This window comes from Neovison vison, chromosome 7, assembly GCF_020171115.1.
Source record: "Neovison vison isolate M4711 chromosome 7, ASM_NN_V1, whole genome shotgun sequence".
NCBI lineage: Eukaryota > Metazoa > Chordata > Mammalia > Carnivora > Mustelidae > Neogale > Neogale vison.
This window is the reverse complement of record NC_058097.1, coordinates 49,166,301-49,295,969: the sequence shown is the minus strand read 5'-3', so window position 1 is coordinate 49,295,969 and position 129,669 is coordinate 49,166,301. Positions and strand designations below refer to the sequence as shown.

Here is a 129,669-nt window from a genome sequence, read left to right as displayed (position 1 = left end):
AGGGGGCACCTGGGTAGCACAGTTGGTTAAGTGTCCAGCTCTCGGTTTCAACCCAGGTAGTGATCTCAGGGCTGTGAGATTAAGCCCCATGTTGGGCTCCATGCTAAGTGTGGAGTTTGCTTAAGACCCTCTCTCCCTGGGATGCCTGGGTGGTTAAGAGTCTGTTGATTTTGGCTCATGTCATGATCTCAGGGTTGTGAGATCAAGCCCTTTACCGGGCTCTGCACTGAGCGGGGAGTCAGCTTTTCTGTCCCTCTCCTCCCCTCCCCCTGTGCACACATGCTCTCTCTCTAAAATAAATTTATCTTTAAAAAAAGAAAAAGACTGTCTCTCCTTCTGCCCCTGCTTCCCTACCCTTGCTCTCTTGTGTGCGCTCTACAATAAATAAATCTAAAAAAAAAAAAAATACCGTGGGATAGCTGGCTGTTTAGTGGAAAACCTAAGATATCAACCTAAAAGAAATGCCAAGTATATCTATATCTATATCTGTATATTCCTTAGCTCTTTAAAAAAAAATGGGGGGATGCCTGGGTGGCTCAGTTGGTTAAGCATCCAACTCTTGATTTTGGCTCAGGTCATGATCTCAGAGTTGTGCGACTGAGCTCCATGTTGGGATCCACCCTGGACATGGAGCCTGCTTAAGATTCTTTTTTTTTTTTTAAGATTTTATTTATTTATTTATTTGACAGAGAGAGATCACAAGTAGGCAGAGAGGCAGGCAGAGCGAGAGAGAGGAGGAAGCAGGCTCCCTGCTGAGCAGAGAGCCCGATGCGGGACTCGATCCCAGGACCCTGAGATTATGACCTGAGCTGAAGGCAGCGGCTTAACCCACTGAGCCACCCAGGCACCCCCTGCTTAAGATTCTATCCCTTACCCACCTCCCCTCTCTCTCCCTCTCTAAATAAATAAGTAAATAGAAATAGTAAAAAAAAAAAACACAAAAAAACCTTTTAGATTTATAATTAAATACATGTAAGATAAAATTTACCATTTTAACCATTTTTAAGTGTACAGTTCTGTGTCATTAAGTACATTCAAGTTGTGGTGCAGCCGTCACTATTCATCTCTAGAACATTTTCATTTTCCCCAACTGAAAAACACTGTACTTGTTAAACACTAATTCCTTATCTGTTGGAAATGTTTAAAAACACAATAATATAAAACAAATCAAAAGATGACAGCTATCAGTGTAAAACGGTTAATTCACAATGAATCAAGATTTGTCTGCTTTATTAGTAGGGCGTTGGAGACAGTAAAATACAATAAATACAATGCTGTCACTGACAGCATCAGATCAAAAAGCCTGAAGGGATACAGACAGACACAATTCACTCATTCAGTACATCCTTCTTCACTGGCTACTACTGTATACCAGGCATGGTTACTGTATACCAGGCATGAGCTAGTGTTAGAGAAACACAAAAATACTCTTTATCATCACTGAAGTCATATTCTAGGGGTGGAAAGAGAAACAGAATAAACATGCAAGAGGGGTGACTGGGTGGCTCAGTGGGTTAAAGCCTCTGCCTTCGGCTCAGGTCATGATTCCAGGGTCCTGGGATTGAGCCCCGCATCGGGCTCTCTGCTCAGCAGGGAGCCTGCTTCCTCCTCTCTCTCTGCCTGCCTCTTTGCCTACTTGTGATTTCTGTCAAATAAAATCTTAAAAAAAAAAAAGGAATAAACACACAAAAACAATAAAGTAGGCAGCTGCAAATGTAACCCTGGCTTGAGGAAGCAAAGGAAATGAAAATTCGAAGAAATCTAGATGTGTTTTGAAGAATGGCTGTAGATAAACATTTCTGTGTTTCCCACTAACTTCACTCTCTTTTACTGTGTGTTAGGACTGCAGTTCATCAGCTAGGGTCACAGTAGCACTCTTGGGGAGCTTTGCATAAAGACCTGTCCAGGCCCTCAACCAATGCTAATAAAACCAGACTTTCCAAGGAAGCAACATTGGTAAGATTATATTGAAAATCCCTTCAATAAAAACCTGGCATTTAAGAAATAGCTTGACAGATACAGATGGAAAAGTGTGGTCTCTCCCCAACTTCGCTGTATAGTCGTTTGATGAAGAAGTAAATGGATGACCAAGCTGTATTTTATTCTTGCACAAGGGGGAATGAAAAACAGGCCCTTGACTCAAGAGTGGAACTCTAGTTATCTCGACATCATAAAGATACAGTATCTTTAGGAGCAACTAGTGCACAAAGTATAATGGGAATTCAGAGAAGGAAGGTAATATTCTGTTTTTCTGTAGCATAGACCATCTCATGGAAAGAAAAGTGAAAGAATCTATTATTTGGAAGAACAAACAAAAAATGACATCCTTATCCCTGAGTTCTTATCTTAATTGATGTATCAGCAACTCTCAAGACAATGTTTATGGCTTTGTCTTTTGTTAAGATTTTATTTTTTAATATTTTTGAGATCCTTTTTTTGAAGATTTTATTTATTTGACAGAGACCACAAGTAGGCAGGCAGGCAAAGAGGGGGGTGGGGAAGCAGACTCCCCGCTGAGCAGAGAACCGGATGCGGGGCTCGATCCCAGGACCCTGGGATCACGACCTGAGCTGAAGGCAGAGGCTTTAACCCACTGAGCCACCCAGGCACCCCTATGACTTTGTCTTTAATGAAACGCTTGTTTATCATGTTCTCTCTCCCTACCATTTTGTTACACACTCATCTGTTGATCCCTAATTGTCCAAAACTCTTGTTTTCTTTATCTGGATCTATTCCCCAGAAGATCTCATCTGGTCCAGATTTCTATCTCCACATTTAACCTCTCCCTGAACTTCCCAGGTACATCAGACTGTAGCAGAAAGCTCTGCTTGGACACTAACAAGCACATCTTAGAATCTCCATTATAGAACTCCTGACTTCCCAGCCCAAATCTCCTCCACATTATGTTCCCTGTCACAGTGAATGACATTTCCACTCCTGCCAAAATCTCTTAGCATCATCATTCATCTATTTCTTTTTCTTACTCCATGTTATGGATTGAATTTTGTTCCCTAAGGAGATGAATTTTGCTAACCCCCTGATAACTGTGAATGTGACCTTTTTTTGAAAGTAGCCTTTGTAGATATAATCAAGTTAAGACGTGGTCATGCCAGATTAGGCTGGACCAATGACTGGTATCTTTATAAGGAAAGGGAGATTTGGACACAGACAAATATGCACAGAAATGACCATATTATTTTGTAGGTTGAGATCAGGGGCGCCTGGGTGGCTCAGTGGTTAGGCCTCTGCCTTCAGCTCAGGTCATGGTCTCAGGGTCCTGGGATCAAGCCCCACATCGGGCGCTCTACTCAGCAGGGAGCCTGCTTCCCTTCCTCTCTCTCTGCCTGCCTCTCTGCCTACTTGTGATCTCTGTCAAATAAATAAAATCTTAAAAAAAAAAAAAAAAAGGGCGCCTGGGTGGCTCAGTGGGTTAAGCCGCTGCCTTCGGCTCAGGTCATGATCTCAGGGTCCTGGGATCGAGTCCGGCATCGGGCTCTCTGCTCAGCGGGGAGCCTGCTTCCTTCTCTCTCTGCCTGCCTCTCCGTCTACTTGTGATTTCTCTTTGTCAAATAAATAAATAAAATCTTTAAAAAAAAAAAAAAAGAAAAGAAAAAAAGAGATCAAGCTCTGCATTGGGCTCCAAGCTCAGCAGGAAGTCTACCTGAAGATTCTCTCCCTCTGCCCCTCCCCCTCTTAAAATAAATAAATAAATCTTTAAAAAAAATCTTTTAAAATCTTTTTAAAATAAATAAAATAGATCTTTTTTAAAAATCCTTAATTCCTGTGTACCCACTATCCAGCATCACAACATGGCTTTGTCTCATCAAGATTATTTTTGTGATCACTGGATTTTAAAATAAACCAGTGATCCTTGAGTTTATATAATCCAATGCTCATTGTAGGACAAGTCTTGATGTCAAAATACCAAGAGCACCTGAATCCACTCAAGGGTCCACAAGACCATCACCAGATAAGCCCTTTACAGGTATTTCTTCAATATGCCAGATCTCCTGAAGACTCACTGCCAGTTTTAGGGTTGTTACCTATTATGATAGGATGGGGAACTGAACTTAAAGGGGCCTGTACCATGTAGTGAGAAGAAATCATGGAAAACTTGATTCTTTTTAACATGGTCTTGACATGTTTTTGCACCAGCTCCACACAAGGCGAAAAGAGATAAAGATACCATAACCAAAGTAATCTTTTCTCATTGTTATACTTCCCTTGCACCCCAGGCAAGCCGTGGCTTGTAAGGAGGTAAGTGATGGGGTCAGCAATATGATCAGGAGCTACCAGTCTTAAATCATAGTGAAATCTTACATCAAATAACAGATTACCAGTGAGTTTGTTAAGTAAGAGGTAGATCCTGTGAAACTTCACAGGATCTACCTGTGAAACTTCAGTTTCACAGGATCATGTAGATACTTTTAATATATTGATGAAAGTTTAGGTTTAGAATTAAAATTTAACTTGAAGAGAGTTGGTTTTACTAACCCTCATTATACGATAGCAGTTACTTCCTTGCAAATAGGGTTTGGCTGACAGTGGGCAAGGATGAGGAAAGATGAGTCACATGTTTCCCGACTTTGAAGTGGGGAGGTTCTTCCTCTATGGAGATGCCTTTTTTTTTTTTTTTAGGTTGTATTTTTAAGTAATCTCCACACCCAGCATGGGACTCGAACTTATAACCCAAAGATCAGGTTGCTTGCTCCACTGACTGAACCAGTCAGGTGCCCCGAGGAGATCCCCTTTAATGTTTTGAACATGGCAAGGGAAGTGGGGGGGGAGTACTTAACCCCTATAGGTACAGTGACTTTCTTGTTGGAAAGTGGTTTGGGGTGGAAGCTCAAGAGGGACAAGGTCAGTGAAAACTCCTCATTCAAAAATATGCTTTTACTGCTCATAGGTAAAAATCTTGTCTTCAAAAGAGCAGTGCTCTTGTCAACTTCCCAGGCTTTACACTCAGGACAATGGAGTTTCCACTTATTCTTGAACAAATCCTTTGAAAATGCAGACAGTAGAACAGTAGTATTCATTTTGCTAACCATTATATCATACTGTAGGTGACATTTCACTATCACCCTTCAAACCCCCCAAGACTTTCAAAACTCTTCCATGTGTAAGACTGTTGGTTCCTGGGTTTGGGATAGGAAGTCTCTCAGTGTCCTTGGGATTATTCTTAGCCCTTCTTGGTTTTGTTTTTCCCCTCTCATGCAGTATTGTACTGATTAATGTAGGACAATACCAGCTAAACTACATTGCTTATTGAAAACATGGAGATGGATGATTTGCCCCTCTTTACAAAGCCTGGTTTTGGCTATGTGACTTGTGAGTATAAAAGACCCCTGAGTAATCTCGTGCCTTGATTTCTCTGAAACTGAGATACTTCATACATACATGTTGGTGGCTTATGATTTGGAGACAGATGGTGTTCTGTGACTAAAAAAGGTCCCTGGAATCTGTGCCTGCATGTTACAGAACACCTTAATGTTTACCTGTGTTTTATTGTTTCTCAGGCTATATTGTAGCTTTTGTCTTTACCAGAGTCTCATGTTACTATAAGTCATGGAGTCATGTCCAATACATTGAACCACCTTAAACTGGGTGCCTGCTATCGTTGCAATTTCCCCATGTTAATGTAAACCAATGTGCTTGAAAAGGAAACCTACTTTTGCAAAATAAAACCAAGCTCATTATATCTTAGTTTAATCCCCATTTAAGAAAAATAATTTATGAGATTTTCCAGCCAGAGAGGGATAAAAACAGCTCTAAAGTTTCACATAAGCTCTTTGAGAGGGAAGCATACCTTGTACAGTATAGGGGAAACAGAAGCCTACTTTATTTGACTATTGGAACAAGTTACATTGTCCAATCAAGCAGTACCAGGACCAAAGCTAGTATTTAATTTCTGTCCTCTGATATCAGGGATAATCTTGGAAACTGTTAAGAATTCAAAAGGGTATAAAACTTGTGAATACTCTTTCTCTTCAAACCCTAAATATTTGATCGATTTAAAAGAAAAAAATTCTTTATTACAGATACTTCTACTGTATTTCATCCAACCCACGATACCTTTGATTGTGTGATACACCATTATTTTATGTACTGAATTCTCCATTTAAACCTGTCAAGTCACCAACTGTGTGTTGCATTCTAACTTCACTGTTAATTCTGTGGGGAAAGAAAATTCTGTCTTGGAATCGATGAAAAAACATTTTACTCAAGGAACATTCAAAATCTTCCAGGCCCATTTACGAATACCAGGAAATGGGTGACAGGAGATATTCAGTATTTTATTAAGATTTCTTGCTAAAATAATGAACCTTGTAGTTCAATTACAACTTATATAGCACTGTAACGATATAAAGATTCAATGCAGATTATTCTATTGGCAAGTTTTGTGTTCTTTGAAGTACGGGTACTAGGGAGTCACAATTGCTATGCTAACACATGCAATTCCCAATTATGAACAATCATTTTAATAATAAAAATAGATGAAAACACATATTATCACATAGTTCTGATATATTTGCTTTGCTTTCTGCAAGTATATTTATTTACATACTTAAAATTTTTCATAATGCTGCTTACTATGTCACAACTACAGGAAATGACAACCCTCATAAAATGATAACCATAAAAGAGGATACCTCAGATTCATTCAAGTATAGAATTTTTTCCTCAGTGTCAAGTCTCTGATATCAGTGTAGCTGGATTTCATGCCAACAACATCCTCACAGTCAATTCAGACACACACAGATGTTCTCTCCTATTCATTCCCTCTGGCTACATTCAGTTGACATATATGGAGGAAGGTATTTTCTCCTGTTTGGAATTCTACCCAGTACCATTTTCTCTCTCTCTCTCTTTAAAATTTATTTGACAGAAAGGCAGTGAGAGAGGGAACACAAGCAGGGGAAGTGGGAGAGGGAGAAGCATGGCACCTGATACGGGGCTCGATCCCAGGACCTCGGGATCATGACCTGAGCCAAAGGCAGACACTTAATGACTGAGCCTCCCAGGCTCCCCCCAGTACCATTCCCTTATAAGCAATGAGGTGTGAGTCTGGGGTTGGGGGAGTTGTGTCCCCATCTGTAGTCTTAAGGTTTCACTTCTATGTAAACTCTGGTATAATCAGTTATTCACTTTCAATGACAGCTTCTGGATATTTCCTTCATTCATGATTTCTCTCCCCTGTGAGTTTTCTGATGTAAAATGAGGCTGAATTTGTGGGAGAAAGTTTTCCAACACTGACTGCATCCATAAGGTGTGACTCCTGTGTGAGTTCTCTGATGTATAGTAAGATGTGACTTCTGGGCGAAAGATTTCTGACATTTCACTGCATCCATACGGTTTCTCTCCTGTATGGATTCTCTGATGAATAATAAGGCTAAACTTGTGAGAGAAAGTTTTCCCACACTGAAGGCATTCATAAGGTTTCTCTCCCGAGTGAATTCTCTGATGAATAAGGAGATAGGATTTCCAGCTGGAGGCTTTGTGGCATTCACTGCATTCATAAGGCTTCTCTCCGGTGTGAGACCTCTGATGAATAGTAAAGTGTGACTTTTGGGTGAAAGCTTTCTGACACTGACTGCATTCATAAGGTTTCTCACCCGTATGTGTTCTTTGGTGTAGGATGAGGCTAAACTTGATGGAGAACGTTTTTCCACATTCACTGCATCCGTAGGGTTTCTCTCCTGTATGTGTTCTCCAGTGAGTACTGAGGAGTGGCTTTACACTAAAGCCTTTTCCGCATTCACTGCAATGATAAGGTTTCTCTCCTGTGTGTGTTCTCTGATGTCTAATGAGCTCAGATCTCTGGATGAAGGCTTTTCCACCTGTAAGGTTTTTCCCCTGTGTGAGTTTTTTATGTAAAATGAGGCTAAACTTAAGGGGGAATGTTTTCCCACATTCATCACAGCCATAGGATTTCTCTCCCGTGTGAGATCTCTGATGAATAATGAGCTGTGACTTGTTGCTGAAGCTTTTCTCACACTCACCACATCTGTAGGGCTTCTCTCCTGTATGAGTCCTTTGATGTGCAATGAGTTGTGACTTATCGCTGAAGCTTTTCTGACATATACAACATTCAAACTGTTTCTCTCCTGTGTGAGTTCTCTGATGTTTATTAAGGCATGACTTATCAGTAATAGCTTTCCCACATTTATTGCATCCATACATTTCTCTCCATGGGTTCTCTGGTGTAAAATGAGATGGGATTTCCGTCTGAAGGCTTTCTCACACCTGCTGCAACCATAGGGTTTCTCTCCGGTGTGTGTTCGCTGATGCTTAATGAGGTCTGACTTCTGGGAAAAGACTTTCCCACAGTCACAGCAGTTACACTGTTTCTCTCCTGTTTGAGTTTTCCAGTGTTTAATAAGCTGTGGCTTATGGCTGAAAACCTTTAAGTGCTTATTATATTCATTGTATTTTTCTCCAGTATGAATTTTCTCATGCTTAGCATAAAGAAATATTTCATCATAGCCATCATATCCATTAAATTCAACTTCATTTCTTGCATAGCTTGTATTCTGAATAATGTACTCTATGTTAGATTTCAAATGTTTCCCAAGTATGTCAAATGTACGGGATCTTTGTGCTAAAGGGACATCAAAGTTTAGGCTCAGAGACAATAGTTTTCTAAATGCATTATTTTTGTGGTGACTCGTCTAAGGCTAAACTTAACTCGTCCATTGTTCTAAGGTTGCCTTGATTTTCTTGGTGCCTGTCTGTATGACAATCAACTTGCCAGGTGTCTTCTATAAAGGAGAGCCACAATGACCATGAACTAGAAGGAATGGAATTCCATAACAAAGGATGAAGAGTAAATGAGGCTGGGGATACAGTGAAAGTCTGAGATATTTCTAAGTGGCAGGAGGAAAAAAATGGAAGAAACTATAGAATGTGGAGACGAGGGACAATTTATGAATGCTGAGTGTGTTAGAAAAGAGAGCTATAACCATGGGGATGGATAGGAGAAGGCAGATAAACTGAGGATGCCAGGGAGAAAGATTAGGAGAACAAGTTCCAAGATGAATAGAATGGGATTAGATTCACATACATAAAAAAGAAATGTATTTTATTTTTTTGAGAACTCCTTTTTTTTTTTTTTTTTTAAGTAGGCTCCATGCCCAACATGGGGCTTGAACTTACAGGCCTAAACACAATCTACCGAATGAGTCAGCCACGCACTCCCAGAAATGTGTTCTTTTAAAGTTGAAGCAAAAGAATCCCAATATGGAAAGATTAAAAAGTGGAGTCAAGCAGAGCCTAGGTGGCTCAGTCGGTTAAGTGTCCGACTCTTGATCTCAGCGCAGATCTTGATCTCAGGGTTGTGAATGGAAGCCCTGTGTTGGGTTCTACCCTGGGCATGGAGCCTACTATTTAAAAAAATTAAAAAAAAAGTGGAAACAGTATTAATGTATGTGGGAACTTATGTCCCCCATGCTGTCACACTCAGAGCTTAAAAATGTCAAGATTTCTCCAAACAATAGATGCCTCCCTGTTTCTGACCAAACAGGGCTTTACTTCTATTTATGCCACAGGGTTGGTTTTTCACTCACTTGGATGAGTCTGACTCTGGATTTCTTCCTCTGTTATCCATTGTGTTCCACGTTCCAACTGGTAGAATGCATCTGCTTTGGTAACTTGATACCCTACTCAAGGAAAATGATAGTGGATCCATGGACCCAAATACTTAGACAATAGTACCTCTGAAAAATGGGGAAGGTTATATTGAAGGGCCTGAACAATTGGATCTTAGCCAAATAAAGACCTTTAACTGGGAGTGAAAGAAAAGCACTCTGTTGGAGGCCAAAAGGTACTAAAATCTATGATGTATGAAACTCGAGTTCAAAACAGTAAGGTACTTAAAAGGCTGCACACATTTCATCACTGAGAAAGGAAAGGCAATTGATTGCCTACATTACCCTGGGAAAGCTCTGCTTACCCACTGATACTAGGTTGCTATAATTTTCCAACATCACATCTTGATACAGGATTTTCTGAACAGGGTCCAGTAGCTGCCACTCCTCCCACGTGAGAACCACAGCTACATCCTTGAATGACAGTGATCCCTGAAACAGAACATTCCTATTCATTCCTAAAGGGATTATCACTGGTTAATACTTGAAATATAATAATTTTCCTATGGTTAGTCATTTGACTGCTTTCTGTATAATTAGTGTTGCATTATACTTTGAAGGAAAAACTAATTTTTTTATTTAAAATATCCTTTGTGCTTTTTTTTTTTTTTGCTTTACTAGTTTCTTTTTTTTTAATTTTTAAATTTTTTTTATTTTTTATAAACATATATTTTTATCCCCAGGGGTAAGGTCTGTGAATCGCCAGGTTATCCTTTGTGCTTCTAATCATTCATTGTGTACATGTTCACTCTTTCACAAAAGAGAAACAGAACATCCTCAAATTTCACAATCCAGGAACCATCTACAATCTGTGTGAATGCACCTATAGTCAGACACTGGACTAGATACTCCTTTTTATATAAGATTCTCTCCTACCTTGAAGGAACATACTAGCTTGCAGAGAGAAGAATGTAAGTACATGAGAGTACATTTACATACATTTACATAGGGCAGGAAACAAACATATACCATGTGGGCACCAGTGGGGAGGAGAAAAAACACAACAGCTGAACTTCAGAGAGGGAAATGGAATTCAAGAAAGAAGTAACATGAATGATAGCACAATGAAAGCCATGAGCATTTTAAACACTGCAAATAGATTTTTTCCGAAGTTGTGAAATCATGACTGAATTTAGAGCAGGTAGAGTGCATGAATAAGCACTCAAAAATTTTTTCACTTACTATTTTTGTTACTTAAATGTTGATAGGGATAGACTTCCAAGGTACTGGGTTAAGTGTACTTAGTAAGTTATAGAAAAGTACATAAACTATGACCTCAATTATGACTGTGAGTATTAGGTTCTGTGGTAAAGGGTTGACTTAGCAGGCCTGGGTTGCCCAAGCTCTGCACACTCCAAGGAAAGGCCTGTCTTCAGGAGAACCGGCCCTTGACTTGGTCCTGGAGATAACCTCTGAAGCACTGTAATATCCAGCCTGCTACAGGTGTTTTCACATTCCCAAGGCCTTGGGTGCTCTTCCAGTTTGAATTTTGGAGACTGAATAGCTGAGGTCAGTCATGTATGCTGAATGCCTGTGTTGACTGACTCCCAATAAAGCCCTGGACACCAAGGTGCACGTGAACTTCCCTGGATGGCAACACTTCCCACCTGTGTTGCCACCTTGTTACACACTTATCGCTGGGAGAATGAAATGCTATTCGAGCCACTCTGCTGGGTGAGGACAACTGGAAACTGGTGCCTGGTCTCTCCTGACTCTACTCTGTGTCTTTTGCCTTTGTTGATTTTAATATGTATCTTTTCAGTATAATCATCTGTAACTGTAAAAGCTTTTTTTGAGTTCTTTTAGAGAATCATTGAAACTGAGGGTGGCCCAAGGATCCACAACTCAAATATATACAAATTCATAGACACATATGTAAATGCTGACAGAGGAAGTCAAAAGGCTACACCTAAGTTTTTGTATAGTTTATTCTGAGGATGGTGAAAAAGGATTAATGGGGAACTTAAGTGCTTAGCTCTAGAAACTTCTGTACTATTTGAAATTTCGACACAGAACACTTTAAGCTTTACTAATGCAATTGGAATTTAAAAAATTTTAATTTGGGGGGAATTTTTTTAAAATAGAAGAAATGGATTATGAACTGAGATTATGAAGGAAATATTCTAAGACTTTGCTAATAGATGTAACTTGGAAGTGCTCACTAATATAAATTGGGGTTTCTCAACCTCAACCCTACTGATATTTTGGGCTGGATAACTTTTCACAGTGAAGGCCTGTATTGTGTGTTGTGGGATGTTTAGTAGCATCCCTGGCCTCTATTTACTAGATACTGTTAGCAGTTATGATAATAAAAAATATCTCTGGACACTGTCGAATGTCCCCTGGGCAGATAAAAATCATCCCGAATGGAAAACCACTGATTTAAAGAAAAAACAATTTTGAGGGCTGTTGGTGGAAGAACAAATGATGATGGTCTTAGAATACATCCATTTTTCTTGATAATCTAGGTGTTATCCCCGGATAAAGTCAGAGCTCCAGGAGCCTGGGACTTGAGCTACACTGTTTTGAAACCCTAAAGCACTCTGATCACTGAGTTTGGCTTTGATATAACACCACGGGCTTTTCTGGTGATGGCTGAGAAATAACCAGAGGGAATATACCACTTTATTGGTGGTTTGCTATAGAGGGAAATGAGCATTGAACAGTCTCACTAATAACCTACCAGAAACATTTCTTCCTACTTACATGACAGGAATGATCTACTTTTCTGAGGAGCTTTCTCCTTAAGGCAAATCGCCAATGAGTTTTTATTGATGGCCAGGTGGGAGATGATTGTATTTCCCAAGGATGACCACAACAGTATGTCCCATTCCAAAACCTTCTGCAATATGATCTTGTCACTCTCCCATCAAGAGGTGGAGCCTGTTCCCCTCCCCTTGAATCTAGTTTGTCTTAGGGACTTGCTTGTAACAAAAATGATGCAGTAGAATAATGTCTGAAGCTAAGGCAGAAAAGGCCTGTAATTTCAGTCCGGTTCTCTTAGAATCTAGCATCATGCTGTGAGAAGCCCAAGCCACAAAGGGAAGCCATGCATAAATACTCGTCAGGCACCTCAGCTGTCTAGTTTTTGAGTCACGTCATCTTGGAAAACAGAAATAGGAAAAAAGAAGCCTTCAGATGATTCCAGTCCCCAACCTTTGAGTCTTCCCAGCTGAGGTTTCAGACATCATGGTGAGGAGAAAAACTGTGCAAGAAAGGATTAACACAGCAATGTGCATTGTCCACACCCTGCACAAGCCAAAGAAAGGTTTGGTGCTTACCTGTTGATAGGAACTAACCTCTAAGCCCTAGAAATAGCTTTACCTGAGAGCCTTGGGCTACACCAGATAATTCGTACTATCAGTGTGGCTTATGGTGGGAGACTTGGGGCACACCATGGCAGCTTACTTCTGAAAGGGCTGGTGACTTAAATCAGCCATTCATATAGTCAGTGTTGCCTATGTCTCCAACCCAAATAAAAACCCTATAAACAAAGAGTTGAGTGAGCTTCCCTGATTAGCGATACTCAAAATGTGTTGTTACAAGTCACTGCTGGGAAAATCCAACACTGTTCACAGTGATTCCACCCAGAAAGAATAAGTGAAAGTTTCTGCCTGGTATCTCCTGGATTGGGCCTTATGTACCTTTTTGCTTTTGCTTAGTAAACTGTAATTGTGAGTATAACAATGTTTCTGAGTACTCTTGATAAGTTCTACCAAATCATTGAACCCGAGGGTGGTCTTGGGAACCCACGAACATGTAAGATACCACCTTAGGGCCCTGTCTTACTTCCTGACCCACTGAATCTCCATGAGAATGACAAAAAATAAATGCAGGGGTACCTGGGCGGCTCAGTTGTTGTGTCTGCCTTCTGCTCGGGTCATGATCCCAGGGTCCTGGGATCGAGCCCCACATTGGGCTCCCTGGTCAGCAAGAAGTCTGTTTGCCTTCTCCCACTTCCCCTGCTTGTGTTCCCTCTCACTGTGTCTGTCAAAAAAATTAATAAAATCTTAAAAAAAATAAAAATAAATGCATACCACCAACCTCAGGGTGATCTGATAGGCAGCAATAGGTAAGTGGGATGTGGAACAGTAAACACAAGTTTGTTGCTCAATTTTATTAACTATTTAGAACCTTGTGGGTTGGGGCACCTGGGTGGCTTAGTGGGTTAAGCCTCTGCCTTTGGCTCAGGTCATGGTCTCAGGGTCCTCGAGCCCCACACTGGACTCTCTGCTCAGCAGGGAGCCTGCTTCTCCCTCTCTCTCTGCCTGCCTCTCTGCCTACCTGTGATCTCTCTGTCAAATAAATAAAATCTTAAAAAAAAAATCTTTTGGGTTATAATTTATGTTCTACTTAAAATAATTTGTATAAACATATGATTTACATATTCTCTTTGCAATTTGGCTGTGAAGTTGATCCTTTGTTAATTTTTTTCCCCAAATTTTGACATCTATCTCTCTATGCTGTATCTGGTATAAAGTAGTCCTCATAAATATTGAATAAATATATTTTTTTAATATGTGTATTATTAAGCCTTCTCAAACCCACGTGAAGTCCTAGTGGAAAATAAATATACAAATAAACTCACTTGAGACATTTTCTGGAGTCCTTATATATACCATCAGAAAATCTAATATCTGCTCTGTTGTTGATTCTGGGCTCTATTCTGAAGCTCTAGTTCAAGGTCTCTGGATAAGGATGCAGTGCTGATCTTCGTACCTTCACTTTTTTCCTCATAGGAACTATTTTATCCCAGGAAGCCAGGACCTGGAGATTACAGAAATTGTATGAGTCTAACAGATTTTTATGAGTTGTTTGAGTCCTTATTTGTATGTCTATGTGTATTTTAGATACACACAAATGCATATATATATATCTAAAATTATGTTTTCCTTAAGTGGTAGGTTAATATGATAGTTTAAGGAAAAAAGTAATGTGTATTACCTGATGACTTATTTTTCAATAAACATGATTATTTTATAAGAAGAAACAAAGCTGTCATTAAATTATGTAATTTTACCAAAACTGTACTCAAAACTAAATCTGCACTTAGAGAAAGACCATTACAAAGAAATAGGGGGGAAATGTCCAGTGAGAAATTTTTAAAAGCCTAAAAAATCCAGAGAAACAGGTATAAATACTGGGATACTGCTTGCTAACCTGTCTTGGGTATACACTGTGTGATCTTTAAGTGTATATGCACTTAGCACAGTTTATTTTTTGTTTTTGTTTAACAAATGGGAAAAGAGTCTCAGGGTGAGAAATTTGCTCAAGTTTACATGGTCAAGTGGCAGAATATGGATAAAAACCTTAGGTCTGCCCAAATCCAAAGTCCATGTTCTTTTCTCTGAGTTAAACTTACCTGCAGGTGTTCTAACTGCTTACCTAGAAAACCTACAAGAATCAATTAGTAATTACATTAGAAATAAGAGTTCAGTAAAGAAAGGAAAGATTTTTTAAAATTAGCTTTTATATCTACCTGAAAATAGAAAATAAAATAACCTATTATTGGAGACCCTCAAAGACAAGAAAGGAAGCTGCCCCAAGCACTGAACTCCCTAGAAGCTACCCCATTCACTGACCACCCCCAAAGATCAATCACTGATCCCTCACTCCAAGTACATCCCAAACACCAACTTAAGCAAAGGACATCAAAAGCACGCAACTAGGGGCACCTGGGTGGCTCAGTGGCTCAGTGGGTTAAGTGGGTCCTGGAATCAAGCACCAAGTTGGGCTCTCAACCAAAAAAACTGCTTCTACCTCTCCCTTTGTGATCTCTCTAATTGCACTCAAATCTCTCTCAAATAAATAAATATAATATAAAATCTTAAAAAAAAAAACCAACCCACACACTAAACTATGTACCAAAAGATGTCTCAATCACTGAACCCCAGCTTCCAAACACCATGAATATTCCCACCATGGACACTGGTATTAGTAAACCTTCCCAGGGACGTCCTGATAAGTGACATGTTCCAAGGATTCTTCAGTCACTGACCTCCAAGAATGCTCAAATTGCTGACATGTCCCTCAAGGCCGTCCTAAGGACTAATCTTCCCCATAATTCCTTTTCAGGCACTGACACCCTCAAAGACACCCACATTCCTGAGTTCCTTCATGAACACCCCAAACACTGACCTCCCATCATTCGTCCTCAATCAGTGACCTTACCTGAAAGATGCCCCTATCACTGACCTCTCCCAAGCGCATCCAAATCACTGACCCACTGTCTCGGTAATGCCACTATCTGATTTGCCTCCAAGACCGTCCCAGTCACTGAACTTCCCTACAAAGCAATTCCCCAAGCCCTAATATCTCCCTGACCATCCCCAGGCCTGCACCATTTCTGACTGCCCTGCTCCCTCAATCACAGAATGCATCTCCCATCCCATAACGGCTTACTTCTTGCACGGACAACCCAAGCCTCCCCTACCGTTAACTCCAAATCTCCACAAACCTCGCTCAACCTCATTCCGCTGCCAGAAGGCGAAACTGAGACCTCTTAATAGAGCCTTCGTGCACTAGTTGGGTGGGTGGAAAGAGCCACGGCCCATCACTTCAGCTATTGTTCCACCTCACAAAGTTAAGTTTAACGTCTGCGGCATCCCAGGCTACAGTCGGCCAAACCACCACCCCGGAGGCGTTCTACAAAGATTCCGCTCCGCCTCTGGTCTTTTAGATAAAGACCTTGTGAAACAGATTATGGCGGCTCCCAGTTGGCCAATTTATAAGGGAAGATTATAAATCTTCCCGGTCGTACAACTCGTTTTTCTGCCGGAGAGAACAGTACTAGTCCGCTTACGTCAGTTGTGAGCGACACAAACGGCGGTGTGCATGCTCCCGTTTCTATGGATGCTGAAGGCGCACCAAGGCCAACGGTCGGTCGCCTCCGCTTTGCGGGCGGTGGGTGCCAAGCAGCGAAACTTTACAGCGGGCGTGGCCATCTTGAAATAGGGGGACATGTCCATACAAGAAAGGGAGCCGTCCTTCAAGGAGTGGAAACCATTGGAGCAACCTTAGGGAGTGCTCATAGAGAACGGTATCGAGTTTCGAGAAGCCAATGTAGTACGACAAAGGCAGTAGGCACAGAGTAAACTAATTTAGTTTAAGGAAAGTTGTCTTCTTGCTAGGCTTGGTGGTGGTAGTTAGGTGACATCTTTTTATGATAGTCACATTGTGACCAACAAAGAATAACCAGACGCCAAAGAAGAAATAAGCCATTAAAGATGTTATCACCAGTCCTTACTCAACAAGGCATTACAAGAATAAGACCACAAGCTCCTGGTCAGTTCTAAAGAAAAATTGTTGGTGGAGGCCCACATTGGCAAATCAGGACCCCTCTCACTCTTGAGAGCTTTCCCTATATCTTTACTTAATAAAACTCTTTATCACTTTACTCACTTTCCTTTGTGAGGTTCATTCTTTGACCCTGTGAGACAAGAACTTCATTCTCCTGCTTCAGTCAGGCCCTTCACTTGTGTATCAGCAGGCCATATGCTTGGCAGATGACTGCTAATACACAACTTGGAGGGCAGAGATAAAGGAAGTTTCCAAAGAAGTTTTTAGAAGTTAAAGGAGACTTACAGGGTCCTGGAGGTCAGGATAATGTTGAGCTAAGTTTGCTCTTACCAACGTATTAACATTGAGGCAGTTGAGTTCCTAGAGGAAGGTCACTCTGCCTGTTTCAAGGCTTATCAATGGATGTAAGATTTAAGGAAATTTAATTTTTTTCTTTTGCCTTTGTGACCCATATCAAAAATTATTGATGATGGACCTAAATATTACCCTCGCTTCACCCATGGGGGAAAAAAGGCGAAGTCTTTCAGAATGCCTATTTCTTCACTATCTCATGAATCTTTTAATCTTTGCCCATATTAGGGGTGAACAGAAATCTTATCTCATGTGCACCTGGGTGGCACAGTTGGTCAGTTGTCCAACTCTTGGTTTCAGTTTCACTCTTGGTCCAACTCTTGGTTTCAGATATGCTTTCCCTCTCCCTCTGGCCCTCCCCTCTTAAATAAATAAAATCTTGTTTTTAAAAAGATTTTATTTATTTATTTGACAGAGAGTGCACGCACAAGCATGGGCAGCAGCAGGCAGAGGGAGAGGTAGAAGTAGGCACAATCCTGCGGACTCAATCCCAGGACCCTGGAATCACGACCCAAGCTGAAGGCAGATGCTCAATGGACTAAGCCACCCAGGTGTCCCTGAAATAAATATTTAAATAAATATCTTATTTTATTCTTTAATTTTATAAGTTGCTGGTTTACTTCCATCACCCCCGCCCCCGGATTTTAAGTTGTTATCTTTTTCTTAATCATACTGTGGGTATTTATAACTATTATTCTACCCTCATTCTCCTATATTGGCAGACACCCTAGTTTGGGGTTATTTTAAATATAGGTGCTATGGGGCGCCTGGGTGGCTCAGTGGGTTAAGCCGCTGCCTTCGGCTCAGGTCATGATCTCAGGGTCCTGGGATCGAGTCCTGCATCGGGCTCTCTGCTCAGCGGGGAGCCTGCTTCCTCCTCTCTCTCTGCCTGCCTCTCTGCCTACTTGTAATCTCTCTCTGTCAAATAAATAAATAAAATCTTTAAAAAAATATATAGGTGCTATGAATTTTCTTGTGTTAGTCTTCCTAAGGATGAGTTAGTTCTTGAACCTAGGTGAGGTTCGGTGGGCTGAAGTCCGGAGCTGATGACCAAGAAAGAATTCTTGAGACATCTTTGGTGCAAAATGGTGGTTTATTAAAGCAGGGGGACAGGACCCCCGGGCAGGGAAGAGTTGCTGCCCCGAGGTTGTGAGGGATGGCAGGTTATATAACCTGTGGTTGGGGGAAGGTGAGGGGAAGGGAGGTTTCAGCGGAGTTTTCATATGCTAAAGAGGGCCTACAAGGTGCCAGGATGTCCCATGCCTATCGGAGGCCTTGCCCTTGCTGCTGGATCCATGTTGTCTTTAGACCAGTCATTAACATTAAGATAGTTGGGAGACTTTTTGGTGGGGTGTCACAATCCTGCTATCAATCGCCTTTGTTAGTGAGCTTTAGGACATTTGTAAGCCAAGGGAGACTCCTGTCTAGCAGGATTGTGAGCTCTGCAAGTTAACTATTTGCTTATTGTTCATGGCAGTCAGGGCTGCCTGAGGGATGCTACACATATGACAGAGGGGGAGCGGATGGAGAGGGGGGTGAAGGCGCCAGCTTTTGCTTTGTCTTCAGCCACCCTCGTGCTCCCTCATCAAGGACATATCATTTCAGTGGGTTTTTTTGTTATTTTGTTTTAAAGATTCTATTTGACAGAGAGCACAAGCAGGCAGAGGGAAAGTGAGAAGCAGGCTCTCTGCTGAGCAGGGAGTCTGATGCAGAGCTTGATCCCACCTGCAATCATGACCAGAACCAACTGAGCCACCCAGGTACCCCTCACTGTTTTTGAGTAAACCATAGGGTGGTTTTAATTAATTTATTTACGTTATCTGTACACATAACATGGGGATTGAACACACAACCCAGAGATCAGGAGTTGCACACTCTTCTGACTGAGCCAGCCAGGCACCCTGTAGTGAGTGTGAACCTTTAATTAATAAATGCAATAAATAAACAAATAAAAATGGAGTAGGCCTCCCCTACTCCAACTAAACGTAAACAGGTAAAAAAACAAGCTTAGCCCAAATGTGCGTGTAGCGATAAGATTAGCGCGGAGTAATAAGTTGTAAATATTTTGACCAGTGAAATGATGTTGCAAAAACATGTTTACGATGTATGTGTGTGTGATGTGCCAGCACGAGAAAAACAAGTGATGTAATGTGAAGGAGACGTAGCACAGTATATAAAGAGGCATCGGGTTGGACTGAGGCGAAGCGAGTTCCCTGTCAGAAGAATATCATCGCCCCTGGTACCGACGCTCCGACAGCTTCGTTGCCGACCACTCGCTGGACCTCAGTCTTTTTTTTTTTTTGGACCTCAGTCTTGACCTCTGCAGTGATCTCTCTGTCTAGATTGTGAGGCGATGTCTCCTTCTCCATGGCAACATCAGCGGACTGGCGTGCCTCGATAGCGGTGCGAACCTCGTCCCAATATAGATCAAGTGAGTTACATCGCATACGTGTCTCTCTCTCTCTCTCTATGTTGCGACCCCTTGGCGGGACGCAGGGGTTTTGCTCGCATCACACCCCCATGGTTCTGTTTTATTTTGCAGTTCTCTTAAGCTTAAGAGTTACTTTTTTTAAAGATTTTGATAGGTTTAATATGGGTATACTAACAGTGGATTTTTAACTTGGGGGCTTTATCCATAAATTTATCATAAAGGAAACTTCAGAGCAACTTTTCCTGCAAATACAGGTCTCTACACGCTGGGATTTATTTTTCCTCATCTTCCAGGAGTTATATGTTAATTTCGGTGGGATTAGATTTGGTGTTTACATTATGATGACTATGTAAATACCATTTATAGTTTAGCCATGTAGTGTACTATGATTATTTTTCATTTCTTGTACAATTTTTAATTCTCCCTGGAGTTTTCTTATTTATTCCTCCCAGAAATTCTGGCCCTTGGTTCTCAGAAAACCCTGCCCTTGGCACTGGATCCAGATGAGAGCCCGCTACCACGTGTGAGTAACTTGCCACCTGGACATCGGCTTGGGACTGCTTTCCTCACCTTGCTGGGCAGTGTGTCTCCCCGCCACCTCTCCAAAAGGAAGCTTAGTTTCTCCCAGTCCTTGTTTTTCACTTCCTTGGATGGCATTATCACTCTCACTCTACCGTGAGAGCTTCTCCAGATATTTTGTTGTCCTCAAAAATCTTCCTCTTGGCCTCCATATCCAGTCTGTAGCGTTCCCAGGGTATTTGTCCTTTAGCCTTTATGTTTGCTCTTTTTCCTCTGCTGAAAGGCTTTTTAATTTTTGTACGGATACCTAACTTCTAAGATGGCTGCGCCCTCTGTGTTTTCCCAATTATTCTTCGTGCGTAGGGATTTACTTTTCTCGCCAGCCCGCTGAAGCGGACTAGCCTACCCCATGTTTACCTTGTGTAAATTCAAGCTTCTGACCTCGTAGGATTTTAGGTGCGAGAAATGGGAGTATTTTCGGTAGGTTTTTACTGTTCCGAGCCTTACCTGGCTCTTCCGGCCAAAACGGCCACTTCGCCTTGTGTACGTCAATTACTGAAGGATGGCCGCCTGGGGGACCGGTGGCCAGATGAGCGCAGACGTACTGACTCCAGGAAAAGCCGGAAGTCCAGGCTCTGCAGAAACGTCTCTGGCCCTCGTCAGCCGCCGTCGCTGGCGTGGAGTCCGGGCAGGGGTGCGGCGGGAGTATTCGCGGAAGTGCAGCCTGTGGGATGTTGCGGTGGGGGTCCCTAGAAAATCAGGTGTGTGTATGTTTCGGTTTGTGGAGCGGGATGAGAGGACCGAGGTGTCTGTGGCTTCCCGGGTGGGTGGAGGCGTGGGGTCCGTTGGGGAGCGGAAGCAAGTGGGAGCCCGTGAGGGGCTGTCTGTGCTGAAGGATTGTGGAGTCGGTGCTGAAGGATTGTGGGGGTCAGTGATTACAGGTGTGTGGAGATCCCCGTTTCCGCGTCCGTGGTCAGGGTTTGGTTTCTGTCTGTAGCGCCCGGTGACTGAAGACTAGGGAGGGGTGTGTTTTGTCAGTGAAAGTGCTTTCCGCTTCGGATTCGGGTTTTACCGTGCGGCTCAAAGACGAGCTGGGGCGCACGGTCAGCGATCCCTGGTGTGTCGGGATTATTCCGGAGGTCGGGGAGGTCCAGGTGTGTTGGCTCTTGAGAGGTTTGTGACGGCTGAGGCAAGTTGGTGGGTGGGTTGAGGTCCCAAGGTTTCTTTCCCTCCAGTCCAAGCCCCTAGTTTGCTTTTGACTTTACACATCTTCTCTCGACCCCGCAGTTATGAGAGCTTTGTTGGAGAGAGAGGATTAAAGATTACCCAAGTGGTTTCTACTAAAGATGAGGGTTTTGCCCTTTCTGCAGATTTACTCTGGACGTGTTTGCACACCCACTTGGAAATGTTTCTTTAAAAATCTTCTGTTACAGTATATGCTGTCAGGAGGCAAATCTGTGCCATTTTGACTGGAATCAATCTCTCCATTCATCTAGGTAGAATTAAAGATGTTTATGTTTAAGTAATCTCTACACCCCTTGTGGGGCTCAAACTCATAACATTGATATCAAGAGTAGCATGCTTCACTGACTAAGCCAGCCAGGTGCCCCTAGATAGAATTTAAATACTTAAATATTCAGTTAATTACCTTTGAAAGCAGATTATGATTCTCCATTTACCCATACATGTGGTTTCCTGTCCCTCCTGCCCATCGTGATCTTTAATTTTTTTGCCATTGTGAATGGTGTCTTTTAATTTTTTGTTCTCTTTTGATTACTATCTCTTAGAAGAGCAATTACATCAAAAATACTTATTTTGGGGACGTCTGGGTGGCTCAGTTTATTAAGCAGCTGCCTTCGGCTCAGGTCATGATCCCAGCGTCCTGGGATCGAGTCCCACATCGGGCTCCTTGCATGGCAGGGAGCCTGCTTCCCCCTCTGCCTCCGCCTGCCATTCTGTCTGCCTGTGCTCGCTCTCTCCCCATCTCTCTCTCTGATAAATAAATAAAATCCTTAAAAAAAATACTTATTTTGTTTCTGCTTACTTCACTGAATTCTTAGTATTATGAGCTTCCCATTCCTTATCATTTTTATTAGAATGTTCAAACATAGTTTATAGAGTTTTACATTTGAACACCTCTTATACCTAACACTTAGATTGTCATCATGATTTTGTTTCCTTCATTCTATATCTATCCATATATCACTTCTCAATCATTAATCTACCTTTTTACAATTTTACAATTTTTTACATGTATTTTTTTACATGTAAATTTTTTTACATTTTCTACAATTTTTAACATGTATTTCAAAGTAAATAGCAGGCATTTATATATTTCTCCCTGAATGTTTCAGCAAGCATATAATTAGAGTTCTACCTGTAGCAACTACTAATCCTTCTGTCTCTATAGATTTGTCTCTATAGAATGTCCTGGACATTTCATATAAACGTTGCAAATGCAGTCATATGCTATGTGCACTTTTGTGATTGGTTTCTTTCATTTAATGTAAGAGGGTTATCCATGTGGTAACATGTATATGTACTTCATTCCTTTTTTATACCTGAATAATACCCCATTGTGTGGATATAGCACATTTTGGTTGTCCTTTCATCAGCTGAAGAATATTTGGGTTGTTTTGGGTTGTTTCTGCATTTTGGCTATTATAAATAATGCTCCTATAAACATTTGTTTACAAACTTTTTAAAAAATTACAGTGTAATTAACCTAGTGTTATTTAATTTGTACAATATGGTAATTCAGCAGTTCCATATATTACTCAGTGCTGATCAAGGTAAGTATACTCATTTTTTCTTTGAAAAAAATTTTTCTAAAGATTTTATTTATTTATTTGACAGACAGATCACAAGTAGGCAGAAAGGGAGGCAGAGAGAGAGGGGGAAACAGGCTCCCTGCTGAGCAGAGAACCCGATGCGGGGCTGGATCCCAGGACCCTGGGATCATGACCTGAGCTGAGGCTTTAATCTACTGAGCCACCCAGGCGCCCCAAGGTAAGTATACTCTTAATCATCTTCATCTATTTCACCAGTGCCCCCCCCACCTCTCTGGTAGCCATCAGTTTGTTCTCAATGGTTAAGAGTCTTTTTTTTGGTTTCTCTCTCTCTGTATTTATTTAAGTAATCTCTGCACCCAACGTGGGGCTTGAACTCATGATCCAAACATCAAGAGTTGCAAGTTTTTTCGACTGAGTCAGCCAGGTGCTCCTGTTTGCCTCTCTTTTTGTGTTTTTTTTTTCGTTTGTTTTGTTTCTTAAATTCCACAGATGAACAAAATCATATGGTATTTGTCTTTCTTAAGACAAATACTGACAGGCTTATTTCACTTAGCATTATACTCTGTGGACCCATCCATATTGTTGCAAATGGCAAGATTTCATTCTTGTTTTATGGCTGAATAATATTCCATTATATATGTTATATACCATATAATACTAACATATGCCATATATACCAATAATATTGCATTATGTATTATATATTACATATATAATCTATATATTATATATATTAGTTATAATAAATGTGTTTTATACCCACATGCACATACACGCACACACATATATAACACACCACATTTTCTTTATCCATTCATCTGTCAATGGACATTTAGTTTGCTTCTGTAATTTGGCTGTTGTAAATCATGCTGCAGTAAACCTGGGATGCACATAGCCCTTTGAATTAGTGTTTTCATATTCTTTGGGTAAGTACCCCAGAGTGTAATTGCTAGATCATAAGTTTCTATTTTTAGTCTTTTAAGGAATCTCCATAATGTTTTCCATGGTGGCTATACCAATTTGCATTCCCTCCATCATTGCATGAGGATTCCTATTTTTCCACATTCCCGCCAATACTTGTTTCTTGTGTTTTTGATTTTTATTATCCTGACAGGTGTGACATGATTTCTCATTGGGTTTTGTGTATAAAGACTTTTGGGTGGACATGCTTTTAATTCTCCTGGATATAAACCTGGTATGAAATTGCTGAATTGCTGGGTCACATGGTAAATATGTTTAACTTTTAGAAGAACTACCAGATCATTCTCCAAAGTGGCTGCATCATTTTGGATTTCTATTAGCAGTTATGCGGGTTCCGTTTCTTCCAGATACTCACAAACACTGTTATTTCCTTTTTTTTTTTTTTTAAGATTTTATTTATTTATTTGACAGAGATCACAAGTAGGCAGAGAGGCAGGCAGAGAGAGAGAGGGGAAAGTAGTCTCCCTGCTGAGCAGAGAGCCCAATGTGGAACTCGATCACAGGACCCTGAGATCATGACCTGAGCCAAAGGCAGAGGCTTAACCCACTGAGCCACCCAGGGGCCCCCTTTTTTTTTGTTTTTTAACTAGATCCATCCTAGTGCGAGTGAGTGGTATCTTGGTTGTGGTTTTGATTTGTATTTTTCTGAAGAATGATACTGAGCATCTTTTTCATGTGCTTATACTATGCATAAATTGAGATATATGTATTTTCACTAAATATAGGTTGTTAGCATTTCTAATAGCTGCATAATATTTCACTGGATATGTGAATTTTTATTCATTCAATGAATTCTCTGTTAGCAGACATAATAATACTTGTATATCAGTTTTGGATGCTTGTTCCATTATTCCCTTTGCAAAGATTCCTAGAAGTGGATTTCTTGGATTCTAGCAAAATCTCTTGAAAGTATTCAATACAAACTGTTAAAACCTTTCCCCTAAAGTAGCCAGTCATGTAACACTGCTATAAGAAATGTGTGTTTTGGACTTACTTATTTAAGTAATTTCTACACCCAATGTGCAGCTTGAACTCATGGCCCCAAGATCAAGAGTCACAAGTTCTCACTCAGCCCACCAGGAACCCCAAAATGAGATCAACTTTTAGATGTAATTCTATAATCAGCCATCTGACTATAAGGTTTGTACACCTTATATTGTTTTTGTGTGTGTGTGTGTCTTTTTTCTTTTTTAGATTTTATTTATTTGTTTATTTATTTATTTTGAGAGTGCACATGTGTTGGGGGACGGGCAGAGCAAGAGGGAGAGAGAATTTCAAGCAGATTGCATGCTAAGTGCAGAGCCAGACTTGAGGCTTGATCCCACAACCCTGAGGTGATGACCTGAGCTGAAATCGAGAGTCAGTCGCTTAACCAACTGACCCACCCAGGTGCCCCCACCTTACATCGTTTTTGAGAAATATCCGTTGCTTTTCTGTCTTGTGTGAGGTCCAAATTAGAGGGATGGGCACATTGCATTAGCCCTTCAGGTAGGCCTCACGCAGGCTGGAACAAGTGAACACAATTCTTTGCAAATACAGTTTGCTCTACTCATTCCAGGACCAGGAACCAGACTCCCCCACTGGGAATGCTGGCTCCCGTCTCTAGGACAACTACCAAACTGGGGAGGTGGTGAAATAGGGGCAAATAACCATGGCACAGAGCTTTCCTATCATTTTTAAGTTGCCTCTTTCTTTTTTTTTTTTTTTTTAAAGATTTTATTTATTTATTTGCCAGAGAGAGAGAGAGAGAGAGCGAGAGCGAGCACAGGCAGGCCAAGTGGCAGCAGAGGCAGAGGGAGAAGCAGGCTCCCCACCGAGCAAGGAGCCCTCTGTGGGACTCGATCCCAGGACGCTGGGATCATGACCTGAGCCGAAGGCAGCTGCTTAACCAACTGAGCCACCCAGGCGTCCCAAGTTGCCTCTTTCTTGACTGAGTGATCACTCTGGGGCTATAAACCTGTGACTATTTTCAGAGTTAGGATAAAGGTTTTGTTTTATTCTTTATTCTGACACTTCTTCTTGTTGTTTCAGTGTTCTGTGGAGGTACACGGCCTTGGAACTTCCCACTCTGCCATTTTCATTCAGTGGGATTTTCCTCCATGATGTACATAATAATGATTAATTTTGTTTTTGTCTTTTTGGTCGTGGTACTTTTTTAAAGACATAAACTGACTGTGAATGCAACTTCAGTGATGACCTCTGATTCCCCTTCCCTTCCCTCCCCAGACATAATGGCTTTCTTGAACTTGTTCTATGTAATGCATGTTTTTATACTTCACTCAATGTGTATATAGTCAGAAAGAATAGTCTTGTTCATAGGCTTTAATTTTTTTTCTCTTGGTTTGCCTTTGTTTCATTTCACATGATGATTAAAATGGTTTGTTGGGTAATGCTTTGCTGAGCTTGTTTGTCTTCAAACTGAGGTGTGTACAGAAACTTTTGTACATGAGCACTCTCGGTCTTAAAAGAATAGAGGTCCAAATCTTCACCTTTTGAGGTGTGGTTCTTCCAAAACTGACCTGTGTGAGAAGCCACTCTGCTGTGGGGTTTCTTGCATGCTGGTTCTCCTTTCTGGGCTCCTTTTCACAGACACCATTTCCAGTCCATAGTAGAAGGTGCTCACAAAGTCACAGTCTGGTGTTTCATCGCCCCAGAGTGCAGTAGACTCTGGGATTCCAAACAAAGGGACAGATAGCCTTGAAATCCTGTGAGGGGAGGAGCAGGGATAACTTCTTGGTCCAGAGGAACTGTGTACTCAAAGTGAATTTACTTTTCAGCCCTCAGGTTCTACTATAGGAGCAAGATCCAACAAGTAAAGCGAGGAGGTGGGCTCAGGGCCTGCGTGTGGTCATTTGTGGGGACACCACTGACCAGACACCAAGATTTCAGAAATTGAGGGGAATGAATTCAAGAAGAAACTAAACACACAAGTCCCCTTTACTGACTGTTTTACAGTAACAGAAGAAAATGATTAAGGACCAGGTGACTTTGTTTTATTCCTTCCTTCATTCTGTCATTGATTTTTGGAGAACTTTCAAACTCAGTCGAATTACATGGAAAAGTCTAAATTGGTAAAGTAGGACTTGCATAGAAACAGACTGTGCAGAAATAGATTTAGATTCCAACTTTCAATATCAAGGCAGATAGGATCAGGAATATATTCATAGGATCCACACTGAGGGACCAGTGTTAGAGCATCCCAGGTGACTGGGCGTCCTACAGGCTATGCTCGCTGTCAGCTTATGTCTGCTAGCTCTGGCGGCCATCACAATTAGAGAATCACAGTGATCATAGCATTTGCAATGACAGAGGAGAAAGCAGCCTGGTTCCACAAGGATGTCGCTATATATTTCGTGGCACTCAGTTGTCGGGACTTTTGTTTAATGGTGCTTCCTAGATGTTATATGGTAGACAGTGTCCTAAGCTTCAACTTTCTCCTAAGTGCAAAAGAAGGTTTCTCGAAGAGCTCTTCGAGGCTAGACCAGGAGAATTCAGTGGGCACATTTCTTCCTGGGATCATAACAAGGTGATCCATGGACCCAGCCTTGTGGCTGTCAGGGTTAATCTAGAAATAAAACCTAGGTGACCTAAGAAAATGGGAGAGTTGCATGACTTTCAGAGGTCCTATATGAACAGGTGACTAAGTTGGTGTTTGAGTTCAGATACGGCTGTAGAGTGTTGAAGGTACTGTTGTCTGGCAAGGTTGTTGGGATCCAGAGGGTTTGCTTTTGAACTTGCCTTTATGTAAGATAGTATATGCTCCTTGCTCATGTTCAAAGCCAATTTGTACTGTCTCCTCTTTTATTACCTTTGAAAATTTAATCCTGTAGAAGTCCCTGAATATATTTAAAGATTAAAAAAAATTCCGATGATTACAAAGTCCTATAGCAGAAGTAAAGTTCCTTTTTATCTGTATAGAGCTAATGGTTCAAATACATACATTGGAAATATTTATAATTTAGCAGAATTTAATGGCTACTTATTATAGAAACTTGATTGTTACTGAATGATTAGAGAATATTTTGTTATATATAGGATTGACTGTGGATGTATTTTTTCCTTCTATAACAATGTAGTTGTTTTTTTTTTTAAGATTTTATTTATTTACGTATTTGTCAGAGAGAGAGAGAGAGCGCGCGCGCACAGGCAGGCAGAGTGACAGGCAGAGGCAGAGAGAGAAGCAGGCTCCCTGCCGAGCAAGAAGCCCGATTCAGGACTCAATCCCAGGACCCTGGGATCATGACTTGAGCTGAAGGCATCGGCTTAACCGACTGAGCCACCCAGGCATCCCAAAAATGTAGGTTTTTTTTTTTTTTTTTAAGATTTTATTCATTTATTTGACAGAGAGAGATCACAAGTAGGCAGAGAGGCAGGCAGAGAGAGGAGTAAGCAGGCTCCCTGCTGAGCAGAGAGCCCGATGCGGGACTCGATCCCAGGACCCCGAGATCATGACCTGAGCTGAATTACAGAGGCTTTAACCCACTGAGCCACCCAGGTGTCCCCCAACAATGTAGTTTTTAAAAAAATCAAGACACCTGGGGCAGCTGGGATGGCTCAGTCTGTTAAGTGGCCAATGCTTGATTTTGGCTTAGGTCATGATCTTGGCCTCCTGGGACCAAGTCCTGTGTAGGGCTCCGCACTCAGCCTAGAGTCTCCTTGAGATTCTCTTCCTCTCCCTCTGCCCATACCCCCCTGGCTTGCATGCTTGCTCTCCCTCTAAAATAAATAGATAAACCTTTAACAAAGAATCAAAACACCTAAATGTATAGATGTAGCCTGTGTGGTGAACACAAGCACAGCAACTTCCTTTATATTCCTTCCATTTAAGTAACTAGAGGAACACCCCCATGACACAGGACTGTGTTCTTACAGGTATCTCTGACACTGGAGGATGTGGCCGTGGACTTCACATGGGAGGAGTGGCAGCTCCTGGCCCCTGCCCAGAAGAACCTGTATCGGGACGTGATGTTGGAGAATTATAGGAACCTGGTGTCAGTAGGTGAGGACAGCTCCCCTGGGTCACTCAGAGGAGTGCATCAGTGGTCTTTCCTCTTGCAGCTTCTGAGAGCTCTGGCATGTCTATGCTGCTCAGCAGGGTAAATTCTCAGTCCCCAGATTCTCTGGCCCCAGATTTGAGGGTATAATGTGCCCATCCTGAGAGAAGACCTTTAACTTTGCCGACCTGCAAATTGAGTGACTCCTGAAATAATGACTTTGTTCTGTGTTGGCAGACCCCAGCCAGTTCACAGAGCCTACCTCTTCTGTCATTTCCCACGCACAGGGTATAAGGCCAGCAAGCCAGATGCAATCTCCAGGTGGGAACAAGGGGAACTATGGACAACAGAAGATGAAATCCACAGTCAAATCTGTCCAGGTGAGAGAAAACCAACAAGGAAGGTGGTGAGGAAGTCGTATTTAGTCACTCAGACCTGTCCCAGCTGCAAGGGTGTCTAAGGCCATATGAACAGAGCTCCAGGAATCTCCCCGAGAAGGGCTCTTTTTCTTTGAGGTGCTTAGAGCACTTACCACTTCTTGGGCTCAATCCCTGTTTGTTTCATACAGGTCTCCATTAATTTTTTTTTTTTAAGATTTTATTTATTTATTTATTTGACAGACAGAGATCACAAGTAGGCAGAGAAAGAGAGGAGGAAGCAGGCTCCCCACCGAGCAGAGAGCCCAACTCAAGGCTCAATCCCAGAACGCTGGGATCATGACCCGAGCTGAAGGCAGAGGCCCCAACCCACTAAGCCACCCAGGCGCCCCTCCATTAATTTTTTTTTTAGAGATTTCATTTATTTGACAGAGAGAGACACAGCAAGAGAGGAAACACAAGCATAGGGAGTGGGAGAAGGAAAAGCAGGCTTCCCACTGAGCAGGGAGCCAGATGCAGGGCTCGATTCCAGGACCCTGGGATCGTGACTGGAGCCGAAGGCAGACGCTTAACGATTGAGCCACCTAGGCGCCCCTCCGTTAATTTTCTCTCTAGATATCTTTTTAGAATTCCCAAATCTTACCACCCTTCATCTCCCAGGACTGTGTCACTACCTGTTCCTTCTGCTTCTCTTGCTACGGAAGTCTGTCTTCCACACCTCTCTCCAGAGGGAAATGTTTGCTTTGAGCACTGGCTGCTGGCTGCTGCACTTCCCTCCCCTTTGGACAATGTCAGCTTTCCTTCTTAACATTCACCTCCATTTTTGGGAGTTAGAATTTCAACAGTGTGACTTTGGCAAGCGGGGACATAAACATTCCTCAGTAGCTGCTGTTCTTTATGTCTTAAATGTCTGGCCATGCAGGAAAACCTCTCGTATCTTCTTTACTCTGACACCACGACCACATACACAGGACTTCTCACACCATGTGTTGGCAGTTTTCCTCACACCAAGTGGTTCTTTGTGACACCAACCAGGTCTTCTACCATTTAACTCAATTTCGACATTATCTATCTGGAGGTAGCGTCAGAACCCACAGGTTAAGGGCTCTGTCACATGAAACTGCCCCCACTTCCTTCCTTCCTTCCACATTTTATAAATATATATATATATATATATATATATATATATATATATATATATATAACAGAGAGAGAGCACAAGCAGGGGGAGTGGCAGGCAGAGGGAGAGGGAGAAGCAGGCTCCCTGCTGAACAGAGAGTCTGACTCAGGGCTTGATCCCAGGACCCTGGGATCATGTTCCAAGCCAAAGGCAGGCGCTTAACCAACTGAGCCACCCAGGCACCCATATTTTTTATTTTTCTGGAAAGAATTATCACACTTATTGATTGAGGAAAAGGGTGTTCTTTTTTTGCCCCCCACTTTAGATATCAGTCACACTTAGTAGGTCCCCAGTTTCAAATTTGTCTCATGGCTATAAATCAGAGGTTTTCATGAACTCCTCTCCCTTAGATTTGCTTACTTGCAACAACAACTCAGAGAACTCAGGGAAATACTTGTTGTCTACCAGTTTATTAGAAAAGGATATGATAAAGGACATGGATGAACATCCAGAGGAAGAGATGCGTAGGTGAGGTATGTGGGAAAGGGCAGGGAGCTTCCATCCCCTCTCCAGGCCCCTGTCTCCTAGCACTTCCATGTGTTCAGTAACCTGGAAGCTCCCCGAACCCCATACTCCTAGAATTTTCTGGAGGCTTCCTCACATAGGCCAAATCAGTCATTAACTCTGTCTCCAACCCTCTCCCCTTTCTGGAGGTGGGAGGGTGGGGCTGAATGTTCCAAGATTCTAATGATGGCTTGGTCTTTCTGCTGACCAGCCCCCATCCAGCAGCCCACCTAGAGTCATCTTATTAGAACAAAAGGCACTCCTTTTTTTTTTTAAATTTATTTATTTGATGGGCAGAGATCACAAGTAGGCAGAGGGGCAGGCAGAGAGACAGGGGGGAAGCAGGCTCCCCGCTGAGTAGAAGCCCGATGCGGGGCTCGATCCCAGGACCCTGAGATCACGACCTAAGCCGAAGGCAGAGGCTCAACCCACTGAGCCAGCCAGGTGCCCCCAAAAGGCACTCTTATCACCCAGGAAATTCCAAGGGATTAATGAGCCCTGGGTCAAGAGCCAAGGTCAGAAACTAAACATGAGAATAAAAGTTGCTCTGAGTACTCTTATCACTTAGGAAATGGTAAAAGTTGTAGGGGCTCTTTGTGGGAACCAGGGGTAGTGAAGTGTTGGACCCTTCCTTACCTTCTCAGCTCCCTTATGTAAAGTCTTGGCTATTCCTGTTGATTTCTTAAAATTTGTCATTCTTTGTTCGCAGCCTAGACCACATCATTAAACCCCATGCCTGCTTTGCTTTAATTTCCTTGTATAATTATTCGTTCTGATCATTAGTTTAGTCCATCTTAAATGAGACTGCTGGATGCATTCTCTTGAATCTTTCCTTTTCCTTATGATAATCAGTAACATTAAGTCCCAACTAATCATATTACTGGTCTTTTTTTTTTTTAAGATTTTATTCATTTATTTGAGAGAACATGAGTGATGGGGCAGGGGCAGAGGAAGAAGCAGACTTCCTGCTGAGCAGGAAGCCCAATGTGGAGCTCAGTACCAGGGCCCTAGATTATGACCTGAGCCAAAGGCAGATGCTCAACCAACTGAGCCATCTCGGCACCCTATTTACCAGGCTAATAGGAAGGCAATTTCTCTTTGATCAATAATTTCCATGATAGAGCTCTTGCTTATATAAAGTTGGCTTCCCTTTTCCTACAGTCAAGGTCAGCTATATTTGAAGGAGTCTCCTTAATGTGTTCCATACATGAGGCTCTTTCTTTGGTTCATTGTGTTAAATATTTTTGATTATTTTATTTGGGGTGTGTGTTTGCGTGTGTGTGTGTAGCATGTTACACATGGGCCCCAACAGCTGTGAACAACAGCAGCAGCAACAACAAAACTCTTTACAGAGATGAGTTTGTATGAGGAGAAACAAAACTAATCTAAATAAACGAATATGTCTTATGGTGAAAAGTACCAGGAAGATCAGTGGGACAGCAGTGGGATAGTGTGTGAAGCCCAGGAGCTGCTATAGCACCTGGGAGTCTAGCTGGGGCCTCTCCGGGGAATGGGAGTAACTCTTTGGTAAGATGCCTTTGAGCAGCTGCATGAGGGATGTGAGGCCTTGGATGAACTGAGCTCCAAGTAGACCAAATGGTGAGTTCAAAGGCCCAAGTCTGGGGCGCCTGGATGGCTCAGTTGGTTAAGCTTCTGTCTTCAGCTCACGTCACAAAAGCCATTTGTGAAATAGTTTTACTGTATACCAAACTCATGGAAAGAATTATTCTTCTTTTCTTTCTTAGAGATCAAGAAAGATGATGGTCATCTACAGGGGCACTTGCAAAATCAAAGATGTCCAAAGAGAATGATACAATGCCATGAACATAATGCATTCGGAAACATCATTCATCAGAGTAAAAGTAATTTTCCCTTAAGGCAAAATCATGATATCATTGACTTAGATGAGAAAACACTGAAATCAAATGTAAGTTTAGTCAACCAGAACAGAATCTATGAAGTAAAGAATCTCGTTGAGGTTAGTGGAGATACAAAATCCTTCTCCCATACAAAGCATGACCAGTATTGTACTGAAATTAAATTTCCTGAATGTGGGAATTCTATGAATAAAAATTCCCAATTCATCAAGCATCAAAGAACTGACAAGGTAGAGAAACCCCATGTATGCAGTGAATGTGGAAAAGGCTTCTTCAAGAGATCTCGGCTCATGGATCATCAGAGAGTTCACACGGGAGAGAAGCCTCATGGGTGCAGCATATGCGGGAAAGCCTTTTCCAGAAAGTCCAGACTCACCGAACATCAGAAGACTCACGTAGGTGAGACGCGGTATGAATGCTCTGAATGTGACAAAGCCTTCCCCAAGAAATCACGACTAATCATGCATCAGAAAACTCATACAGGAGAGAAACCCTATGTGTGCAGTGAGTGTGGAAAAGGCTTCGTCAAGAAGTCTCGGCTCATAAACCATCAGAGAGTTCACACAGGAGAGAAGCCTCACGGATGCAGTCTGTGTGACAAAGCATTCTCCAGAAAGTCCAGGCTCATTGAACACCAAAGAACTCACACGGGAGAAAAGCCTTATGAATGCACTGAGTGTGACAAAACATTCCGCTGGAAGTCACAGCTCAATGCCCATCAGAAGACTCATACAGGAGAGAAATCGTATATATGCAGTGATTGTGGAAAAGGCTTCATTCAGAAGGGCAATCTCATTGTGCATCAGCGAACGCATACCGGGGAGAAGCCTTATATATGCAGTGAATGTGGGAAAGGTTTCATTCAGAAGGGCAATCTCCTTATACATCAGCGAACTCACACTGGAGAGAAACCCTACGTGTGCACCGAATGTGGGAAAGGCTTTAGCCAGAAGACATGCCTCATATCACATCAGCGATTTCATACTGGAAAGACTCCCTTTGTGTGTACTGAGTGTGGAAAATCCTGTTCACACAAGTCTGGTCTCATTAACCACCAGAGAATTCACACGGGGGAGAAACCCTATACCTGCAGTGACTGTGGGAAGGCTTTTAGAGATAAGTCGTGCCTTAATCGACACCGGAGAACTCATACAGGAGAGAGGCCCTATGGATGTGCTGACTGTGGGAAGGCTTTCTCTCACCTGTCCTGCCTGGTTTACCATAAGGGAATGTTGCATGCAAGGGAGAAAGGTACACGTTCAGTTGCTTTGGAGAATCCTTTCGCAGAGAGCCACAGCTCATCACTTTCAAATGACAGCAGGCAGGAGAAGGACCCTGTTAACACAGTGTCCATGCAAATGCCTACTGTAGCAGCTCAGACTTCCTTGCATCTCCGTGGGCTCCTAACAGATGGGAACATGGCCACTGTGGGACATCTAGGTGCCAGATGCGCACCATCAGCAGACAACAGAATTTGCACAGAGAAACCTTTCGAATGCAGTGAATGCGGTAGTGCCCTCACTGATCAGTTGCGTCATATTTTATGTCACAAAAAGCACGCTGAAATAAAATGTGATACGATCAAGGTGGAAAACCCTTGACTAAAACCTCCTTGTTCATTTTGCGGCCAATAAGTGTGTACGGTGACAAACAGTATAAAGACCAGGCATAGTTCAAAGACGTAGTATAAAGATCGGAGAAGCCTTTGTGGAAAGGTAGACCTTACTGGGGCTTCATAGGTCCCGTATCATCAGTGAGCTCATAGCTGGTAGAAATAGAATGACCCTGGAAAAGGCCTTCCCCAGAAGTAAGACTTCAGTAGCCGTCAGAGAGTTCACACAGGAGAACAACAGTTGGAAGAACCCTGAAGGCAGTGCATGTGGCCCGGTTGTCAGTGGAGCACTCTGCCTCATCCCTTGGCAGAGGAAATCGTACAGAACATCTTCGGCAAAGTACCAGAAAACACATAAAGCAAATAAGCCCTGTGAAGATGAATATTTTAGAGATTTCTGCCACAAGTCTGACATCATTTTACTTCAGATAATGTACGTAGTGTATATTTTAGGACCGTATACCTTGAATCAAACTCCTCATTGGTACAATGGTCACTCTTTAATTCAAAGCAGGTGGTATATATTGCACATCAATGGTTAGAGCTCTAAGAGTGCACCCCCTCCCTTTTGGGGGGACATGAATCTTTCATTTCTACCCACCATCATTATAGGGTTAGCTCTGGTGTTTCTCTGGTTCTGAATTTATTCAGTTTATTTTAGGCTACTGAAGTCCGTCCTTCAGCCTTCAAAAGGAAAGTGAATACATTGGATTCAATAGTGTACTGTCATGTGTTTGGATGTGTTTAACTTTGTAAATCTCACCCAAAGGAACAACTCTCCAGGACCCACGAATAACCTATCAGCCAGGTTCTTTTCCTAGAAATCTGGTACACACACCACTCAGAAAAATGTTGATCAGCTGTTTCCTTTACCTAGTGCTGTTCTAGAACCCACATATGATGTCAGTGAACTGAACAAAAGTCCCTGCTGACTTCAAGCTGGCATTTTAAAAAAAGATTTTATTTATCTAGCTGAGAGCACAAGCAGGGGAAGTAGAAGGCAGAAGGAAAGGGAGAAGAAGGGAGCCTGGATGTGGGGCTCAATCCCAGGACCCTGGGATAATGACCTGAGCTGAAGGCAGATGCTTAACCGACTTGAGTCACTCAGGTTCCCCTAACCTGGCATTTTTTTTTTTTAAAGCTGGATTATATGTGTGTAGCAATTTGACCCTCCAACAAATGTAATCAAAGGATGTATACACCTACATTAGTTGAAAAGGACATACTGTAGAAGGTCCAGAGTATCCTGGTAACTTCTTGTTCAAGGGCACATTATTATTTGGAGAGGGAGCAGGAAAGGATTCACTTAGTTTTACACATGTAAAATGGGATATGGAGACTTTTTTAAAAGGTTCGTATCTTAACTCTCCATTTGGGTTATAAATGCCTATCTGGTTAGTTTAGACAATTGTATATTCCCCAGCACATACAAAAATAGGAAAGAATTACATAGCTTTGAAAGGTGATTGAAAGTGAATGCTTGACCTAAATGAATGACCTAACAGACTAATCAATCAAACATATTTTTGTCACTGAAATAAAGGAGCTATGGGAATGAAATTTCAAAGATCAGTGCTATCCAAGGAACATTAAAAAAAAAAAAAAAGAATCCTGAATAGAGGCCTCTGGCAATATAGAAGGGGCAGACCAGTGAAGGAATAGGATCTGCAGAACAAGCCCAATTAATGGAAGAAAGAGATGTCACTTTAAATATTGAGGACATTGTGTTAGATGGGTGGAGGTGAGAATTCCGTCATGTCATGGAGAAGAGCCCCGACTCTGGTCCATGGTCTGCCACTGCCATGGCAACTTAAGAGTTGCCAACATCTCAGGGATCCCAGCTCCTCTGTGTTGTGATGAATGGAGACATGATATGGCATCATCATCCTCATCGTCAGGGGAATGGGGCCCGTGTCATCTCTTCTGTACTCAGGGTTCTTTCTCTTGGTTCAATAAAGATCTATCCAGCTTAAAAACCATGAGTCCTGCTTACAAGGGAAAAAAGTGGAAATTTGGCGTGTTCCAAACTCTTGAGTCAATTACTCAATTCACTACTACAAATAACATTTTTTGAGCATCTGCTCTCTGCCAGGCACTGTTGTAGACATGGGATACTCTGGTGAACAAAACGTGCAAACTAATGACCTCTAACAAGACGGATGCCAGGCAGATGCTCTTTAATCAGAAATGGATTCCTCTTCGACTTGGTCTCCAGGTCTGCTCCGCTCCTTGTCTTGTGGATCTACACATTGTATCATTGTATCGGCGTCCTCCTACTTAAATCTGCAGTCAGGTCCCTGAATGGGCTGCATGGCTTACCCTGAACCTGAGGACCAGGTGCTGAACTCACCTTTCCAAGGTTGGCTCCCAGGTAAATAAAACATTGTAGTGGGATAGAGTCTGTGTTATCCTTTTTTAAATTTTTATTTATTTTTTAAAAAGATTTTATTTATTTATTTATTTGAGAGAGAGAGATCACAAGTAGATGGAGAGGCAGGCAGAGAGAGAGAGAGAGAGAGAGAGGTGGTGGCGGGGGAAGCAGGCTCCCCGCTGAGCAGAGAGCCCAATGTGGGACTTGATCCCAGGACCCTGAGACCATGACCTGAGCCGAAGGCAGTGGCTTTAACCCACTGAGCCACCCAGGCGCCCCTGTGTTATCCTCTTTAAGAAGGCCATCTCATCTTGCATCCTCTACTGCTCCACTCCCTCACCTTCATAAAAATTAGTTCTAACTAGCACTAAGCTCGCCGTTTGCCAAATGATAACCACATTGTTTTGTTAGAATTCTGAAATGTTCCATTTCCATCTTGGTGCATTTTAGGGAAATGCTCTTGTACATTTGAGGCCTCATCACTTTGTCCTTGGTCCATGTACCATGTTCTCAACTGTTGCACATGGTGTGAGTGAGGGTACTGAGGTCAGGGTTCGGGGTCTGCTGGGCTCACTCTGCCTTGTCTGGCCCAGTGGGGGTGGGTATATTAGTCTGCTTGGGCTGTCATAACAAAACACGGACTGGGTGTTTGAAACAGCAGACTTTTCTTGCTCACAGCTCTGGAGGCTAAAGTGTGAGATCAAGGTCCACAGGGCTGGTTTCTTCAGAAGTCTCCCCCCGGCTTGTTGATGACCACCTTCAAGACATAGTCTTCCCTTTGTGTGTGTCTGTGTCCGAATTTCTTCTCATAAGGAGACCACTTACACTGGATTAGGGTCCAGCCTGTGTGACCTTATTTCCACTGAATTATCTCTTCAAAGACCCTGCCTCCAAATACAGTCACTTTCTGAGATATTGGAGATTATTATTTGAACATAAGGATTGATGTGGGGAGGGGAGGGGTGCTGGCATTTGTCCATGAATGCCATTTCAAATTTGGAAATTCATATTGGGCTGATAGTGCTGGCAGCCATCTGTAAACGATGGTGCCTTTTCCAGGTTTGAGGATTAATACAGGGCCATACGTCAGTATCTGGTAAGGCCCCTATGTATCTGGTTGAGAGGCTGAAGCTTTGGAGTCCCAGGAACTCTGGGCTGTGGTATAGACCTGACAAATGCTACTTTCCCCTCAGTCCTTCAAAATCCCTCTTCAGGGATTTTGTTTTATATATATATATATATATATATATATAACTATATATATATAATAACAATATATATATGTTATATATGTATATACACATGTTATATATGTATATACACACATACATGCATCAGATACACACAAACACATGCTGAAAGATCCTGGAGCCGCACCCAAGAATCAAACAGCACGCCTCCACTGGATGCAAATTGCAAGAGGTTTATTGGTTACACAGGCGCCTGCGGACGCATCAGCCTTTGTGGGCTGAGCGTGCCGGGCTAAGTTGGGGAGCAGATTATATAGGGCAAGGTTGGGGTGCGGGAAGCGAGTTTACAGAAGCAGATGCTTGGTTACAGGAGTCTAATTGATTAATTTGATTCAGGCATGATTGGGCGTTGGGGTCAGGGCGTTCTGGCGGTTCCTTGGGACAGCACTCTGGAAAGTCCCGGTACATTTCGTTTCTCATTTGTCTTTCCTTTTGACAGAGCAGGTGACCACAGACAATGTGTTGCTATCAGGCTATGGGGACAATAGGTTGCTAAAGCAAACCTTACCAAGGAGGAAGGGGGTCTTTCAATAGGTTGCTAAAACAAACCTTACCAAGGAGGAAGGGGGTCTTTCAATGCATTTTATGGAAAAGCAGTTTGTCCCTGGGGGACAATGATAGACATAGGCACTATAGGTAACAGGAGAGATTTCACTGTATTTTTTTTTTATCTTAATTTTTTAAAAGATTTTTTTATTTGAGAGAGCATGTGAGTGGGGGGAGGGGCAGAGGGAAAGAGAATCCCAAGCTGCCGACTCCATGCCGAGCACAGAGCCTGACACAGGGCTTGATCTCAGAACTCTTGAGATCATAACCTGAGCCAAAATCAAGAGTTGGACGCTTAGCTGACTGAGCCACCCAGGCTCCCCAGATTCCATTGTATTGAAAGTGCTTTAGGCTGGAAAATGAAGTGGAAGCTCTTCAGCTGTTCCTCATGGAGGACCACGGAGGTTCAAGTGAAAAGGAGAGTTGATTTTGGGGGGAGGTGCCTTGAATGTCTCTAAAAGTTGTATTTACTGATTTCTGCCCACAGTATCCCTGCCTTTGGTCTTTGAACCTTTTCCTCTGATGATGTTAGAGAGTCAGGAAGTTTCTGGGCCTTGAACCAAATTGCCTTGCTATCTGAGATGCAGGCTGGGTGATAAGGGCCCCTGAGAAAATCTGTAGAAAGTGGTTAAGGTTAAGCTGGTTCCTGAGCGAGATCTTTGATTCCAAAGCCTTAGTGTGACATAATTAAGAAATACATATTTGGTCTCTGCTCCTAGTTCCTGACTCAGAGCTTCTAAAACCCTTTTAATTTCCTGAGCTATAGGGGTAATAGGAGTATCTTACACAGAACTGTTAAATCCCTTGGAACTTCTGGTGATAGAAGTATCTTTAGTTCTAATAAAGTGACTCTTGGTGGGCTCCTGGATGTCTGCTAGATCGGGACTATTTACCCTTAACTAGAAGCTTGGAACTTTCAGGGAAGTTCCTAAAGATTAGGCCCAGAGGGGACACCTGGGTGGCTCAGTGGGTTAAGCCTCTGCCTTCAGCTCAGGTCATGATCTCAGGGTCCTGGGATGGATCCCCATACCGGGCTTCCTGCCCAGCAGGGAGCCTGCTTTCCCCCTCTCTCTGTCTGCCTCTCTGCCTAATTGTAATCCATCCTGCTCTCAAATAAATAAATATATATATTTTTTTTAAAAAAAAAGATTAGGCCCAGAGATTAGGTTAATAGTCATTCCTTCCTTCGTTCCTTCATTCCTTCCTTCTTTTCTTTTCCTTTCTTACTTTCTTTTATTTCTTCCTGTCTATCTATCTATAATCATTTGAAACTTTTATCTTTATTTTTTTAAAAATATTTTATTTATTCATTTGACAGAGAGAGATCACAAGTAAGCAGAGAGGCAGGCAGAGAGAGAGGAAGGGAAGGAGGCTCCCTGCTGAGCAGAGAGCCCGATGCAGGACTCGATCCCAGGACCCCGAGATCATGACCTCAGCTGAAGGCAGCGGCCTAACCCACTGAGCCACCCAGGCGCCCCGAAACTTTTATCTTTAAAACGCATACATGATTCAAGTAGGTAGTTTTCTTTAAAAAGTAAAATATGTATATATATAAAATGGTTAATATTTATGCGTATATTATATATATAGTTAGTAAACAAGTTCCTTTTTATGTTGGGGGTCCCCAAGACCATCTTTAGTTTTGATAATTTGCTAAGAAGACTCAGAACTCAGAACACTTGTTATACTCAAGGTTACATTTATTATAGAAAGGCTAGAGATTAAGACAGCAAAGAAAAAGGCTCAGTGTGATTTTGGGGTGGGGCTGTGTATCAAGGAGTGTGTCTGGGTCTGTGGAGAAGCAGGAGACTGAAGTCAGCCATGTGTGTGTCCTGCCCAGTTGACATGATGGATCCCTGATAGAGAGTGGAGATAAGGCTCAGGTGAGCTTTCTCTGTTGGCAGTTCCCCCTGCCTATGGTCACAAGTTTGTGCTGAGGAAGTGACACTGCCCATAACTCCATTGTGGGAGGACAGCTGGAAGCTCCTTGTTTGGAACTTTTCTGTACTCTGCCTTTTGTGCCACTTTTCTTGGCTGATGTTAATCTGTATCGTTTAACTATCATAAACGGTAACTGAGTATAACGGCTTTCAGTGAGTTCTCAGCAAATTATCATGCCCTTACAGAATATTCTCCCTAGTTTCCGTAGCTCCATGCTACAATTTGGGTAATTTCTAATCCATTAACTGCCCCTTCAATGCCTCTCATATGCTTTTAAAATATGTGTGTTTCCGTTTTCAGAAATACTCTTTTCCTCAAATCTGCCTACTTGTCTCTTTATAGTTCCTGTTCTTTAACTAGTTCTTTAACTGTGTCATCTTTAAAGAGGAAGACGAAGGGTTGGGGCGGGGGGAAGAGGGAGATGAAGCAGAGAGCCCAGAAAGGCGCCAATCTCAGGACCTGAGATCACGACCTGAGCTGAAATCAAGAGTTGGGCATTCAACCAACTGAGACACCCAGATGCCCCTACAAAGTGTTTTTTTTTTAACTGCTTATATTAATGCAGCATATATGGTGAAAATAAGCAGAATAACTTCCTTTACATAACCTCTGTATCAGTAGAAGGGAGGTGTGCCTGGCTGGTTCAGTATATAGAGTATGCAACCCTTGATCTCAAGGTTGTGAGTTCAAGGCCTGCACTGGGTGTAGAGATTACATAAAAAAAATCTTTAAAAAAATAAATGGGAAACAGTCATGTTAAAGAGGACCTATTGTTACAGGAATTGCTGACACTGGAGGATGTGGCCATGGACTTCACCTGGGAAGAGTGGCAGCTCCTGGCCCCTGCCCAGGAGGACCTGCACCAGGACATGATGTTGGAGAATTATAGGAACCTGGTGTCAGTGGGTGAGGACAGCTCCCCTGTGTCACTCAGAGGGATCCATCAGTGGTCTTTCCTCTGTCAGCCACCTAATGCTTTTGAGTATCTGCAGTGCTCCCAAGTGGTAGATTCTCAGATCCTTCTCTTGTTTCAGACAAGAGTATATAATGACTTGTCTCCTGAGAGAAAAGCCTCTGGGTTGCAGATGTGAAAACTGTCTCCATCCTTCAAATGTAGCATTCCTCCATCTTGACAGGCCCCAGCCCATTTTGAAATGTTCTCTTTTGCACAAGCAGTTTATCAAGCTAGCAAACCAGATGTGCTCTCCGAGCTGGAATGAGGGCAAGAACTGTAGGTGATAGAAGAGGAAGTCCACCTGGACACCTGGGTGGCTCAGTCGATTAAGCTGCTGCCTTTGGCTCGGGTCATGATCCCAGGGTTTTGGGATCGAGTCCCACATCAAGCTCCTTGCTTGGAAGGGAGCCTGCTTCTCTCTCTGCCTCTGCCTGCCACTCTGCCTGCTTGTGTGCGTGTTCTCTCTCTCTCTCTCTCTCTCTCTCTCTCCCCCCCCGACAAATAAATAAAGAAATAAATAAAAACTTAAAAAAAAGAAAAAGAGGAAGTTCACAGTTGAACCCATTCAGGTGAGTGGGTGAGAACAAACAGCAAGGTAGGTGGACAGCTGAGAAAGTCACGTTCCCATCAGTCAGGGAAGGCTCCAGAGCGGTGACAGTGTCTGAGGATATCTAAACAACTGCCACTCATAACCTTTTTCCCTCATGAGAGCTTCTTTGTAGGAGTTGAGGAAACTACGGTCCTTTTGTTCTTCAGAGAGCGGATCCCTGTTTGTTTTATGTACATCTTGATTTTGTTGTTGTTGTTTGGTTCTCTTCTTCCTACATTTCTAAGATCTCCTCTTTTTTAAGATTTATTTATTTATTTTAGAGAAAGAGTGTGTGTGAGTGGTGGCAAGGGGCAGAGGGAGAGAGAATCTTAAACAGACTCTGTGCTGAGTGAGGAGACCAATGCAGGCTTGGTCTCAAGACCCCAAGATCATGACCTGAGCTGAAACCAAGAGTCAGATGCTTAACTGACCATGCCATCCAAGCACCCCAACTCAAATCTCCTTTTTAAATTCATTATAACAGTGTCTCTACCTACTTCTTCTACCTCCTACCTCCCTTACTATGAAATCTCACCTTTCGGGCATTACTCCAAAGGTAGACTTTTGAATTCAACATAGTCTTCCAACTAGTTTATCTTCCCATTCCATTGCAAACTAGTGATTTTCCTTCCTAGCATTCAACCTCACTTTGGATGCTGTGCCCACAGCGTCATCTGATCTGTCTGTTTCCGTGGGTTCTTAACTTATTCTAGATTAAATGTGTTCTCTCAAGGTTAGGATGGGATGTTGAAGTCCCCAAGGGGATGGTGTTAAGAGGTGAGGCCTTTGAGAAGTGATTAGGTAATGAAGGTAAGGTCCTGCCTCTTCTGCCATAGGTAGTTGTAGCTGGGAGGCACTGCCTATGAAAAAGGAGGTCTCCCAGACACCACATCTCTTGGTACCCTGATCTGGGACTTCCCAGCCCCCAGAAATATGAGAAATAAATTTCTATTATTTTTTGTTATAGCAACCTGAGTGAATTAAGATACTTCTCTTTCTCCACTCTGAAATTGACCAAAGGTTCTATTTTCTGTCTCTTGCTCTGTTCTGATTTCGTTAAAGCTTGCCTTCACTTTGATGAGTTAAGCTCTTATTCTCTATAAAGGCTCCTAAGTTCACAGAAACTCCTAAGTGAATTCAGAAATTTTCTTTAAGAACTAAAATCACTTTCTCTTCCACCTGCTTCTTCTTCTTCATCATCTTCTTTTTAAGTTTGGGGTCCTCTAAAAGTTTAGAAAAACAAGTATCTACTAAAGTAGTTAAGAAAGAATAGTGGGGGGCAGGGCACCTGGGTGGCTCAGTGGGTTAAGCCTCTGCTTTCGGCTCAGGTCATGGTCTCAGGGTCCTGGGATCGAGCCCCACATCAGGTTCTCTGCTCAGTGGGGAGTCTGCTTCCTCTACCCACCCCACCACCTTCCTCTCTGCCTACTTGTGATATCTCTGTCAAATAAATAAATAAAATCTTAAAAAAAGAAAGAAAGAATAGTGGGAGTTAAGAAAGAGGTGGTGAGGTTGGAAGATCTCAGAGAGGCTAATTTTCTAGAAGCAGAACAAAAATGTCTTTCAAGAAAGTAAGTGTTGGGGCATCTGGGAGGCTTAGTTGGTTGGCATCTGCCTTCACTTTGGGCCATGATCCCTGCATCCTGGGATCAAGTCCTGTGTCAGGCTTGGGGAGTCGGCTTGCTTCTTCCTCTCCCTCTGCCCCTCCTTGCTGCTTGTGCTCTCTCTCTCATGTTTTGTCTCTTTGAAATAAATAAAATCTTAAAAAAAGAGAGGAAGTAATCCATAAACATTATCTGGAATTGCTGATTCATCAAGTAAGAGATCAAGTAAGGGACAGGAAGGTGATCTTACTGTTATCTTCCCGTTCGTACAGTTGCGTATATGTATACTTTTTTCACTTTAAATTCTCTTTTCATGACGTGGTCTTTGACCACACCCTTGTGTCTTCCTTCTATTAATTCTCATTGTACTTTGTGTCCAGACCATTGAAACGCAGCCTTGAAAACACTGTATTCATCTATTTTTCAAGTATTTCTTTTTTAAAAAAAAGATTATTTTATTTATTTGACAGAGAGACATCACAAGTAGGCAGAGAGGCAGGCAGAGAGAGAGAGAGAGAGGAGGAAGCAGGCTCCTTGCTGAGCAGAGAGCCTGATGCGGGACTCGATCCCAGGACCCTGAGATCATGACCTGAGCCGAAGGCAGCGGCTTAACCCACTGAGCCACCCAGGCACCCTATTTTTCAACCGGACTGAGAGGGAGAGGCCTGGGTACATGCATTATGCACACAGTCTCCCAACAAGAGCCTAGGCTTTAAGAAATAATATTTAAGAAATATTATTAATATTTCTGCATGTACCCAGGCCTCTCCCTCTCGGTCCGGTTGGTTAGTTTTGGGGTGAAAGTCTGGGGATGTCAGTATTTAAAGTTCTCTAGAGGATGCTGTTGTGGCAGTTTACTTGGTGACTCACAGCTGAAATGCTGAATTTCAACAGAAGCAAAAAATACTCTCTAGAGGCAAAGATTTTTGTGGTGAATATATGATATGGATACATGAAAATCTGTATGCAGTATATAGTTTTTTTTAAAGATTTTATTTACTTGAGAGAGAGAGTGTGTACACATAAGCATGGGGAGCAGCAGGCAGTAGGAAAAGGAGAAGCAGACTCCTCATTGAGTCGCTGATGTGGAGCTCCATCCCAGGACCCTGGGATCATGACCTCAGCTGAAGGCAGATACTTAACAATTGAGCCACCCAGGCTCCCCCTACACTTTTTTCTTTTAAAGATTTATTTATTTATTTGAGAGGGAGAGCCCAAGCAGGTAGAGGGGCCAAGGGAAAGGGAGAAGCAGACTCCCCACTGAGCAGGGAGCCTGATGTGGGGCTCGATCCCAGGACCCTGAGATCCTGACCTGAGCTGAAGGCAGAGCCTTAATCAACTGAGCTACCCAGGCGCCCCTGCAACGTAGATTTTGAACCCAAGATATTTCTGCTAGATTTCAAGGTTGAGGTTACATGTCAAAATGGTTAGTAAAGATGTGATCTTGTGGAAATCCAGAGGAAATAGAACCTATAGTTATGTAGAGAGCATGGGGAATGATGGCATGATATTTGGGAGCATATCTAGGTTTTAAATAAAGGTCATGTGGGGCACTTGGGTGGCTCAGTCAGTTAAGCATCCAACTCTTGATTTCAGCTCAGGTCATGATCTCAGCGTCATGCAGTGGAGCCCTGCATTGAGCTTCATGCTCAGCACGGAGTCTGATTGAGATTCTCTCTCTCCACTCTGCCCCTTCCCTTGCTTGTGCATGTTCTTTCTCTAAATAAATAAATAAATAAAATCGTAAAATTATATATATATATATATATATATATATATATAGTGGAATGGAAATGGGTAAATGGGGTAGTCAAGGTAATGTTAACTTTTATTGCCACTTTGAATTTTAGATTTTATACATTAGTAATTGAGTTCTTTGAGATAGCATTATTGTAGGGTCTTTTACTTTGTTTTTTTTTTTTTTTTCTAGCTCTGGGTCCTCTTAATTTCTACCTTGTAGTAACTGTATAGCAATAATAAGAAATAGCCAGGGGTTAGGAAAAACAAGGTATAGCTGGCTTGAATCTTGGTTCCAAAGGAGGCAAGTGGTCCTTCCGGCTGCTTAACTGATACCAGCGTGGAGACAGAAATGTAGGATTATGGAAGAAGATGCAGTCCATTGCAGGATGAGGGATCGGTGCATTAGGGATTTCAAAGTGGGAGAAGGTCAGTTGTGACATCTGTATGGGTACAGCATACAGAGTGTGTTTTTCTTACCATGTTTAGGAACACATGTGCGGAGCACCTGAGTGGCTCAGTTGGTTAAGTGTCTGCCTTCGGCTTGGGTCATGATCTCAGCATTCTGGGATCAAGCCTACTCAGGGACGAGTCTGCTTCTCCCTCTCTCTCTGCCCCTCCCTACCATTTGAGCTCTCTCTAGCTTACACTCTTTCTCAAAGAAATAAAATAAAATCTTTAGAAGGACATCTGCTTTTGGAGAACTCTGTGTGTCCATCCAGTCTGTTGGAAATTCCTGGATGGTCATCATCTCTCATCTTTGCTCCTTTATTCAGGAACATACCTCTGCTAGACTGAAAGTTGGAGTGTTGAGGTAAGAGTTACTTCCTAGGGGCGCCTGTGTGGCTCAGTGGGTTAAAGCCTCTACCTTCAGCTCGGGTCATGATCCCAGGGTCCTGGAATCGAGCCCCACATCGGGCTCTCTGCTTGGTGGGGAGCCTGCTTCCTCCCCCTCTTTCTCTCTCTGCCTGCCTCTCTGCCTACTTGTGATCTCTGTCAAATGAATGAATAAAATCTTAAAAAAAAAAAGAGTTACTATCTAAACATGTGACCAGTGTGATGGTACTATGCAGAATGAAGAAAAGAGTAAATTTTAGAAACAGGACAACTGTCTAGGAGTACCATAGATATGCTGAAATCAAACACTAAGGATTCAACCTTCTGAATTGCCTCTCTGAACTATTTGTTCATAGTAAGCATCTGCTTCTATCCTTGACCAGCATAATCAGTTTGTTTCCTTTGGTGGGATCTTCTCAACCAGAAGTCTAAATATTTGAGTGATTAACATCTTGGCCCTCAACTTTCTTTCAATCTCTGCATTCTCTGAACATGATCTCAGCTCATCCTTTATCTTTAAATATTTATATGCTGATGTTTTTTACACTGCTCTGTCCACACAAGCCAATACTCAACATTGATATATCCAACTGGGTCCTGGCACTTTATGGTCTAATAAAAATCTAAATGTTTATGTGCTTCTAAAAGTCCACTTATTTCCCCCACATTCTGAACCTCAGTAACATTCACCCTCTTGAAGGCAGTTTCCATTTACCTCTTGACTGAAGCAAAATATTTAGGAGTAAACCTTAATTCCTCATGTTCCTTATCCCCCCATTCCCCGTTTTGAACTCACGGGTTGAGACTTGTCTTACCCCATAGTGTATCTTAATTTTCTCCACCCCTCTTCATCTCCTTTACTTCTTCAAACCACTTCTTATAATTTAAAGCTTCCTCCTTTTCTTCTTTGCTTATTTTATTTTCCCTAACTAGAATATAAGCTCAGTGAGAATAATATGTCTGTGTGTCCCCAATACCAGCACTGTGGCCAGTATCTAACAGGCATTTTATCAGGATTTGTGGAATGACTGAATGCAGCCCTTGGAATTTTGGATGACATTTTCCTTCCACCTCTATTTTCTCTTCTAACAGTGGCTTTCTTATTTTCTACTCTCTGCATGTTTTTGCAAGATGCTATTTAGAAAGCAGCTGACTCTATATTTACTCATTGTGAATCATCTAAGCTCATTTATATGCTTTTTGCTTTTGCCCTCGAGTTTTGTGTATTGTGTTTTTAACCAGTGTTCAAGAAATAAGGGACATTATTAAAGATTCTTTCATCCTGAGGTCATGCATTCAATACTAGAGACTGGCCAGTCCACACCTGGGCATTCATTGTTCTCTTCTTTCCTAGAAGTCGAGGAAACTGATGATCATCTGCAGGTCTGCAGTGATACTTGCATACCCAGAGATTTCTAAAGACAACTAAATATTGAACAATGTGTTAACATAATGTCTTTGAAAGTACTATTCATTTGGACCAAGATCACTTTCTTTTAAGGCAAAATCATGGAAAAATTCTGAAATCAAATTTAAATTCAGTCAGTTAAAACAGAAGCTGTGTAATAAAGAACCTTGGTGAGCACTGCGGAGATAGGAAATTCTTTCTCCTTACAAAATATGAGCAAATTCATACAAAAATGCCTGAAATTGGAAAACCCATCGGCACTAAGGTTCCATTTGTTAAGCATCAGAGAACTCACAAAATGGAGAAATGCACTTATACAGTGAAGGTGGGGAATCCTTCATCAGGAAGTCTCAGCTCACTAAAGACGAGAGAATTCACTGGGGAGAGAAACTCCATGGCTGTAGTACATATAGGAAGGCACACACCACAAAGTCTAACTAACTGGAATTAAAATAAAACCTTGGAAAGAAAAAAGATGTATAAATAATCCAAGATTCAAATACTTTTTAAAAAATGCCCATGTCTTATCTCCCCACATTGATTATATATTCCTTGACAGTTTTGTACTAATTTCAGTACCCATTAGCTACATGTGGAAATTTAAATGTAAATTAATCAAAATTAAATTGAAAATGTATTAAGTATTAAGGGTTCAGTATTGAGGGTTCACATTTCAAGAGTTCAGTAGCTTTTTGTGGCTAGTGACTACCCTGTTGGACAGTATAGATGTAGAACATTTCATTATCGCAGAAGAGTGTTGCATGGTGCTGCTTTATAGAGTCACATATCCTGTGTGGTATAGAAAAATAATTATATATTGACTTGGAAGATGAAGATGAGTGGATTATAAAGAAAAAGCTCTATCTTTGCAAAGAATGAGCAATTGTAAGGCAGTTCTAAAAGAACAGAATTGTCAAAAAAACGTTTTGTGTACATGTGCATTATTAGAATAAATGTTTACCTATAAAAGGGGGGGGGAGCAGAAGAGGAATGGGAGGCCCAGGATAAGTAAAATAAAAGGCATGAGAACCTCAGTCTAAGGTGGAAGAAAGCTAGCATATGAAAGGAGGCAAGATTCCTCTTGAGAGTACTGGAGAACCTTTACATTGTTCACAGCCCTATCACCTCTGAACATTGCCATAATTTCATAGTTCCCATTTCCTCCGTAACCCGCTTCACTGCACGTGTGATCTTCCTTTTCTTTCTTCCTCTTATGACTGGGGCTCTTGTCTTCTCTCCTCTACCCAGTCTTTCTCTTGATGCAATAAAGGTATCTTGCTAAAAAAAAAAAAAAACAAACCTTGAATCCTGGTTAGAGAAGAAGAAATGGATATTTGCTATGCAGGAGTTGACTTATCTTTCATCACACACCCCTGGATTATTGGGGGGAGGGATTCAACACATATTTTTAAGCACCTAAATTTGGTTATGTCAGCACTTGAGATTTGATTCTGTAATGCAGTCATTAGGTAATTGAGAACAGGACAATTTTCATGATTGATTTGTGTTTTGCTAGGATCACCTTGCCTGCTTTATGAAAACGAGATGGTACAGACTTAGTATCAGGTAGGAGACTAGGCCTGCATGGTAACGATGAAGAACTGACTTCATGCTTTGACCTGTGGTTATGTGACTTTATCAGGTGGATTCTGAACATGATGATGGCCTACCGGGTTGAACACAGTGGGAGCAAACAGGTTAACCTGGTGTCTGTGCCACAACCTGTGTTCTAGAGATCTCTGGTTCCTCAGGAGAGTGAGGCGAATATGAACTGGAGCAGGGCTAGAAAAGGGTAGTAGGCCTGCAAATGGCTGGCAAAGGCGGCTTGGTGCTGCAGAGGCACAGTACTGTGCTAAATCAGTTCTCTGTGGACATTTTATTTTCTACACATGAATGTTCGTAAGATTTCCTGTTGCAATATCCAAAACACTGGAAACAGCCCAAAAGCAATTATGCTGTGCGAAAGAAGCGGCGGGGGCGTGGGGGAGGAGTACACCCACGACTCATTTCATGAATACGTCGCAGTCTAATCTTTAATGACAAGCGGCTGCCTAGAGTGGATAAGGGGCATGGTTGGGATGAGGCTGGCAACAGGCTCGACGTCCGTGGCTTCAGACTTCTTTGCGACCGCCGCACAACCCGTATCATCTCACTTTTCCAAACCGTGCACCCTTGCATCCTGAAGAACCCTTGCCCAGCTCCCAGGCAGCTAGTGCTGCGCCGCCCGGACACCTAACTCCGTCCGGGCTGACGCGAACCTGCTCCGGGCGCAACCCTCCCCGGCCACAGCGCACTGCCTGCTTTCTTGTCACCCTGCTTAAATTTTGACCCGGCTTCTGAGCCTCTTCTCAATGAGAATCGAGACTGCTTTCTTGTCACCCTGCTTAAATTTTGACACGGCTTCTGAACCTCTTCTCAATGAGAATCGAGACTGAGGGGCACGGAGGTTATTTCAATTTCCCAACTTGCTGAGACGTCCAGCCGTAGGAGCCACGCCCCTTAGACGGGGTAGGGCTCCCGGTTTTTGAATACTTGGCGCCGTTCCCCGTCCCTTACCACGAGAAGCCCTGCCGCTTCAAAGATGATCCCCATGTAATGTCTGCCTTGAGTGAACTCGAGCCTCTAAACGTCTCCCCATTTTCCCGTAAGAGCTGAGGGGCCAGAAAGCACGAGGGATTCGGCACGCTCACCATCCTGTCACCGCGAAAACGCTGCCGCCGCGCCTCCTGTACGTCAGGTGTGCCACGATGGCGGCCCCCAGGGCGTCCAGGGGACGGGCGCACGGCTGTATGACCTCATTAGGAAGCGCCGGAAACCCGTAATCCGTTTTCCATAGAAACGCGCCAGAAACGCCGCTGACCCTAGTCAGGTGTTCCCGGGAAAAGGGGATGGATGAGGGAACTAGAGCGAAGGAAGTTTAGGGAAGTAAGTTGAGCCCTGAAGAGGTCGCTGCAGGCTCAGGAGAGACTCCTTCCCGCGTGTAGGTCAGTCTGTGGAGAAGGGTTGGGGAGGAGAGGGGCGGCCTAACGGCCTCTGGGTCAGTTGTTGATCCCTTAAATTCGTGAAGGTAGCCAGGGGCGGGTGTATTTTTGGAGGTGAGCACGGAGGAGTCTGTACTGTATGTAATCGAGATGTCTTTGGGGTCAGTCGTGGGGGGCCTTGGTGGTCAGTGATGGAATGTCTGAACAGATCAACTACCGAGAGTCCTGAAGTCAGGGTTTAGAGTCGTCGCGGGTCACTCTCCTTGTAGGTGATTGACAGCTGGCGGGGTGGTGTCTGTCAGTGAAGGCGGCGTTTGGCGCGGATCTGGAATAATTTGGAGCTCAGTGATCGGGGAACCATTAAGGGAGGTCCATGTATGTGTATCGCTGGTCTGGGTTTGGTATCATATGTCTTTTGTGCAGGATTGTGTGACAACAGGCGTGCATGTTCAGGAACACTGGTTGCTTGGTGCTTTGGGCTCATATTCGCTCCTGGAACAGAGTTGTTGAACGTTAGCACTTCTCAAAAGCTTCAAGCCCAAATCTGTCCTCCATATAATTTCTTAATTTCTTTTGGCTCCCCCGCATGAGCCCATCCCTTTGAACCTGCAGAAATGAAAGATTTGGGGGGAGATGAAGGATTCAGATTTTAAATTAATTAGCCTTTTTTTCAACAGATTTTATTTATTTATTGGAGAGAGAGTACAAGCAGAGCGAGCAGCAGAGGGAGAGGGAGAAGCAGGCTCCCCGCTGGGCAAGTAGCCTGATGCAGAACTGGATTATAGGCCTGCGAGATTATGACCTGAGCCCAAGGCAGCCACTTAACCAACTAAGGCAACCAGGCATCCCTAATTAGCCTTTTATTTAAGATTCTGTGTCTACCCTTCTGTAATTTTTGTGTATTCTTTTGGATATTTCCTCTCAGGTTACCTATGTATGTAAAGACTGCTGTTTTCCCAGTATTTATATTTTTGAGGTTTTTTTTTTTTTTAATTTGTTCCTTCCCCCTTTTTTTGGTGTGCTCATTGTTCCTCACATTGAAGTGTATGTAGACAGGGTATGTAATGACTTTTAAAAGAGGTAGGAGAACAACATAGTTTAAAGGAAAAATTCGCTGTTCCTCACTGTCCATATGGCCTCATTTCTGAAATTGATCTGAAAATTACCTGCCAGGGAGGCATAGTTCTGTTCTGATTCTCCTTTGCCACTTTCCCCATCCTTGTTATCTCTACACATTCAGAGTCTTATGCCTAAGCACGAATTCTGGGGAATGAATAAAGAGACAGAAATACTGGGACCATGTGTTAAGGTGAGCGGATAGCAAGAGAGAATGCAACGCTGAAAGTAATTTTGTTCTTTGGCCCACAGATCCTGACAAGAAATGAATGAAGAAAAAGGAGGCCCCAGGACCTAGATAGTGTCATCTCTGGGCCAATTTTGACTGGTGACTAGATTTCTAACTAGAAATTTAGAGCATATCCAGAAGAGACAAAGACAGAATATTGGAGTTGCTGGCTATTTCTCAAAACAGAAGAAAATGATCAATGCCCAGGTGATTTTTGTCTTGTTTTATTCTCTCTTTTGTTCCCTAATGGATGTGTAGAGGCTTGTAAAAATCCGTTCAGTATCTACAGAGAATTAAAGTTTGAATCTAACTCCAACATTGTCACAAAGCAGAAGGAAGAATATAGGGTTCAGGGGCACCTGGGTGGTGCAGTTGGTAAACTGTCCGGCTCTTGATCTCAGCTCGGTCTTGATCTGAGGTCATGAGTTCAAGGCCTGGACTGGGTTCCATGCATGGAGCCTACTTAAAAAAATATATATAGAAAAGACCATAGTGTTCTTATGATTCCTAGTAAATGATGAATATTGGAACACCACGTGTAACTGAATCCTCTGGCTTACATTGGCCATCACACTGCATCTCTTGTGTGTGAAACCCACATGAGAGAATCATGTTATGTGATATGTAGTGACCATGAGGAGAAAGCAGAATGGTTCCTCTGGCACTGAAGACTCAAGGAAAATGTTATATTCTTAGAGGTGATGGAGTGGACAGTGTTGTGAGCAGTAGCTTTCCAATAAGGGCAGCAGCAGACTTCCTACTGCTATTACAGAGTTCCTCAGGGTCTTCTGTGGGAATAGGCCAAGGAAACTCAGTGACCACAATTTTTGCAGGGAACCAATGCAAGGCTTCATGAACGGGTGGCTGAACTGGCATTAAATTACAGATTTGGCGTTAGATAGTTAGATAGTTGCAGGAAAATTTGTTTGGTTGGAGCTTGAGTTATAAGGTTCTGGAGTGTTTGCTGTGTAACTTCATGTTATCCCAGAAAATGTGTTATCCTTTTCCATTTTAAGATCTAATTTTTACGTACTCTTCCTTTATTGCTTTTGTTTCCTATATTTGCACAAATGACTCATGAGTATCATTTTTTAAAAAAGATTTGTTTGTTTATTTATTTACTTATTTATTTTAGAGAGAGAAAACACACAAGTGGGGGGCAGGGCAGAGGGAGAGGGAGAATCCCAGCCTCTGAGCAGGTAACCTGGAGCCTATGCAGGGTTCGATCCCACCACTCTGAGGTCACAGCCTGAGCCGAAATCAGGAGCTGGACGCCCAAGTGATGGAGCCACCCAGAAGCTCCCCATGAATATCTTTTCTTATTTTTTTCTCATGAGGACCTTTTAAAGGAAAAAAATCCTCATGATGGAGTATACATGGGCAAAAAAATAAATGCCCTCTTTCTGTCCCCTTTCCCCATTGCTTCGTACCACTTCAGCAGAAACTTGGTGTGTTCCTGCTGTCACTGAACCTGTGTGCGCATCTGTATACATGTGCCCATGTAGAAATGTATTTAGATTTATGTATATTTGTGTTTGTAAACACAACTATCATGACATTTTGTGTATCAGTGGAATCATACTCCAAAGGACATAATTTGTTGATTTAAGATGCTATCATTCAAGCGTCTGAAGGAATAATAACTGCAACGGATTGGTGACTATTAACTACAAAATTCGTTTGCCTGTAATCATACTCAGCAAAAGGAGTTAAACGATGTAAAGCATTTAGTGAGTGCCTCCTAAGTGGTATGTGCATGCATGATCCACGCCTGAAATCTTTCCCGGTGCTAATAGGACAGGATCAGATTGCTAAATTTTCTCTTTTTTAAAAGATTTTATTTATTTATTTGAGAGCGGGAGAGCACAAAGGGAGAGTGAGAGGGAGAAGCAGACTCCCCACTGAGCAGAGAGCCCAACGTGGGACATGATCCCAGGACCCTGAGATAATGACCTGAGCTGAAGGCAGAAACTTGACTGAGCCACCCAGGTGCCCCAAGATTGCATAATTTTCAACAGTCGGAATGGTCCAATATTCTTTTGCCTTCTTTTGAGATTGGAATCCTTATTTACTTGTTGGCCAGTTGGATTTTTTTTCTCTTGCAAAATGCTTTTTACATTTAGAAAAACATTTTTTTTCTTACCAGTTAATGAGAATTAACCACTGTGTATTGGTCCTTTATTTTGTTTATAAAAAACATCTCCCAGCTTGTCACTTTTCTTTTCACTCTGTCCATGATATCTTTTTCAACACAGATGTTTTAATTCTTTCCTTTCACAAAATTTATTATTTTTATATGGATTTTGGATTATGACATGAACATCATAGGTTCCTTTGTTTTATGGTTAACTTGAAACAGGGAAAAGGTATTTTCAAGTGTGATATTAGGTATGAACCTAAATTTTCCTTTTTCCAAATGAGTCTCCATGTCACATAAAATAATCAGAATGTGATAATATCAACAGTGTTAAGAATTTGCAGGCTTTACCAAGTCTGTTCTCATCTCTGTGTAATCTCTCAATGATGTGGGGATAGATTCCCATCAGTTTTTCCCTGATATGGCAGGTCCATTGACAAGCCCGTCTCAATTCATTCCCTGGTAGCATTCAGGTATAAGCTTTATGACCACAGGACAGGACATTGAAGACATTCCACACTCTTGATCTGTTTTTTATTCACAGAAGCTCTGACACCAAATGTGTTTATTTTAGTCAGACCTACTATTCTCCAAATCTGTTGGGTGTCCTACCCACCCAGCTGGGTGTCCTACAATTCAGCTTAATTCTGATACTCACTACCTGGGGTTCACATCAGATCCCACAGGCCAAAGGCTTGGTTCCATGAGACTGCCCCCACTTTAGGTGCCAGCCAAAAGTCCCAGATTGTTACCTATATTTGTGGTGACCAGCTGTAAATTTGATGGTTCCCACAACTCCCCTTTCAGTGTTGGTAATATGCTAGAACAATTCATAGAACTCAGGAAAGCACTTTACAAACATTTACTGATTTACTGTAAAGGCTACAATTCAGGAATAGCCAAATGGAAGAGATGCACAGGGCCAGGGAAGGAAGAAGGGGTGAGGAGGTCCTCCCTCAGGGAACCACCCTGCCCCCACCTCAATGTGTTCACCACCCTGGGAGCTCCCCATGTCTATTGTGTAGGGGGTTTTATGATGGTTTTCTTATACAGGCACAGTTGATTAAATCGCTGGTCGTCCAGTCCGTCTTTCCTCCCTGGCTGCTGAGGGTCTTTCAGGTCTCTTATCCTGAAGCTCTGCAGGGGGCCCCCAGCCATTAGTCATCATGTCAGGATGCAGAAAACACTTAGGACTCCAGAGAGTCCAACAGTTTTAAGAAACTGTGCTGGGAACCAGGGAAAGACCAAATACAGATTTATCACAACATTTTCCCTGCTTCTATTGTTTTTATTTCACTAAATTTTATCTCTCTTTAGTTGGTAATGAGTCTTTTCTTTCTGGTTGTTTTCATAGTTTGACTTTTGCTGCTGGTGTTCTATGCGGTCAGATTGATGAGTCTAGACTTGGATTTCCTGCCGGGTTTTGCTTGCTGATTAAGTCTGTGTTGCAGGATGTTCGGTCAGTTCTGAAGTTTTCTCGGTCCTGAGATCTTTGCATTGCTTCTCCGATTCTCTGGAATTGCTCCCAAAAACTATGTATAGGCCTCACTCTATCCTCAGTCTTTATTAATTCTCCTTTACATTTTCTATCTTTTTGTGTGTCTGCTTCATTTTTTTGGTTATTTTTTTTAAAGCTTTATTTATTTGACAGAGATCACAAGTAGGCAGAGAGGCAGGCAGAGAGAGAGGAGGAAGCAGGCTCCCTGCTGAGCAGAAAGCCCGATGCGATGCGGGGCTCCATCCCAGGACCCTGAGATCATGACGTGAGCCGAAGGCAGAGACTTTAACCCATTGAGCCACCCAGGCGCCCCAATTTTTTGGTTATTTTTTAAATGAATATTCCAGTACACCGATTATCTCATAAGTGTATCTGTGATGCTAACCTTTTATGAAAGAACAAAAAACATACACTGGACTCTGCCCCTAGTTCTGACACAAGGCTCCTAAAATCCTTGTAATTCCCTAAGTGAAAAGAGTACCATTGGCATCTTTTGTTCAAATATTTGATCTTTGATCTCATCTGCGACAGAGTTCCTAAATCCCTTGGAATTTCCTGGGTGATAGAAGCATCTCTTGTTCTAATGGCATGACTCTGGGTGGATTCCTGGGGGTGGGGTGTCACCAGAAAGACCAACCCATGGTTAGAAGTGTGGGATTTTCAGTGATACCCCCATCATCCAGAGAGGGGAGAGGGGCTTGAAACTGAGTTCATGATGAGCCATTCCTGTGTGATGGAGCCTCCATAAAATTCCAAAGATGTGTGAGTTGGAGTGCTCCCTGTTTGGTGGACATGGGTGCTGGGTGACACACCCCTCCCCTCATGCCTTGCCCTGTGGACCCCTTTGATCTGGATGAAATCTGTATCCTTTATAATATTCTCTTACAATAAACTAGTATGCAGTAAGTAAACTGAGTTCTCTGAGCCGCTCAAGCAAATTCAAGTCATTGGGACCTCCAATCTATAGCCGGTTAGTCTGAAGCCTGGGTGACAACATGAACTTGGATTGGTGGTGTCTGAAGTGGGGGCAGAGGTGGCCTTGTGGGACTGAACTCATGAAATGTGACACTATCTCCAGGTAGCTTGTGTTAGAACTGAGTTGAATTTTAGGCTACCCAGCTGGTGTCAGAGAATTTCTTTAAAAACGTGCAGACCACAACATATACATCAGACTTGGTCTCAGCTTTGTAGTTACTATTAGCAGAACAACTTCCTGTGTACTTCTTATGAATCAATGAAAGAGAAACACTTATATGTAACAGGAACGTGTTGTTACAGGAACCGCTGACACTGGAGGACGTGGCCGTGGACTTCACCTGGGAGGAGTGGCAGCTGCTGGCCCCCGCCCAGAAGGGCCTGTATCGGGATGTGATATTGGAGAACTACAGCAACCTGGTGTCAGTGGGTGAGGACAGCTCCCCTGTGTCACTCAGAGGGTGCCCAGTTAGTGGCCTTTCCATTCTCAGCTGCTTACACTCCAGAGGCACTGCTTTGCTCTATTTGGCAGAGTCTTAGTGCCTCCTTGGGCACATGATACAAGGGTCTGATGTACTACAACCTGCTCTTACTACCAGCACAAACGGTGCTAAATCTGTGGGGTTTTTCTACACCAACAGCCAGTTCTCCCAACTCTCCAGGGACCAGCTAGGTGTCCTGCCATTCATTTCAGTTCTGCCACTACCCAGAGTTAGCCTCAGACTCCACAGGCTTAAGGACTCAGTTCCACAGGACTGCTCTCACTTCAGATGCCAGTGGCCACTGCTGGGTGCCCACTACCCAGGTTACCCATGCTTCAGTCCAGCAATAAATTGGGCAATCCTGCAACCCCCTTCAGGCCTGGCAATTTTCTGGAACAGCTGACAGAACTGGAAAGCACTTTACTTAAGATTACTATTTTATTATAAAGGATAAAACTTGGGAACAGCCCAAAGGAAGAGTTGTATAAGGCGTGGTATGGAGGGAGGAGTGTGGACCTTCCATGACCACTCCAGGTCTGCCCACCCTCCCAGCCCTTCAGGTGTGTTCACCAACCTGGAAACTCCCAACTTGGTGGTTTAGGGCTTTTTATGGAGGTTTTATTCTGTAGGCATGATTGCTTAAATCATGATTAACTCAGTCTACCAGTGGCAGGGGCAGGGGATGGGAGCTGATGGTTCTAATCTTCTCATCCTGCCAGGGTTTTTGTGGCAACCAGCCACCACGCTCAAGCCCTACAGGGGTCCCTGCCACCAGTCATTAGTTCACAGAAAGACACACATCACTCTAGAGAATCTAGGGGTGTTAGAAGTTCTTATGTCGGGAACGGGAACTTAGACCAAATGCTCTAACAGAAGATGCTCCTATCATGGCTGTCACTTAGGAAATTACAAGGGCCTTAGGAGCTCTGTGTCAGGAACCGGGTACAAAGACCAAATCCACATCATTATTTCACAGAGTCATATGTGCCCTCTCCCGAGAGACAAGCCTCTGCTTTGCAGATGTGAAAACTGTCTCAGGCCCTCAAATGTAGCATTCCCCCATCTTGACGGACCCCAGCCAGATTTGGTGAGTCCAAGTGTTCTCTTTCCCATGAGCAGGGTATCAAGCCAGCAAGCCAGATGCACTCTCCAGGCTGGAACGAGGGGAGGAACCGTGGGCGAAACAGGAGGAAGTCCCCAGTGGAACTCGGCAGGGTGAGTGAGAACCGGGACCCTGGTAACCGGAAGTCGCCCTCGTCATGGAGAGAAGGCTGGCAGCAGTGCTGCTTATATCTTTCTCCCATAGCAGAACTTTCCCTTTAGGTCTTTAGAGGGAAGTTGAACTCTTTTTTTCTCTTCTGATATCTGATCCTTGCTTTTTTTCATTTTACATCTTGATTTTTGTTGGTTTGCCTAGTTTTCTTACATGGAGTCTGTGGATTACCCTTTCTTTGTACCCTGTCAGAGTGTGTGTCCCTATTCCTTCCGCCACCCTGGCTGTGAAATCCGTACCCCCCATCCCCCAGACCTTACTCCGAAAGAGCTGTATGAATTCACACTGTTTCTGACTATGGTACCTTCCCGGCTGGCTCTTGGGAAATGCCAGCTGTCCTCCAATGGCCGGCTCCAGCCCGTGTTGTGCCATCACAGTAACCTGGTCTCTTACGGGGCATCAGTCCTTTCTAGCTTTCCCTTCCACTCAAGATTCTTCCAACTCTTTTCCATTTTCTCTGCTGAATTCCTAATACTTGAGGCTTTCCTTCTGACTCATGAATTAAGCTCTTTCTGTTGTCTGGAAGAGACTCCAAATTGGTGTCTCATACATACTGTGTAGTGTTGTGGGTATTTTACCTGCCCAAGATTTCTGAGTCCCTGCATGAGGAGAAGTAATCCTCTTCCCTCCACTGACAATCCCCTTCTATCTCATCTGAGCATCAGATTCGCCTTTTGTACTGTACACCTTACCCCGTCCACACTGCTCTCAGCTATAGCATTCTTGTCTTAAAGGTCTCTGCTCTTGCTGTTCAGTGTTTCACTAGAAAAGATGGTTTTACATTCTACATCACTTCTAATCAGCTTATGCCCGCCTTGATGGCTTCCTTTGTATGGTTAATATTTCCGATTTTCCCTTGGTTTGTCCAAGGTCTTCCCATTTCTCTAAATCATTTGTTTTCCCTATTTTTATTTTTATGTATTTTTTAAAAAGATTTTGTTTATTTATTTGACAGACAGAGATCACAAGTAGGCAGAGAGGCAGGCAGATAGAGAGGAAGGGAAGCAGGCTCCAGGCTGAGCAGAGAGCCCAATGCGGGGCTCCATCCCAGACCCTGGGATCATGACCTGAGTGAAGGCAGAGGCTTTAACCCACTGAGCCACCCAGGTACCCCTTGTTTTCCCTATTTTTAAAAGCAGCTTTGAAATAATTCGCATAACCTATAATTTGCCAACTTAGCACGTACAATTCAGTGCATTGTAGTACATTGATAGGGTTATGTAATCATCCCCTTAAGCAATTTTGGAAGATTTTCATCACTTTGAAAAGAATCATTTCCAGGGCACCTGGATGGCTCACTCAGTAGAGCATGTGACTCTTGATCTGGGGGTTATAGAAATTACTTAAAAATAAAATTAAAAAAAAATAAAGTAAAAATTAAAAAGAAACTTTTCTTTCCAGGCTCTGGACAGCCACTGATCAACTTTCTACCTCTAGAGATGTGACTGTTTTGGATATTTTATATAATCATAAAATATTTGGTCTTTTGTGTCTGGGTTCTTGCATTTAGCCTAAAGTTTCTACAGTTCTTCCATGCCTTAACATGTGTCAGTACTTCATTCCTTTTTATTGCCAAATACTATTCCCACTGTATGGATATACCACAATTTTATTTACTCATTCATCTGTTCATGGACATTGGGTTTTTCCACTTTTTGGCTTTTATAAATTATGCTATGAACATTCATTTTCTTAGGCATACACCCAGCAGTGGAATTCTAGAAGCACATAGTGCTTCTAGACTCGTGGCCAGCATTACCTCCTCCCAGCCATGGTGTGTGAGGATATGCAAAGAGTATTGTCAACCAGGGGAGCTCACTTGAACCTTTGGCATCCAGTGGTTTTACTGGAGCTCACTCACCCATTGCCTACATGGCTGAACTTTAGTTTTTAGCCCCACCAGAAATCAGACTAATTCCTATAGTCTCCAGCTCCTCTGAGGGTTCAGAGGTTGAAACTGACATGGCATGGCCCAAAGTCTCCTTCATAAACCACACTGTTAGAGTATCCAGTGTCCAAAGGCCCCAGGCAAACAAAGGAACTCCTATCAGGTAGGACATTGTGAGGGCCTAGAGATTACTTCCCTGGAGGCAATGGCAAGGGCCAGACCTCTCTTTGGGTGAAATTAAATCTTAACTGAAGGTAACTATAAAAATAAACAATAAAGGGACTAATTTAGAAATAAAAAGGAAATAGAGCTTGTGGTTGTATCGTCAGAATTGAACGACAGCATGATATATACAAAGGACATCTACATTTTGAATTAGGAAGATGCCACTGGGAATTAGGAATGAAGGCATGAAATAGGAGACTGCAAGGCATGGTATTGACTACTCGGAATGGCTTGAAGTTGGCTGGACGAAAGCAGCATTAGACTAATTAGCATTAGTTGATGGGAGAATCAGTGGAGTGGACACATGGATAAATGGGAGTATTCACGAGGGTGTGCACTTTTGTTGCCTGAATGACTGGATTTGATATGTGAGTACTTGAGGTAGCATGGTGGAGGGCTGTGCTTGGTTTTGCATTTTTTTAAAGATTTTATTTATTTATTTGATAGAGGTTACAAGTAGGCAGAGAGGCAGGCAGAGAGAGGGGAAGTGAAGCAGGCTCCCTGCCAAGCAGAGAGCCCGATGTGGGGCTCGATCCCAGGACCCCAGGATCATGACCTGAGCCGAAGGCAGAGGCTTTAATCCACTGAGCCACCCAGGGGCCCCGGTTTTGTATTTTTTGTAGCTCTAGGTTCTATGACCTTTCACCTGGACAGTGGTAGTGGAGTAACAGCTAGATGTTATAAGAAAAACTGAAGGTAAAGCTGACACACCTTGGTTTTAGAGGAGGAAGTTGCTCCTCTCGTACAACCTGTTGCCAACCAAGACACAAACGTAGAGCTACTGAACTAGATGCTGCTGCTGGCAAGTGAGGGAACAGCATATCGGGGACTCTGAAATGGGAAAAGCTTGGTACGATTTCCATACTGAATGCAGAATGTCACTAGCTTGACAGTTTCTATATCCTGTGCAGTAGCATGTCAGCTTCTGAAAATGGCTACCCAATACACTGTCTGGCTGCCAGATTTCCTACAGTCATGATCAGCCTATTCAGTGTAGATGGAACGTATGATAACATGAGAGCCAGGCTAAGGGTGGTGTTCACTAAATCTTACTGATGTCTGTGGAAAGTTAGTCTGGTGGTGGTCTACAGAAAGGCCAATTGAGGACCAGGATTACTATGCAAGAGTCTGTCTCGGGTCACTTTCAATTCTGAAGACCTTACTTGATTACTTGCTAGGTAACAAATGCATTTATTCATACACCTCCATTTGCATGGTTCCCCAATGTCCCTAGTCAGATTTTGGGTTCTCTAGGTGAACTTAAAGAATCCCCAGTCCAAGTGTTGAAATGTCTAAAACCTCCTGTGCCTTCAACCATCTTTCATCATCTGTGTTCTCACAACTTTTCACCCAGTCTTCTTTTCTTGAGGACAGGTATGTTATCATTTCAACACTGCTTTCTCCATCTACACCTCCAACCAGACCTCGATGTCTGTACTACATTGCCCAGTAATCCTCACAAAGTTTATGTTCTACAACACAGCTTTTTCCCTATACATTCTGAATTTCAGCAATATTCCTCATCTCCATTTGACATGCCTTTACCTACCCAGTGGTAGGTACCCAGGCCATATGGTTAGCAGGGAAATCCTAGATTCCTCACTGTCACTAACCACTCTCCACTGAACTCATCATTCAAATGTCTTGTCTTTATGGAGGCATATCCTGATTCCCTCCACTTTCCAGTCTCCGTTGCTCCTTCAATCACATATCACAATATCCAACTCCCTTCTTTTTTCTTTTCTTCATCATTTGGTTTTCCCTAACTAGATTTATGATCACTGAAAGTGAGGCATATTTTATATATTCCAAACACCAGCATAGTGCCTTGTACACAGGATCCATTCAGGAAACAGTTTGGAGTGAACAAATGCAACCCTCATAGTTCTGGATAGTGGTCTCTTCTCCCTTTATGATCTGGTGTTTTTCCAAGTTCTCTGGAATGGTGTTCCTCCAACCCTGTCGTTTGCTGCCAACAATGACTTGCTTCTGTTTTTACTATTTATGCATGTTTTGTGAGATCCTAGTTAGAAAGCAGCAAATCTACATACATTGTCAGATGCATAACCTTATTTATACTTACTGCTTTTCCCTTTTGGTTTGTTTATATTACTATGATTTTACCAATGTATAAGAGATAAGGAAAATTTATATATGGCATTTTAAAAAATTTCATTTTTTTATTTGACAGACAGAGATCACAAGTAAGCAGAGAGGCAGGCAGAGAGAGAAGGGGAAGTGGGCTCCCCGCTGAGCAGAGAGCCTGATGCGGAGCCTGATCCCAGGACCCTGGGATCATGACCCGAGCCGAAGGCAGAGGCTTCAACCCACTGCGCCACCCAGGCACCCTGTGGCATTTATTTTATACTGTTATCATAGGGTTGTCAGTAATGTGCCATTTGTTAAGAAACATGAAAGAATTTTTTAAAGTTATATTCAAAACAAGATTATGAAAGGATTCATTGTTTTCTTTTCTTCTAGAACCTAGCAAAGTTCATAACCACCTGCAAGGTCACTGGGAAAATCCAAGAATGCTGAAAGGGATGGAACAAAACCACAAAAATGATGCATTTGGAAATACTGTTCCTCAAAGCAAAAATCATTTTCCTTCCAGGCAAAATCATATGCTTGAGTTCTATATAAAAACTTTGAAATCAAATTTAAGTTTAGTCAACCAGAGCAAAAGCTATGAAATTAAAAACTCTACTAAATTCAGTGGAGATGTGAAGTTATTTCTGTGTGATAAGCATGAAGATTTTCATTCAGCTGTTAAACTCCCTGTAAGTGCAAAACCTATTAGCAGTAAGTCCCAAGTCATTATGCATCAGAGAACTCATGAAATAGAAAAACCCCATATATGCAGTGAATGTGGAAAAGCCTTCATTAAGAAATCTCAGCTCACAGATCATCACAGAGTTCATACAGGAGAGAAACCTTATGGATGCAATATTTGTGCAAAAGTGTTCTCCAGAAAGTCCAGGCTCAATGAACATCAGAGAATTCATAAAAGAGAGAAATCCTTTCTATGCAATGATTGTGGAAAAGTTTTCACCATGAAGAGTCGTCTAATTGAACACCAGCGAACTCACACTGGAGAGAAACCCTACGTATGCAGCGAATGTGGAAAAGGTTTCCCAGGTAAGCGGAATCTCATTGTGCATCAGCGAAATCATACTGGAGAGAAATGCTACGTATGCAGCGAATGTGGAAAAGGCTTCACCGGGAAGAGCATGCTTATCATACACCAGCGAACTCATACTGGAGAGAAGCCCTACATCTGCAGTGAATGTGGGAAAGGCTTCACCACTAAGCACTATGTCATTGTACATCAACGAAATCACACAGGAGAGAAACCCTATATATGCAATGAATGTGGGAAAGGTTTCACGATGAAGAGTCGACTAATTGAACATCAGCGAACCCACACAGGTGAGAAACCCTATGTATGCGACGAATGTGGCAAAGGCTTTCCCAGGAAGAGTAATCTCATTGTACATCAGCGAAATCATACAGTAGAGAAATCCTATGTATGCAGCGAATGTGGAAAAGGTTTCACCGTGAAGAGCATGCTTATCATACACCAGCGAACTCACACTGGAGAGAAACCCTACATCTGCAATGAATGTGGGAAAGGCTTCCCCCTGAAGAGTCGGCTGGTCGTCCATCAGCGAACACATACTGGCGAGAAACCTTACAGGTGCAGTGAATGTGGGAAAGGTTTCATTGTGAATAGTGGACTGATGTTACATCAGCGAACTCACACTGGAGAGAAACCCTATATATGCAATAAATGTGGAAAAGGTTTTGCCTTTAAGAGCAATCTTGTGGTACATCAGCGAACTCATACTGGAGAGAAACCCTTCACATGCAGTGAATGTGGAAAAGGCTTCACCATGAAACGCTATCTCATTGTACATCAACAAATCCATACAGGAGAGAAATCCTACATATGCAGTGAATGTGGGAAAGGCTTTGCTATGGAAACTGAGCTCATTTTACATCAACAAATTCATACTGGAGAGAAACCTTATGCATGCAATGAATGTGGTAAAGGCTTCACTGTGAAAAGCCGTCTAATCGTTCATCAGCGAACTCATACAGGAGAGAAACCCTTTATATGTAGTGACTGTGGAAAAGCCTTCTCCTCAAAGAGAAATCTTATTGTGCATCAGAGAACTCATAATGGAAACAAACCCCAGTGACCCAATGAATATAGTCACACCCTCAGGAGGAAAATACGCCTTGTACGACATCAGAGATTTCACGCAGAATTAACTTCATGTGTACTGACTGTGGTAATCCCATTCCCAGGGAATTTATGCAGCAAACTCTGTAGACTGTTAATGGAAGAAGGCCTTCAATACCAAGTCAGCAGCCATCGTACATCAAAGAATTCATAGAAAGACTCTATGGATTTCACAACACCTTTCATTTGTTAAGCCTTGTCAATACACACAAGAAATGTGTAAGTCAAGCAAGGTACATAAGCCTTTGCAGAGAATCTGAACTCATTACCTACAAGTGAACTCTCACAGGGGGTAAACTGTGATAGTTCAGTGACCTCATTAAACATCAGTGTGCTCCCAGCATACCTGAATATAGTCAGTATAGATCAATTAGCCTGTTGCTAGATTTTCACCCTTGGGAAATACTGAATTTGTACAGGAATGAAGTTCAATGAATGCAGAGAATGTGCTAGTGCCTTCAGCGATCAATTACCTCATATCATATGTCACAACAGGAAAAAACCCTGATACTTCAATGCAGAAAAGTTCTGAGGAAACATTTCTAGGTAATTACATATATGAAAAGTATATATTAAGATAAAGCTTATGAATGGAGAGAATAGGAAAGCCTCCTATGGGAATAAAGACCCTGTCCCATCAGTGATCATAATAGATCCTACCAGCGAGCTTACACACAGTAGCAATGATATGATTGTGCAAAAGCCTTTGCCTGGAATTAAAACCTCAATAATTGTGTGAAATTCATGTTGAAGGAAAATGGCAGTAAGTATGAATTTTAGTGCTACATTCTGCCTCATTTCTGATAAATTCATTACAGACAGAAAACTTATGAACACACTAAATGTGGAGTAGCTAGCAGAGAAATTTTGAAGGAAAGAAGCCTCACGAAAACGATGCATACCTGAGTTTTCCATTAGAAGTATAATCTTCTACATCTTTTTTTTTTTTTAATCTTCTACATCTGATGTCCATTTTGGGGCAGGAAACCTTGAACCATATTCTCAGTGAGGCCATCATTTTAAAGTAGGCTATCCTCAACACATTAAATTTTAATGTACAAAATGCAGGGGTGTTCTGTGCCCTATTTGCATCATTGTATCATTAGCTCTTAGATTTCTTAGGTTCTAAAGTCATCTCTTTCAGGCAAAAGAAAAAGGAATATATTTATAAATGTAATTTAACAAATTAGGGTGTATTTCAAGTTTGAAAGTAGTTTATGAAAATAACCTTATATATGATTTTTCTAAGTTTTTGGAAATAATTTTAGACTCACATAAAATTATAAAGTGTACAAAGTTCCTGAGTACTTGTACTTGGGTTCTTCAGTGACAGTATCTTACATAACCATAACACATAATCAAAACCAATAAAATGACATGGGTACAGTGCACTAAGTAAACGATAGGCCTTATTTGGTTTTCACTAGTGTTTGCATGCATTAATTTATGTGAACCTTTTCTTTTAGTGTAGCGTTATAAGAAACCTGATCACATATATAGACTCCCGTAAATCTCACCACAGTCAGGATGCGGAATTGTTGTGCCCACACAGAAACATCCATGTGCTACCCCTTTATAGTGACACTCTCCCCACAACCCTGATCCATGGGACCACTGACCAGTACTCCATCACTCTGATCTTGTCCTTTCAAGGATGCTGTTAAAATGGAATGACACAGTGTGACCTTTGGGATAGGCTCTATTTCACACAGCAAATTTCCCTTAAGATTCATCCAATTTGTTGGGCATATAGTTTTACTTTTTCTTACTGAGTAGTATTCTTTTGCTATGAATGCACCATAGTTTATTTGTTCAATATTAGTGGACTTTGGGTTGTTTCTAGTGTTTCATTATTATGAATAAAGATACTATGAATCCAGTTTGGTATGAACATAAGTTTTCATTTCTTTGGGATAAATGCCCATGTTAAGTTTGTGTTTTTAACTTTATAAGAAACTGACAAACTTTTCCATAGTAGCTATACTAATTTATATTCCCACCTTCAGTGTATCAGTGCCCCAGTTGTATCTTGTCCTGCACTTGGCACAGTCATATTTGATCCTAGACTTCCTGTCAGGTGTGTGTAGCATATAATGGTGGTCTTTTTTTTTTTTTTAAGATTTTTATTTATTTGACAGAGAGATCACAAGGAGGCAGAGAGGCAGGCAGAGGGAGAGGGGAAAGCAGGATCCCTGCTGAGCAGAGAGCTCCGTGCAGGGCTTGATCCCAGGACCCTGAGATAATGGCCTGAGCTGAAGGCACAGGCCCAACCCACTGAGCCACCCAGGTGCCCCTATAATAGTGGTCTTAACTGATCTTTCCCAAACCTGCTCATACACTGAGCAGGTAAAGTTGTCATTTTTGCTTTCAGTTGTCAAACATAACTTTAAAAACTCAAAGGGGAATAGCTTATTACATCTGATGATATATTTACCTTTTTCATTTCATTTTCTTCATTCCTGGTGTCATTCTTCATTCCTTCTGTCATTCCCTTTTTGTTAGAGCCTCCTTTATCAATTCTTTTTGAGCAGGTCTGCTGGTAAAAAAATCTTAGTTTTCCTAGAAAAAAGCCTCTTGCTCTCCCCTTTTTTCCCTTGTTGTTCTTTTTTTTTTATACATTTAAAAAATTTATTTATTTTTATTTTTTATTTATTTTTTCCCTTGTTCTTCTTTATCCAGTTATTTCCTTGATATAAGAACATGTGGGATGCCTGGGTGGTTCAGTCATTTAAGCCTCCGACTCTTGGTTTTGGCTCGGTCATGATCTTAGTGTTGTGGGATCAAGCCCCACATCAGGCTCTGTGCTCGGCACGGAGTCTACTCCAGATTCTCTCCCTCCCCCTTCCCTCCACTCACATGTGTGTATGCATACGTTCTCTCTCTCTCAAATAAATTTTTTTTAAAAAGGATGTGCAATCTAGTTTATAAATCCTACTTGTGGCACCCCCCCAAATTTGCCATATTTAAAAAAATAAAATAAAAATGTTTAAGTAGGCTCCATGCCTACTTAAGTGTTATGGCAGTGTTATGGCAGTGTTGAGTAACTCATTCCTTTAAGGAATTTATTTTTATTTTTAAGCATTTGCACTGTGCCAAGCACCATTGTCACTGGGGACATGTTAATAAACAAAACAGGCAAAGTCATGGCCTTTAGTGAAGGTGACTGAGTAAAATAAATACATAATAGAATGTCAGTTAAGTGCTATGGAGAAATAAGAAGGCAAGTACATAGCTTATAATGGAGGAGCTATTTTTTTTTCAATTATTTATTTGACAGCACAAGCAGGGCAGCAGCAGGCAGAGGGAGAAGCAGGCTCCAGGCTGAGCAGAAACCACACAAAGGCCTCAGTCCCAGAACCCTGGGATCACCATCTGAGCCAAAGGCAGATGCTTAACTCACTGAGCCACCCAGGCACCGCTGTGGTATGGGTTTTCAAGGACAGCTGTTCTGAGCAGATGTAATTTGTACTAAGACCTAAGTAAACTGAGGGTAACCAGCAAGCATAAAACTTGTAAGCCGGGAACACTCCAGATCTGTTTATAAGTGTTTTCTCTGGGCTTCCTGCCTCAATATTCTCTGAGAAGTTTGTAAAATATGCAAATTTTTAAGTCAAACCCCAGACCTCCTAAACCAGAACCTCTAGTCTTGGGCCCAAGATCCTGTACTTGTAAAATAATCTTTGTGATCTATACTTAAATTTTAACATCTTTGCCCTAAATCCCGGATCAGTGCACCTGTTACCACCACTACACTGTAACAGGATGAATTCCGGGTAGACACTCTCTACAGTAAAGAATCAGATATGAGTGTTCTACCAACCAGGCCCTCTGATCCCCTCCAGTTCTTACCCTTTTGTAGAGCTACACATCCTGCCACGGCAAGGTCAGATCAGCTCATTCCTGAAATCGATCAGGCAGGGTCCCAGAATGGGCTGCCCAGGCTACCCTGAGCTCTCTGGACCAGAGGCTGAACTCACTTTTCAGAGCTTGACATCCCAGGTGAATGGGGTGACCCATTTAATTCCTGAAGAGAATAAAATACTCTTACAATTAAGAAATTATACTGACAATAAATTCTTAATGTATGGAAATTAGAAAACATGGGGTGCTTGGCTGGCTCAATTGGTAAAACATGTGACTCTTGATCTCAGGGTCAAACATGTGACTCTTGATCTCAGGGTCATGAGTTCAAGCCCCATGTTGGGCATGGAGCCTACTTAAATAATTTTTTTTATTTAAAAAAAATTTTTTAAAAGATTTTATTTATGACACAGAGAGATAGCAAGAGAGGGAACGCAAGCACGGGGGAGCTGGAGTGGGAAGAAGCAGGCTCCCCGCTGAGCAGGGAGCCAGATATGTGGCTGGATCCCAGGACACTCAGCAGAAGACAGGCACTTAATGACTGAGCCACGCAGGCGCCCAATACTTAAAATTTTAAAGAAGTTTTTAAAAGATTTTATTTATTTATTTGACAGACAGAGATCACAAGTAGGCAGAGAGGCAGGCAGAGAGAAGAAGGGAAGCAGGCTCCCCGCTGAGCAGAGAGTCTGATGGGGGGCTCCATCCCAGAACCCTGGGATCACGACCTGAGTCAAAGGCAGAGGCTTTAACCCACTGAGCCATCCAGGCACCCCTAAAATTTTAAAGAAGTTTTTTTTAAAAATTAGAAAACATGTATAAACCATTGAAAACATTTTAAATAACCCATAATTGTACCTGAGTCTAGCAGTGTTTATAATATATTCTCCCCAAATTTTCAAACATATGTAAGTATATTTCTTTCATGAAAGAAAACTGAGGCTAGTTTTTTAATATTTATAACATTATGAGCATCTACATCATTAAATACTCTAAAACTTCTAAAATTGACATTTTCATAATAAAGTAATATGGAATTATGACACAAAGATATGTAAACAATGGAGAATTGCAAAAATTGGGAATGTGAAAACTTCTGACATACACTTAAGTACAAAGCCAGAAGTAATCCAAACTAAATGTTTACTTAACCAACCACAAGTAAACAGGCAAATGCTTACAATTTGTTCCCATAATGGGGGTCATAAGATTTATATTATTCTGAAGATGTGTTTTTTTCTTCTTGAGAATACAGTTATCTTTCCTTATTTATACTGACAGTTTTAGTATATTCTTTTCAGTTCCTATGTACTGTTTGGCTTAGTGGATGTTTCATAATTTACCAAAGTAATTGTCTATCATTGTACATTTAGATTTTTTTCCTTTTTAATTGCTAAAGCCAATGTCGTTAATATTAAGAAAATTTGGGGGGCACCTGCGTGGCTCAGTTGGGTAAGTGTCTGCCTGCCACTCCTGGTCATGATCCCAGCATCTTGGGATCCAGGCCCTCATCGGGCTCCCTGCTCAGTGGAGATCCTGCTTCTCCCTCTCTCTCTGCCTGCCGCTCTGCCTGCTTGTGCTCTGTCAAATAAATAAATAAGAATCTTTAGGGGCGCCTGGGTGGCTCAGTGGATTAAGCCACTGCCTTCAGCTCAGGTCATGATCTTAGGGACCTGGGATTGAGCCCTGCATCGGGCTCTCTGCTCAGCTTCCCCCCCTCTCTCTCTGCCTGCCTCTCTGCCTACTTGTAATCTCTCTGTCAAATAAATAAATACAATCTTTAAAAAAAAATCTTAAAAAAATTTTTTTTAGTAAGTAAACTGTTGCAGTTAGAATTTCTACATCAAAGAGAATGAAAAATGTAAATTGATTCAGGTTGCTTTCTAAAGAGGGAGTAACTAAATCCTCTACGGTTAAACCTCCCATGCCTAAATAATAATAAAAACTTTAAAGTGTGCGCTCTTAAAAATCTGGGCACTATGCAAAGTATAATAATTACATTATCTCGTAATTTCATATTCAATACACCAGGGTCATCTTCATTTATTTTTGTAAGGCAAACAAACATTTGCACCTTCACTTCATCCCTTTCCTTACTGGAGGTAGTAGCTGTGTATCCGCTCCCACGGGGGGATTAGCATTTCTTTAGGAAGCCCACCCTCTTAGCTTCGCCCGTCAAAAGCGGTCTTCCTTCTGAACGACTAGGGCCTTATCCAGTCTATACACAACCGCCCTCTCCCTAAACCTAAGACGTTAAGCGACCACTGGTTTTATCAACTCTATGACCGAGGCCTCTCCAGCGACGTTCCAGCTTCTTCAAACTTTCTTCCCCAAGTCGGTCTTGGTCTGAGCCCATCCCAGCCGTACGGACACCTGCCTTCCTCTAAGATGGCCGCGTCCACGGTGCTCCAGCCTAACGACTGCACTCGGCAGTGCACAGAGGGCGCCGCCATCTTTCTTCTCTCGGCGGATAAATGTGCCTGGTGGCTTTGGGTAGACACCAACCTCTGAGTCTTACCCGGTTAGCATAACTCTGTTGACCATCCCTCCCAACAGAAGGTAAAAACACTGAAGTGGCCCGTCATGATTTCGATCTCCCCACACAGCCGCTATGCCCCCTCCCATCAGACGGGCCGGGGTGGGCGTGGCCGTTATGTCACAGAGCCGGGCCAGTCCTCGGCGCTCCGAAATCCCGTAGCGCTCCCAGGTCCTCGCGGGAGGCGCCGGCCCAGGAGGACCCGAGTCCCTTGGTACCGCGAGGAAGGGGATGCGGAGAGGGATGGCTTTGGAAGTGGGTGGCCTTTCGTTGCTGCCAGCAGCGTCTGTAGCGGTTCGGGTTCAGGTGAGTCGGGTTCTGGGCTTAGCTCTCGGCCTTTGGGGTCAGTGAAACGGGAGCGTGTGTGAAGAATCGCGGCTGGGATTTTATTGGGATTTAGTCCCTGAGGAATCTGAGGGGAGTGATGGGGCCTTTGGAAAGTCGGTGCATAAGAGTCTGAAGAAGTCTCGGCCGAGCGGCCAACTGTGTTAGGGTTTGAGGTCCATGTGGATCTCTCTGTGGGACTCGCTGGTTAAGAAGTGGGGTAGGGAGTATGTCCGTGAACGCCTGTCTCGTCCGGCTTCCGCGTCAGAGAAGCCTGGTTTGGAGATGTCCCTGTTGGCTCCTTGGGCTTGCTTGTGGGTTAGTAGGGCCTTTGATACAGGACTCCCTCCTGGAGACGCCATGTGGGACTGTCAGTGTTTGAGGAGGTCCAGGGTCCCCAGAGAATCGGAAGGTTCAGGATCAAACCATGAATGCGGGAGACAGACCTGAAAGGTGCATTTTCTCCAGTTAATCCGAACCCAGTTCACTGCTTCAGTCCGTCCTCGTGGACCTTACTGAAAAGTTCGTCTCCCAACATCACCACTCTTCTAACATTCCCACAAGATTAAATAGGTTCGGAGTGAGCCTGTGATATATTGACTATTAAAGATGTAGCTTTTGTTTTTCTTGCCTTCAAGTTCACTGCACTTTTGGATATTTCCTTTTAGAGTCATTCTAAGTAAAAGCGTCTCTTTTACCCTATCTTCTGTTTCATAGTGAAAACCTTATTTCCACCCCCCTACATTTAGGATCATCTGTATAAACACAAAGAAAAATTAATTGTATCATGTAATTGCTCATCCTCAACATATTTGTGTAGGAGATGATATTTATACATTCTTAATCACTGCAGTGAGTATCAACACGGTTGGTGAGCCAATGCCATGGTGTCTGAGTGAAACATTAATATAATAACTATAGTTATATAATAACTATATTCAAAAGTATTCAATTATAATTTTAGTAGTTTTACTGAGGTTTAATTTACATACCATAAAATTCATGAGGCATAAGTATTTACATTTTGGTGAGTTTTTTTTTTTTAGGATTTTATTTATTTATTTGTCAGTACAATCAGGGGTAGCTGCAGGCACAGGGAGAAGCAGGCTCCCCTCTGAGCAGGGAGCCCTATGTGCGACTCAGTCCCAGGACCCCAGCATCAAGACCTGAGCCAAAGGCAGACGCTTAACCCAGTGAGCCACCCAGGCACGCCTACATTTCAGTGATTTTAACTGAGTTTCTCGAGTTGTGCAACTGTTTCAAGACAATCCAACTTTAAAACATTTCTGTCACCCAGAAAAGTTTTCTTAGTCCTCTGTACACTCCTACCCTCAGCCACACACCACCGATTACCTTCTAGAGTCTATTAATTTGCAGTTTCTAGGCATTTCATATAAACAGAATCATATATGTAGTCTTTTCTTGTTGCCTTTTTTTCATTAGCATTATATTTTGGTCTACATTATAATTATCACTGGCTTTTCCCCTTTTTCAAAGTGATTTTTATTTTCCCTTTTTCAAAGTGATTTCTTGAGGTCGGTAGAAGTCGGTAAGTGGTAAATTTGACATATATACTCATGAAAGTGTCGCCACCATGAAACTCATGAACATACCCTTCACCACCGAATTTTCTTTGTGCCCCCCCCCTTTTAAAAGATCTTATTTATTTGACAGGCAGAGATCACAAGTAGACAGAGAGGCAGGCAGAAAGAGGAGGAAGCAGCAGAGAGCCCGATACGGGGCTTGATCCCAGGACCCCAGGATCATGACCTGAGCCGAAGGCAGAGGCTTTAACCCACTGAGTCACCCAGGCGCCCCTTTATGCCCCTTTTTAATCCATCCCTCTCATCTTTCTCCAAGCAACCACTGATCTATTTCTCATCACTACAGGCTAGTTTGTATTTTCTTAAGTTTTATTGAAATGGACTCCTACCGGATGTACTCATTTTTATTAGGATTTGATTCACTCAGCATTCATATTTCAAGATAACATTCTTGTGTGTATCAGTAGTTCCTTTCTTTTACTTTTTGTTGCTTCGTGTTCCATGTTGCTTTTTTTTTTTTTTTAAGATTTTATTTATTTATTTGATAGACAGAGATCACAAGTAGGCAGAGAAGCAGGCAGAGAGAGAGGAGGAAGCAGGATCCCTGCTGAGTAGAGAGCCTGATGCGGGGCTCGATCCCAGGACCCTGGGATCATGACCTAAGCCGAAGGCAGAGGCTTTAACCCACTGAGCCACCCAGGCGCCCCTCCATGTTGCTTTATCAGTTCATTCTGTGCAGTTTATTAATTCACCTGTTAATGGGCGATTGTTTTTCCAATTTTTAGCTCTTACAAATAAAGTTTCTATGAACACTCATGTTCAAGTCTATGTTTATATCTTTTTCTTTCTCTTGGGTAAATCTCTAGGAGTTGAATGGCTAAATCATAGGGTAGGTGTATGTTTAACTTCTTTAGAAATGGCTAAACTGTTTCCCTAGATGGCTATACTTTGTATTCCCAAGAGAAGTGGATAATTGTTCAGTGTCTCCATGTTTTTGCTGACACTGGCATTCTTTTTGATTTTAGGTATTCTGATGTGTATGGAGCAGTACCTTGTGGTTTTATTTATTTTTATTATTATTATTTTTTACCTTGTGGTTTTAATTTGTATTTACCTAATAATGACTAATGATGTTAGTTAAACATCTTCTCATATGCTTATTTGGCATTCAGATATCTTCCTTGGTGAAGTACTTGTTCAAGTCTTTTACACTTCTGTGTTGTCTTTTCTTGTTAATTTTTGAGAATTCATTCTATATTCTGGATACAAGACTTTTCCTTTACCAGTTATATGTTTTGCAAAGATTTTCTCCTAGTCTTTGACTTGCCTTCCAACATTCTCTTAACAGTGTGTTTTGGAGAGCAGAAGGATTTAGTTTTTATGAAGTCCAACACATGAACTTTTCTTAATGAATTATTCTTTTGATGTGCCTAAGAAATCTGCTTTACTGCAAGAGCAGAGGATTTTCTCCAATTTTTTCTTCTCAAAGGTTTAGGGTGTTCTGTTTTTTTTTTTTTTTTCAGGTTTTTCACTTTTTTTTTATTTTGAGCAAGATATATGATCCGATGTATGGATCCAAGTTCTTTTTTTTTTTTTTTTTTTGTATAGCATGTCTACTTGTTCCATCAACATTTGTTGAAAGCTTGTCCTTTCTCCACTGTACTGCCTTTGCACCTTTGTAAAATGTCAGTTGACTATATATGTGTGGGTCTTATTCTGTACTCTATTCTATTCATTCATCTGTTCTGACACGGATATTACCCTGTCTAGATTACTGTAGTTTTGATAAAAATTCTTGTAGTCAGGTGGTACAGACTCACCAATAAAGTCTTATTTATTTTAGAGAGTAGGGGGAGGGGCAAAGGGAGAGGGAGTATGCGTATCTGAAGCAGACTCCAAGCTTAGTGTGGAGCATGACACCGGATGTGATCCTAGGACTCGGAGTTCACAATCTGAGCTGGAAACAAGAGTTGGTAAATCAACTGAGCCACCCATGCACCCAATCCTGTTCTTTTTTACAGTTGTTTTAGCTATTCTAGACCTTTTGCATTTGTATGTGAATTTAAGAATCAGGTTGTCAGTTTATACAGAAAAGCCTCCTGGGATTATGGGCCCAGCACGCTTCCGCTGCGCTACTCTGCTAAGCCTCCTGGGATTATGATTGAGATTTGTGACTCTAGACCAGTTCTGGAGAATAGTCTGTTCAGTTCATTTAAAAAAAATGGACCATTTTCTGACATGGACAAAGTGTATCTTTCCATTTATTTAAGTTGTCACAATTTCTCTGATACAGTTTTCTTTTCTTCTTCTTTTTTTAAAGATCTTATTTATTTATCTGACAGACAGAGATCACAAGTAGTCAGAGAGGCAGGCAGAGAGAGAAGAGAAAGCAGGGTCCCTTCTGAGCAGAAAGCCTGATGCGGGGATCGATCCCAGGGATCATGACCTGAACTGAAGGCAGAGGCTTTAACCCACTGAGGCACCCAGGCGCCCCCTCTGATACAGTTTTCAAAAGGTGTTTTAAATTTTTGGTAATCTTTTTCCCTGAGTATTTCACCTTTTTTTAATCATTTTCACCTTTTTTAAAAAAATCATCATTTTATTTGCTTATTTATCTTTTTTGTTTCAAGTTTTTATTTAGATTCTGGGTCGTTAACATATAGTGTAATATTGGTTTCAGGAGTAGAATTTAGTGATTCGTCACTTACATATTAATATCTAGTACTCATTACAACAAGTGCTCTCCTTAATGCCCGTCACTCATTGAGCCCATCTCCCCCTCTCCCCATCAACCCTCAGTTTGTTCTCTATAGTTAAAAGGGTCTCTTGTGGTTTGTCTCCCTCTCTTTTTCCCCCCCTTCCCCTATGTTCATTTTTTTTGTTTCTTAAATTACATGTGAGTGAAACCCTATGGCATTTGTCTTTCTTTGACTTGTTTCACTTAGCGTAACATACTCTAGCTCCATCCATGTCGTTGCAAAATGCAAGATTTCATTTCTTTTTGATGGCTGAGTAATACTCCATTGTGTATGTGTGTGTGTGTGTGTGTGTGTATACCACATTTTTATCCACTCATCAGTTGATGGACATTTGGGCTTTTCCCATTATTTGGCTATTTTTGATACCACTACTGTTAACATTGGGGTGCATGTGTCCCTTCAAATCAGTATTTTTGTCTCCTTTGGGTAAATACCTAGTAGTGCAATTGTTAGATTGTAGGGTGGTTCTATTTTTAACTTTTTGAGGGACGTCCAAACTATTTTCCCGAGGGGCTACACCAGCTTTCATTCCCACCAACAGTGTAAGAGAGTTCCCCTTTCTTTGCTTCCTTGCCAACATGTGTGGTTACCTGTGTTGTTAATTTTCGTCCTTCTAAAAAGTTGTGAGGTAATATGTCATTGTGTTTTTGATTTGTATTTCCCTGATGATGAGTGCTGTTGAGCATCTTTTCATGTGTCTGCTAGTCATTTGTAGGTCTTCTTTGGAAAAATGGCTATTTGTGTCTTTTGCCCATTTCTTAAGTGGATTATTTAGTTGGGGTTTTTTTTGTTGTTGTTGTTTGTTTGTTTTGGTGTTGAGTTTGGTAAGTTCTTTATAGATTTTTCGACACTAACCCTTTATCAGATATGTCATTTGCAAATATCTTCTCCCATTACATAGGTTGCTTTTTAGTTTTTTTAGTTGTTTCCTTTGCTGGGTAGAAGCTTTTTATCTTGACGAAGTCCCAAGTTCATTTTTGCTTTTGTTTCCCTTGTTTCCAGAGACATGTCTAGTAAGAAGTTGCTATGGCCAATGTTAGAGGTTGTTGCCTGTGTTCTCCTCTAGGATTTTGTTGTGAGACAGGGACCAATTATCTTTCTTTCCTGATTGTATTTGAGTCCTCTCTCTTTCTTCGCCAGTCTAGCAAAAGTTTGTCAGTTTTTTATCTTTCCAAGAAAGGCAGCTTGTATTTTCATTGATCTTTTGTCTTTTTAGTTTCCATTGGATTTATTTCCACATTCCATTTTGTTATTTCCTTATATTTACTGATTTGGGGCTTTGCTTGCCCCCCCCCCACTTCTTTCCCATGTAAAATTAGGTTGTTTATTAGAGAGCTTTCAAGTGGATTGACGAGGGCCTGAATTTCTATGAACTTCTCCCTTAGAGACATTTTTGCTGCATCCCATAACTTTTCACAGGTTCTCTTTTTCATTTGTCTCAAGGTACTTTTAAAATTTCTTTTGATTTCTTCTTTGGCCCTCGGTTGTTTCCTAGCATGTTGTTAAATCTCCACATATTTTTGACTGTCCCACTTTCTTTTTGTGACTGATTTCTACTTTCATACCATTGTGGTTGGACAAGATTTGGACCAGAGGGTGAAGGGAGCATTCAGATTAAAGGTTAGTTTCCTGGGGTATTTTCTGAGGGCAGACCACAAGTTCCATGGGGACAGAATAAGGTTTTGTGAGTCTGGTGGGGATGGTCAACCCATGTTAGAATTACTGACTGCTACCATGCAGGCTGTGTACCACCATTCACACTGTAGTCCTGATGGACTTGTACTCCATTCAGAACATTTTCTAGGAGGTGCAGGGTTGGCCTTCTCTAAGAGAAAATTGCCATGTGGGTTCATCACATGGCTCGAGGTCAGCAACCAGGATGTACGGTAAATTGGGGATTCAGAACCTGACTTTATGTTGGAAGTGATAGAAATGGGGCACGATGAGTTTCATGACAATAGCTGAGGTCCCGAGTGACCCACTGGGTGTTAGTGGTAGTTCAAGTAGTGGGGCTGAATAAATAAATAAAATCTTAAAAAAAAAAAAAAAGCTGCCAAACTATTTTCTAAAGTGGTTGTATCATTTTGCATTCCCAATAGCAATAAATGAGAGTTCCTTTTGCTCCATATCCTTGCCAGCATTTGGTGTTATTGGTGTTTTGAATTTTGGCTGTTCTAACAAGTGTGTAATGGTATCTCAGAGTTGTTTTAATTTGTAATTCTTTAATTATGATGTTGAGCAGCCTTTCATATGCTTATTTGCTATCCTTGTATCTTCCTTGGTAAGATGTCCGTTTGGGGCTTTTGCCCATTTTTAAAACTGGGTTGTCTTTTCTTATCGTTGAGTTTTAGGAGTTCTTTGTATATTTTGGGTAACAGTCCTTTATCAGATATGTCTTTTGCAAATATTTTATCTAGTCTGTAGCTTCTCATTCTCTTAAGATAGCTTACATTTCTAGCCGTTACATTGAAATTTATCATCTATCTTTTTTTTTGAGACACAGCGGGCACTTAAGTATGCGAGGGGTTGGAGGAGGACAAAGGAAGAGGGAGAGAGAGTCTTAAGTGGGCTCCACACCCAGCCTGGAGCCCCATGCAGGACTTGATCACTCGACTCTGAGATCACAGCCTGAGCTGAAATTAATTGTTGGACACTTAACTCACTGAGCCACCCAGCCAATCAAACTGGCATTCCTGGGCTAAATCCCCCGTAGTCACTGTCTGTAATTCCTATTTATATTATCCTAGATTTTTTTTTTTTTTTTTTGCTAATATGTGTTTCTTTCCTTTAAATTCTTGTTTATTGACATAGCAGTTCAATATCGGTTTTGGGAGTGGAGTTCAACGATTCATCCTTTACATATACACCAGTGCTTATCATAACAAGTGCCCTCCTTGATACCATCACCCGTCTATCCCATCCCCTACTCACCTTCCTCCATCAACTTGTTTTCTCTCTGTAGTTAAGAGGCTCTCATGATTTGTTTTCCTTTGTTCTTCCCCCCACCATGTGTTCATCCATTTTGTTTTCTTAGATTCCACATATGAAGGAAATCGCACTGTATTTGTCTTTCTCTTATTTTGCTTATTGTTTTGGTAATATGTTAATGATTTTTCATGTATTTCATGAAAGAGATTAGTCTGTAATTTTCCTCTCCTGTGGTGCCTTTGTCTGGCTTTGGTATTTTGATAATAGTGACACCAGAGAAGGAATACATCTGGGCATAAGCATTAATTTGTGAGGTAGTTGTTTTTAAGTAGGCTCTGTGCCCAGCATGGAGCCCAAAGTGTGGCTTGGTCCCTGAGATCAAGTCCTGATTGGAGATCAAGGGTTGATTGCTTAACCAACTGAGCCATGCTGGTGCCCCAGGAAACAGTTTTTAATTACTAATTCAATTTCTTGTTTTGTGTCTATTTGGCTTTTTTTTAGAACTATTCTTCTGTCCGTTTTATTTGTCTCTTTCCAGGCATTTGTCCATTTCATCTAATTAATATTTATTTTTAATTCATGATTACTCAGAAGTATACTAGTTAATTTCCAAATGTTTGTGTATTTCTGAATTTCATTCTGAAGCAGATATCTAATTCAGTTCTGTTCTGGTTGGAAAATATATTGTAAATTTATTGACATTTGTTTTGTATCTTAAATTATGATCTTTCCTGGAGAATGTTTTTTGTACCTTTGAAGAGAATATATATTTTGTTGCTATTGAGTATGGCATCAAATAATTGTCAGTTGATTATGGTGTTCAAGTTTTAAATATCTCTGCTGGTTTTCTGTTTTTTTTTCTTTTTAGGTTTTTAAAAATATTTATTTGAGATTGAGTGTGAGACTAGAGTGAGAGTGAGAGAAAGAGAGCACAGAAGGAGAGAGAGAGAAGCAGATTCTCTGCTGAGTAGGAAGCCCGAGGTGGGGCTCGATCCCAGGACCCTGAAATCTTGACCTGAGCCAAAGGCAGACACAACCCACTGAGCCACCCAGGTGCCCCTGGTTTTCTGTTTTTTTGTTTTGTTTTGTTTTGTTTTGTTTTAATTATTGACAGTGGAATTTTGAAGCTTTCAACTATTATTATTGAATTTTCTATTTCTCTCTTTAATTTTGTCAGTTTTTATTTGTATTTTGTGATTCTGCCATTAGGTGTATATAGATTAATAATTTATAGGTTCCTCATTTACCTTTGCTATCATTATGCCCACCAGAGAAAACTCACACAAGCCTTGGCATCAGAGTTTTTATTGGAGTTAGTGAGCACTTACGACTGACTGCTTGTGTGGCTGACCTTAGTCTCCTCCAGCCCCTCCAGAGGCCCGGCTGATACCACATGGTCCATGGGCCTTCCCCATAAATCATTTTATTAGAATAGACTGCCCTGCATGGCCCAAGCCTCCCAGGTGAGCAGAGACACTCTTATCATGGTGTCTCTGCTCCCAAGGACTTAGAAGTTTCCTCCTAGAAACTAAGGGCAAAAGCCAAGCCTTTGTTGGGCAAGGTTAATCATTTTGCGCACAAAGTGGGATAAGACAGGCTGTGATTTGCTTGGTACACCAGTCTTCACACTGAAGTGTGTGTACCCATGGGGCATATAAAGACTTTCAAAGCAGGGCATGAGCACGCATGCTTTTTAAAGACACAATGTCCAGATCTTCGGAACCTTCCATATGTTCTAAGTGGTTGTTATTCATAATCTACCAGCCTCTGAGGCATCGTGCTTTATTGCTTTTGCTTTCCCACCTCCCCTTTAATAGCCATGCGGCTTCTACTTCACAAAGGAGAGGCACACCTCTCACTCATTTAGGACCCTACTTTACTGCCCTAGAGTGTAAAAGCCTCGGGGGCACCAAATAGAGGCATAGTTGGAAATATCGAGGTCCTTTAAGGTAAGTGTGTAGCAGCAGTGATCACACGTAGGCCCAGAGGAAGTGGACACTCAAAATCAGTTTGCTTTTCAGCCACAGGTCTCAGGTCCCCAAGAGCAAGAGTGATCATATGAAGGAATGAAGGAAGAAAGAAGAGGTGCTTGGACTTGGATATCATTGCTCCTAGGGACAACTTCAAGCAGACACCGAGCTTTCTGACTCTAAGAACTTCGTGGCAGATGCAGGAGAGATGAAAGACAGAAGAATCCATGTTACTGTTCAGTGAGCACCGAAGAAAATGACGAAGGCCCAGGTGATTTTCGTTTGTTACGTTTTTCGTATGTTTTTCACAGGTTTCTGGTGACTTGAGAAAAATCAGTTCAACCTTTTAGTATAAATTGGGATTATTGGATTCTGGGGAGAAATTAGCTTAGACTCTAAATTCAAAGGCAGGGCAAAGTGAAATCAGGAATATTTTACTCACAGGGGTCATTCTGAAGGACTACTGTTAGAACACGGGTGTGACTGGTGCATCCTGTGGGTTACAGTAGCGGTCACTTTGAGTCTGATATCTCTAAAAGACATCATAACCAGAGAGACATGAAAAGCTGCATGATGTGCACTGACTCTGTGGGGAAGGCAGGCCAGTTTCTTGAGGGATTCAAGAGTTTATGCCACTTGGGTCTCCTGAAATTTCTTTTTCTTTTTCTTTTTTTTTTTTTTTTTAAAGATTTTGTTTATTTATTTGACAGAGAGAGATCACAAGTCGGCCAAGAGATAGGCAGAGAGAGAGGAGGAAGCAGGCTCCCTGCTGAGCAGAGAGCCTGATGCGGGACTTGATCCCAGGACCCTGAGATCATGACCTGAGCCGAAGGCAGCGGCTTAACCTACTGAGCCACCCAAAAAGAAAAAAACTATATATAGTTGAGGCTATATGGTGATTAGAATAGCCTTCCTCATGCTTCTTCCATGTTAACAAAAGTAATTCACATCATATTAAACAGGAGCGTGTTATTACAGGAATCACTGACACTGGAGGATGTGGCCGTGGACTTCACCTGGGAGGAGTGGCAGCTCCTGGGCCCCACTCAGAAGGACCTGTATCGGGACGTGATGTTGGAGAACTACAGCAACCTGGTGTCAGTGGGTGAGGACAGCTTTCTGTGTCATTTAGATGTGCTCAGTCACTGGCTTTTCCTCTATCCCTCAAAGATAGCTTTGCAGTCATTACATTATGGTCTTCAGAAGAGTCCCCTCTCTCTAAACAGAGAGTATAATCTTTTCTATCCTGAAAGAGAGCTTTTACTTTGCATATGAGAAATTGTTTTGTCAATAAAATGTAATGTTTTCCCGTCTCAACCTACTTTATCCCAAGTCACTGCATCTAAGTCTTTTGTCATTTCTCATGAACAGGGGGTCAGGCTACCAAACCACATGCATTGTCCAAGCTGGAAAGCAGAGGTGAACCATCGATAACAGAGGATGAAATCCGGGATAGAACCCATCTGGGTGAGTGAGTACCGTGAAGGGGAGTGGTGAAGTGATCTTCTAGTCTTTAACACAAGGTGTCACAGGTGTCTGAGGATACCTAATCAGCTCCCCCACATATTCCTTTCCCCAGATGAGAACTCTTTATCTTTTGTGGGCATTTAGCTCTGAATATGCTCCTTATCTCTTCTTGGATCTGATATTTATTTCATCTTAATCTTTATAATTTTCTTTTAAAATTGTCAAAAATAAAGAGCCACCCCCACCACAGCATCTTTAAAACACTTTTATTCCATACTGTCCTCATGAGAATCTGTTACTGTCTTGTTTTCCTAGGATTCGGGGAGTTTGATAGTCACCTGCCAGAGCTCTCTCAAAACCGGAGGTTTCTGAAGAGCGCACAACAGTACGGGGAGCAGAGTGCATTTAGACATACTGTTCATCCGAGCAAAATACATTTTGCCATAACGCAAAATCACGTGTTTGACTTATGTAGAAAAGCTTTGAACTCGAGTTTAAGTTTAGTGAACGAGAAGAGAAGATGTGAAATAAGAAAGGCTGTTGAGTTTAATGGAGAAGAGAAATCTTTTCTGCCCGGTAATCATGAACATTTGTATTCTGGAATTGAATTCCCTGAAAGCACAAAACATAGCAGCACTGAATTCCAAGACTTTAAGCATCAGAGGACTCCTAGAATAGAGAAACCCCATGCATGCATCGAAGGTGGGAAAGCCTGCATCAGGACTTCTCCACTCATTTACCATGAGAGCGGTTGTAGAGGAGAGAAACCCCATGGGTGTGATCCACGTGGAAAACTCGTCTTCAGAAATGTCATGTTTGCTAAACATCCAAAAACTCATACACAAGACAAAGTCTGTATCATCAGTGAATACAGAAAAGGCTCTAACGGGAAGAGCAGTCTCACTTTGCCTCAGCAAACCCAAACGGCAGAGAAAGCCTACACATGCAGTGAGTGTGGAAAAGGCTTCACCATGAAGCGCTATCTGATTGCACATCAGCGAACTCACAGTGGAGAAAAACCTTATGTGTGCAGTGAATGTGGAAAAGGCTTCACGGTGAAGAGCAATCTCATCGTGCATCAGCGAACTCATACGGGGGAGAAACCCTATATATGTACTGAATGTGGAAAAGGCTTCACCATGAAGCGCTATCTTGTTGTCCATCAGCGAACTCATACTGGAGAGAAACCTTATATATGCAATGAATGTGGAAAAGGTTTCACAGTGAAGAGTAACCTTATCGTACATCAGCGATCTCATACTGGGGAAAAATCTTACATGTGCAGCGAATGTGGAAAAGGCTTCACCACCAAGCGCACCCTCATTATACATCAGCGAACTCACACAGGAGAGAAATCTTACTTATGTAATGAATGTGGAAAAGGCTTCACTACAAAGCGCACCCTCATTATACATCAGCGAACTCACACGGGAGAGAAACCCTACGAATGCAGTGAGTGTGGGAAAGCCTTCAGCCAGAAGATATGCCTCATACAACATGAGCGGTGTCATACCGGCAAGACTCCCTTTGTGTGTACTGAGTGTGGAAAATCCTATTCTCACAAATACGGTCTCATTACTCATCAGAGAATTCACACAGGAGAGAAACCCTATGAGTGCCGTGAATGTGGAAAAGCCTTCACCACAAAGTCAGTACTTAACGTCCATCAAAGAACTCATACAGGAGAGAGACCCTATGGATGCAGCGATTGTGAGAAAGCCTTCTCCCACTTGTCAAACCTTGTTAAACATAAGAAAATGCACACAAGAGAAATGGGTAGATTCAGTCAAGTTGGAAATCCTTTTAATACAGAATCACAGCTCATTACTTATGAGTGAACTCCCGAAGCCCTATGAATGTGATGATTATGAAAATGCCTTCTTTGGCAACCAAGACTTCATTAAACATCAGTGTTTCCAGCAGATTGGAATGTAACCATGGTACTGCCAGTTTTTGGATATGTGCCCTGAGGAGATTAAAGAACTTGTCCAGGAGGTAAATCTGGTGGCTACGGTGAATTTGTTGTGCCTTCAATGATCCTTACCTCATATTTTCTGTCAGTGAAAACATGTTGAGAAAACTCTTGATACATTCAATGTGGCAATACCTTGGGCAAAACTTTTAACTTCATTATATTCTGAAAAGTATACACTGAGGCAAATTATGTGTAGACAGAGAATAGGAGGGCCTTCAGGGGGAAGGTAGATTTTATTATCAGGGATCATCATAAAGCATCAGTGAGCTTATTGTTCATAGAAATACAATTTAAAAAATTGTGTGATAATCATGGGAAAGCTTTCACCGAGAAAGAAGACCTCACTGAGGGTCAGAGTCCACACTGGAGGACAGTATATATATAGCAGGATGTCAGTGACACAGTTGGCCTCATTTTGTCAGGAAATCATATAGAAATGAAAACTTCATGAGCATGCTAAATGTGGAGCACCTCTAGTCAAATACCAGAACTCATGAAGGAATGACGTCCTGTGAAAGTGATAAATGTCGGAGTGCTTTTAAATGTTTTTAATGTTTTAAATGTTAAGTCTGACCTTTTAAATGTTTTAAATTTCAAGTCTGACCTCATTATACATCAGATAATTCACCTGATGTACATTTTCAGATGATACTTTGAAACCCTTTTTTGGTGGCCTTTTCAGTAATTTCATAGTTTCAAAAAGTCATCTCTTTCCTCATTACTGATGAATATTTATTGTTATATATATTGCAGAGTGTCCTATGGCGTATTCTAGGACTATCTGTATTATATGATTTGTTTTTACCTCTCTTGGGCTCTAAACTTAATTGTAAATATAGCAAACTGAAGTAGTTTAAAAGGAAATAATGTTTTACATTTATAAAATAACAAGTATTTGTACTTGCTTAACTAAGTTTATAAATATGACCAAATATTTTATAAAACCACCTTCCGAGTTATTTTTGTAAAATGTTTAATTTGAAATAATTTTAACTTATAAGAATTTGCAAAATAGTCCAGAGAGTTCCATAGTATCCTTTACCTCACGTCTCCCAGTAAAAACATTTACGTAAGCCACGTCTTATTATTGAATCCAGGAAAATGACTTGGTAGTATACTGTTAGCTAAGCCCTTAACCTTGTTTGGATTTCATTAGATTTTCATGTTTTTTTTTTAATGTTTTAATTCTAAGAAGTTTTATTACATATATAGATTCATGTAACTACTACCACAACCATCATGTAAAACTATAACCAATACAGATTCCCTCATTGAACCTTTTTATGCTTATACCCTTTATCCAAACCTACCTCTCACAACCACTTCTGTTCTCCATCAATATAGTTGTATAATTTTATGTTACAAAAATCATTTTTACAACTGGATTTAAAATATTTTATAAGTTATATTTATTGACATAATTTTATATTTTTCATAAAAGTTATTACATTATTGACTATATACAAATTTATAATTTTTATTAGTAGAACATATGTAAACTTTTCATGTTTTTGTCATTTGGCAAATTGCTCTGAAGACTTACATGAGTTAATGGATGGTTGTTTTATTTTTATTAATGAGTAATAAACATACTAGATGACCAGTTTGTTTATCACTTCATTCTTGGAAGAGATCTCCTGGTTTCAGCTGTTGTAAAGATGGTATGAAATCCGCATACACGGTTTTGTGTGAGCATAAATTTTCGTTCCGCTACAATAAATTCAGGTGTATGATTGTTGGGATGTATGGTAAGTTGTGTATAGCCTTAAGAGAAACTACTCTCTTCCAGTGTGGCTGTGCTGTTTTATATTCTCACAGGCAGTGTGTGAAATACTTGGTGTTCAGTGCACTTAAGGTAACTACTAATAGCCTGCTGTTGACTGGAAGCCTTACCGATAACATGAACAGTCCATTAACGCATAGTTTGTATATGTGTTATATACTATATTCTTAAAGTAAGTTAGGAAGAAGAAAATATTATAAAGAAAGTCTTCTTCTGGGGACCCAGATGCTGTCAGTTAAGCATCTGACTCTTGGTTTGGCTCAGGTCATGATCTCATGGGTCATGGGATCAAGCCCCATTCATTTGTATAGGACACAGTTTTTTGATGCCATGGGTATTGTAAATAATGCTGCAATGAGCATGGGAGAACAACTGTCTTTTTGAGATAGTGATTTCATTTCCTTTGGGTACGTTTAAGCAGAATTATTGAATCATACGGTGGTTTTATTTTTAATTTTTTGAGGAAACTCCATACGGTTTTCCATAGTGGCTGCACCAAACTTACCGTGTCCTTCATTCTTTCTATGTCTGCATGTTCATTTGTGATTTATTTAATGAATTACCTACTAAGGCACATTCATATTGGTATTAGTTACTTTTGCATTAGAAAATTACTTTCCTAAAAGTTAATGTCTAAAGACAAACATTTACTAATTCTTTTGTGTGGGTCTAGGGTTGGATTGTCTCGTAGGGCTGTTTCGACAGAGCCTGTATGAATGAGATGGCTTTTTTTTTTTTTTAAACACCTCTAAGCCTCCGATGGAATTGATGGGGTCTTTCACAGGCTCTCATGCTGCAACAGGCTAGCCTGGGCTCTATTCTAATGTGTTAGAAGAGCTCCAAGAGATAGACAGACTATACCTCACGGAGCAAGTCTAGTTCTATCCTGTTATTTGTCCTATTGGAAACACTGGTCAGAGTCACTAGGAAGGAATGCTATCCCAAAGTGCATATAGAGATGGAAGAGAAGTATATTTGCATAACAAATTTGTATTTGTTATTTCCTTAAAATTGTCAAAATTGGTGCCATAATCTTGTACATTTTCTCAAAAAAATAAATTTTTACTGAATCCCTGAAATTAATTGCTGGCTCAAAGAAATGAAAAGTTTTAAGTTGGATAATTGCAGGATTGTACTCCAGAAACATTTTATTGGTTGATATGCTCTAGTCTGAATCCTGACTAAACACATCAAATACCTAATATTAAACGTGTGCATTTTAAACTTCCAACTATGATAAGCAAGATAGTAACATCTCAGTTCACTCAAAGCCATGTGTGGTGGACAATTTACCTATGCAGATGAGAAAAATAAGACTTATTACAAGAGTGTCTTTATTGCATGGCCTCACCACTCTGAATGTTATTCATCGTTCAGCCTTTATGAATATTAAGGTTTAACATATTTTTGCTTCCTGTTCATTTTGCACTTATTTGAATATTAGATGCACTTTAAAAAATCGGATATTTGCAATTTTAAAAAATAAGTGGTTTGTTATTGAGCTATTTAAAAAATTAGTTGGTCTTTTTCCTATTCCTCTTATAATAGGACATGGAGAGTGGCTCTCATACATGGATGGTGGAATGGGTTGATACACTAACTGGAAAATAGTTGGCAATTTCACATGCATAGGCCTTTCCCTCCAATCTTCCCTATTTCTGGCCTTTGGTCTTCAAAGCCTGTCTTCCTCTCTGGACCCACGGAAAGATCCGCCTGCGTCCTCGGGTCAGCTTTCGCCCTGGGCACTACCTTTTATGACTTGCCGTGGCCTTTTCCCCCCATTACTTGCCCCCAAGCCTAACTGGCTCGTTCCGACGCTTTTATTTCCCAGTGACCACCATCTCTGTGCGCCCAGAGCTTCTGCTTTGTCCAAAAGTCTCTTCAAACCCATTTTTGCTAGAAACTCGGTGGAGGCTTCCGTAGATGGGTTCGCCTTTCCCCAAGCGAGTTCTGTGCTGGACAGATACCTCCACTTTCTTTTAACGGGGTAGTGCCAACGGAGCCATCTAAGTTTAATTTTCCTGTCGGCTCACTGAAAGGGATTTCCGCCGCACCGTTTTTGACCGGTTTAACCTTCAGCCTGGAGACACCAGTGCGCTTCCGCAGGGACCCACTAGCCCTTCCACTTTCCCAATAGCCCTTCCACTTTCCCAACCGTCTCTGCTCGCGGGCACGGAAGGGGCCCCTCGGCGGCCCGTACGACCGTGATCTAAGATGGCCGCCCCCGTGGGGGCACGGCCCGGGCGCGGCCATGTTGCCGAAGCGGAAAAGCCGGGATCCAGTTGCCTTTTCTCTACAAATGCCTCAGACCCCTGTTGGCCACCGTCCCGCAGTTCCGAGCCACGCGGGCGAAGTTCGGCGAAGTAAGTTCAGGCGCCGGCCGGTCGTGGTGGTGTGTGGCGAAAATCAGGTCAGTGTCTAGGGCTGTTAGTGGGCGGTGGCTGAGGAGTGGCGGTCGGCGTCCGCCTGGGATGACGCGTCGGGGATTCCAGCTGGAGGAGGGCGTGGGTGGGTGTACCGCCGTGTGGCGTGTGCGCTTGTGGCGCCCCTCGCCCCAGTCCCGAGTCGCTCTCGCGGCTCGTGGTTGAAGATCTCTGGGGAACAGCGACCTGGGGCCGAGGGCCCATCTGGGGGCCGTTTACTCTCTGGGGCTCCGAGATGGCTAGCCGGAGGGTGGTGGCTGTCCGGGACGGCTGCATATGGTGCACCTTTGGTTCGGGGCTCGAAAATGAGGCCTGTTTCGGGATTCACGTGCAGGGATCTGTAGGGTTCACGGGGTTCGGGGGTGCTGCCCCGAGCGTCCGCGCCGCTGCTGGAGAATGAGCTGCGCCTGGAGGCCCGGGGCTTGGCTGCTGCCACGGACGCGAGATGCCTTTGCCTCCCCCTTCTGCCCCGTAGCCCCAGGTCTTAAGCTCTAGTTTTGGCCCCTAACATCACCCCTTACTGTCGAACTTCAAAATTTCTGGCGAGATGAATGATGCCGCGTACCTCATAGCGGTTTCCTGTTTAAGATGCAGCCTTTTCTCCTTTGTCCTGCAAGATTTCTGCTCATTCCTCTGGGATATTTCTTTTCAGACTGCGTCTGACACAAGCAAAATAACATCTCTTGTCATTAAGTTCTATTCCCAAGGGATAACCCTTGTCTAAATTTTAGTACATTCCAGTTTGAGGCTTCCATGTTGTGTGCTTAATATTGATAATCCAGATAAATTATGTAAATGGTAAAATGATTTTCTCTGTCCCCTTATTTCATGTAATAAACATTTACAAATTATTTTAATGTAGGATTAATTTAATGTGGTATTGTGAGTGGATTTGTAGTCAGTATTTGCGTATGTTTGTATAAAGGTGCAATGTTTGAAATGTTTAGGTATCATTTTGGGGACATTTCACGATTATGCATTTATTCATGGATTTGTTCCCCTGCCTTTCATCTCCAATGTAGACTTTTTTTTTTTAATCGCAGTTGTAAGCTTGTTATTCCTATCTGACTCCCTTTTCCTTATAATTTTCTAGAATATAAAAGATCAATCAATTTTAAATATCTACTTGCTACTTGGCCATGCTACTAAATTCTTATTGCAGTATCTTTCTCTCCACCTAATATTTTAGCATGGAAAATTTTCAAACATACAGAAATATCAGAAGAATGTTAAAGTATCCATCCTTACACCTACCACCTAGATTCTACCATTAATGTCCTACTAGACTAGCTCTACCAGTTATCTAACTCTCTGTCCATCCTTTGTTCATGAAGCAGTCTTTTTTGTTACAGGTAGGGAGAGGTGGAGGGAGAGAGAGAGAATTCCACGCAGGCTCCATGACCAGCACAGAGCCTGAGACTGGTTCCGTCTCACAACCTTGAGATCATGACCTGAGCCAAAATTAAGAGTTAGAAGCCTAACCGCCTGAGCCACCCAGACACATTGTGAGTCAGCCTTCTGTTGGTTTTGGTGCATTCTAAAGACAGCTGCCGTCCTGTATGGTTACTCTAAATGCCTCTGGAATTACATGACTAATAGAGTTCTAATAGCTTTTTACTTGTTTCCTTTGTTTACTTAATGGATAGATTTCTTATTTACAGATAGTCTTGACCTGCTATGAAGTGGAATGAAAGTGCATTTTGGAATGAATGAATCTTGTTTTTATTAATTTTTTTTAAAGATTTTATTCATTTATTTGAGAGAGAAGGTGAGAGAGAGCACAAGCTGGGAGTGGGGACAAAAAGAGAGGGAGAAGCAGACTCCCCACTGAACTGGGAGCCTGACAAGGGGCTCAATCCCAGAACTCCAGGATCATGACCTGAACCGAAGACAGACACTTAACTGACTGAACCACCCAGGCACTCCTGAAATGAATCTGATTTTTCAATCCACTGTGTGATTGATGTGACCTGTGTCTGCTTCCCTGATAGCAAAAAGAAGTCAAAATCTCCCTCAGGGGTTGTTTTGAAGATGCAGTGAAGTAAAATACCTAAAATGGTGATCTATGATGGCGGGAACCTAGTATATTTGAATAAGAAGGCTGATGATTTCCCCATATTTATGGTTTTGTGCTTTGTAAAATTTAATTTGCTCTCTCCCTGCCTCCCCTTTGTTGCTCTGTCTTTATTCTTTTAAGTATGAAAACTTTTTTTCCTCGTTATTTTATTTATTTATTTATTTATTTATTTGTATTAACATATAATGTGTTATTTGCCCCAGGGTACAGGAAATATGAAAACTTTTAAAGCTATGAACTTACATTAATGATCTAGCAACACAATTTTAATTATAGAATGCTGATAATTTTCTGATTTAAAACGTAAGTGCTCTTATGGAAACTATAATGAAGAAACTAAATGTCCTATCAAATACTACACTGTTGCCAGTATTTCCTTTTCAGAAATTCTTAGAAGTAGATTTTTAGTTTACTAGCAATACTTTGAATGTTAAATTGAATGTTAAATTATTCCCATGAAATGTCCTGTTCTTTAACTCTGACCTTGACCTCTGTGTGGTTTATGATGGTATAGGGACAGCTGGGTGGCTTAGTTGGTTAAGCATCTATGTTCAGCTCAGGTCATGATCCCAGTGATCAAGTCCAGCATCAGGCTCCTTGCTCAGCGAAGAGCCTACTTCTCCCTCTGACTGCTGCCTGCTGCTCCCCCTGCTTGTGCTGGCGCTCTCTCTCTCTCTGACAAATAAATAAATAAAATCCTTAAAAATTTTAAAAAAAATGATGATATATACTTTTTCTGTTTAAATGTTGTAACCAGTCATCTGACTAAAGAGTGAATATTAGGTGAATATTTATAATTGGCCTTTTTTAAAAAAATTATTTATTTATTTATTTATTTATTTGTCAGAGACTGAGATAGATAGAGCAAAAGCAGGGGCAGTGGCAGGCAGAGGGAGAAGCAGGCTTCCCGTTGAACAAGGAACCCGCCCCCCCCCCACCGCAGGACTTGATCCTGGGATCGAGACCTGAGCCGAAGGCAGTCACTTAACCGACTGAGCCACCCAGGCATCCCCATGTGGTACTAAGTTAGACTTAAACTCTTACCAGTTTTGTTTCTCTTGACCGCTTGCTCCTCTGCTTATGTTGGGGGATCCTTTCCTTTTGCTTGAAGAACATTCATGTTTGCTGTGACACAGGTTTTCTGATGAACAATTCTCTCTGCTTTTGCCTGAAAATGTCTTTATTTCAGTTCTATTTCTAAAGAATATTTTTGCTGACCATCCTATATAGGTTTATACTTATAATTCTCTACAGAGTATCAAGAAATGGATGGTAATGAGAAATTAAATAAGACCCCGCTTAATATTTGCTTAGCACGATGTTCTCAAAATCAAAATGTATGCAGCCTGGGATGTAAGAAAACTTTTGAAGAGGGGGATGGACATGCCTGATTTAAAAGATAATGGGGCGCCTGGGTGGCTCAGTCGGTTAAGCATCCAACTCTTGGCTTTGGCTCAGGTTGTGATCTCAGGGTCATGAGACTGAGTCCTCTGTTGGGTTCGGTTCTGTGCATGGATCCTGCTTGGGATTCTCTCTCTCACTCTCCCTCTGCCCCTCTCATGCTCACAGTTGCTCCCTCTTTTTCTATAAGTAAATAAATAAATTAATTTAAAAATTAAAATGTGTACACCTTAACTGTCTGTATGTCCTCGTTCCTAAAATGAATCCACCTAAGGAGTTCTCTGCCACTGGGTATCACACTCTTCTGGGTCTCTGTCCCACATTCCCTCTGATAGTCGTAGTGCTTCCACTCTACAGAAGAAAGGTGCTTCCCAAACATTCTGAATTTTGTGCTCGCTTCGGCAGCACATATACCAAACATTCTGAATTTTATGTTTTCTTGGCCCAGAGTGCTTAATAAAAAGACAGATCTTTTGGGGCCTTGGTATAAGGCGAATACACAGCAAGAGTGACAACATCTGGGCCTAAAGAGAATGTGCCACTCAGAGTAATTTGTTTTTCAACCTCTAGGTGCTGGCTCTCCAGGAACTAGACAAATCAAGGGAAGAGGGAGGAGAAGACTCCAAGACTTAGATCAATGGGGAAACCATTGACTGGAGACTGAGATTTTTGAACAGAAATTTAGAGCTGATCCGGAAGAGCTAAAGACAGAGCATCCAAGTTAGCAGCCATTTCCCCAAATCAAAAGATGATGATCCAGGCCCAGGTGACTTTTGAGCTCTTTTATTCTTTCCTTTATTTCCCAATGGATTTGTAGAAATTGACTAAAAAAAAGATCAGTGCAATTAAAAAGAAAAGTTTAAATTGAGAATAGCAGGATCTGGAGAAAACTGGGCAAAGTAGGATCAGGAACCTATTTTTCATAGGATTCATACTTTGTGATTCATGTTGGAATGAATAAATGTGACTGTGTAAGACCCTATAGGTCACATGAGCTGTCAGTTTGCTGCAAATATCTCTGACAATCATCACAAGAGAATCTTGATAAGTTACATGGTAGGCATTACTGTGATATGTCTATTGCCAACACTTCTGACATCAAACATGTGTTTTTGTGCACAAATGACCAGTTCTCCAACTCTCCAGATACCACCTGTGTACAGTTTGATTCAATCTTGACACTGACTGCATGGATTTCCTGTCATACTCCACAAGTGTGCCCTCATGTCAGATGCCAAGAATTTGGTGCCCAGAGTACTCGTACTTCTGACTTGACTACAAATAGGCCGTTCCCACAATCCCTTTGTTGGTTTTGATAATTCACTACAGTGACTCACATAATTCAGGAAAATACTTTACCTCACATTTACCAATTTATTATAAAGGATAGAAGGTTGCCTTCTCGAAATAAGCCACCCTCCCAGCACCTTTATATGCTCACCAACCTGGAACTTCTCTGAGCCCTGTAGTGTAGTGTGAGTCAGTGTTGTTGTTGTTGTTGTTTTTTAATATTTATTTGAGAGAGAGAGAGCATGTGCATATGTGCACAAGGTAGGGGGTACAGAGGGAGAGGGACAAACAGACTCCCCACTGAGTGAACCCGATGCGGGGCTTATACCAGAACCCTGAGATCATGATCTGAGCCAAAGTCAGATGCCTAGCCCATTGAGCCACCCAAGTGTCCCTTGGAATGTTGGTTTTTTTTATGGAGGTTTCATCATTTAGGGGCAATTGATTAAAACACTGGCCATTAATGATTATCTCAATCTCCAGTCCCTCTCCTTCCCTGGACAGCTGGGGTGGGGCTGAAAGTTCCAGCCCTGTAATCAGTAGGTTGGTTTCCCTAGTAACCAGCCATATCCTTAGGGTATCTAGGGTCCCACTAGTGTTACCTCATTAATATATATTCAGGTATGGTTGAAAGGAGCTTATTACAAGTAATGCAAGATTTCCTTCCCACCCCAACCACTTAGGAAATTCCAGGGCTTTAGGAGCCCTTGTGCAAAGAACCAGAGATGAATATGAAATACAAACTTCTTATATCACAATATCACAGGCATCAAGTGTGAGGAGAAAACAGACTGGTTCCTTGAGGGATGTTAATATTTCATGGCACGTAGGTCTGAAGTTCACATAGGTCTCTGATGGTTTTTCAGAGAGGTGTTGTGGTCGGTGAGGTCCTTAACTGCCCCTACTATTTATAAATGTAAAAATGTGTTTCCTACAGCTGTTTCTTCATTGTATCTGTTCCGGTATTAACCCTGCCTAACGATATGCACACATACATATATGTTTGTCTTTTTACATATGTGTCCATAAATATGTTCTTTATAGTTTTTTTAAAAAAATTTTGCTTAGTCATCTGTTAATCCTTTTGCTTTGTACATGTTTTATACAGTTTCTTTTGTTTATTTTATTAACCACTGAAATAAGTATGTATTGTCTTATCTGCAGTCTCTTCATTGCTGGTTTTGGTGTTAGCTCGAATGCTTATGGTGCATTTAGAAATCTGTACTATTTGTCTGCTTATAAGTGTTATGTAGTTCAGTATTGGCAAAGAGGCTCTCAAATATATATATAGATTATAGATTCCTACACTAGCAAGAGGATTTTGTGATACATACTACAGAAATTTCCTTAAATTTTCAAGTTCATTGAATGAAAGAAGATTGCACATGACATAATATACAAGATTTTTTCTATCACAATGTATTAAAGAATAAAAACCACCATTTCCTATATAGTGAAATGAGCAGAATAACTTCATCTGTTTTTTCCGTATCACCACAAGAATATCACTTCATTAAATATAACTGTGTTATAACAGGAATTCCTGACTTTTGATGATGTGGCTGTGGACTTCACCTGGGAGGAGTGGCAGCTCCTGGCCCCTGCTCAGAAGGACCTGTACCGGGACATGATGTTGGAAAATTATAGGAACCTGGTGTCAGTGGGTGAGGACAGCTCCCCTGTGAGACTCCCAGGCGCTCTGCCAGTGGCTCTTTCTTTCTCAGCTACTTAACTCTTCAATACTCTGAGATGGGAGATCCTCAGATCCTTCTCTTGCCTTAGACAAGAGTGCATAATGTCCCATCTTCTGAGAGAAAAGCCTTGATGTTACAGATATGAAACCTGTTTAGTTCCTAAAGTATAACATTATCCCTTCTTGATGTACCCCAGTCCCCTGAATCTTCTGTCTTTTCTCACGAACAGGGTATCAAGCCAGCAAACCAGATGCACTCTCCAAGTTGGAGCGAGGAGAATTTTGGATGAGAGAAGATGAAATGCACAGTCAGATCTGCCCAGGTGAGTGAGAACTGGCAAGGTGGGCGGCTCAGTAGTGTTAGGTCATTCAGGGAAGGCATCAGGACTGTGACCGTGTCAGGAAACATCAGCAGCCGTCCCTGTATGTCTCTTCTCATATGAGAATTCTTTTTCATTATTGAAGTTTAGAGGAAAATATGCTCCTTTTTTTTCTTTTGAGTTTGGATCCCTGTTTATTTATTTATTTTTTAAAAAGATTTTGTTTATTTATTTGACAGAGAGAGAGAGAGATCACGTGTAGGCAGAGAGGCAGGAAGAGAGAGGGGGAAGCAGGCTCCCTGCTGAGCAGAGAGCCCAATGCAGGGCTTGATACCAGGACCCTGAGATCATGACCCGAGCCAAAGGCAGAGTCTTAACCCACTGAGCCACCTAGGCGCTTCTCTTATTATTTTTTAGAAAGATTTATTTATTTTTAGAGAGAAAGTGTGCATGAGCAGGAAGAGGCAGAGGCAGAGAGAATCGTCAAGCAGACTCCCTGCTGAACACAGGATCTTAACGCAGGTCTCGATCCCACAACCTAAGATCATGACCTGAGCCAAAATCAAGAGTTGGATGCTCAACCTACTGATCAACCCAGGCTCCCCTTTTTGAGTTTTTTTTAAGGATTTTTGTTTTTAAATATCCAACGTGGGTATTTTAAACACCCAACATGGGCCTCGAACTTATAACCCTGAGATCAAGAGTCACATGCTCCAGTGACTGAGCCAGGCTCTCCCTCCTAGGATTTTCTAATCTTCCTCATCTTCACCCACTGTCACAGTGTTGTTGCTTGTGTTACCACCACTCCTGCAATGAAATTCCACTTTCCAGGCCTCTCTGGAAGAAAACAACTTTAAGTTCATTACTTTCTTCTTACTACCTTCCTTACCTGCCTTACTAGGAAATAATGATTTCCTTCCATAATATCTAACCCCACCTTGGATGCTTTGTCTCCATGATAACCTGGTTTTTCTGTGCACTTATGTTGTTCCTTGGCTCCCCTCCCCGACTTTCCCACCAGAACCCTGGAGGTTCTCTCTCCCTACTTCTGTTTTCATTTTCTTCTCAGTTCTCATAACTCTGAAAAGCTTCCTCTATTCCCATGAATTAATCTCTTTCCTTTCTCTCATACATCCTAATTGGCTTCTCTCTTAATACAATCTGCTTTCTTTCGATGTATTTTATCTTCTTCATGGTAGCAGCCTATGACTTCACGTTTTGTGTGTGAGAACAGGAATCATCTTCTCTCCATCTTTTTAAAAAATTTAGGTTCTTTTTCAGCTCAACACAACTACACATTTTAAATTTCTCCCTATCCTGGCATGTTTTCTACTTGCTGAGGTTTCTTCATTTTTGAAGGGGAGTGGGGTAGAGAGAGAATTTTAAGTAGGCTCCACAGCCTGACACAAGGCTTAATATCACAACCTGAGATCATGACCTGAGCAAACATCAAGAGTTGGATGGTTAACTGACGGAGCCATTCGGTGCCCCTGAGCTCCCTTCTTAAAGGTCATTTGATTAACAAGAAAATATCTTTTTTAACATGCTACATGATTTCCAACCCAAACCAGGTCATAACTTAAGTCTGCTTCAAGTAATTTCCTTCATGGTTTTGCTAATTCATATTTTTCTTTAGTTACTAGATACTATCACTGCATTTATTTTCCTAAAGCTTTTGTTTTCACTTTTTTTTTTTTTTTTGGTAATCCAGTCAATCACGCCCTGACACTGGCTGTGGCCATTTATTATTACTTTCCAGTTTCTAAAGTGATGGCAAAATGGAATATCCCCTAATTTTTTAAGACCTTGACTCTGATTCTTTTTTTTTTTTCCTATTGAAGTGTAATTAACATACAGTGTTATATTCATTTTGGGTACACAATATAGTGATTCAACAATTCTATGTATTTCTCTGCTCATCAAGATAAATTGCTCTTAACTCCCTTATCTATTTAACCCATCCTCCTATCCACCTTCTTTCTGGCAATTATCAGTTTCTTCTCTCTAAGAGTCTGCTTTTTTGTTTGTCTCTTACCGCTTTGTTCACTTGTTTTTTTCCTTAAATTCCACATATGGGTAAAATCATAAGGTGTTTGTCTTTCTCTGGCTGACATATTTCACTTAGTATTATATCATCTAGATCCATTCATTTTGTTGCAAATGGCAAGATTTCCTTCTTTTTTTAGGGTTTAGCAATATTCCATTGTATGCGTATACCATATCTTCTTTATCTTTTTTCCCCAAATTTTTATTTAAATTCTAGTTAGTTAACATATAGTTTAATATTGGTTTCAGGAGTAGAATTTAGTGATTCATCACTTACATACAACACCCAGTGCTCATCACAAGTGTCCTTCTTAGTACCCATCCCATTTAGGCCATCCCCCACCTCCCTCCCTCCAGAAACCCTCAATTTGTTTTCTGTAGTTAAGAGACTCTTGGTTTGCTTTTCTCTCTTTTTTTTTTCCTTCCTATATGTTCCATGTATCTTCCTGTATGTTCATTTGTTTCTTAAATTCCACATATGAGTGAAATTTTATATTTGTTTTTCTGACTGAATTATTTCACTTAGCTTAATACACTGTAACTTCATCCATTTCATTGCAAAAGGCAAGATTTCATTCTTTTTTGTTGGCTGCGTAGTACTCCATTGTGTGTATGTCTGCATATCACTCTTCTCTATCCATTCATCAGTTGGTGGACATGTGGGCTCTTTCCATATGTTAGCTGTTGTTAATAATGCTGCTATAAACATCAGGGTGCATGTGCCCCTTCAAATCTGTATTTTTGTATCCTTGGGTAAATACCTAGTAGTTCAATTGTTGTATCATAGGGTAGTTCTATTTTTTTAAAAAGATTTTATTTATTTGAGAGAGCATGTGAGAGAGCACTAGTGGTGGAGAGGGAGAAGCAGGCTGCCCATCAAGCAGGGAGCCTGATGCAGGGCTCGATCCCAGGATCCTGGGATCATGACCTGAGCCGAAAGCAACCACTTAACCAACTGAGCCACCCAGGTGCCCTAGGGTATTTCTATTTTTAACATTTATTTTTTAAAAAGATTTTATTTATTTGAGAGAGTGAACTTGAATGGGGGAGGGGGAGGGGCAGAGGAAGAGAGATAAACAGACTTCCCGCTGAGTGTGGAGCCCAAAGTGGGGCTCAATCCCAGGATCCTGAGATCATGATCTGAGCCGAAGGCAGACACTTAATGGTCTGAGCCACCCAGCCACCCCCAGGTGAAGGCATTTTTATTTATTTTTTATTCTTTAATTTTAAAAAAAGATTTTATTTATTTATTTAACAGAGATCACAAGGAGGCAGAGAGGCAGGCAGAGACAGAGGGAAGCAGGCTCCCCACTGAGCAGAGAGCCCAATGCAGGGCTCAATCCCAGGACCCTGGGATCACAACCCAAGTGGAAGGCAGAGGCTTTAACCCACTGAGCCACCCAGGCGCCCAATGTGAAGGCATTTTTAAAAGTTTTATTCCAAGATAAGATTATGAGAGATTACAGAGTGATTCATTGTTCTTTTCTCTCTTAGAAATCAGGAACGTTGATGATTCTCTGCAATGTCACTTGGAAAATCGAAGCAATCAGAAGAGTGTGGAACGATGGTGTGAACATAATACATTTGCAAATATTCTTAATCAGAGAGAAAGTCATTTCCTGTTAAAGCAAAATTATGATATATTTGACTTATGTGAAAAGCCTTCAAAATCAAATTTAAGTTTTGAAAGCAGGGGTATAAACTATAACTCAAAGAACTCTGAGTTTAATGAAGATGCGAAATCCCTTCTTTATACTAACCAAGAACAATTTTATAGTGTAATAAAATTTCCTGTAAGTGTAAAACCCATCAACAATAATTCCCAGGTCATTAAACAGCAGAGAATTCATAACATGCAGAAAGCCCATGTATGTGGTGACTGTGGGAAAGCCTTTGTCAAGGTGTCTCAGCTCATTGATCATCAGAGAGTTCATACTCGAGAGAAACCTCATGGATGCAGTCTGTGTGGGAAGGCATTCTCTAGAAAATCCAGGCTAACTGAACATCAGAGAACTCATACAGGACTGAAACACAAATGTACTGAATGTGACAAAACGTTCTTCAAGAAATCACAGTTCAATTTACACCTGAAAACTCATACGGGACAGAAGCCTTATACATGTAACGAATGTGGGAAAGTGTTCATCAAGAAGTGTCAGCTTATTTATCATCAGCGAACTCATACAGGAGAGAAGCCCCATGCATGCAGTCTATGTGAGAAAGCCTTCTCTACAAAGTTCAGTCTCACTACACATCAGAAAACTCATACAGGAGAGAAACCTTATATATGCTGTGATTGTGGAAAAGGCTTCATTGAGAAGAGGCGTCTTGTTGCACATCAGCGAACTCATACTGGTGAGAAACCTTTTATATGCAATGAATGTGGGAAAGGTTTCACCTTGAAGAACAGTCTTATCACACATCAGCAAACTCATACAGAACAGAAATTGTATATGTGCAGTGAATGTGGAAAAGGCTTTTCAGTGAAGCACTGTCTCATAGTACATCAGCGATCTCATACAGGAGAGAAACCCTACACATGCAGTGAGTATGGAAAAGGCTTCACCTTGAAGAGTCCTCTCATCAGACATCAGCGAACGCATACAGGAGAAAAGCCCTATGTGTGCAGCGTATGTGGAAAAGGGTTTACCATGAAGAGTGATCTCATTGTACACCAGCGAACTCATACTGCAGAGAAGCCATATATATGCAACGATTGTGGGAAAGGCTTCACCGTGAAGAACCGTCTGATTGTACATCAACGCACTCACACAGGAGAGAAACCTTATATATGCAGTGAATGTGGGAAAGGCTTTCCAGCAAAGATACGGCTGATTGGACATCAACGAACTCATACAGGAGAGAAGCCCTATATATGCAATGAATGTGGAAAAGGCTTCACAGAGAAGAGTCATCTCAATGTACATAGGCGCACTCATACAGGAGAGAAACCCTATATATGTAATGAATGTGGCAAAGGCTTAACTGGGAAAAGCATGCTCATTGCCCATTTGCGAACTCATACTGGGGAGAAACCGTATATATGCAATGAATGTGGAAAGGGCTTCACCATGAAGAGTACTCTGGGTATACATCAGCAAACGCACACTGGGGAGAAACCATACAAATGCAATGAATGTGATAAAGCTTTCAGGAAGAAAACCTGCCTCGTACAACATCAGAGATTTCACACAGGAAAAACTTCCTTTGCGTGTCCTGAATGTGGAAAATATTCTTTGCGTAAAAATGACCTCATTACCCATCAGAGAATTCACACAGGAGAGAAACCGTATGAATGTAGCGAGTGTGGGAAAGCCTTCACTACAAAGTCGGGGCTCAATGTTCATCAAAGGAAACATACAGGAGAGAGGCCCTATGGATGCAGTGATTGTGGGAAAGCTTTTGCCCACTTGTCAATCCTCGTTAAACATAAGAGAATTCATAGATAGTCACTTTGGGATAACCTGTTGCCAGTTGTAGGCCCTCAAGATAATAGTATGTAATGAAAATAACAGTGCAAAGAATGGTATCATCTTGAGTAATCAATTGTGTCATATTTTATGTTGAGGAAAAAATTTACAAAACAACTCACAATCGTCCTTGATGAAAATGTTTTAGGACATTATACATCTAAAAAGTGTAGATTGAAATAGAGTCTATGAATGTGAAAGACGAGGAAAGCCTTCAGTGGGAAGTAGACCCTATCATGTGATCATCAGAGATCATGGGTATTTCCAGTTGGCAGAAATGTAACTGTGGGGAAACCTTTGCCCAGAAGTAAGACCTCAATAGATGTCAGTTCACACTAGACAAGCACTTCCTATGGCAATTAATATAGTAGGGCTTGAAGTAATATATTTGCCAGGAAATCCATACAGAAATAACTTAGGAACACATTGGATGTGGTGGACTTCCGCAAAATATCAGACAACTTAGAGGAAAGAAGCCTTGAAGCTTTGGGGAAATGATGAATGAGAGCATTCTGTCACATCTAAACATAACGGATAGCACACCGCACAAGCATCCAGAACAGGATACTTAAGCTATATTTGATTGCCTTGTCATTGATTTTATAAATTTTAAATCGTGGCCGTTACTCTCACCATGAATCAAATTTTAATATGTACAGTGCAGGAGTGTTCTATGCCTGTGTCATTATATAATTAACTTTAGAATTTCTTTAGTTTCAAGTTTGTTATTATAGAATACTTGAAGTATTTCAAAATGAAGCTATATGTTAATTTCATAGTATAACGATATATTTGGATGTGTTTAACCAAGTTATAAGTACCATCAGTTTTGAATTTGAAATAAGTTTAGAATCACAAACACTGGAATATTTCAGAAATTTCCTAAATGTCCTTCAGCCAGCTATTTCCAAAGGTAACATTTTACATAACCAGAGTTAATTATCAAATAGAGGAAAGTGAAATTATAATGCTTTTAAACACAGGATTTACTTGGGTCTCACCAGTTTTTTTTTTTTTTTAAGATTTTGTTTATTTATTTGAGAGAGACAACATGAACAGGAGGGAAGGTAGAGGGAGAAGCAGACTGCCCACTGAGCAGGGAGCCTCATGCGGGACTTGATCCCTGGGATCATGACCTGAGCTGAACAGACACTTAATCGACTGAGCCACCCAGGTGCCCTGATCTCACCAGTTGTAACATGTACTCATCCATCTATCTATCTATCTATCTATCTATCTATCATCTATCTATCTATCTTTCTTTCTTTCTTTTCTTTCCTTTTTTATATAGTTTTAAGAAACTTTATCACATGCGTAGGTTAGTGTAACCAACACCACAGAATGTTTTGTCAACACAAACCTCTTCATGCTACTCCTTCATAGTCAAATTTTCTGTGACCCTGACCCCTGGCATCAGAGATTCTGTAAGTTTGTCATTTATAGACTATGAGGAAAGTAGAATCATTTAGCACTTACTCTTTGACCTTGTGAGATAATGGAAAATATATACATTGGTCCGTACCCCTTGTTTCCTGGCAAACATTCCTAAAATCCTTGTAAATTACTAAGTGAGGAGTGCACTAGGGGAATTCTTTTTTTAAGATTTTATTTAGTGATTTGACAGAGATCACAAGTAGGCAGAGAGGCAGGCAGAGAGGGAGAGAGAGAGAGGAAAGCAGGCTCCCTGCTGAGCAGAGAGTCCGAAGGGGCATTTTTTATTCCAATGAGGCAGCACTGGGTGGGCTCCTTTATGGATTCTGGATTGGGACAGGTCCCCAGAGAGAGACAAAGCCATAGTCAGAAGCTTAGGACTTCAGCCTTGTCTCCTCTCCCCTTCCCTCCCCACCCCCAATCCTTCAGAAAAGAGAGCAGGAAATTGAATTAATAACTGATCAATTCTACCTGAGGATGCCTCCATAAAACACCAATGGCAGGTGAATTTCCAGGTGGGTGAACACAGCCCTCCACGTCCCCAGCGCTGGTGGAGAGTGTGGGGAGAGCACGGAGAGCACCGCACTGGGTCACGGTCACCCTCCGGGGAGCCCTCGCAGGCTGGGGGTCTGGTGCGCCTGACTGGCTGTGGGTCCCGTGTGAGGGGCCTAGCCGGTGAAGCAGGAACGCGTGTGGGGACGTGCCATATTTGGGGTTTTATTTGGGGCCAGTCACCAAGGAATGCGTGCGTGAGTTAAGGCATAGTCTTCAGAGACTGATGATGAAAGGACGATGCTCAGGGCCCAGGGCCTGTGTGTTAACTCAGGCTCAGTGACTGAAAACTAGGTGGCAGGTGCGGACCCGTGATCACTGCCCTTAGGCTACCTTAGGGATGTCACCCAGGGGTCCTGACAGGGAGCAGCCTGCTGCGGTAGGGGTGGGAGTTTCCATGGACCAGAGCTCCTGGGGTGAACTTTAGATTGAATTTGAGGTCAGTGTGTTTGGGGAGTGCAGGGTTTGTCTGTGTTTGGGAGCATTGGAGTCTGGGAGTTTTGAGACCCATAGCCCTGGGCTAGTGGGCGTTTTGAGGCTCAACCTTCAGATAGAAACATTTCCTTTTAGTCTTTCGAGTCGCTTCTCAAGTTTTTTAGAAAAATGGGAAGAAAAATTTGTCTCCTACACCCACTCTTCCAACTGTCCCCACAGAAATGGGAGTAGTTCACCATGATCAAGTGGTGTGTCCATGACTAAAGAGGATTTTTAACTTAAGACCAAATTTACTCTGATATTTCCTCTCAGGTTTGACACAAGTAAAAGCAACCATTGCCCTAAAAGCTCCTCCTCAGTGAGAGCTATTTTGTTAAAAGAGATTTTTTAGATCATGTTTCAAAAAATTGGGGTCATCTACATTCAAGACTCTGCCTAGCTTCTAACACTCCTGTATGCTTTTGTATTGTCTCTAGAAAATATCAAAAATTCGTGTTGCTCTCCCAGCATTTTCTACTCAAAATTTTTTGGATTTTGGCGACTCCAATATCTGAGTCCTTGTACCACACAGTGGTTTTAATTTGTGATTTCCTAATACTGAATGACATCGATCATCTTTTCATATGCTTGTTTGCCATCCGTTTGTCTTTGATCAAGCACCTGTTCAAGGTCTTTGCCCATTTTTAACAGAGTTTTCTTATTATACATTTTATATGAGAAAATCAAGGAAACATGATTTCTGAATGTATTATTGTATTCCTGGACAGAAAAAAGATAGTAATGGAAAGACTTATGAAATATGAATAAAATCTGTAATATAGTTGAGTATTACAGAATTTTAAAAATTAACATATAATGTATTATTTGTTTCAGGGGTATAGGTCTGTGATTCATCAGTCTTACACAATTCACAGCACTCACCATAGCACATACCCTGCCCAGTGTCCATCACCCAGTCACCCCATCCCTCCCACCCCCCTCCACTCCAGCAACCCTCAGTTTGTTTCCTGAGATTAAGAGTCTCTTATGGTTTGTCCCACTCTGGTTTTGTCTTGTTTCATTTTTCCCTCCCTTCCCCTATGATCCTCTGTCTTGTTTCTCAGATCCCTCTTATCAGTGAGATCACATGATAATTGTCTTTCTCTTACCAACTTATTTCACATAGCATAATACCCTCTAGTTCCATCCAAATCATTGCAATGGCAAGATTTCATTTTTGATGGCTCCATAATATTCCATTTATACAATGTTGTTTTCTTAATTTGACAAATGTACCATAATTATATAGAGTGGTCACACGAGAGGAAGCTGAATAAAGCATATGTGAACTCTTTGTAGTATTTTGTGACTTTTATGTAAATCTAAGCTTTTCTGAAAACAAAAAGTTTATTAAAAATAGATATAACCTATGTCAATTAGTACAACTTAGTACAACTGGGAAAAATAGGTGTAACCTAATTTTATCACAATATCTCATTTAAAACATAGTTACATATTATAAAATGTTTATGCATATCTATATAGGATATTATTATTAAACAGCTGTAGTAATATAGGTGAATTTGTAGGGCGGTAACTAGAGTCACATAAAATGTATGCATTAAAGTAAGGTATACTTGAAGAACAAACTCTTCAATTATGTTCAGTTTCTATTTTGATTCTCTTTATTCAAATTCTCACATTCTTTTTTTAAAATTTTATTTATTTATTTGAGAGAGAGAAAGATCACAAGTAGACAGAGAGGCAGGCAGAGAGACAGGGAAGCAGGCTCCCAGAGAGCCTGATGCAGGGTTCAATCCCAGGACCCTGGGATCATGACCTGAGCCAAAGGCAGAGGCCCAACCCACTGAGCCACCCAGGCGCCCCTCAGATTCTCACATTCTTACTGCAAGATTTGTTGTAACTTTTTTCTTATATGTTCCGGATATCTCCATTTACTTTTACTCCTAGGTAGTTTATGTACTGCAATTCTATATGGTGTCTTTAAAAAAAATCATACCCTATACATTTTGTAGTATGGTACAGCAATTCATTTCAACAGGTTTATTGTCAAAATGTACATATAATATTTACCATTAGTGAGTGTACAACTCGATGACATTTACTAAGTTTAGAGACTTGTGCCACCATCACCACAATCCATTTTTTAGAAATTTTCATGATTACCAAAAGTAACTGGATGGTGGTTTTGTTATTGTCATTATTGTTATTTGTCAAAAATTTTGACAATTAAAAAAAAATATTTTATTTGTCAGACAGAGAGTGCACAAGCAGGGGTAATAGCAGGTAGAGCGAGAAGCAGGCTCCTCACCAAGCAAGGAACCTGATGCCGGACTCATTCCCAGGACCTTGAGATCACACCTAAGCTGAAGGCAGAGGCTTAACCTACTGAGCCACCCAGACATCCTGACACTTCTTTATATATTCTGAATACAAGTCCTTTATGAGATGTATAATGTGGAAATATTTCTCCTAATCTCTTGCTCTACTTTTCACTTCTTAAATATTGTGCTTAGAAAGTGCAAATGTTTAAAAAAAAAAAGTACAGATGTTTTAATTTTAATTTATTTATAATTTTTATTTATTATTTTTTAAAAAATATTTTTATTTATTTATTTGACAGACACACCACAGGTAGTCAGAGAGGCAGGCAAAGAGAGAGAGGAGGAAGCAGGCTCCCCACGGAGCAGAGAGCCTGATGCGGGGCTCGATTCCAGGACCCTGAAACCATGACCTGAGCCGAAGGCAGAGGCTTTAACCCACTGAGCCACCCAGACGCCCCTATTATTATTATTATTATTATTATTATTATTATTTCTTTTCAGCATAACAGTATTCATTGTTTTTGCACCACACCCAGTACTCCATGCAGTCCGTGCCCTCTCTAATACCCACCACCTGGTTCCCCCCATTATTACTTTTTTTTTTTTTTTAAAGATTTTATTTATTTATTTGACAGAGAGAGATCACAAGCAGGCAGAGAGGCAGGCAGAGAGAGAGAGGAGGAAGCAGGCTCCCCGCTGAGCAGAGAGCCCGATGCGGGACTCAATCCCAGGACCCTGAGATCATGACCTGAGCCGAAGGCAGCGGCTTAACCCACTGAGCCACCCAGGCGCCCTCCATTATTACTTTTTAAGTAGGCTTCATGCCCAGTGTAGGGCCTGAACTCATGACTGCAAGATCAAGAGAGTCACATGCTCTACAGACTGAGCGAGCCAGATATCCGAAATACAAGTTTTTTTTTGTATTTTATTTGTATTTATTTTGTATTTTATATATATATTATTTTAACTATGTTAACATACTGTAGTATTTTAACTATGTCCAACTTAATACTTTTTCTTTTATGGCTCATCCATTACTGTCTTGTCTCAGAACTTATGACTAACTTAGTTGATTTATGTACATTATCTTCAGTTTGCCTTTCTAAATTTCATACTGTTAACCCTTACATTTAGGTCTGGGAAATATCTTTAGTTAATTTTTGTATATGGTTAGAGGTAAAGGTCCTAATTTATTTTTCTGTAAATAGAAATACAATTATCCCAGCATTGTTTGTTGAAAAAACTAATCCTTTGGAATCATCTTGGTACTTTGGGAGAAAAGCTATTGACCCTAATAGTTTTGGACTGTCAGTTGTGGTTCTCTCTTTCTCATTGGATCCAGACCCTTGTTCACCTCCCTTTAGTGGCCTTTCCCTGAGGCCCCAATCCCAGCCCCAATGCAGGTTCCTCTCAGGTGCTCTTTCCTTTAGTTGGTGATGGCCAGTCTCATATCCACGAGGGAAAGAAGCACAAAATCATTCACTGTAACTGCCCCTGAGAACAATGTATTACTTAAAATATAACCCCTGGGAAATTTTACTAGTTACCAAGCACATTTAGATACAGCCTTAAGAAAAACAGATACTGGGGCACCTGAGTGGCTCAGTGGTTTAAAGCCTCTGCCTTCAGCTCAGGTCATGATCCTAGGGTCCTGGGATGGAGTCCTGCATAGGCTCTCTGCTCAGCAGGGAGCCTGCTTCCTCCTCTCTCTCTGCCTGCCTTTCTGCCTACTTGTGATCTCAGTCAAATAAATAAATCTTTAAAAAGAAAGAAAGAAAAACAGATACTGCAACAGGCATCTGCTGGAGAGGACAATATATGGCCTTGAAGCCGAGCAGCTGTGGATGCCTGCCTCGCTCAGGGCAGAATGCCACCTGCTTCATTTTTCCATTATCTCCCCTTCCCCCACCGGAGAGCACCTGTGGCTACTTAGATAATCCTTTGAATGTGCTTGTTCAACTATAAACTTTATATTGTTTGTCCAGACATATTTTGCCCTCCTTGTTTATCTACAAGGCATATGACTAACGTTTGACTTTCACCGACTCTTCTGTTGGTTACTGTTTCTATCTAATAAAAGCGAGACTGTGGAGTTGCTGGGGCAGCGGTCTTTTCGACTTCTGTCCCCTGCTCCCAATCTCTTGCAGCTGACTTGTTTGTGCCTAGTTCTTTTCCCATTCGCCGACTGGAAGCGGCAATTCACCTGTAGCCCAGAAGGTGACCTCCGCCATTTCAGTAAGAATCAAGTATGGGGCCTCCTGGGTGGCTCAGTGGGTTAAAGCCTCTGCCTTCCGCTGGGGTTGTGGTCCCAGGGTCCCAGGGTCCCAGGGTCCCAGGATCCCAAGGTCCTGGAATCAAGTCCCACATCAGGCTCTCTGCTTCGCGGGGAGCCTGCTTCCCCCTCTCTCTCTGCCAGCCTCTCAGCCTACTTGGGATCTCTGTCTGTCAAATAAATAAATAAAATCTTTAAAAAAAAAAAAGAATCAAGTATGTGCTGGCTGCTACATTCTTACAGGGCCTCATGACTGCCTGTAAATCTCACCCATAGTTAATATCAAACTGAAAGACAAACCAGCGAAATCTTGCAAATGTAGTTTTAGAAGTAAAAATTTGAAGAAAACCTTAGTGATCTAACACTCCTGGCATGTCCCCTCATCCTTGAGCACTAAGCATAGAACCAGCAATCTCATACAGCAAAAATGCAGTTCTTTCTGCGGAGGGGTCCAGTCATGGAGCTACTTAAATAAACTTATTAAGTTGCACCACACTACCTCTCAAGAATTCTTTCCTGACTGCTGTGATCAACAGTCCCGCAACGACACTGTTTTAGTTGCCCAAAATCTTTCTGTTTTTAAAAACCGCTTCCTGCAAGCAATTTTTCACCAAAAGCTTTCCATGGGTGTCTGCTTACCGGATGTATTCTTTTTTTTTTTTTTTTTAAGATTTTATTTATTTGACAGAGATCACAAGTAGGCAGAGAGGGAGGCAGAGAGAGGAGGAAGCAGGATCCATGCTGAGCAGAGAGCCTGATGCGGGGCTTGATCCCAGGACCCAGGGACCACGACCCCGGCTGAAGCCAGAGGCTCCAACCCACTGAGCCACCCAGGCGCCCCCGGGTGTATTACTTTTTCTCTCCAGAAGGTCCTTCTCTGCTGCGGTATCCACACCTTAAGTTCCACTGACTGTTTTGAAACTTCCTTTTTTTTTTTTTTTAACTTTCTTTTTTAAAAATGCAAAGTAGATAATATACACCCTGACCTTGTTACTTCCTGTCCAGTCCACGAACACGATTTAGCCCACACCATTTTTGCCTCCAAGAGCTTGAGTCTCTAGGAATCTACCCGTTTCCCGCACCAGCCAAAGTTGAGGACGAGGTATGAATGGCTTTTCAGGACCTCGCCAAGCCCCGCTAGTGGCAGCAAACCCGTCCTTTTGACTCGTGTTCGTCAGGCGTCCAAACATGGCCGCCCCCATAGCCACAACGAGCGGGCGCGGACATATTGGCTCCCTGGAACTAACGCCAAGCAGTTGTTCGCTGTTCTTCAAAGGTTTCAGGTCCTCCTCGGCCGCCATAGGCTGACGAGCAGTTTGGGCGACGTTCCCAGGAGTAGAAGCAGTTCGCGGAAGTGTTACGTTTAGACTTCCTTTTTGGTCTGGAGAAAATCAGGTCAGTGTGTGTTTTTATTCGTTGAAGATTCTCTGGTCTTTGTTTTCTATTTTTGTTCCATTAGGAGGTTAGTTTCTCACAGAATGGCTTGACGTCCCCAGGGTAGAAGTGGAGTAGGGTGAGCCCGTGGAATTATTGGCGGGGCTCGATTGGGCCGAGCACGAAAGTGGAGGCATTTGAGAGGAACGAGCTGGGAGTCTGTGACTCACCTGTCCGTGGTTAGGGTACTTTTGGGGTCAGTAAGTTGGCTCAGGGTCTGTAGAGCTCAACCTCTGTGTCCGGGCTGTCCAGAGCTTGGGGTTCTGCAGATCCGTCCGCTTGTCGGTGGTGCAGGCGATGCGGATCATTGACGGTGATCGCAGTGTCTCGTTCCAGTTGGGGGTTTAATTTGGGGCTCAGTAATTTTGGGGCCCAGGTGGATGCTCGTTACATCGGGGTGTCTGGCCTGGGTTTTGGATTAGTAAGGGGGTGTGTAATGAGTGTCTGGTACAGAGAGATGCATGTGAGGGCCGTAGCTTTGGACGCCAAGGACCCGGGGCTGGAGTTTCGATTGAGGTTCCAACCTCGGCTGCTGAAACAGAAGGCTGCAGAGCTCAGAAGAGTAGTTGGAAACCCTCTGTTTTTTTGTTTATTTGTTTTTAAAAGTCTTTTGTTCAGAGGTTGACTGACTTCAGACGGAGGGATTCACCCACCCCCCTTCTCCTCTGTCTGTTAGGAGCCGTCAGTGGCTGCTTTCCCGCGGTAAAGGAAGAATTGAGTCCTTGTGCCAGGGATTTTAAAGTTGAAAATGTGTAATTTCCATCCCTTTGCAGAAAATGTTTGTCAATGCCTGCACTCACCTCTTAATACCTAACAGCGGCGAGCACTGTTGCTTCGTTTCGTGACATACATTCACACTTTACTCTTTGCTGGAAAATGTCCATTTTGTTTAGTATCCGTCCTTCTTGCAAGGTGACCCACATCTCGGTTTATTAGTAAGTACTGTTTGGTCTTATTCAGGCATGGTGCTTCCAGTTCCGATTGCTAATGACTGGATTTCTGTGAAACAAGCTTGGTATATTTTATAGTGCAGTTCTAGCCAAATATGTGAAAATCTGCTTAGTGGTTTCTGGTGGAGCCTTTTCTCTTTTATATAAGCAATTCCATGAATCTCTTTTTCCATGTCCTTAATTTTCATTCCAGTTAACAATGTTTATAATTTATTCTTATCTCAGTGTCTTGGGTCTACTCAGCAATCAGGTGGTAGTGGACATACCTATGTGTCCAGTTGCTTACCCATAAAATTCATCTGCTATATTGTCTGGAGTTAACATGTTTCTAGGAGGGTTAGACAATAAAATTTATGAATTTATCCAGGATTTCAAACTTACGACCGAAAAATGTTCCTAGTATTTTTTTCAAGACAAAAAAAAAAAAAAAGTCTATTTTACCTGAGTTATCCATTTCACTATAAATGGGTATGTTTTATTGTTTTTTTTTAAAAAAAGATTTATTTTATTTATTTATTTGACAGAGATCACAAGTCGGCAAGAGGCAGGTAGAGAGAGAGGAGGAAGCAGGCTCCCCACAGAGCAGAGAGCCTGATGCGGGGCTCGATCCCAGGACCCTGGGATCATGATCCGAGCTAAAGGCAGCGGCTTAATCCACTGAGCCACCCAGCCGCCCCTTATTGTTTTTTGTTTTTTGTTTTTTTTTTTAAAGAATAGGCTTTTGGTGTTGTTGTGTACTTCTGTTTATTTGTTTAAAAGATCTACCAGTTGATCTGTATAAAAGTAATGTGTATTTATATAAGGCCATCACTGCCCATGTCAAGAAACAGAATGTTGCCAGCATCCAGTGGTGCGCTCTGAGTCTCCTCCTAACTATATTGCATTCTCACACCCAAAGGTGATTACAATCCTGCGGTCAGTATCAAGCCCTTTAAGGCTTTTCTTTATATAGTTTTTTTTTATAAAGATTTTATTTTTTTATTTGACAGAGAGAGATCACAAGTAGGCAGAGAGAGAGAGGAGGAAGCAGGCTCCATGCCAAGCAGAGAGCCCGATGCGGGGCTCGATCCCAGGACTCTGAGGTCATGACCTGAGCAGAAGGCAGATGCTTAACCCACTGAGCCACCTAGGTGCCCCGTATAGTTTTATCATATTAAAAAGTCATTCCTAATCATATTTTATTTAGTTGTGTCTGTTTCTGTGTCAGTGTAATTATACTTCATGCATCTTTAAATGTGAGGCTGCTTTTGCTCGGTATTTTTAAGAATGATTCATGTTTTTGCAAATAGATGTATCTGTGTTTGCTCTGCAACAAGAACCAGGCATATTCTGTGAATACACAATAAATATTTTAGGAGTTGCTGGGACGCCTGGGTGGCTCAGTTGGTTAAGCAGCTGCCTTCGGCTCAGGTCATGATCCCAGCGTCCTGGAATCGAGTCCCACATCGGGCTCCTTGCTCGGCAGGGAGCCTGCTTCTCCCTCTGCCTCTGCCTGCCTCTCTGTCTACCTGTGCTCTCTCTCTATCCATCTATCTCTGACAAATAAATAAATAAAATCTTTAAAAAAAAATATTTTAGGGCGCCTGGGTGGCTCAGTGGGTTAAGCCGCTGCCTTCGGCTCAGGTCATGATCTCAGGGTCCTGGGATCGAGTCCCACATCGGGCTCTCTGCTCAGCGGGGAGCCTGCTTCCTCCTCTCTCTCTCTGCCTGCCTCTCTGCCTACTTGTGATCTTTCTCTGTCAAATAAATAAATAAAATCTTTAAAAAAAAAATATTTTAGGAGTTGCTACCATAAGAAGTTTGTCTCATACGCTTCTTTGTTTTTGTAGTACAGTCTTTAAAAACCTGGAAATGATGTAGGGACAATCACTCTTAGCTTCAAATTGTGTAGTAGTTGTAGTTTCTACACAGCATTACATATTTTGAGTATATGGCAGGTTTTCCTACTATTAATTAAACGTATTCTCTGCAGTTTGGATTGTTAGGAAGAATGCTGCTGTGAAAATTCTTGTCTGTTTTGTGGTTCACGTGTACCCTTATTTCAGTGTGAAGAGTGGTGTAGCTTAGATGTGTATCTCAGAGTGAAATTGCTGTGTCTCAGGGTGTGTTTAACTTCGTCCGAAACAGGCGATGCCAGAATATTTTACAGAGCGGTTGTACCATTTATATTTCTTCCAGTAGAATATCATTTGCTTTATACTATAGTTTATGTAGCCTCTTTAAATATCTTTCCATACCCTAATATTGTTGAGAGATTTTCTTATATTCTTAAAAATATATTGATCTGAGGGGCGCCTGGGTGGCTCAGTCATTAAGCGTCTACCTTTGGCTCAGGTCATGATCCCAGGGTCCCGGGCTCCCTGCTTGGCGGGAAGCCTGCTTCTCCCTCTCTTGCTGTGTCTCTTTCTGTCAAATAAATAAAATCTTTTTTAAAAATTTGCATCTTTTATTAACATTGATAGCTGTCCTCTACCGTGATTTTTGTGTATGATGTGGGGTGGGGTTCAGCCATCTCCTTGTCCCCTCAACCCCAGAACAGATATCTCATTGTCCCTGCATCATTTTTAAAAAAGACAACCTTAGGGGTACCTGGGTGGCTCAGTCAGTTAAGCGTCTGACTTCGGCTCAGGACCCCGAGATCATGACCTGAGCTGAAGGCAGAGGCTTAACGACTGAGCCACCCAGGTGCCCCAGAGACATGGCATCTTTAAAATGCTTGGTTTTCTGGGTCATTGTCATAGTCAATGTCTTACTCTTTATTTAAGTCTTAAAATTTCAGTACTTCTTTCTACTTATCAGATATTTTTGGTGTTCTTCAACAGAGTGCCGTTGATGGATTTTGTTTTGTTTAGTTTATGGATGGGCTGTTTGTTCCGTCGGTTACTGGGAGAGGTGTAATGAAGTCTTCTATTAGAATGATTGGTTTGTTCTTGTTTTTTGGTCCACTTTTGCTGTATATATTTCAAGGCTGTATTGTTAAGTGGATAGAAGTTGCAAATTTTTATAATGTGGTAAATTGAATCTCTTAACCAGTGAGTGTTCTCTTTCTCTGTAGTGATATTTGGGCTTTTTGGTCCATTTTTGTCTGAGAATATAGTTACACAGATGATGTATGGTTATTCTTCCCATGGTGTATCTTTTTCTAATCTTTTGCTCTTGAATTTTCCAAGCCATTGTTTCAGACATGTAACCTACAATAGCATACTGTTAAATATTATATTTTAATCCAGACTATTTTGAGACATTTGTGTTTAATTTACTGAAATCCTTGTTTTAATTATACTTCATATAATTCTTAGTATGTTTTGTTTAAGAACAATCATCTAAGTGTGCTGTAGTACCCCACTTGTTCTTAGTTCCCCCTCTTTTTTTGCCTTGTTTTGGATGAATTTGTCATTATATTCCCCCTTCTTTTAGCACGAAAATTACATACATTAAGACAATTGTTAGTTTTCATCAGGACACTAGAGATAATATAAAGCATGGAGCCTTCCCTTCCTTTTTCAAATTCTTTTTATTAATTAGTACTTTTACACTCTTCTCCAGTGAGACAGGATCTGAGAACACTTCAACTTTATTTACTACTCTCCAATTTATTCACAGTATTCTGTACTTATATCTTTATCTATTTAAAACTTCCTGAGATATTATGAAGTAATAATACTTAACTTGCAAGACAGTTCCTCTGGTTTTCCCAGTACACTGGTTTTCAAACCAGTGTGCTTGAAAGAAGTGGCTGTACTCACCGACTGTACAAAAGCTGTGGAGAGGTACCTGAACACACATGGTTTAAAAGAAAACAGTGCCTCGATCGTCTCCTTCTGTGTGCTCTGTTTTATAAAAGTGATTTGCGTGAGATTCCCTTTCTCCTGAAGCATGGTGCTGGGGTAGATCTCATTTTCCTCTTCACTGTCACACTCTCCCAACTTACATGTCACAGAACAAAGGAAAACTTCGTGCATTTAAAACCTCGGGCTTTAATGGTCAGAAAAAAGAATCTTTTGGGCCAGCAAATAAAGGGATGCTTAGCAGTGCTGCGTGCTCAGGAGCTGTGAAAGGGTCTGGACCAGAGGAAATGCGCCCCTCAGACTCCCTTGTCTCCTCAGCCCGCAGGTCCTGATGCCCCAGGAGCAAAAGGATCATGTGAAGGAGGAAGAAGTTACAAGATGTGGTGTCAGTTTTTATGGGGGCGCACATGACGGAGACTGAGATTTCTGAAGGAAACTAGAAGTAGATTCAGGAGACACAAAGCTGAGTTTTCCCACTGCCAGCTGTTTCAGAGGCCAGAAAAAATGATCCAGGTCCAGGTGACTTTTGGTTTGTTTTATTCTTTCCTTTGTTCCCTAATAGAATTGTAGAGGCCTATAAAAAATCAGCTGCATTAATCTGAAAAGCATACATATTTCTTCTGCCTATCATATACATATGGATGGTGTTTCTAGGTTAAGAAGAAGATTGAACTTTTACATGTTATAGAAACTTCTCATTGGACGAATGGATGGATGACTGTGCACAGTTACAGAATATTTAATTAGGCATCTGCTTCTGCAGTGTTTCAAAATACCCACCCCCACTAGATATTTAGATGTAGTCTATAGAGTGGAAATAAGCAGACAAATTTTAACATTTCTTCTCTATCATCAAAAGGACATCACTTCATTTGAGAACACTGTTATTAAGGAATCCCTGACATTTGATGATGTGGCCGTGGACTTCACCTGGGATGAGTGGCAGCTCCTGGCCCCTGCCCAGAAGGACCTGTACCGGGAAGTGATGTTGGAGAACTATAGGAACCTGGTGTCAGTGGGTGAGGACAGCTCCCCAGTGTCACTTGGAGGGTCCCCATCAGTGACCTTTCTTTTCTCAGCTTCTTAAAGCTCTGTGGTGTTTGTATTGCTCTGAAGTGAGATTCTTAGTCCCCTCCCTGGCTCCAGATACAGGGGTCTATTCTCCCTTCTCCTGAGTGCAAGCCATTACTTTGTACATAATGTGTGATTTACGATGACATATATATATATTGCACATACATGTCTGTGAAACAAAGGTATTTTTGGTCTTCATCCCAAATTTTGGCACAGAGCTCCTATAACAGTTGTGATTTCCTGAGTTACAAGAGGATAATAGAATGGGTGTCTTTTGTTACTTAAATAACAAGACCCTTTCAACCACATTCGAGTTTATGTTAATGAGGTGATTTTTGGAAAGCAACGGTTTAACCGAAGGCCAGGCCGGAGTCTGGTTGCCAAGGGAACCAACCACCATGACAGGGTTGGAACTCTGAGTTCCATTGCACCTCTGGGGAGGAGAGAAGAGTTGGAGTTTGAGTCAGTCACCAAAGTCTAATGATTTCATTAATCATGTCTACTTAATAATGTCTCCATAGTAACCCAAAAGGACAGTTTTTGAGACCTTTTGAATTGTTGAACAAAAGGAGGTTGGGGGGAAAGTGCTCAGAGAAGGCATGGAAGTCCCCCACCCATTCCCACATACCTGGTACTGCGTTCCTCTTACACTGGGCTGTGCCTGAGTTTATAGCAAACCAGCAATGTGGTAAGGAACCTTCCTGAGTTCTGTGAGTTGCTCCAGCAAATTAACTGAATCTGAAAAGGGGTCATGGGAACCTCTGATGCATACATATTCTATCAGAAGCCCGGGAAATAATTTGGACTTGTGACTGGGGAAGTCTCAGGGAAGTGGGGGGGTGGGTGTGCAGTGTTGTGGGCGTGAACCCCTAACCTGTGGATCTGAAGGCATCACGAGGTGGAGAATGTCAGAGCTAAATTGTTGGACACTCACTCAATCAGTGTCCCTTGGTGTCATGGAATTCCTCAGTGTGCGATAACCTCCTGTATCGGATGTCAGTAGTACTGTAGAAGAGTATCAACGGTAAAGGAGATGCATAGTACAGGAAGGTTTTCCTCTATGATGTGAAAATTGTTTTTTTCTTAACTGTAACATTCGGTGGTCTTCCCAGACCCCAAGCCTGAAGCTTGGTCTTTTATCTTCTGTCATTCCCATGAACAGGTTTTCATTCTGGCAAACCAGATGCGCTCTCCAAGTTGGATCCAGGAGACCCAACATGGACAGGAAAAGATGACATCCCCTGTCGTACCCTTTCAGGTGAGTCAGAGAACCCGGAGGGGGTCAGGAGGGGGCAGGCTGTGGAAATCATACTCTGATTAGTCAGATAAGAGGCACAGCTGTGAGAGGTAGGCAGTGCCTTCATGCATCTCTCTTCTGATGTGTGACCTCTTTTTCTTCATAGGAATTTAGAGAAAAATTTATGTTTTACCTATTCAGGGATCTCTTCCATTTTTATTTTCTGTACATCTTAATTTTTTGCTTATTTGCATTAGGATTCACAGATCTTTCCCTTCTTCTTCTTCTTTTTTTTTTTTTTTTGATCTTTCCTTTCTTCATACCCTTCTATCTTCCTTGCCAAAAACGTCCACTCCCAGAGGCACCTCCCCAAACAGAAAACTTTGAATTCCTCACTGTCTTCTAACTCTTGCACCTTTCTGTCCCACTGGTAATGTTGGTTTTCCTTCCTGACCTCCTCTAAATCCTGGATGCTGTGTCCCCAAAGTAAAGTGGTCTTCACTGGGCCCTTGTCCTCACTTTGAGGTCCTCCAAAGGTTCTGTTTTCCATTTTCTCATCTGGTCTCCTAACTGTCAAACTTTTCTTTCTTTTTTTCCCTTTCTTCCTTCCTCTCTGTCTTTGTTTTTCTTTCTCTCTTAATCTCTCTCTTTTTCAAAGCTTTATTTAATTTATTTAATTAAGCTTTATTTAATTAAGCAATCTCTATATCCAATGTGGGACTCCCACTCACAGCCTGAGATCAGGAGTCGCATACTTCTCTAACTGAACCAGCTAAGCACCTCAAACTTTCTTTATTCTAATAAGCTAAGCTTCTTCTGTTCCCTGCAAGAGACTCTCAAACTGACATGTTGTGAAAGTGATCCGCCAGACTCAGTTCAGTATCATTCACTCACCCCTTGGCAACTCTCCCAAGTTCCCAATAAGCGCAAGGAATTCTCATCATCTTCCCTCCCAGAAAACCCCTATAAGCTTAGGTTCTCTATACTCCTATGCATCTTACATCCTGGCCATGCAGACATTACCTCAGATGTTCACTATATGCAGGGCTGTCATCTTTTTTTTTTTCCTAAAGATTTTATTTTATTTGACAGACAGAGATTACAGGTAGGCAGAGAGGCAGGCAGAGAGAGAGAGAGAGAGGAGGAAGCAGACTCCCTGCTGAGCAGAGAGCCTGATGTGGGGCTTGATCCCAGGACGCTGGGATCATGACCTGAGCCGAAGGCAGAGCATTTAACCCACTGAGCCACCCAGGTGCCCAGAGCTCTCATCTTTAAAGGAGTCTCTTGTTCATGAATTTGAGCTTAAAAAATATTTTAGCATTCTCCAGTCTCCATTTTTTTTTGTTTTTGTTTTTTGTATTTTGTGTTTTTTTTTAATTTATTTTTTATTTTCAGCATAACAGTATTCATTATTTTTTGCACCACACCCAGTGCTCCATGCAATCCGTGCCCTCTGTAATACCCACCACCTGGTACCCCAACCTCCCACCCCCCACCCCTTCAAAACCCTCAGAATGTTTTTCAAAGTCCATAGTCTCTCATGGTTCACCTCCCTTTCCAATTTCCCCCAACTCCCTTCACCTCTCTATCTCCCCATGTCCTCCATGCTATTTGTTATGCTCCACAAATAAGTGAAACCATATGATAATTGACTCTCTCTGCTTGACTGATTTCACTCAGCATAATCTCTTCCAGTCCCGTCCATGTTGCTACAAAAGTTGGGTATTCGTCCTTGCTGATGGAGGCATAATACTCCATAGTGTATATGGACCACGTCTTTCTTATCCATTCGTCTGTTGAAGGGCATCTTGGTTCTTTCCACAGTTTGGCGACCGTGGCCATTGCTGCTATAAACATTGGGGTACAGATGGCCCTTCTTTTCACAACATCTGTATCTTTAGGGTAAATACCCAGGAGTGCAATTGCAGGGTCATAGGGAAGTTCTATTTTTAATTTCTTGAGGAATCTCCACACTGTTCTCCAAAGAGGCTGCACCAACTTGCATTCCCACCAATAGTGGAAGAGGGTTTCCCTTTCTCCACATCCTCTCCAACACATGTTGTTTCCTGTCTTGTTATTTTTGGCCATTCTCACTGGTGTAAGGTGATATCTCAATGTGGTTTTAAATTGAATCTCCCTGATGGCTAGTGATGATGAACATTTTTTCATGTGTCTGTTAGCCATTTGTATGTCTTCATTGGAGAAGTCAATCATATCAAAAAATGGGCAGAAGATATGGACAGACACTTCTCCAGTCTCCATTCTAACCTAAGCCAGATCATAACTCAGGCCTCCTTTAATTCCTTTATGTATTTACTAATTTTCAACTTTCTTCTCGTTCCTTGTAGGTGTTGAACTGTTGTATTAATTTCTCTGAAACTTTTGTTTTTTTCCATCATATTCTGCTGACATTAAGTCCCAGTTAACCATGTTACCTGTCATAGGATATGAAATTGTGTTCTCCATAATGTATTTTCTTTCTTACACAAATACAGAGTTTTGTCATCTCTCTTACACTCTCAAAACTGTGTTCTGTACATGTGATTGCTTCCTTCCTTCATTCCTTTAAAAATCATTTGTGATAGCACTGTATGCTTGAGGATCCAGTGGACATGCATACAAGTACACCAAGAGCTTTCATTCTAAGAGGTTTAAGAAATTAATCAAAATAAATAATATGTCCAGAGGGTTAAAAGTACTATGATAAAAATTTAGTCATTAGAACAGAACAGTTGGGGCTTGGTCTCCTCTTTAGGAATGGAACTTACAAGGTGCCTTAGGGCCAGGAGGTGAGGGAGATTAGCAGGCTGCTGGATTGGGAGTATTCCAAGCAGAGAGCAAAGCAAACTTAAAAGCCCAAAGCAGGAATGTGTTTGAGAAACATCAAGGAGCTGTGTGGGCTGAGTGGAGTGTGCTGTCGGGAACATGATGGAAATAAGGTCAAAGAGGCCATAACAGCAGGGGGAAGGGAGAGTAAGATCATCCAAGTAATCCATTTCAAGGAATCGTGCTTTTGTTTCTAAAAAGATGAGAAAACATGAGCAGTTCTTGAGTACTGGGATGACACGAACTAATTCTGTTTCCAGAGAATCCCTCTGGTTGTTGTACAGGCAGTAGACAGTGGCGGGCAGAGGAGCCATGCAGCACGTGATGGCAGATCGGCTGGCTTCAGCATGGGTGGAGGGGAAGTGTTGGTTACGTTCTGGATGCAGTGATTACAGAGGACACGTGAGATTCAACATTAATGTGGCCTTTGTGAGAGGAAGGAATGGATGGAGGTGGAAGGTAAGGCTCTGGGCATGATAACAGGTGTTAGGGACATTAAAACAGCGTGACTGAACAATGAGTGCTTGGCCTTGCCCGTGATTTGAGGTATGGGAAATCCTTGTGAAGGTACATTTGAGCAGGTAGATGAGGGATGTGAGTAGGCTCCCTGGGTAAGGAGCGTTCCACAGTAAAACTGGAAAGCTCAAAGGAAACAAAAGTGAAAATAAACTTTTGGGACTTCATCAAAATCAAAAGCTTCTGCACAGCAAAGGACACAGTCAAGAAAATAAAGAGGCAACCCACGGAATCGGAGAAGATATTTGCAAATGACAGTACAGAAAAAAGGTTGATATCCAGGATCTATAATGAACTCCTCAAACTCAACACACACGAAACAGGCAAACATATCAAAAAATGGGCAGAATATATGAACAGACACTTCTCCAATGAAGACATACAAATGGCTATCAGACACATGAAAAAATGTTCATCATCACTAGCCATCAGGGAGATTCAATTTAAAACCACATTGAGATATCACCTTACACCAGTGAGAATGGCCAAAATTAACAAAACAGGAAACAACATGTGTTGGAGAGGATGTGGAGAAAGGGGAACCCTCTTCCACTATTGGTGGGAATGCAAGTTGGTGCAGCCTCTTTGGAGAACAGTGTGGAGATTCCTCAAGAAATTAAAAATAGAACTTCCCTATGACCCTGCCATTGCACTCCTGGGTATTTACCCCAAAGATACAGATGTCGTGAAAAGAAGGGCCATCTGTACCCCCATGTTTATAGCAGCAATGGCCACGGTCGCCAAACTGTGGAAAGAACCAAGATGCCTTTCATATGTGGTCCATATACACTATTTAGTATTATGCCTCCATCAGCAAGGACGAATACCCAACTTTTGTAGCAACATGGACGGGACTGGAAGAGATTATGCTGAGTGAAATCAGTCAAGCAGAGAGAGTCAATTATCATATGGTTTCACTTATTTGTGGAGCATAACAAATAGCATGAAGGACAAGGGGTGTTAGAGAGGAGAAGGGAGTTGGGGGAAATTGGAAGGGGAGGTGAACCATGAGAGACTATGGACTCTGAAAAACAATCTGAGGGGTTTGAAGTGATGGGGGGGGGAGTTGGGGTACCAGGTGGTGGGTATTATAGAGGGCACGGATTGCATGGAGCACTGGGTGTGGTGAAAAAAATAATGAATACTGATTTTCTGAAAATAAATAATTAAAAAAAATTTAAAAGCTCAATGGAAAGCTGGAAAGCTCCTGAGGCAGGAGTGTGGTCTGCAGAATTTAGCAAGAGTAGACAGAGCAAGACTGGAGCCAAGGTCAGCGGGGTGGTGGGTGGGGGTTGGGATAGCAGGCCGCATAAGAGCCTTTCAGGGACATGGTAAGACCTTGATTTTATTCCTCACGAGATGAGAAAACATTAGGGAGTTTCAAGCAGTGGAGGCTTGACTCGATATAATTTATGTTCGGAAGGATCACCTTGGCTATTGTCTAGAAAGCTGATAGGAGCTGGCTGGTCAGGAACAGGAAAGCCAAGCAGGAGGCTGCTGCTGTAGAACAAGAAAGTGACTGGCTTCCACGAAGGTGGGAGGCATTGGTGTTGGTCCGGTTCCGGTTATGATTATGAAGAGGGCAGGCGGGACTGATCACTGAGGGAGGAACAATGTGTGAGTGAGACACAGATGACAGGCAGTGCTGAGTCCTGTCCTGGTTAGAGGGAAGAGTAGAGGTGTCATTCGCTGTGCCGGAGGGGCTTTGTGGAGGAGGAGATTTAGGACGGGAGTTCAGGAGTTCCCTTTTGGATGTTGTAGGTTACATGTTGTTTGGAGCCCAGCACGTATCATTATTGTTGCTCCCCAAGGCAGACGGTGACAGCGAATCCTCCAGGGAGGCTTGTCTTCCTCCACAGTGTCACCTGATTTCCTGCATCTCTCTCCATCTCCATTGCTCCTTCACATCAGTTTTCACAGTGTGCAGCTTCCTGTGTCCTTTAACCAAACTGCAGTGTAGGCCCCCTGAACATGAGGACTCAGAGTGTGTCCCCAGCATGAGTACCGTGTCCTGCACCCAGTAGTCCTCAGTACAGATTTGTGACGTGACTGAGTCTGTCTCTGGCCAGTTTGGATGAGGTGGCCCTCCAGCCTGTGGTCTGCTGCTCATGGGAAATTGTGTGTATTTCAAGGCCTCGTTTAGAAATCAGTCAAATTGTATTTATTTATTGTGAAGGATCCAACCTTGTTTTTACACTAACTATCTTTTGGGTTATTTATATTATTGTTTTATCAGATGTGCAAGGAACATTAAACATGTATCAATACTAATTTCATAGAGCCATCACTAAATAGACATATGACATCAAGGGAGTCTTTTAGTTGTCTTTTGTCCAAAACAAGATGATAAATGAATTCCTTATTCTTTTCCTTTCTAGGAATCTGGAAACTTGATGACTATTTGCCAGAGCACTTACAAACTGAAATCATGGAGAACAGCGTAGAGCGATGGCACAAACAGAGAACATTTGAAAGTAATGTTCGTCAGAGCACAGCTCGTTTTGTGTTAAGGCAAAATCATGATATGTATGACTTACATGGAAAAATTATAAAACCAAACTTAACTTTACTTCACCAGAGCAGAAGGTGTGAGATAAAGAACCCTGCAGATCTTACTGGAGATGGGAAATCCCTTCTGCATGCTAACAATGAACAATTTCATCCTAGAACTAAATTCCCTGAGAGCAGGAAACTCATCAATACTAAGTCCCAGTTCATCAAGCATCAGAAAACACAAAAAACAGACAAGCCTCATGTATGCAGTGAATGTGGGAAAGCCTTCATCAAGAAGTCCCGGCTCACTAATCACCAGATCATTCATACAGGAGAGAAACCCCACAGGTGTAGTCTGTGTGGGAAGGCGTTCTCCAGAAAGTTCATGCTCACTGAACACCAGAGAATACATACTGGAGAAAAACCTTATGAATGCTCTGAATGTGGCAAAGCCTTTCTCAAGAAATCACGGCTCAGTATACATCAGAAAACACACACAGGAGAGAAACCCTATATATGCAGTGAATGTGGGAAAGGCTTCATCCAGAAGGGAAATCTCATTGTACATCAGCGCATCCATACTGGAGAGAAACCTTACATATGCAGCGAGTGTGGGAAAGGCTTCATCCAGAAGACATGCCTGATAGCGCATCAAAGATTTCACACAGGAAAGACTCCCTTTGTGTGCAGTGAATGTGGAAAATCCTGTTCCCAGAAGTCAGGTCTCATTAGACATCAAAGAATCCACACGGGAGAGAAACCCTTTGAATGCAGTGAATGTGGGAAAGCCTTTACCACAAAGCAAAAGCTCATGGTCCATCAAAGAACTCACACGGGCGAGAGACCCTATATCTGCAGTGAGTGTGGGAAAGCTTTTGCCTACATGCCTTGCCTTGTTAAACATAAGAGAATACACACAAGAGAGAAATGTGGAGACTCAGTCAAAGTGGAAAATACTGCCTCAGGGAATCACGGCTTATCACAGACTGGTGGTGCCACGCAGGGGAAAGACCTTGTCAATACCGTGACTGTGCAGGTGCCTTCTGTGGCTTCTCAGACGTCACTAAACATCAGTGGGCTCTTAGCAAATAGGAATGTAGTCATAGTGGGACAGCCTGCAGCCAGATGTGCGCCCTCAGGAGACAACAGAGGATTTGCACAGGATGGAAACCTCATGAATGCAGTGAATGTGGTCGTGCCTTCCGTAGTCAATTATGTCTTATTTTATGTCGCAGAAAACCAGTAGGAGAAAGCAGAGAAGGGTTGAGCAAACATTTCTAGGTCATATTATATCTGAAAAGTATATACTGCGAGGGATGGTTACGAATCCTGAACATGGGGAAGTTTGAGCTCATCCTATTAAAAATATGCCTTGAAACAGAGGCATAATCTGATGTCAACCCAAATACATACGCCTCGGTTGCTGTGTGTGTCTGTCAAAGGAAGGAATATTGAGTTCAGTAAGTGCAGGAAATAAGTTCAATCAGGACTAACCTTGGGTGGGCGGGATATGGGGCATGTGTATATCAATTCAGTTTCTGCAGGCCAATGGGAAGGAGTAATTGGAAACTGGGATGTCTGCTGTGAACTCTTAGAAGGTTATTTTATACAGAGGTACTTACGGAACAGCAGCCTTAGAATGAGTCAGCTCATTCATTTACTGAGTACTTGTTAAATACTCCCTTTGTACTGGGTCCTGTTTGAGGTGAGGATTCAGTGGTGACCAAAACAGAAAAAGGCCATGGTCTCCTGGGAGAGAGCACTGAGGTCCTGGATTATCTTTAAGTGGTACATTTACACCAGCTAATGTAGAAAGAGGATGTAAATATCTATTCTACGTGAAATAGATACCGTCTTGGTTCATTCTGGTGGCTGTAAGAGCATTCTGTAGCCTGGATGGCTTATAAAAAGAGAAATTTATTTAAAAGAAAAAGAAGTGTGGAGTTCCTACAGAATGAAAGGTTCAGAATGTTCTAAATTACACACGAGAAGTCTTGAATAAGTAATGAAAGGAAAAGTTATTTCTGTTTTGGAAGCTGCAAGGTCAAAGATAAAAGTGGTGGGAGATTTGGTGTCTGCTGAAGGTCTGCTTCCTGGCTCAGGGAAGGCAGTCATCTCACTGTCCTCACACAGGGGAAGGGGAGAGCCATTCTCTGGGATGTCCTACCAGGGCACTAATCCCATTTGCGTATGTTCTACTATCATGACCTAATCACCTCTCAAGGCCCCACTTCTTATTACCATCATATCTGGGATTAGGATTCAATACATGAATTTGGGGGAGGGGACACAAACAGTCCAGAGACGATAATGGAGTATGGAAGTCCCCTTATGTGTGGGGTATATGTTCTAAGATCCCCCAGTGGATGCCTGAAGCTAGGCAAGCACTGAACCCTATCCTATATACAGTATGTTTTTTCTTATACAGGCACACCTCTGGTGAAGTCGAATTTATAAATTAATCATAGTAAGAATTAACACCAAAACCAATAATAAAATAGAACGAGTATAACAATACCCTGTAATAAAAGTTATGTGAATGTGGTCTTTCTCAAAACATTTTACTGTCCTTTACTCCCCTTCTGTGAGTATGAGAGATGATAAAAGGCCCATGCGATATGAAGTGATGTGGAGGACTTGTGACTCAGGGTTAGGTCAATGCTGCTGTCAGGAGGATTTGTGACTTAGGGTTAGGCCACCACTGCTGTCAGGAGGATCATCTGCTTCCAGACTGCCTTTGACCTCAGGTAATCCCTGAAAGTGAAGCCACAGATAAGGGGTGACACTGTTTGGTTCTAGGGATTATGATAATTTCTTACTCAAAGGGTATATTACTTCAGTGGAGGGCAAGGACTCAATGGATTTTAAAGCACCCTACGATATAAGTAAGTTTCTTTTTTTTTAATGTCCATATCTTCTGAAGTAGGTTAAACATTCCTTGACATTTTGTTTTTGCTATTTAAATTTTCTTTTTTTTCCCAATTTATTTATTTTCATTTTAATGTTTTAAAAATAAAATAAAAAATCAGTTCCTCAGTTGCACGAAACCAAATTTCAAGTGCTCAGTAGCATCTGTGACTAGTGGCTACTCCTTTGGATAGCACAGTGAGGCAAATTTTGTAGCTTCACTATATGGCTGAAAAGCATAGACTGAGAGAAAGCTGTCATCATCTCCAGAAATTTATCTTGGAGCGTATTGGTTTGCGTGGCTTTATGTTACCGAGCACAGAAAAATTAAGGCAAATATGTTGGTCTGGAAAGTAAATAAATTAGCCAATGGACTGGTCAGAATGTTTTGTCACTGAAGGAATCAGTAAGTCATTCGAAAGCAGTTCTAAAGAATACAGGCATCTCCTTCCAAATCGTGTGTGATTAGAGACTCAGTAACTGAGTATAAACCAGGTAAGAACATAAAAAAGAGGTCCTCAGAATAAAAAAGAGGACAAGAGTCTTTGTTTCTAAGACTGGAGAATCTAGGAAATGGGAGATGAGGTCCTTAAGGTATATGGAGAAGAACCCTTCTATTTGTCCCCAGAACCATCACCCTTGAGAGCTGCCACCGAATCAGGGATTCCAGCTGGACTGGTCGCTGCTGAGTTGAGACATGTGCTTTCTCCCTAGGATTCCTTCTCCCTCTTCTGGGAGTGGGGCTCTTGGCCTCTCACTACTGAATATTTTCCCTCAATCTCATAAATACCACATAGTTATCCACGTACCTGAGTTACAAACAGTTCTCTCAAAGGAAAAGAAACTTCCTGTCCTGTGCCTGTCTCAGCATTCAATCAGAAATGCCCGGTTATTGGTATTCGTTCCTTCAGATACATTCTGAAGCTCACTGAGGAAACATTACTGAACAAAATGGGCAACAGCACAGCCTTTATGGACCTTACAGTCTAGTGAGGGGGAGACAGTGGATTACCTAATCTTAGGAAGCGATAAATACTGTGAAGAAAAAGCCTAGTAATACTAATTGACAGTAATGTATAGGTTGCAACAGGACAGGCTCTTCTCTGCCCGCCACCCACACACCCATGGGCTATTTGGATATAATTTGAGCCAAGACAGAAGTAGTGAGGGGAATCACTCATCCTAATATTTGTAACCACAGAACAGTTTACAATTATTTCTAATGATTATGACAGGCCTCTTGTTTCACATCCTCTGAGAAACTTAAAAGAATGCAAACTCCCAAGTCACACCCCATGCATCCTAAACCAGAATCTCTGAGGTGGAGTCTAGGACAACGGCCTGACAAACACCTAATTTTCCGCACTCTTTACCCTAAAAACTGAATTACTGCCCACCACCGCCCTCACAGTATAACTGAATGGATTCAGGTGCTGCCTTTCTCATTGACTCTAGGTTTGTTGGCCTTGATTTTGGTTGCCTTTTTTGTCCTTTTGCCCAGGCTTTGATTTTGGTGGCCTTGTTGGCTTTTTTCCAAGGCTCCAATCCCAATTTGGGTTGTTCCAGCTGCTATTTCCCTCTGGTGGGTAATAGCCACCCCTCACGCGCTGCCAGTTTCTGGGAATCTTCTGTTCTTTAAAAATTGCTTTCGTAAGCAAAAATTACTCGGGCTGCCTGGGTGGCTCAGTTAGTTAAGTGGCAGACTCTAGATTTCTTCTCAGGTCAGTATCTCAGGCTCTTAGGATTATCCCTGCCTCTAGCTCCTACTCCTTGGTGAGTCTGCTTGAAATTCTCTCTACCCCTCCCCTGGCTCTCTCTCAAACAATAGAAATCTTCAAAAAAATTAAAACATTACCAAAATTTCTATGTTTCCTATTTTTTTTAAAAAAAGATTTCTTATTTTAGAGAGAGAGCCCAAATGAGGGAGAGTGCGAGGGGCAGAGGGGAAGAGAGAATCTCAAGTGATTCCCCACTGAGTGCGGAGTCTGGGCTCAGTCTCACAACCCTGAGCTCAGGACCTGAGCCAAAATCCAGTCAGTGCTCAACCGACTGAGCCACCCAGGTACTCCTTATAAAGAGAATTTTAAAGGATTCTTACCATTAGAAGTTTTAGGTCAGGGAGAATGACAGATTTAAACTGTACATATAGTTCTAAAATACCTTGAAAAAAAGATGTATGGATTGTTAGGGTCCGTGATCAAAGGAACGAGACTGACACAAAGCGAAAATCAAACAAAGCTTTATTTTGCGCCAAACATCAAAAATCAAACTGACTGGTAGGGGATATCTCTTACGAAGAGACGACGATGACCCCAACAAGGTCACTCCCAAGAAGTCCACTCCAGATGAGGCCACTCCGAACGAGGCCGCTCCCAAGATAGATAAGGCCGCTCCCAAGAAGAGGCCACTCTGGACGAAGCCGCTCCCCGGAGGAGACCGCTCCCGACAACAAAGAGGCAACGACAACAGTGACAATGACAAGGAGGACAACCCCGATGACACAGACTCTGCTCCCCATGACGCCACTCTGACAAGGCTGGTCCCCAGAGGAGGCCACCACTCCAGATGAGGCCGCTCGCCAATGAGGCTGCTCCCCAGACGAGGCTGCTCCGGACAGGGCCGCTCGATGACAAGGTCGCACACCGACAGGGCCACTCCCCAGCGAAGGCCGCTCTGGACGAGGCCGGCCGTTCCCTGACGGGGCTGCTCCAAAGAGGCCTCTCCCCAGACAATGCTGCTCCTGAGTAGGCCGCTCACTGAGGAGGCCTCACGTCGAGGAAGTCGCTCCCAGGAATGACACAGCTCTGGCAAGGCCCCTCGCGGCGGGTCTGCAGCTCAGGGCAACAAGATCGCTTGCGGCTCCGGGTGGCAAAGCCGCTAGAGGTTCAGGGCAGCAAGGCCGCTGGGGGCGGCGAGGCTGTTTGCAGTGGGGCCATGGCTCAGTGGTGGCGAGGCTGCTTGGCCCCGAGGCTGCGGCTGGGGGTGGCGAGGCCATTCCCCCATCGCCGCTGCGGAGGGCCGCAGTTCTGGGCAAGGCAGGGGCTCGGTAGTGGCACTGCTGGCAGCTCTGAGGGTTCTAACAGCTCTGAGGACTCTCCTCCTCCTCCTCCTCCTCAGTCTCGCAAACTAACCTTTATAGGGGTGGTTGAGCCTGGCCCACATACAGGTGGCCAATGAGATTGCAATACACAGAGAAAACTGCACAGTCATGCTAGGTCTGCCACACACAGAAAAATAAAAACAACTGCTAGGTAACACACAGGTAGGTGGCCAATTGAATTTCAATTTACCCTAGTAGATATATGCGCGCCCCACTGATTGGATGTCTTCACCTGGCCTGACCCGCCCTTGTATCTAGGCTTTGCAAATAAGTTCCTCTGGGAGGGGCAGGGTCAATCTAAGTTTACTGCATAGGGTCACTCTAAGTTCACTACATGAACACAAAATGACTCCCTCTGGCCAACCAGGCCCTTACGCGGATTATACCCTCTCCACCCCCCGCCCCACCTCTTTTGCCTGCATACAATAATGGCTAGTATTTCTTTCTTTTTTTTTTTTTTAAAGATTTTATTTATTTATTTGACAGACAGAGATCACAAGTAGGCAGAGAGGCAGGCCGAGAGAGAGAGAGAGAGAGAGAGAGAGAGAGAGAGAGAAAGAGAGAGAGGAGGAAGCAGGCTCCCTGCTGAGCAGAGAGCCCGATGCGGGGCTCCATCCCAGGACCCTGGGATCATGACCCCAGCCCAAGGCAGAGGCTTTAACCCACTGAGCCACCCAGGCGCCCCAGGCTAGTATTTCTTAAGTATGTTTATTTTACTTGGAAATGATGCCAAACAAGGCAATAGCATATCTGATCACCTGACCACTCTCCCATGCCGAGTATTTTGGGGAAACACTTGCATATATCTGAAGTCTCACCCATCTCCTTTCCCTACTGGATGGGGCGCCCTAGACAGGTCCCCGAGGGCATCTATTTCCGCAGCCCGGCCCTCCACCATTCGCTCAGCCCTATCTAGGGTCTCCGACCCACCTAACACAGAACTACACTATTGTTCTCACCTCCACTCCACCCCATTCTCAAATCTCACCAGGACTGGAAGTCTCCCATACTTCCTCCATGGTCTGACCGCTACCTCTTTAAGGCCTCGGCTCCCACACCGCCCATAGGCGGTCGAAGGGTCCTCGTGTCCTCTAGTCCTTAGCTGCCTGGGTCTTCCCCACCCAGCGGAACCGCACTCCCCGCAAAGATGGCCGCCCCCCACGGTGCTCCTCTGTAAGGGCTCACAGGCGCCGCCATCCTTCCAAAAGGCTAACCAGAAAAACCACAGAGTGATGCGGGCCTTGAGTAGGGTCCGCCTCTGCAAACTTCTTCATCACAGAGCTGTAGCCAAAGAGAAGGCGGAAAAGGCAAGGAGATACCCCAAATCGACTTCAGAGATACCCCAAATCGACTTCAGCGTCGTCTTTGAGCCCTGAGCGGCAGCCCCTGCTACGGTCTTTTGGACCCAGACCGCTGCGGGGGGCGTGGCCACGTATGTCACAGAACCGCATCCCAGGCCAGAACGCGGGGAGGTTGAGGACACACCTGACGCGTCTCTAGCAACCGCTGGGGGCGCCGGGACTGGGTTATTTGGGAGGTGAGTTCAGTCTCTGGTAGCGGCAGGTAGAGTCTACCGAAGGTCAGCGTCAGGTGGGTTTTTCCTCAGGTGGGTTTTTC

At 42.1% G+C, this 129,669-nt stretch overlaps 5 protein-coding genes and 1 long non-coding RNA gene across 10 annotated transcripts; 4 read left to right on the top strand and 2 right to left on the bottom strand.

Annotated features, from left to right (window-relative positions):
* Window positions 1–7,178: 7,178 nt before the first annotated feature.
* Window positions 7,179–16,606, bottom strand: LOC122913351 (zinc finger protein OZF-like). Its single transcript, XM_044260102.1, is given in 5 exon segments — window positions 7,179–7,334; window positions 7,336–8,189; window positions 8,192–8,599; window positions 9,950–10,076; window positions 16,469–16,606. Coding segments are annotated over 5 exon segments (1,683 nt in total).
* Window positions 16,607–23,212: 6,606 nt separating this feature from the next.
* Window positions 23,213–35,573, top strand: ZNF613 (zinc finger protein 613). Of its 2 annotated transcripts, XM_044256683.1 has the most exons (6): window positions 23,213–23,253; window positions 25,044–25,157; window positions 26,795–26,999; window positions 28,890–29,016; window positions 29,299–29,391; window positions 32,818–35,573. In XM_044256683.1, the coding sequence occupies exons 3-6, from the start codon at window positions 26,985–26,987 to the stop codon at window positions 34,548–34,550; spliced, it is 1,968 nt and encodes a 655-aa protein (XP_044112618.1). In that variant the 5' UTR covers window positions 23,213–23,253; window positions 25,044–25,157; window positions 26,795–26,984; the 3' UTR covers window positions 34,551–35,573. The 2 variants fall into 2 exon arrangements, with proteins under 2 accessions (XP_044112618.1, XP_044112619.1); XM_044256684.1 differs by lacking the exon at window positions 26,795–26,999.
* Window positions 35,574–48,887: 13,314 nt separating this feature from the next.
* LOC122911751 lies at window positions 48,888–50,560 on the bottom strand. Its single transcript, XR_006385509.1, has 2 exons — window positions 50,490–50,560; window positions 48,888–49,077 (listed from the first exon to the last, which is right to left on the bottom strand). It is a non-coding gene; the product is annotated as an uncharacterized LOC122911751 (long non-coding RNA).
* Window positions 50,561–50,646: 86 nt separating this feature from the next.
* LOC122911747 (zinc finger protein 432-like) lies at window positions 50,647–85,610 on the top strand. Its single transcript, XM_044256744.1, is given in 7 exon segments — window positions 50,647–50,783; window positions 52,149–52,332; window positions 57,023–57,165; window positions 58,337–58,432; window positions 63,085–64,789; window positions 83,164–84,068; window positions 84,071–85,610. Coding segments are annotated over 6 exon segments (3,021 nt in total). The 5' UTR covers window positions 50,647–50,783; window positions 52,149–52,324; the 3' UTR covers window positions 84,235–85,610.
* Window positions 85,611–88,211: 2,601 nt separating this feature from the next.
* ZNF615 (zinc finger protein 615) lies at window positions 88,212–101,778 on the top strand. Of its 2 annotated transcripts, none has more exons than XM_044256672.1 (5): window positions 88,212–88,403; window positions 92,465–92,660; window positions 94,722–94,848; window positions 95,108–95,200; window positions 98,738–101,778. In XM_044256672.1, the coding sequence occupies exons 2-5, from the start codon at window positions 92,643–92,645 to the stop codon at window positions 100,690–100,692; spliced, it is 2,193 nt and encodes a 730-aa protein (XP_044112607.1). In that variant the 5' UTR covers window positions 88,212–88,403; window positions 92,465–92,642; the 3' UTR covers window positions 100,693–101,778. The 2 variants fall into 2 exon arrangements, with proteins under 2 accessions (XP_044112607.1, XP_044112608.1); XM_044256673.1 differs by lacking the exon at window positions 88,212–88,403 and adding an exon at window positions 89,896–89,921.
* Window positions 101,779–109,037: 7,259 nt separating this feature from the next.
* ZNF350 (zinc finger protein 350) lies at window positions 109,038–124,604 on the top strand. Of its 3 annotated transcripts, none has more exons than XM_044256694.1 (5): window positions 109,038–109,122; window positions 114,218–114,412; window positions 114,759–114,918; window positions 116,136–116,231; window positions 121,931–124,604. In XM_044256694.1, the coding sequence occupies exons 2-5, from the start codon at window positions 114,404–114,406 to the stop codon at window positions 123,289–123,291; spliced, it is 1,626 nt and encodes a 541-aa protein (XP_044112629.1). In that variant the 5' UTR covers window positions 109,038–109,122; window positions 114,218–114,403; the 3' UTR covers window positions 123,292–124,604. The 3 variants fall into 3 exon arrangements, with proteins under 3 accessions (XP_044112629.1, XP_044112628.1, XP_044112630.1); XM_044256693.1 differs by having other exon boundaries at window positions 114,218–114,418; XM_044256695.1 differs by lacking the exon at window positions 114,759–114,918.
* Window positions 124,605–129,669: the final 5,065 nt, after the last annotated feature.

Excerpts from the sequence above, each read along its gene's own strand:
- ZNF613 (XM_044256683.1), top strand. Across the intron at positions 29,017-29,298 it reads TAGGAACCTGGTGTCAGTAG|GGTATAAGGCCAGCAAGCCA; the intron begins GTGAGGACAGCT and ends TCCCACGCACAG. Across the intron at positions 29,392-32,817 it reads CCACAGTCAAATCTGTCCAG|AGATCAAGAAAGATGATGGT; the intron begins GTGAGAGAAAAC and ends TTTCTTTCTTAG.
- ZNF615 (XM_044256672.1), top strand. Across the intron at positions 94,849-95,107 it reads TAGGAACCTGGTGTCAGTGG|GGTATCAAGCCAGCAAACCA; the intron begins GTGAGGACAGCT and ends TCTCACGAACAG. Across the intron at positions 95,201-98,737 it reads GCACAGTCAGATCTGCCCAG|AAATCAGGAACGTTGATGAT; the intron begins GTGAGTGAGAAC and ends TTTCTCTCTTAG.
- ZNF350 (XM_044256693.1), top strand. Across the intron at positions 114,919-116,135 it reads TAGGAACCTGGTGTCAGTGG|GTTTTCATTCTGGCAAACCA; the intron begins GTGAGGACAGCT and ends TCCCATGAACAG. Across the intron at positions 116,232-121,930 it reads CCCCTGTCGTACCCTTTCAG|GAATCTGGAAACTTGATGAC; the intron begins GTGAGTCAGAGA and ends TTTCCTTTCTAG.